The 120591-nt window shown below is 40.7% G+C and overlaps 2 protein-coding genes across 4 annotated transcripts; one reads left to right on the plus strand and one right to left on the minus strand.

Annotated features, from left to right (window-relative positions):
• Positions 1-7608: 7608 nt before the first annotated feature.
• On the plus strand, positions 7609-112599 carry RANBP9 (RAN binding protein 9). 3 transcript variants are annotated; one of them, XM_036349933.1, is made up of 14 exons: positions 7613-8298; positions 30401-30512; positions 67459-67511; positions 68670-68837; positions 73853-73875; positions 87260-87444; positions 90308-90420; positions 91794-91902; positions 93136-93326; positions 94459-94603; positions 98040-98161; positions 99916-100067; positions 107928-108039; positions 111610-112599. In XM_036349933.1, exons 1-14 carry the CDS (start codon positions 7749-7751, stop codon positions 111738-111740), a joined length of 2166 nt encoding a protein of 721 aa, XP_036205826.1. In that variant the 5' UTR covers positions 7613-7748; the 3' UTR covers positions 111741-112599. The 3 variants fall into 3 exon arrangements, with proteins under 3 accessions (XP_036205828.1, XP_036205827.1, XP_036205826.1); XM_036349935.1 differs by lacking the exons at positions 98040-98161; positions 107928-108039; positions 111610-112599 and adding an exon at positions 94839-94938 and having other exon boundaries at positions 7609-8298; positions 99916-100060; XM_036349934.1 differs by lacking the exons at positions 107928-108039; positions 111610-112599 and having other exon boundaries at positions 7610-8298; positions 98040-98211; positions 99916-100047.
• A 971-nt stretch (positions 112600-113570) lies between these two features.
• Positions 113571-117656, minus strand: NOL7 (nucleolar protein 7). The gene is made up of 8 exons (XM_036349936.1): positions 117315-117656; positions 117170-117230; positions 116487-116545; positions 115216-115247; positions 114918-114996; positions 114447-114568; positions 114293-114370; positions 113571-113753 (listed from the first exon to the last, which is right to left on the minus strand). The coding sequence occupies exons 1-8, from the start codon at positions 117575-117577 to the stop codon at positions 113677-113679; spliced, it is 771 nt and encodes a 256-aa protein (XP_036205829.1). The 5' UTR covers positions 117578-117656; the 3' UTR covers positions 113571-113676.
• Positions 117657-120591: the final 2935 nt, after the last annotated feature.

Here is a 120591-nt window from a genome sequence, read left to right on the forward strand (position 1 = left end):
TGTCCTAAAAATGGAATAACTTTTGTTTTTAACATATATTAATGAACACTGAACTGTAACCATTTCATTCACGCATCAATATGGAATAATGCACTTGTATAATTCATTGTGATTCTACAGATTCTTTTCACTTTGAACCCTAAGTGCCAGAGCTTATCTTGTTTTTGGTGGTATAGCCAGCACCATCTTCCTAGTCTGGCCAAGATAACATAAGAAGTCTGCCCCTCATTAGACTGTCTACCTGGCCTCCAAGCATGTCAAACTCACGGCCGGCCATGCTTGCCTTGCTAGTCAAAGGATGGTCCAGCAGCAGCAGCATCACTAGGAATCCTGCTAGGAACGCAGAATCTCAGGTTGCCGGGGTCCAACCCCAGCAGGTCCAGGGGTTCCCAAAGGCGTAGACGGAGTCAGCGAAGAAGGAAGGACACAGAGACAGTGTTCAGTTGATCAGCAGCCTAGTCAGGATCTCCAGCCAGGATCTCCAGCCAAGTTCTGGTCTGGATCTCCGGAGAGGTTCTGCTTCAGATCTCCAGCCAGGTTCTGTGTCCATGTTCTCTCGCTAGGTTCTCCAGCCAGGTTCAGTCCAGGTTCTCCAGCCAGGTTCAGTCACCAGGTTCTAGTCAGGTTCTCTTGCCCATTTCTGTAGTCAGGTTCAGTCCAGGATCTTTTGCCATGTTCTCTCCAGCCAAGTTCTTCTGTCTCTAGTTCTGTGTAGGTTCTGTGCCTAGGTTCTGTCTCTCTTGGTTCCATATTCTAAGTTCTGTCTCCTGCTATCTTACTACATCTGTATTTATACCAGTTGATTCAATCCTACCAATCTCTATTACAAAGGTTAGGGCGTTTCTTATCTCCATTCCAGGGAGTAAAGATTATGTAGCTTAAGCATGATTGTTCGTAAAGTGATTAATTACCCACCTGGCACTAGTTAAGAGGTTTTATTCCCTCCCTAACTTCAGGGGAAAATCCCTACCTGGGGAAACAACCTTTCTCAGAGACCTTGGTTAAAACACATAGTGCCAAGAAGGTGAGCAAACATATTAAGAACAGTATGCCATATATGCCAGGTCCCTTGAAACAGCAAGCATGGACCGGCTCCCGGCAAATTCCCCCTTTTTTATTTTTTAAAAGCAGGCATTAAAAAGAAAAACCCCAAATGCTCTCTTGTATCCATTTTAAGAGTAGGATTGGCGCTTTCCATTTTAAGAGTAGGATTGGCGCTTTCCGCTATTACCTGAGTCCTGATCTATCACCCCAGGGAGAGCTTGCCAATCCTGCACTTTCCCGGGGTGGAAAGGCTGCAGTGGGGTTAAGGATAAGGCTCCTTGGGCCTACCTTCTCCCAAGCCTTTACATTTACCTTTCCGGCACCTTTCCTTCCTCAGAAAAGTATGGACGTATTTCTTGTATAAAACATTCCATCTGACTGGGCGTAACCTTAACTCCTCTGCTAGCAAGCATATGTGTTAAAAGATCAATACGGAGACTTTTTTCTTTAGACACAGTATGGCACATCTTCTTAATCTAAAGATCAATACAGAGTCTTCTTTCTTTGGACTCAGTATGGCACATCTTCTCAATCTAAGTTCTGTACTATCCACCTTCTTACCCTACTTATCCTCTATAGGGGGGTCTGTAGCACCCTGGTGGAGTCCTACCCGTCCCGAGTGTGGGGGTTCTCAATGGGGGGGGGGGGTTATCTAGGGGAATCCTGTTCCAGGGCTTCCCAAAGGTGTGGACAGAGTCAGCGAAGACTATCCACCCTCTTCCTACGGTGGAGTCCTATCCATCCTGAGAGTGGGGCTTACCTAGGGGTCCCTGTTCGGGCGCCAGATGCTGGGGTCCAGCCCCAGCAGGTCCAGGGGTCCCCAAAGGTGTGGATGGAGTCAGCGAAGAAGGAATGACATGGAGGCAGCGTTCAGTTGATCAGCAGCCTAGCCAGGATCTCTAGCCAGGATCTCCAACGAAGTTCTGGTTAGGATCTCCAGCCAAGTTCTGGTTCGGATCTCCAGAGAGGTTCTGCTTAGGATCTCCTGCCAGGGTCTGTGTCCATGTTCTCTTGCTAGGTTCTCCAGGTTCTCCAGCCAGGTTCTGTAGCCATGTTCCCTCGCTAGGTTCTCCAGCCAGGTTCTGTCCAGGTTCTCCAGCCAGGTTCAGTCACCAGGTTCTAGTCAGGTTCTCTTGCCAATTTCTGTAGTCAGGTTCAGTCCAGGATCTTTTGCCATGTTCTCTCCAGCGAAGTTCTTCTGTCTGTAGGTTCTGTGTAGGTTCTGTCTTCTTAGTTCTGTGTTCTAAGCTCTGTATTCTAAGTTCTGTGTTCTAAGTTCTGTGTCTTGCTGTCTTGTGATATCTGTATTTATACCAGTTGATTCAATCCTACCAATCTCTATTACAAAGGTTAGGGCATTTCTTATCTCCATTCCAGGGAGTAAAGATTATGTAGCTTAAGCATGATTGTTCGTAGTTAAAGTGATTAATTACCCACCTGGCACTAGTTAAGAGGTTTTATTCCCTCCCTAACTTCAGGGGAAAATCCCTACCTGGGGAAACAACCTTTCTCAGAGACCTTGGTTAAAACACATAGTGCCAAGAAGGTGAGCAAACATATTAAGAACAGTATGCCATATATGCCAGGTCCCTTGAAACAGCAAGCATGGACCGGCTCCCGGCATCAGGTCCCACTCAGCAAATCCCCATGTTCAGGTTTGAGAAGTCCTGCTCTAATTCATGTGTACCAAGTTAGCCTCTCCAACTCTACTGTGTTCACTGCAGGAATAGGTTCCATACTGCCTTCTTCATCTTTGTAATCCCTCTTCCCCCTTTTGCTTACTCCATCCCCAGAACTCAAAACAGGATTCCATACATAATAGGTGCTTAATAAATGCTGACAGAGCACTACTTCCAATTTGGACTTCATCCTGCTGTAGTTGATTAGCATTGTTCGGCTGTTTGCCATGCATTTCAATTTACCACACATCAGCTGCAAAAATATCCTGATTCCATTCACATATGGCATAGTCTTGTCTGGGACTCCAGGGCACAGCATGCACTATTGGTAATAAACTTATCAACTCCTGGAATTTCATTGCCAGTGACTTGGTCTTGTCATTTAGTGTTGAGAATAGTTTATAAGGACTATCGATAAAATGATCTAGACTAGGGATTACAAAGTATAACCTGTGGGCCAAATCTAGCTTGCTGCCTGTGTGTGTGTGTGTGTGTGTGTGTGTAATAAAGTTTTATTGGAATACAGCCACATTCATTGGTTAACAGATCCTCTATGGCTTCTTTTCATCTACAATGGCAAAGTTGAGTAGTTGTGACCATATGGCCTATAGAGCCTAAAATATTTCCTACTGACCCATTACAGAAAAAGTTTGCCACTCCCTGGTCTAGAGCTATATTTGATCTGTGTGGCAATGCATTCTTTCTGGGTTCACCAGAAGTTGCACTGACTCCGTGATAGACAGCTTTCAAAGATGGTCACAAGATCCCTGCCTACTAGTATTTATACCCTTGTATTATCCTCTTCCCTGAATGTGGGCTAGTTTTCCAGCCTTCTGCTCAATTCTGAGAACCATACATATCTTTCCAATAAGTTTTTGCTGCTTATTGTTGGCTACTGAGAACCTCAGTGGATAGATACATATTGGTATTATAGCAATACATTGTAAAGATGGAAAAAACAGGTACAAAAAGTGCAAAGTTCAAGGCTAATGCATTTTTATCATTTATATCTTTATGTACAAGTTTAATATCCTATTTAATAAGAGTATATGCAAATTGACCATCACTCCAACACACAAGATGGCCACCCCATGTGGTCAAAGATGGCCGGCAGAGGAGGGCAGTTGAGGGCGACCAGGCCTGCAAGGGAGGACAGTTGGGGGGAACCAGGCCTGCAGGGGAGGGCAATTGGGAGTAACCAGGCCAGCAGGTGAGGGCAGTTGGGAGCAACCAGGCCAGCAGGGGAGGGAAGTTGAGGGGCACCAGGCCTGCAGAGGAGGAAGTTGGGGGTGATCAGCCCTGCAGGGGAGGACAGTTGGGGGGAACCAGGCCTGCAGGGGAGGGCAGTTGGGAGTAACCAGGCCTGCAGGGGAGGGCAGTTGGGAGTAACCAGGCCAGCAGGGGAGGGCAGTTGGGAGCAACCAGGCCTATAGGAGAGGGAAGTTGAGGGGCACCAGGCCTGCAGAGGAGGGAAGTTGGGAGTGATCAGCCCTGCAGGGGAGGGCAGTTAGGGCAACCAGTCTGGCAGGGGAGCAGTTAGGCATTGATCAGGCTGGCAGGGGAGTGGTTAGAGCAGCCGTGGGCAAACTACAGCCCACGGGCCGGATCCGGCCCGTTTGAAATGAATAAAACTAAAAAAAAAAAAAAAAGACCGTACCCTTTTATGTAATGATGTTTACTTTGAATTTATATTAGTTCACACAAACACTCCATCCATGCTTTTGTTCCGGCCCTCCAGTCCAGTTTAAGAACCCATTGTGGCCCTCAAGTCAAAAAGTTTTCCTACCCCTGGGTTAGAGGGTGATCAGGCTGGCAGACAGAAGCAGTTAGGGGCATCAGGCAGGCAGGCCAGCGGTTGGGAGCCAGCAGTCCTGGATTGTGAGAGGGATGTCCGACTACCCATTTAGGCCCCGATTGGAGAGGGTGCAGGCTGGGCTGAGGGACACCCCCCTACACCCCCATGTATGAATTTCGTGCACAGGCCTCTAGTTTTATAATAAAAAAGTTACTTTTAATTATGTATTGCCATTGTCCATTATAAAACAGTTTGGGATTTTCCTTCATGTCTTTTTAGTAACAGTTTTGGCAAATTATAATTATGGTGTAGCCTTGTTCCACGTAGCACATCCACATCACTTTTCCATGTCTTCAAAACCATTTTTAAAGAGGCCATCTAATACTTATTTCAACCTGTGGCTGTGAAAGAGGCCTGGCAGAAGTGGATCTGCAATTGAGCTCAGTCTCCACTGACTAAATCAACAGGAAGAAGTGTCTTTTTCTAATTTTTGGCCTCATTCTTTTGGCAATTTCCCTGCCCAGAGAGGAGGCATTAAAAAAAATAAAAGTACTATATGTGCTCCTGCAGTCCTAATTCCATTGAGAGGGGTATACAATGCTTTCTTAACTAGTCCCTTCATGCTGAGCATTTTGTTTGCTTTCGTATTTCATCCATCAATACTTCCTGTTGAACATGTTTAGACCGAAATTTCTTCCACATTTTAGATTTTGTTACTTTTTTGTGTTTTTGGTAGAAATAAGTCAATAGGCATGAACACCTTCATGTCTCTTTATAAATATTACAAAATAGGTAGCTTTCTAAAATGAATGACATGCTGTAACCGGTTTGGCTCAGTGGATAGAGCGTTGGCCTGCGGACTGAAGGGCCCCAGGTTCGATTCCGCTCAAGGGCATGTACCTTGGTTGGGGGCACATCCCTGGCGGGAGGTGTGCAGGAGGCAACTGATCGATGTTTCTCTCTCATCAATGTTTCTAACTATCTCTCTCTCTTCCTCTCTGTAAAAAATCAATAAAATATATTTTAAAAAAATAAAATAAAATGAATGACATTATCAGTGTTCTCTGCCACCTTCAGTATAAGTGCCTGTTTCACAACATCCTCCCCCGAACTGAAATCATTAATTTCTTGAGCTTGCTTGTTTGGAGAAAACCAGTTATTCCTATAAAAAGTTCCCAACAAAATGTCAGATACTTTTATTTCCTCAACCATTCCCAGGATACGTAAAGTTCTACAGTTTCCAAGTGTGCTGACAGGAAAAAAATTACACCTTCACACATAAAACCTTGATGAGAACTTTGAGAAAGTTTGAGTAAGGCTTGGAGTCCATTTATTCTACCTTGGCTAGTCAACATTAAACAGAGATTGGCTTACATTTGATTCATTGTCACTGTAATATTAATGAAAGTTTTAGAACAAGTTAAATACAATGGCAACATTTAAAGTGCAATGACTTGAAAAAGTCATCAAACAATAGATCAAATATTTTTATTAAAGAACAACAGGGGATCTAGTTGGGTAATTGAGAGAGAAATTAGACTAAGTGTCTATTAGTTCTGGCCAGACATTGAGGGCCTTCAGTTCAATCACCATCAAGACAAAATAAAGAATTCTCTATCCAGCAAACTGTTCCTTGCTTATTTGGTCAACTGCCATGATAATATCTTTGGAAGCAAACAAAATATCAGAATTTATGTCATGTAGTTTATACATGTAAGGTCCAATTTTGTCCACTAAGGAAAGGATAACATAAATGGAAGTGGTAAAAACAAAATAGTAATTCTAGGATGGGTCAGAGAGCATCGCTTGGCAGCTTGTGCCAAATTTGGGGACCATGCAAAGCACTCGATTGGGAACTGCAAAGTAGGAAGTCCTATTTTTGACTCTGCTGACCTCAGTGAACATTTCCTGGTTTTAAAACTGAGCACAGCCGGGCTGGCATGGCTCAGTGGTTGAGCAGCTACGTATGAACCAGGAGGTCGCAGTTCAGTTCCTGGTCCGGACACATGCTGGGGTTGTGGGCTCCATCCCCAGTGGAGGGCGTGCAGGAGGCAGCGGATCAATGATTCTCTCTCATCATTGATGTTTCTCTCTCTCTCTCTCTTCCCCTCTGAAATCAATAACAATATATTTTTAAATGAGCACAATTCTTTGCTACCCGAAGAGGCCTGTTATGAAAATTAACGAGCCTATAAAAATGTTTTGATGTCTCTAGGAGCCCTTCCTATAACGTACAAACTGAGCCTTGTCTTCTGACTGCTCTCTGAAGCCGCCGGCGTTGGTGGTGTACCTGTTACACACCCACCACCGTCCGTGCAATAAGGGCCTCGTAAAATTAAGCCACACAATGCTCGCTGTTTTAAGGGGGAGCCTGCCTTCAGGAAAGGTTTCCACCCCCTAATGACAACGTCAAGGTATTGAATACTGAGACGTATCAAGTGGGTTCGTCCGCAGGGAGGCCCACCGGAACCTGTCCCGGGGGGCCCGGGGGCACTCTCCACACTGCTCACCTCGGGACCGGATTCGGGGTCCCCGAGCCCGAGCGCTCCGGAGGCCCCAGCGGGGCTCGATTACTTTCGCCTGGGCGAGCAGCAGCCCCGCCGCTCCAGCGGGAACCCCACGGTGGGGAGGTGGGGCGACGACAACAAAAAGAAGTAAAGTAGGAGGAGGAGATACTGGGGGGCGGGGGGCGAGCTCGGCGGAGGGGGCGGGGACCTCCTCGGGGACCCCCGCGCCGCGTCCGCGAGCCGCCTGCGGGCCGGGGAACGAGCTCCGCCGTTCGGGCCGCGCCCCCACCCCGCCGCCCGGGCCCCGCCGCCGGCGCTTCCCCGCCCCCCGCGCCGCTCGCGCTCGGTGCCGCCCCCTCGCCCAGCGCCGCCCGCGCGCAGCGTCTCGCGCCGGCCTGGCCCGCCCGCCGGGAAACAGCCGCGAGACCAGCGGCCGCAGCGGCTGCCTCCGCGCCCTCCCGCCCGCGCTCCGTCTCGCCTCGCCTCGCCCCGGCCCGGCCCGCGCTCCGCCAACGTTCTTTCGGGCTCCCGGGCCCGCTGCCCACCCGGCCCCGACCCCGACCCCCAACCGTCGCGCTCTCCCTGGGCGCGCGGCCCGCCGCCTGCTTCCGGGGCGGGCGGACTGGGCGCCTGGTGCCGGCGGCCGCAGCGACAGCGCCCCCGGGAAGCGGAGGAGGAAGGAGAGAAGAGGTGGAGGCGGCCGCGGACTGAGTCGCGGCCGGGATGTCCGGGCAGCCGCCGCCGCCGCCGCCGCAGCCACAGCAGCAGCTGCCGCCGCCACCGCCGGCGGCCGTGGCCCCGGTCTCCGGAGTCGTCCTGCCCGCGCCCCCGGCCGTCAGCGCCGGCTCCTCGCCCGCCGGCTCGCCCGGTGGCGGCGCGGGTGGCGGCGGCGGCTTGGGGGCCGCGGCGGCCGCCCTGCTCCTGCACCCGCCGCCGCCGCCGCCGCCGCCCCCGGCCACCGCGGCCCCGCCGCCCCCGCCGCCCCCGCCGCCCGCCTCGGCCGCCAGCGCGCCGCCGGGTCTCGCCGCGGGCCCCGGCCCGGCCGGAGGCGCCCCAGCCCCGGGCCCGGCCCTGGCGGGCAGCAGCGCCGCGGCGCCCTTCCCGCACGGGGACTCGGCCCTGAACGAGCAGGAGAAGGAGCTGCAGCGGCGGCTGAAGCGCCTCTACCCGGCCGTGGACGAGCAGGAGACGCCGCTGCCGCGGTCCTGGAGCCCCAAGGACAAGTTCAGCTACATCGGCCTGTCGCAGAACAACCTGCGGGTGCACTACAAAGGTAGGGGTCCCCGCCGCCTCGTCCGCCCCCGCCCCCCTCCCTCCCTCCGGGCCCGGGCGCCCTCGGAGGGGACTCGCCGCCGCGCTGCTGCCCCGGGGCGGGCCGGGGCCGGGAAGGTGAGTAACCTGCTCCTCGGCGTCACGGGGCGGTCAGCCTGGGCTGGGACTAGGACACCTCGGGGGAAGCCAGCATGACAGGACACGACTCGCTTTCTGATTTCCCCCGGAGATAAATCTTAGGGCCTGGATGGAGGAATCCATGGGCTCGGAGTTGGGTTACATTGTTCTCCAGGTGGCGTGGGTCAGGCGTTCTCTTCTTACCCGGGGGGAGAGAGGCCCGATGCCGAGGTGTAATTGCTAAGGGCGTGCAGGGGTAGACAGGGGGAGGAGTCATCAGTGGGGGACTTTGTCCAAAATTAGGCCAGAGATTTGGGGGGGGGGGGGTAGGGGGCCACAAAGGGACGAGGGGCCCAAGTTTGCAGTCAATGTGTCTTACGGAAGGCAGCTGGGAGGGTAAGAGAGGTGAAACCTCAGGAGTCCGCGTTTTCTTCCGGGAGCAGAAATCTACCACTGCTGATTGGAAATGCCGTATATTTACGATTGGAAATGCCGTATATTTACGTGTTGGCATTATGTGAAGTTTGGTTGAAAACAAGAATTTTTTTTTTTTAAAAAAAAACACGTTATTTAGTATTTTAAAGAAAATTGGCTTGGGTTTTACACCTGCAGTTAAAAAAAAAAAGCCTTAGGCTTGTGCTTGTCTCCCTCTTCCCTCATCAGTGTCTGCTATATTAAAACAAAGCTTCATGCAGATCAGTTTTATATAAAATTATAAGTTGCAATGGGAATTGTAAAAATGTAGCCCAAATTAAGAGCATGCATCAAGTTTACTTGTGTGTGTGGTGGGATGGGGTGGGGTGGCGGGGAGGAACAATCCAATGTATTTGCCTGGAAACAAATCCAATTTTTTAGGCCCCAAACCTGAATCTGGAGCTTTTACATTCAAAGCAGCCTTATTTTGATTGGCTACAAAGGGATGGTTTTAATCAGGTTCTAGTGACATGGATAGAGAGGGTATAAACAATTGTGGTTAAATACTTAAAGTATACAGAAGTGAAATTTAAGAAGAACCTTGACAAATGAGTAACTATTTAATCAGAAAGGAGAATGGGGACAAATCTACCAAATGATTTGACTGCATAGAACCACGTATAAAAATAGGCCTTGTTGAATATTTCTTCTTTTTATTCATAGACCCAGAGAAAAGCTTCCCATATGCTTCTTAACTTAAATGGCTCAAAATTTTAGAATACTGGGCTTTTGTTTTTTTTCTTAAGTTCGGATATTTTGATAATACCCTGTCAAGGCTGTTGTTTAATTTTCTGTTTTAATTTGTGTGAACAGTGAGTGCTGTGTTATGAGGTGTTTACTTCTGATCTGGCGAGCAGAAAGCTTTTTGTTAGACTTGACAAACTTTTTAAATGTATGGTTGATGGTTAATAATTAACTTACAAAAGTCAGAAGCAGAAGATATGGAAGAGTATTGAACAAAGAGTTCTAGCTTTCCTGAATTCTGCAGTCATTTGTGATTTTAGGCATGTTACAAAACAGGGCATCAGTTTCTTTCCCTGCCTGATGAGGGAGTGGAGCTGGATGGCTGGGAAGGAAATTTCCAGCTCTGAATTTCCATGATATCTAAGATGCGTGATTACAGTTTATTTAGCACTGTAACATGGTTTGATTAGTTTTACTAACTCCTTTTACATGAAGTTGATGATTTAGGTCAGAGAAAAGTTCATGCTTGTGTGAAATTGGTTGGCGTTTGGAATATTTATGACACTGCTGTCTCAATTATTTTTCTTGTTGGCCTCTGTATTACTTTCTGTTGTGTAAGACTAAGTAAGATTCACTTTCTGGAAACTTCACTCTTTTATAATCATAAACCATTATTTCCGGAAGAACAGATTTTGTTATTTGTCATCCTTTTGCTCTCATCCCTTTCTTTCTCCCCTTTGTCTCTCCCTTCCCCCTTGATGCAACCACAGTCTCTTTTTCCCCCCTTCTACTGCCTCTTCCTCTTGTCTTGTTATTTTAATGTGTTGGGTGTTTTTCTTCCTGTTGTTTTTCTGAGTGGATCACACCAAAAGTACTGGGCAACTCTGTCCCAGTAATAAAGGAAGGGAGAAAAGGGGAAGTGTAATAGGTCGTGGGTAAGTAAAACTTTGAAGTCCCAAAATAAGCAGAGTTAATTTTATTTAACCTATCATTGTGCTGCATTGTTTTTACCTAAGCATTTTGAGACACATTTGACATTAATAACTACTGTTCACAAAGTTTTTTTGCATATTACAGAATTTTAAAGGATTGATAATTATTTTCCAGAATGAGAATTATCCTTACCTTTGAAATAGAAATATCTTGGTTTCTTTTGCTCTGACCACTTTCTGTTTTTAAGAGTTTATTCTTTTAAGTTGGAATTACTGTTTTTGGTCGCAGTGTGTGGTTCCTTAAGTGACCTGAAGGGATTAATAATAAATAATGCCAGGCAAATAGACAAAGTTGTTTGGATTGCAGAGAAATAGGGTGTGTATTCTGTACGTTAAAAAAACAACAAACCCACAACAAAACCTTTTGCTTAGCAGTTTCACACCAACTATTGAAATACTCAGGTACGTTTCTTTCCTTTTTACAGTTGTCAGCTTTGAATAAATACAAATATGACAAGTTTAGACTTAAGTTATAATGATAACTTTATTCCAACTTAAAGCATTTTCATGAATTTGCTTTGATTACCAGAAATGTTTTCAGTTACAGATTTCATTTTTATATTTGTGAAGTTATCACTCTTTGGATATTTTATAAAGCATTTTGATAGAAGTAGATTTGGGCAAGGTGGTGGAATTCTCATTTTAGATCTGAGAAAGAGGTTAGATTTTGCCAGTCACAGTTAAGCCAGGATTGAAACTTGTTTTCACAGATTCTAAATGTAGCTCTTTCCACTATACCAAATTGCCTATTTCAATTTGTGTGAGATTTTTAAGTATCTCAAGTAGGTAAAATTCATTGATCATATTTAGAACTTTTTGAAGAATAGTTGACATTAAAACTACTTCTGGAGAAAAGTGTTACCTGGATCACACTAATGCCATGGAAGAGTCCAGACACCTTGATTATGCTAATTTAGGGCAGCTTAGAAGATGAGTGTAAGTTGGGAATGGTAGGAAGCAATGAAATAGTGGATTGCATTTTTAATTTAAAGCATTATTAACAGTATCTAACCAAATAGGTTTATCTTTTGGTATGCCCAATTTCCCTCCCCCTCAATATCAACTACCATTAGACCTAAGTTTAATTGCTTATCTGCTTTCTTTCACTTCTTAAGGTTGAACAAATACCTCAATAAATATTTGCTTGCCTGCCAATACAAATGTCCTATAAGAATTATGGGGGTGATATAAAATTGCTCCTCAAAAATCAAGGAATTTAAAAACCAAACTGAGCATTTCCCAGATTTTTGGGAAATTTAGCTTTAAAAATACCAGTTGATAATTTGAAAGACTCAAGTGAGTCTAATAATCATATTTGCAGTAAAATAGACAATAGTAATGATAATTCATTGAGCAGTTGCTGTTTAGCAGATACCCTGCTAGACATCTTCTATAATAATAAAAGGGTAATATGCTAATTAGACCGGACATCATTCCGGACATCCTTCCTGACAAAGCTGGGGGAAGCCAGCCCGGGTCCCAGGTGTCTGCGGGCGGTGGGAGGAGGGAAACCTGGGTCTGGGTGCCAGGGGGAAGCTGGTGCTGGCAGCCGGGGGAAGAAAGGCCTACTCTTGCATGAATTTTCATGCATCGGGTCTTCAGTCTATATATATAAAACCCTGGTCAACTGCTTGACAGGTTGCTGTGACGTTCACTGACCACCAGGGGGCAGACGCTCAATACAGGAGCTGCCCCCTGGTGGTCAGTGCGCTCCCACAGTGGGAGCACTGCTCAGCTGACTGATGGGCGCCAGATGTTGGGCTCATGGCTGGCAAGTGCAGCTGCGCTGGCTCGAGCCTCGCCTACCTCCATGGCAGCGCTACCAAGTGGTAGCAGAGGCGTGTGCCATGGGGCTGGGATAAGGGGAGTGGCGTGGCGCCGGACTCTGGCTTGGGCTCCTCCCCAGCCACCTGCCACTTTGTGCACTACTACATTCCTCAGGGGATGTCGGACTGCTGGTTTCAGCCTGATCTGTGGGGATCGGGCCGAAACCCGCAGTCCAACATTCCCCAAGGGCTTCCGGATTGTGAGAGGGCGCAGGCCAGGCTGAGGGACCCCACCGTGCGTGAATCTCTCTGTGCGCCGGTCCTCTAGTTTGTGTATATGCCTTGATCTCTATTTACTTATTTTTTCATTTATTCAGCAACCTTTTAGTGAGTGTTTGTTTACATTGTGCAAGGTTCTGGGCACTCAGAGGTGCATGCAATACTGTCTTTTTATTCAAAGAGCACCAAGGACATGATGTGGTAAAGGAAGTGTTACAAAGAGCACACGTTGGAGGGCAGGAGAAGTTCTACTCAGGCTGACATTGGAAGGGATGAAGTTGGTGTCAGGGATAGCTTTTAGAGGGGATGAGGCTAGTGGTCAGTCTTAAAAGATAAGTAGTCTGTAGGGGAAGAGGAGGGGTTAGGTATTACAAGTAAGAAAGCACGGAGAATTCTTGTATATCTTTGGAACTACAAGCAGTTTTGGGTGATTGGAATTTAAGTGTGCAACAAGGAGCAGCTGGAAAAAGATTGTGAGAGGCCTTATAGAATATTTTATTGAGCTTAGATCTTATTCTGTAGGAGATGAATCATTAAAGGATTTTAAATAGGAAGTGACTGGTTCATATTTTCATTTTTGTCAGATTACACAATAATTAAAAGATAGATTCAACAGGTACAATATTGGGTATATCAAACCCATTTAGAAGACTGTTCCAGCAGACCACATCAGAAATACAGTGTGGCCTTGACTTACGAGTGTCCCAACTAACGAGTTTTTCGAGATACAAGCCGTCTTTCGGCCGATTTTTTGCTTTGAGTTGCGAGCTAAAATTCGGGTTACGAGCCAGCTTCAGATACCCCACCGCTAGTTGGCACAGCGAAGGTCACAGTGAACCCCACTACATCAGCCCAGCATCACGTGTCTCACTCGTTCACTTTAAGATTTGACATACGAGTAATTTGAGTTACGAGCTCCGTCACGGAATGAATTAAACTCGTAAGTCAAGGCCCCACTGTAAGGATCTGAACTTGATCAGTGGTAGGGGTGGAGAAGAACAAACATAGTTGTAACGTTTTAAAGTAGCACTGACAGGATAGAATGGGATGATGGAGAGAGAAATCAAAGTTGATGGTTGGGTTTCTGGCTCTGTTAGGTTCTTGCAAGGAACCATGAATCAAATAATAATTGTAAGAAGTATATAATAATAAAAGGGCAATATGCTAATTAGACCGGATGTCATTCTGGATGTCCTTCCTGACGAAGCCAGGGCTGGAGGGAAGCCAGCTGGGTCCCAGGTGCCTGAGGGCAGCCCAGGGGAAGCCAGCCTGGGTCCCGGGTGCCTGCAGGTAGCCTGGGGGAAGCCAGCTCAGGTCTTGGGTGCCTGTGGGCAGCCCGGGGAAAGCCAGCCCGGGTGCCTGCCAGCGGCCGGAGTAGAGAAGCCCGGGTCCTGGATGCTGGAGGGAAGCCAGGGCTGGCAGCCGGGGGTAGGAAGGCCTAGTCTTGCATGAATTTTCATGCATCAGGCCTCTAGTTACAATATATTTGAAGATAAGTAAAAATGGAAATCTTAGCCATGGGATCTGACTTCATGGAAACCAGAAAAAGCCAAAGAAGCAAGCCTTACACAAAGAAGAGGTCTTCTGGGTTAAGGTGGCTCCAGTAATCACAACAGCTGGAGTTCATGGTTTGTTACTTTATTCCCCTTCTAAAGTGACTCAGCTGCAGTCACTAGTTTCTCGTTTTATTACTTCTCTTTTTTTCTCTTGACTTATTCTTTCCTTCCTATTTCAAATTCCTGAGAGACTTGCCAAGTTGGTCTTGCTAATTGTCATCATTCTTCATTGGCATAGCTTTTCGTTATTTGCTGTGGTGTGAATTGGTGACTTTCAATGTCAGGTGTTGACATGTATTGAATCAGCTGTAGGGGTGTGAGGGTAGTAATATATACTAATAAAAGGGCAATATGCAAATTGGTCAGGATGCCCTCATGCAATGACCAAACAGCCAGCTGCATGTGGTGAGCAGGTCGGCAAGGGGGGCAGTGAGGAGTGACCAGGCCAGCAGGGGGGGGACGGTTAGGGACGATCAGGCTGGCAGGCAGAGGTGGTTAGGGGTGATCAGGCTAGCGGGGGGGGGGGGGCAGTTAGGGGCGATCAGGCAGGCAGGAAGGTGAGCAGTTAGGAGCCATCGGTCCTGGATTGCGAGAGGAATGTCTGACTGCCTGGTGAAAGAAATAAACTTACAAGTCCAGGAAGCGCAATCCCAGGGATTGGGCCTAAACGGCAGTCGACATCCTCCGAGGGGTCCTGGATTGGAGAGGGTGCAGGCTGGACTGAGGGGACTCCCCCATCCCATGCACGAATTTCATGCAACGGGCCTCTAGGGATATATAAAACATCCTCCTAGCACAAAGGATGGTCTGGGCTCTACTTCTTTCAGTAGAGAAGTGTGTAAGGCAGATTGGCAGGGACCATTATTGCCTGAAGCTTGGGAGAGGTCCAGGTCATGACTGATTTGGGAATTACCTCTTGGTAGTTGGAACTCTGGGAGTGTATGAAAAGAGTAAGTGAAGTGAGAAGAGCAGTGGGTCAAAGATGGCATCCTGAGCAACACTAACATGAAAAGACTGGATGGATCCCAAGAAGGAATAGTTAAGAGGGACCTGGAAAGAGGAGTGTGGTGTCACAGAAGCTGAGCAGAGGAGTATCAGAAATGAAGTGCTCTTTGGTGTCAATTGCAACAGATAGGTTTAGTGAAATAGGCACAGAAAATTTTCCACTGAATTTGGAAATTAGATTATTGTGATCTCAGGGAGAACAGTTTGAATTGAGTGGTGGGGGAAAAATCAGAATAAACAGAAGGGACCAAGCAGAGAGAAAGTGAATATAGATTACTCTTGAGAAATATAGATGAGGAAAGAGGTTAGGGAGTGCCTAGAGGAGGATTGAGGTTAAATCAGGTTTGTGTGTTTTTTAAATTAATTAATTAATTAATTTTAATTTTATTATTTAAAAAAAATCTTTATTCAGATTATTACAGTTGTTCCTCTTTTCCCCCCCATAGCTCCCCTCCAACTGGTTCCCACCCCCCCTGCCTTTACCCCCCCCCACTGTCCTTGTCCATAGGTGTACGATTTTTGTCCAGTCTCTTTTTGCACCCCCCTTCCCTCCCCAAGAATTCTCAGTCCGCTCCCTTTCTATGCCCCTGATTCTATTGTATTGACCATTCTGTTTGTCAGATTTTTTATTCACTTGATTTTTAGATTCACTTGTTGATAGATACGTATTTGTTGTCACTTTGTTGTTCATAATTTTTATCTTTACCTTTTTCTTCTTCCTCTTCTTAGAGAATACCCTTCAGCATTTCATATAATACTGGTTTGGTGGTGATGAACTCCTTTAGCTTTTTCTTATCTGTGAAGCTCTTTATTTGACCTTCAATTCTGAATGATAGCTTTGCTGGGTAGAGTAATCTTGGTTGTAGGTTCTTGGTATTCATCACTTTGAATATTTCCTGCCACTCCCTTCTGGCCTGCATAGTTTCTGTTGAGAAATCAGCTGACAGTCGTATGGGTACTCCCTTGTAGGTAACTGACTTTCTTTTTCTTGCTGCTTTTAAGAGTCTCTCTCTGTCTTTTGCCCTTGGCATTTTAGTTATGATGTGTTTTGGTGTGGTCCTCTTTGGATTCCTTTTGTTTGGGGTTCTCTGCGCTTCCTGGACTTGTAAGTCTATTTCTTTCAGCAGGTAGGGGAAGTTTTCTGTCATTATTTCTTCAAATAGGTTTTCAATATCTTGCTCTCTTTCTTCTTCTGGCACCCCTATAATTCGGATGTTGGTAGGCTTGAAGTTGTCCCAGAGCCTCCTGGCACTATCTTCATATTTTTGTATTCTTTTTTCCTTTTGCTTTTCCGGTTGGGTGTTTTTTGCTACTTTGTATTTCAAATCTTTGACTTGATTCTTGGGATCCTCTGGTCTGCTGTTGGATCTCTGTATATTATTCTTTATTTCAATCACTGTATGCTTAATTTCTAATTGGTCCTTTTTCATATCCTTGAGGGTCTCACTAAATTTCTCAGAGGTTTCTAGAAGATTCTTGAGTAACCTTATAACCGTGGTTTTGAACTCTATATCCAGTAGTTTGCTTTCCTCCATTTCTTTCATTTGTGACCTGTTTCTTTGTCTCCACATTTTGGCTGCTTCCCTGTGTTGATAGAGTGGCTTTGTGTGCTAGGTGTCCTATAAAGCCCAGTGGCTCAGCCTCCCCAATTACCTGAGGTGGACACTCTTGGTGCACCCCTTTGTGGGCTGGGTGCACAGTCTTGTAGTTAAGCCTTGATTGCTGTTGGTATCACTGAGTGGAATTGACCTCCAGGTCAATTGGCTGTGAAGACCAGTTGTGTCTACAATGGGAGAACTTCTGTGCTGGAGACACCCTTATGGGGCAGGACTTGCTTCAGTGGGGCTTTGGCGCTCACTGAGTCTGCCCAGGTTTTTAGGCGGAGAAAGACCAGGCCATTCATATGCAAACGCCTCTGCGTACAGCTTGGGTGGGGTTGTAAATTGGGTGGGGCGGCGTCTCAGGGAATCACTGGGGTCGAGCAAAACGCAATGGCTGCCAGTCTGCTCTGCCTCGGAGAGGTCCTGGGGTCTGTGTCCCGCAGCCCTGTGCAGGAACAATGACCGCTGCAAGCACCTCTGCGAGAAAGCCGCCCTCACGTTCCGGCCCGATGCCAGACAGTCCAGTTTCTCTCCGTATGAGTCTGGGTCCCCAAATTCTCACCTGGAACTGTAGTTCAGAGCAGTTGGGAGCTTGTTTCTCCCTCCCGACTGAAAAAGACAAGAGCGTACCCAGCTGCCAGCCTCTTTCGCATGAGCCTCCATACCTCCACACTTCCACCCCACTGCACCTCCTACCGGACTTAGTGCGCTTTTCCCTTTCCTTCTAGTTGTAGAATTTCCACTCAGCCAACCTTCTTGTGGTTCTGGATGGTATTCGTTTTGTCTTTTAGTTGTAGTTTTGTTTTTGTTTTTTTTTTTAAAATATATTTTATTGATTTTTTACAGAGAGGAAGGGAGAGAGATAGAGAGTCAGAAACATCGATGAGAGAGAAACATCGATCAGCCGCCTCCTGCACATCCCCCACTGGGGATGTGCCCGCAACCCAGGTACATGCCCTTGACCGGAATCGAACCTGGGACCTTTCAGTCCATAGGCCGACGCTCTATCCACTGAGCCAAACCGGTTTTGGCTTTTAGTTGTAGTTTTAATGTGGTAGTGCATGACAGCAAATTCAGGTTTTGTCTTTTAGTTGTAGTTTTAATGTGGTAGTGCATGGCAGCAAATTCAGGTGTTTACCTATGCGGCCATCTTGGTTGTCTCTAGGTCTGTGGTTTTAAATAGGTCTGTGTTTTGTTTTTTAATGACTGGCTAATAGTGGAGTTACATTGTACCTGGCAATTAGCTTCTAATGTCAGCATGTAAGATGAAAATCCACATAATCCAAAATTATCCCTAAAATCCCCTTTAGAAAGTACTGTTAGAGACTACTACATCATTTCTAAGTAAGTTTCATTTTAGTTTGTCTGTGTAGATAAAACTGAAGAGACATAAGTTAGATGAGAGTAAGATGTCAGTCCAAGGTATGGCATCCCAATAAATGTATACAAAATTTAACGCATTTTAACAAATAATTACTAACTGTACTTGTTTTTATTACATTAAAAACTTTTTTTAAAAGTTCATTATGCTCACCACCAACCTCAGTGCATTATTGACAGTGATTTATACCACAGGAGCATATACAGTGTGGGGCAAAAGTAGGTTTACAGGAGTTTTTTAATACATTAATGAATAATAATCCTATATAATAAAAGGGTAATATGCAAATTGACCCTAACAGCAGAAAGACTGGGAATGACTGGTCACTATGACACACACTGACAACCAGGGGACAGACGCTTAATGCAGGAGCTGCCCCCTGGTGGTCAGTGCGCTCCTACAGGGGGAACTGTGCTTAGCCACAAGCCAGGCTGACGGCTGCCAGTACAGCGGTGGTGGTGGGAACCTCTCCTGCCTCCTCAGCAGTGCTAAGGATGTCTGACTGCAACTTAGGCCTGCTTCCCGCTGGCAAGTGGACATCCCCGAGGGCTCCCAGGCTGCCAGAGTGATGTCTGACTGCCAGCTTAGGCCCAATCCCCTGGGGAGCGGGCCTAAGCCAGCAGGTGTTCATCCCCTGAGGGGTCCCAGACTGTGAGAGGGCACAGGCTGGGCTGAGGGAACTCCCCTCCCCCGAGTGCACAAATTTTTGTGCACTGGGCCTCTAGTACAAGAATAAACTCTGTTTTGCATACTCACTACTATAAACCTACTTTTGCCCTACCCTACATTTTATGAAAAGTGTATACATTTTTTGAGACTGTGTTCTTATAGATTGAGAAGGAAAGTAAAGAGAGAAACGATGAAAATACAACTTGGAAGGCTGTAAGCAAGGGCCTAGAGCAGTGGTTCTCAACCTTCTGGCCCTTTAAATACAGTTCCTCATGTTGTAACCCGACCATAAAATTATTTTCGTTGCTACTTCATAACTGTAATGTTGCTACTGTTATGAATCGTAATGTAAATTCTGATATACAGGATGGTCTTAGGCGACCCCTGTGAAAGGGTCATTCGACTGCCAAAGGGGTCACAACCCATAGGTTGAGTACCGCTGGCCTAGAGCGAGGAAAGTAGTTCAGGAGCACAGGATGGTTTTTCTTGAAGAGGAGTGCATGCTATTCACTTTGATAATAGTGGAAGAGGTGAAGAATGTTATGAGACTGATGCGCTGCCCACTGCGCCAAGAGGGTCGCCATGAGAATGTTATGGATACAGACCAATTTGTAATAGGAAAGTAGAGGATAGAACTCATGACCATATATCATGGTGGAGTCCCATTTAAGTCCTGTTTTATGATAAAAACTAGAGGCCTGGTGCAAAAAAATTTGTGCACTTGGCGGGGTGGGGTCCCTCAGCCCGGCCTGTGCCCTCTTGCAGTCTGGGACCCCTCAGGGGATGAACACCTGCTGGCTTAGGCCCACTCCCCAGGGAATTGGGCGTAAGCTGACAGTCAGACATCACTCTGGCAGCCCGGGAGCCCTCGGGGGATATCCACTTGCCAGCAGGGAGCAGACCTAAGCTGCAGTCGGACATCCTTAGCACTGCTGAGGAGGCGGGAGAGGCTCCCACCACCACCTCTGTACTGGCAGCCATCAGCCTGGCTTGTGGCTGAGCACAGCTCCCCCTGTGGGAGTGCACTGACCACCAGGGGGCAGCTCTTGCATTAAGCGTCTGCCCCCTGGTTGTCAGTGTGTGTCATAGTGACCAGTCATTCCCAGTCGTTCTGCTGTTAGGGTCAGTTTGCAAATTACCCTTTTATTATATAGGATAGAGGCCTGGTGCATGGGTTGAGGCCAGCTGGTTTGCCCTGAAGGGTGTCCTGGATCAAGGTGGGGGTCCCGCTGGAGTGCCTGGCCAGCCTGGGTGAGGGGCTGATGACTGTTTGCAGGCTGGTCACACCCCCTTCAGGGTCGGGGTCCCCCCTGGGGTGTCTGGCCAGCTTGGATGAGGGACTGATGGCTGTTTGCAGGCTGGTCAAGCCCCTCCCAGTGGGGATCCTCACCCCATGGAGGTTTGGCCAGCCTGGGTGAGGGGTTGAGGGCCGTTTTCAGGCTGGCCAAGCCCCCCAGCGACGGAAGCTCCCAGCCTCTCCTTTTTTTTGTTTTTCTTTTTTATTCTGGGACTTATTTACCTTCTATAATTGAAACTTTGTTGCATTCAGTGGAGCTCAGAGCCAGCCGGGAAGTTTGGCTTCCTCCATCACTGGAGCAACCAAGCCTCCTGCTCGCTTCAGCTTCGTGGCTGCTGGCCACCATCTTGGTTGGGTTAATTTGCATATAGTCGCTCTGATTGGCTGGTGGGCATGGCTTATGGCGTAGCGAGGTTATGGTCAATTTGCATGTTTGTCTTTTATTAGATTAGATAGTCAAGGTAGTGTGCTCACCGAGTTCGAGTAGTGGGCTTAAAGTGAATGGTGAAAATGTGGGCTAGACACAGAGGGGAATGGGGAACAAACTCAAGATTTCTGAGTGTATTGTTGATAGCAGTGGGAGAGCCCAGCTGACTTTGTAAGAGTGGGTCTTTGCAAGATTGTTGGACTTTATTCAGCGGAGGCCAAATGCTCAGAGCAGGAGTTAGGGAAGGGAGATTATAGTATTGATCTAAGGCTGTGGTTTTGCTGGTGGGGTGTGATGAAAGGACAGGCATCTGAGGAAAATCAAGGCTATTTGGGAGCTTTTAAGTGATTACCATGTAAGCCCATCCTGGGGGAGGAAAAAGGAAGATAAAAACAAACCAAGAAAGGGTCCAGGGAATTGGAATTCCTTTGATGTTGGAAAGTATAGAAGTGAAGTCTTTAGAAACAGGAGAAGATAGGGTGGTGTGTCCTAGGGGAAAGTATAGGCATTTCTGCTGTAATGCCAAAAATGTGTTACTGGAGAAAACCCCATGTTTTCCACAAAATTACACTCTAAAAGTAGCAGGGCTTATGGGAAAAAGAAGGCTGTGCAGACCACTTAAAACCTGTGGAACTTTGTAACCAGAAACTACAAAAATAATAGTCCTAATAAAATATAAGCCCAGTTAAATTTCCACTGGCATTTGTGCCCAATATTACACTGGCTGCTGATCCTTCACATCCTTTAGCCTCAGGGTTTGGGCTTCCTTCTTAGAGATGTGAGCACTTGACAGCTCTAATCAAAAATAAAAATCTGATTCGGGATTTAGTATTTTTCACTTTTTTTTTTAAACAGAGGAAATACCTACCTTTAGCGATTAGAATGGCTAAAATCCAAAGAAAACCTGGCAATGCTAATTGTTGGGGAGGATGCAGAGCAACAGGAACTCTCAGACATTGCTGGTGGGAATGCAAAGTGATACCACCACTTTGGAAGATGGTTTGGCAGTTTTAACAAAGCTAAACATAGTTTTACCATATGATCCATCAATTCAGCTCCTTGTTATTTAGTCAACTGATTTGAAAACTTATGCCCACACAAATACCTGCACATGAATGTTCATAGCAGGTTTTCTCATAATTGCCCCAAACAAGCAACAAAGATGCTTTTCCGTAGGTGAATGGATAAACCCTGGTATATCCATACAATAAAATATTATTTAGTGATAAAAAGAAATGAGCTACCCATCCATGCAAAGACACAGTGGATCTTTTTTTTTTTTTTTTTAAATATATTTTATTGATTTTTTACAGAAAGGAAGGGAGAGAGATAGAGAGTTAGAAACATCGATGAGAGAGAAACATCGATCAGCTGCCTCCTGCACATCTCCTACTGGGGATATGCCCGCATCCCAGGTACATGCCCTTGACTGGAATCGAACCTGGGACCCTTCAGTCCGCAGGCCGACGCTCTATCCACTGAGCCAAACCGGTTTCGGCAACAGTGGAACTTAAGTGCATATTGCTGACTGAAAGAAGCCGATTGAAAAGATTACATACTGTGATTTCAATTATATGACCTGGAAAAGACAAAACCATAGATGTAGTAAGAAGATGACTGGTTGATAGGGGCTTTGAAGGAAGAAAGAGAGGGTGGGAATAGCAAAGTACAGTGGATTTTTTAGGTCAGTTAAAGTATTCTGTATGATACGTAATTGTGGATACCTGACACTGTATTTATTTATCAAACCCATAGAATTTTACAGCATGAAAAATGAACCTTAATGGATGCAAATTAAAAAATCATTTAGAAGAAGGGGGGAAATCCCAGGATAGAATGCAGAATGTGATCACATAATCTTTTACAAACGTATGAAACAGCCTGGAGAAGGGGAAGAGAAAGGTACTGAGCTAAATAACTTTGGAAATCAGTGGGGTCTGTAAAACTAAAGGTAGAAGAAAGTAGGTGAGCCCTAGCTGGTTTGGCTCAGTGGATAGAGCGTTGGCCTACAGACTAAAGGGTCCCAGGTTCGATTCCGGTCAAGGGCACATGCCCGGGTTGCAGGCACGATCCCCAGCAGGGGACATGCAGAAGGCAGCTGATCAATGATTCATTCTCATCATTGATGTTTCTCTCTCTCCTCCTCGTCCCCTCTCTCTTCCTCTCTGAAATCAATAAAAGTATATTTAAAAAAAATAAACTAGGTGAGTACTGAACTCTTGATAAAGTCATATTCCTTGGGGATATGAGTTAACAATTCTGTTACTGCTACATACTAGAATTGAATAAGTAAATCAATGGATGGCAGATGATAGGAGCTAGGTTTCTTACCGTTGGAGTGGGAATTTATGGATAAAAAGCAGAGGTTAGAGCAGACGTGGGCAAACTACGGCCCGCGGGCCGGATCCGGCCGTTCGGCTGTTCTATCCGGCCCGCGGAGCCGAAAGAGCGGAGGGTTCTCTTGCTCTCCCCTCCGCTCCTTCACCAGCAGCAGTGTTAACATGGCAATGTCGGGAAACACGGCCGCAGCTCCTTCTTCTGAGTCCAGTTTAAGAACCCATTGTGGCCCTCAAGTCAAAAAGTTTGCCCATCCCTGGGTTAGAGTGATCCATGTGGTGATTAGAGTTGGAGAAATCACCATGAACTCGTGTTTAGTTTAATATTGACACAAATGATAACATGGAAATACAGATATGTGTATATGCAGGGGTTTAGTATAAACCACATATTTCCTTGCTCTTGTCAATGAGGACACCTGAAAGTAATAATCTACACTAATAAAAGACAAACATGCAAATTGACCATACCTTCGCTATGCCTTAAGCCACACCCACCAGCCAATCAGAGCGAATATATGCAAATTAACCCAACCAAGATGGCGGCCGACAGCCACGGAGCTGGAGCAAGCAGGAGGCTCGGTTGCCCCAGTGATGGAGGAAGCCAAGCTTCCTGCTTGCCACGCCGGCTCTGAGCTCCACTGAAGGCAACAAAGTTTCAATCATAGAAGATAAATAAACCCCAAATACCTGTTCTCAGCTGGCCGTGGCCATGGAGCTGGAGCGAGCAGGAGGCTTGGGTTGCCCCTGGCGATGGAGGAAGCCAAGCTTCCCACCCACCCTGGCCAGCTCTGAACTCCCCTCAAGGCTACAAAGTTTCAATTATAGAAGGTAAATAAATCCCAGAATAAAAAGAGAAGTCAAAAAAGGAGAGGCTGGGAGCTTCCATCGCTGGGGGGCTTGGCCAGCCTGAAAACGTCCTCAGCCCCTCACCCAGACTGGCCAGGCACCCCAGTGAGGACCCCCCCCCCCACTCTAAAGGGGGTGTGGCCAGCCTGCAAACAGCCAACAGCCCCTCACCCAGGCTGGCGAAACCTCCGTGGGGTGTGGGTCCTTACTTGGGGGGTGGGGCTTGACCAGCCTGCAAACAGCCATTAGCCCCTCACCCAGGCTGGCCAGGCACCCCAGTGGGACCCCCACCCTGATCCGTGATACCCTTCAGGGCAAACCAGCCGGCCCCCACCTGTGCACCAGGCCTCTATCTTATATAATAAAAGGGTAATTTGCAAACTGACCCTAACAGCAGAAAGACTGGGAATGCCTGGTCACTATGACACACACTGACCACCAGTGGGCAGATGCTCAATGCAGGAGCTGTCCCCTGGTGGTCAGTGCGCTCCCACATGGGGATGCTCTGCTCAGCCACAAGCCAGGCTGATGGCTGCCAGTACAGCGATGGTGGTGGGAGCCTTTCCCGCCTCCTCAGCAGCGCTAAGGATGTCCGACTGCAGCTTAGGTCTGCTCCCCGCTGGTAAGTGAACATCCCCTGAGGGCTGCCGTGCTGCCAGAGGGATGTCTGACTGCCAGCAGGTTGACATCCTCCGAGGCGTCCCAGACTGCAAGAGGGCATAGGCCGGGCTGAAGGAGCCCCCGAGTGCACAAATTTTTATGCACTGGGCCTCGCCTCTAGTCCTATATAATAAAAGCCTAATATGCTAAGTGTCCGACCGTTCAGACAGTCTCTATGATGCACACTGATCACGAGGGGGCAGATGCTCCAACCGGTAGGTTAGCTTGCTGCTGGGTTCCAGCCGATCGAGACTGGGCAAGACAGGCCTAACACGCCCTGGAGCCCTCCTGCAGTCCCTCCCCAGCCTCTAAAATGTTTCTTCTAATTGTTTTCCTTTCAGTGTGCACGAATCTGTGCACTGGGCCTCTAGTACTTCCATAACAACTAGCACACTAATACTTAGAGCTGGCTTCTAGTGCTATTTGCCAGGGCTCCTTGGAGAAATCCCTCATTCTAGGAGGGGGGCAGGAACTATACTAGCATCTTGTGGTGCTAGAAAGTAACAACAAATAAGGACACATCATGGAAGTGTGTCTGAGTGTCAGAGAGCCAACTGAAAAACACTCCCAATAGCCTAAGGGGGAACAGTTTGAGCAACAAAATAAAGTAGTATTGAATTATAACCCAAACCATAAAATAAACATGCATGAGATGTTTGAGTCCATGCAGACATAACCAAAGAGGAAATATCTTAGCACTTTTTGATCTGCACTGCACTTGCATTTTCCCCAGATGGCTTCATATAGTGGCAAGTGTAAGTAGTTCCTGAAGTCACTAAGTTTTGGGCATTATAGGAATGCACTTCTGTAGGAATCCCAGTCTTCGTTGACTTAGGGCCTTTTGTACGTGCTAAACTTTTCTCTTTCATTCATTAATGTACTGGAGAAAGCTGTGTTATGAACTAGATGACTTTTTCTTATGCTGACATCATTCCCACATTTATCAAGTGCATATCAGCTAATTTGTATTCAAGAAATGTGTTTTGTAGCAGAACAGACTATGAGAATTTAATATTTCGGAGTTGGAATCGTTTGAGGAGATCATTGTGGCTCCAGGAGGAAAGATTGAAGTTAGGGTGGATGTCAGTAGGAATTAAAATGCAAAAAGTGTTCAGGAATTAAAATTCAAAAATGTGAAATCTCAAATAGCTAGCTGTTAAGTGTTTTAATGTATGGGAAAGGTATGTGTTACTATGAGGGACATATAAAAAGGAAATTAGACTAAGTCAGAGAGGGTAGAGAAAGAGTAATTGAGGAAGTACAGCTTGAGCTAAGATCTGAATAGGACCTACCCAGGCTGAGAAGGAAGGGCAAGCTTACCAGTTAGAGGGAATTGCTTGGGGCAAAGACTGGCCTGGTGAATGTAGCTGGAGCAGAAAGGAGATAGAAAATGCTGGGGGAGGGGGAGCTCAAACAAGGCTTTCTGGAAGTTTATCTTTTTCCTAGGTTTAACAGGAGGCTTTTAAGAAAGAATTTTAATTGTATTGAGGGATAGTGGTACAAGGAAGGCAAATTTATATTTTCAGAAAGACACTTGGTAGCATGTTGGAGAATGGAGGGGGATGGGATGGACTATTTAGACCCTTTCCATTTCAACAAAACTAGTCAAAAGATTTAATAGAAAGAACTAACTTTTTCTAGCCTTAGAGTTTTGAAGCAGTAAATGTATTTTCTTCTTGAACTATATGGAAAATGCTCAGTAGTGAAGACTTGTGTTTTTAAAAGTTTACATTTTGGTAGTGTAAGGTTGTATTTTGGTCACCACAGAATTTTAGGTAATAAAATTCCTGCTTATGAACATTATTAGAAGTAGGCCCTTCAGTCTGATAATAGTAGTCTCACCTAAGAAATAGCATGAATCCTTTTTTAAAAAATTGAATTTAGCCCTAGCCAGTTTGGCTCAGTGGTTACAGCGTCGGCCTGAGGACCAGAGGGTCACAGGTTCGATTCTGGTCAAGGGCACATGCCCAGGTTGTGGGCTTGATCCCCAGTGTGGGGCATGCAGGAGACAGCCAGTCGATGATTTTCTCTGATCATTGATGTTTCTGTCTCTCTCTCCTCCCTTCCTCTCTGAAATCAATAAAATATATTTAAAAAAATTGAATTTATTGGGGTGACATCCTATCTAATAAAGAGGGAATATGCTAATTGAGCCTCATGCTATCGCAAAGGATGGTGATGCCCACAGCTAATAAGGAGGGAATATGCTAATTGACTGCCCCACCCTCAAAGATGGTGGCGCCCACAGCCAATACGAAGGGAATATGCTAATTGGCTGCCCTGCCCTCAAAGATGGCAGCACCCACAGTCATAAGATGGCCGGCAGGGGAGGGCAGTTGTGGGCGATCAGGCCAGCAGGGGAGGGCAGTTAGGGGCTACCAGGCCAGCAGGGGAGGGCAGTTGGGGGGACCAGACCTGCAGGGGAGGGCAGTTAGAGGCAACCAGTCCGGCAGGGGAGGGTAGTTAGGGGTGACGGGGCCGGCAGGGGAGGGCAGTTGGGGGCAATTGGGTCGGCAGGGGAGCAGTTAGGTATCAGTCAGGCTGGCAGGGAGGTTGTTAGGGGGTGATCAGGCTGGCAGGGGAGTGGTTAGGGGCAATCAGGCAGGCAGGCAGGCGAGTGGTTGGGATCCAGCAGTCCTGGATTGTGAGAGGGATGTCTGACTGCTGGTTTAGGGCCTGATCCCACAGGGGATCCAGATTGGAAAGGGTGCAGGCTGGGCTGAGGACCCCCTCCCCCCCAGTTTATTTTATTAACCGGGCCTCTAGTTAGTTAATAAAATTACATAGATTCAGGTGTACAATTCTACAATACATCAGTTATTATATTGTGTGTTCACCATCCCAAGTCAAGTCTCCTTTCCTCACCATTTATCCTCCTTTTACTTTCTTCTGCCTGCCCCCACCCTTTTTCCCTCTGCTGATCACCATGCTATTGTCTAAGAGGTGGTGGTTTTTGTTGTTGTTGGTTTTGCCTAATCCTTCACCTTTTCACCCAGCCTCACAACATGAATCTTTTAATCTTACATCTAAACTTTTCCCTAAATATTTAAATATTTATAGAATTTTTCTACAATGTCTTAGTAGAGCATAATGAAGATTTATGATTGTGTAGTTTTTTACAGTTATCTTTGCGTAATGGAAAAATGTAGGGGATTTTAATTCATAATCAATTTAACATGATTCTACTAATTTGGGACAAGGTGATATAATTTCTAAGAATTTTTCCATTTAAAAAAATGAGGTTAAATAATACCTATTTCACAGATGTTGGATGAGAGAAAGCTATAGAAAAGCACATAATGCTTTGAGAGATTGTTTACCCTAAATATTTTCTATCTCTTTTCCCAAAGAAGTAGCAAGGATAGGAGATGGGAATACATGTGAGGTGATCCCAGAATGCTCATTGTAACTAAATCCTTCCTATGGGTTCAGAGCTGCACTGGATCAGACTTCTTGAATTTAAATCCCAGCACAAATCCTGGTTTAGAATTCTCACACAGCAGTATAACCTTGAGCAATTCTTTATTTTCCCTTAGTTTCCTCATTCTATATAATAAAAGGCTAATATGCAAATAGACTGAACGGCAGAATGACCGGTTGCTATGATGCTCACTGACCACGTCTGCCCCCTGGTGGTCAGTGTGCTCCCACAGGGGGACCACTGATCAGCCAGAAGCCGGGCTCATGGCTGGCGAGCGCAGTGGCAGTGGTGGGAGCCTCTCCTGCCTCCGCAGCAGTTGGACATCCCCTGAGAGCTCCTGGACTGCGAGAGGGTTTAGGCCGGGCTGAGGGATCCCCTGAGTGCATGAATTTTCGTGCACTGGGCCTCTAGTTTTTGATATAAAAATAAATAGTATCTACTTCATAAGTTGTTTTGAATGCTAAATAAGTTAATAATGCTCTTAGAACCAGTGCCTTTCACATAGTATTAAATGTATGTGAACATGGGCTAATTTGCATGACAGGTATAAATAATAAATTACTACTTATTATTATTATTACTAAGTATGCCTTGAGATTATCTTATCTCTGAAAGTTTCGATCATTTCTCTTCCAAAAAAAACTAAAACAAATATAAAAGCTAGTTGATTTAGGACTCCAAAGTTAATTAGGGTTTACTTTGGATTTATTTTAACTGTCTAAATTTTTTTAATGTATTTAATTTACATGACCTTTTCTCCTGGCAAGTCAATTATTTTTAACATATTTTTACTGAAAAGATGTTTTGCTAAAACCATAACTTACTAAATATCTATTTTTAAAAAGTCACTGGTATCATTCTGCAGATTTGTGCTGTTTGTGTTTTCCTGCTTAGCTCAGTATAAATCTATTACCTGCATATGTTAAAGCAGTTTTAGTCTGTATGTTGCTGCTTCCACTTTTATGTTCTTAGCCAAGCTTATCACCTGCCAGCGGTCATCTATTTCTCTTCATAACACAACACCATATATACTTAAGACATCTATGGACACAAGTTTTTACGGTAATAGAAAGGAGCTGTGGAGTTCAACACTTTCTTTCAGGCCATGTAAACATCAGCTAATTTGCATTACAACTGTAAACTTAACTGTTTAATGATAAGATGTACATTGGTTATTTGATGAAGTGCATGGTAAGGGAAGATATGACCTCATTGGTTTGTGATGGTTATTGTATGGCTAAGCTATAATTTGTGATTTAAGTTTTTTAGTGTTAAAACAATCATGGTAAATATGAGGTGGGGAATTCTGCTCCCTATGAAGGTATTGTTATAGTGTGACTGAAAGGTTAGCCAAGCTGGCGTTGCTCAGTGTTTGAGCCTGAACCTATGAACCAGGAGGTCACGGTTCAATTCCCGGTCATGGCACATGGGTTGCAGGCTCATTCCCAGTAGGGGGCGTGCAGGAGGCAGCCAATCAGTGATTCTCTCTCATCATTGATGTTTCTCTCTCTCTCCCTCTCCCTTCCTCTCTGAAATCAATGAAAATGTATTTTAAAAAGAGATTAATGACATAGTTTGTATTGTGTGGAACATATCTAACTAGAACACCTGAATAATGATTTTAGAGTATTGTTTCTCATACAGCCTTTTTGGGGATTGTGGAGACTGGTCTCACTTACTCTCTTTGAGTACTTTTTGGCCAGCTATTTCAGCTTCTGTCTTTATTCATATTCTGTGGTTTTATGGGCTTATTTTGCACATGCTAGTTTTCAAGGTTAATTGTGTCTTGGGCAAGGGACAAGGGAGGTGATTATGAGTGAAGGACAGACACCCTCTGGGATCAAAATTGAGGGATAGCTAATTTAAGATGTTTAAAGCTATTATCTAACAGATTTTCTAAGGATGTCAGCAATGGTATGGGATTATCTTTCTTTCTTTCTTTCTTTCTTTCTTTCTTTCTTTCTTTCTTTCTTTCAAGAAAGAAAATACAACTAGAGATTAGATATTTCTCATGCTGTAATTGACCAAAGAAATTTATAGGTCAGCGTTTATATAGAATAAATGATATGTCACGGAACAAAATTATAAATTCTGTAAGAATGCTCTTTTGCCAGTTCAATCTAATTGTATAAAATTTCACTTAAAAATATACTCTGTGATACAGATGCTTCTTTTTTAAAAAGCAGGCCATTTTGCAAAATAGTATTATTTAGAAATTTTATAAATGATACGCAAATTTAGATGAATAAAATTAAGATCATATTCTCATGTTCTTCAAATGCAGCCTTTTTTTCCTTCTCTTAAAAATACAATCTACTCAAATACTTTAATTTTCCTAAAGGACTGCTAGGTTCAGTGTGTTTAGATTCTGAAATTTTATTAAAACTACTACTGTGTGAAGAGTTCATGGCTAGCTTGGGCATTTTGCATATTGGATTAATTGTGATGACCATTAAGTCTTTATTTATACTCATGGATGCAAAAATATATATATATATTACTCTGTAAACGATATTTGTTCTTGAATTATTTGTTAAGATTCTCATTTGGATATCATTTGATTTTTTTTCATTTCTGTTTTGTATGCAGGTCATGGCAAAACCCCAAAAGATGCAGCATCAGTTCGTGCCACACATCCAATACCAGCAGCCTGTGGGATTTATTATTTTGAAGTAAAAATTGTCAGTAAGGGAAGAGATGGGTAAGTAAATTGTGGTGGGAAAAATGGTTTGCTATTCTTGGGTAACTATTTTTGTTTTAATTCAGAATGTTTATATTAACCAAGTTTCTCTGGTAGGTTTGTCTTTAAAATGAAGAATTGGAATTAAATAATAGAGATAGTGAGTCATTTTCCCATGCCTTTTCTTATCCTGTATCTTTCTGAGTTGAGAGACCCAAGTTGAAGTAGGCATGATTGTAATAATTTCTAACTCTATTGCTGCATATTTAGTAAGCCAGTTCCTTTTGAACTCAAATTATATCCTTAACCCCATCATGCTGGTGTTGTGCAGGATGATTCCCAGGGTTCTCTTTTCCTTTTACACTACATAGTCTACCTTTGCCATGATCTTGACTTTATATTTTTATGACTGCAAATACCTTGATGAATTTCAAATCTAAACTACAGCTCAGGCTGTTCCCCTGAGCTCTGGACCAATATCTAACCAGATGTTAGCATTTGAATACCTCACAGGCACTTAAATATAGCTTGTCTGAAATCTTTTTTTCAATGCTAGCTTGGTTAGTTGGTTAGTTGCTAGAAAGTCAAGGAACTTCCTGGTTTTACTTTCTTTGTCCATCTCTAAAGCCTCTACCTTAGTAAGGTCTTGGTAATTTATCCCTTAAATTCCTGAGGTGGTTGGTTCATTAGTTTCCTAGTTGATCCCTGTTTTATTCTTTTTCTTTTTTTTAAAATCCTCACCCGAGGATATTTTTCCATCCATTTTTAGACAGAGAGAAATATCAGTGTGAGAGAAACATATCGATTGGTTGCCTCCTGCAGGTGCCCCGATCAGAGTCTGGGCTGAGGAGGAGCGTGCAATTGAGGTACATGCCCTTGTCCGTAATCGAACCTGGGACCTTTCGATCCGCAGGCTCATGCTCTATCCACTGAACCAAACTGGCTAGGGCTCCCTGTTTTCTTATTTCATTCTATAATTGTTAGTGTTCTTTTTAATACAGAACTGAATTGTGACTTCCCCTTCTTGAGATCATTTAGTATGCCTGTTGCTTTGAGGATAAAATCTAAAACTTTGTTACCAAGCAAGGGCTCACTCCCTGACACAGGTAGAAGCCAATACTATGGCACCAGATTTTGAGAAAAGAAAAAAGCTTTATTGAGAGGTGAATTGGTAAGGAGACAGGAGGCAGAGTTCAAATCTGTCTCCCTCATCCAGGCTTCCGGGCGAGATTTAAGCGGTTAAAGGGAACTGGCTGGTATGCACAAGTGCTGAAGGCAGGTTTCTGTAGAAGGGCTTTGGAACTTGGGTCATTCATGATGAGATATGGTAGGGGCTTCAGGCAACGGATTTTCTGGACAGTGGAGACTTTACTTCTGAAAGCCTTTAGGCTTTGCTTTTGGTGAAGGTTGGGTGGACGACCTCTGGGTGTGATTGGAGGTCAAAATTCCTATACTTGTGCTTCTCAAGAATGACTTGTGGTTTTGTTTTGTCGTCTCTGAAAAACAACTCAGTATCTTGTTAGAAACAGGATAGGGCCAGTTTGAGCTAGTTCTATCATTAAAACTTCTTAGGGTCCTTCATGAAGATGAACTCCTTTCTAATTTTTCAGGCTTATCTCTTTGTTGCCAGGTTTTCTTTCTTTCTTTTTTTTTTTTTCCAATTGTAAAATTAGCTATATTTTACATATAGTAAAGTTTATCATTTATTATTTTTAGTGTGTAGTTCTGTGAGTTTTGACAGATGTGTATGGTCATTTCACTACCGCCATAATCAATATATAGAATAGTTTTATTACTGCCCACCCCTCTAATGCTCCTCCATTCTTCCCCTTTATAGACAGTTCTGCCCTATCTCCAGTCCCTGGCACCTGCTGATTGGTTTTCTGTTTCTATAGTTTGCTGTTTCTGGAATGGTTTAAAAATGGTATCATACGGTTCTTGGTTTATCTTTCTATCATTTCCTTTTGAAAATATAAGTAAATATTGCCACAGAAAACTCTGAACATGTATCACAGATAACTGGTGACACTAGTTGCTTTTCTAGATAGGGGAAGTGGTTAGCTTCTGAACATAGTGAAAGGAAACTTTAAACCAGGGGTCCTCAGACTACGGCCCGCGGGCCACATGCAAATACGAATATTGTATTTGTTCCCGTTTTGTTTTTTTACTTCAAAATAAGATATGTGCAGTGTGCATAGGAATTTGTTCATAGTTTTTTTTTTAAACTATAGTCTGGCCCTCCAGTTGTCTGAGGGACAGTGAACTGGCCCCCTGTTTAAAAAGTTTGAGGACCCCTGCTTTAAACATTTTTGTCAGTTTTGAATTTTGTGTGTGTGTTTTTTTATAATGTAGTTTATTTTCTTTGCTATTTTAGAGATTAGTATATTTTTACATTTAGAAAGTTACTTTTATACTAATACCTGCAGGCCCCTCCTTTTAAGATATTCTCTTTTTGTGAGCAGTAATGGAATTAGTAATAACCTCTTCACATTCCCTTCCCTCTTCCCTGGTATCTATATTTTTGGCATTTAAAAATTTATTGTTGATTTGCATGCAGTAAAATTCACTTTTTTGGGATGGCGCGTAGAGTTCTGTGAGTTTAGAGAAATAAAATACAATTATGTAATAACTACCACAGTCAAGATGTGGAACAGTTCCCTCACCTCCCCAAATCCCCTTTTGTTGCCCTTTTATAATCAAATCCTCCAGCCACCCCTAACTCCTGGAAACCACTTATTTGTTTTCTATTTCTATAGTTTTTCCTTTTGAAACCAGAATGTCATATAAATGGAAATGTCACATAAATGTAACCTTTTGAGTATGATGTTTTTTCACTTAATTTGATGCATGTGAGATTCATTTTAGGTAGTCCAGTCTATCAATATTTCATTCTTTTTTTGGTAAAGTCTCCCCATCTCCATTTTGTTAATTGTATTAGTATATCTATCTGTTGTAAAAGAACATCTGAAATCTCATCATTTAATGTTAGTTCTAAATTCAGTATGTTGAACATCACCACCAGATCTTGTCCCAAAACTTCTCTTGTGTATTTTGGTTGTCTGAAGCTCACTCTTTACCAGAGAGCTCAGGAAGAGCTCATGGGAGACAATATTATTTCAGTCCTTTTTGGTTCATAACTTGTTTGTGACCATTGCATCCATTATATTTGAAAGATTGATTGGGTATAAAATCCATGCCTTACATTTTCTTGTGAGCTCCATGGACTTGGATATGAAGTATTATTGTCAAAGTCTTATGCTTTTCCCCTTACATGAAACTGGGTATTTTGCTTACATGCCGAAAAGATTTTTCCTTTTTAAAAAAGTACCAATACTTGAGTTATGTCTTGTCATTAACCTTCATGTATGGCCTTAAATCATAGGGCTAAGTCTTTTATTTCAGAAAATTTTTCTTTTATGAGTTTTCAGTATTTGTCCTGTTTCAATACATAGGTTTCTTTTGGGGCGGGAACAGGGGTGGGAGGGTGGTCTCCAATTATGAGTGTGTTAGATCTTCTTTGCCTAACTTCTATATCATTTGTTCACAAATTCTTTTTCTTCTTTATTTGTTTATTTTAAAATTTTCCTCCATTCTGTTCTTTCTTGTGGGTTGTTCCACTCTTGTGTTGCATTTAGTTTGTCTTTATTTCTGATATAACTTTCCTTTTTTTTCTTTTAATTCTTTCATGATGCAAATAAAAACACTATTTTCCCACATATTTAAATTAAAAATTGGAGACTTGCTATAAAAAAGGCTTAAAGACTTAGTGTATATTTTAAGTTATAACACTTGTGAAGAAAAATATTGCTGAAAATCAAACAGTAAAATACATCTCAATCTTAATAGTTTTATAGGTATTTGTCACTAAGTATGATGGAAAGCACCTGTAAAATTTATAGTTGAAATTGGAAGCAGTTTCTTGCTGACTTATTTGTATGATTTGGAATTGCTGCTTTTCATTGTTCATTAATTTTGTAGGGACATGATGAAAAATAAAAGGATTTTAAATATGGAATTTATTGTAATGTATAGAATTTTATTAAATAAAAATTTTATTTTATTAGAGTCATAAATAATTTAGTGCTTATGAGGTGATAAGTAGGATTTGTTTTATATGTGTAATGTGATAAGTTCTTTTTCTTACACTATATTTAACACTATAACAAGCTACTTTGAAAAGTCAGGAAACCAAGTTATGTTTATTTGTTTTTACAAACTACAGATGACATTATTTGACAAAGAGTTTTTAGAGGAACTCTCAAACTAGTAGTATGCTTTTGTTAATGTTAGAGTCTTATTATCTTAATTATTACTTAAAAGACAAGATAAATGAATAGGTACTTGAAGTCCATTTTGGTATTGTGTATTTATATGCTCCTTGAGAGGTAATAGGAGAATTATGGAACTGATGGTTTGATACCTATTGTTATGGACTTTCTAGATGCAAGAAATAGAGCCTGTCAATTTTTGTTTTCTGTGATCTTTCTGCTTTGGGAGGAATGCGGGCAGGTGCAGTATAGAGAGAGAGAAATAGCTGCTTTGCTGTCACCATAGAATTAGAATTGTAACAGAATTTTGTCACAGACAAGAAATCAAAATGTTCTAGATTCGAATAGTAGTATTGAAAAAAAGAATTCTCATTTTCTGTTACTTCCATTGTAAATGATTTACTTCAATTCTGTTGGCTCAGATAATTAGGACTTTGTAATATTTTGGATATGCATATTGAATTTTGTATTCTAACAGTGGCTGTTTTATGAGTGCACATGTTGAATGTGATGTGGTAAAGTTGTGACCAGGAGAAAATAAGAATGAGACTAGGAAGGAAGTTTATTATTCTCACAGGTCCCAGAGAGGGGTCACAAATGCCACTCAGTGTCAGAGGGAAAGCATAAGGGTTTGGACAGGTGGCAGAAGACAGGAGTGAGAGGAAGGCCTAGGTCAGAGTGTTTTTGAGGTTCCCAAGGGAAAAGCAGGGCAGGGCAGGGTAACAGTTTAGGGTTGGCATCCTGTATAATAAAAGCCTAATAGGCTAAGTGTCTGAGTGTTCGACCAGTTGCTATGATGAGCACTGACAGAGGTTCTAACCGGTAAGTTAGCTTGCTGTTGGGGTCCAGCTGATCAGGAATGGACGAGATGGGCCGGACGTGCCCTGAGGCCCTCCCCTGGTCCGTCCCGGCCAGCCAACCTCCTGCAGTCCCTCCCCTGCTGGCCAGCCCCGATCAGCCCTGATCTGGACTGGGAGAGACGGGTTGGACATTCCGTGGAGTCCTCCTGCGGTCCTTCCCCAGCTGGCCAACCTCCCGTGGTTCCTCCCAGCCAGCTGGCCCAAATCGGCCCCCATCACAGGAGGACCTCTAGTGTACCGGTCCTCTAGTGTTTTAATAATTCCAGTGGGGTTTGGGCTATAGGAGTGGTTTGGTACCTGACCCTGGGCAAGGGAAATTCTGGCTTGTGTGCATCTGTGTGTGAGATAGATAAGAAGATGGCTGGGGCTGTTGACTTGGAATTGGTTGGCTTGTATATGAGAGAGATGTTTTTGGCCAAGTCCTTTGCAATTTTTTTTTTTTAAGAAAAGGCTAGCCTTGGGATGAGCAGTCTCTCACCAGAAAGCTTTTTAAGATGTCTAAACATCATATAAAATACAGCAAATAAAAATCATTACTAGTACAGTGGTCAGGTAAAGTTTTATCTCCTTACTTTGTCATACTTCTGATGTGTTCGTGATCTTTCAGAACCTGAGTTCTCTAGACAATTGCTTTTTTTTGTTTGTTTGCTTTATAAGTTCTTAAAGTTTTTTTGTTAGTGATTGCTTTTTTCTTTTAACCCTGAATTATGCATGTTTTAAAAACTTGATTGAAATATTTTTTACAGGTGCATCTGCAACTTTTGATGAAATATTTTTAGTTTAATTAAATATGAATCACTGTTTGGTATATATCAGCAGTCCACTTTCAATGTTTGATTGAATGGTTATATGTTCCCTCTTCCACATAAAGAAGAAATGGGTGTATGTTCATATATTCTTGAAATGTTTAAGATTGGTAGCTTCTGAGTAATAGGTAACTGTCCTGGTTCTCATTATTTTTCCTGTAAGCATTTTTATCGCAAACGTTTTTGCTGCACAATTAATTGGCCAAAAGGCAATTTCTTCATAAGTTAAAAGAACAAAAAATAAAAGAGGTATGTTAAAGAAGACATAATGAAATTTGAAAAATTTTTTTTTTTTTAAATATATTTTATTGATTTTTTACAGAGAGGAAGGGAGAGAGATAGAGAGTTAGAAACATCGATGAGAGAGAAACATCGATCAGCTGCCTCCTGCGCATCTCCTACTGGGGATGTGCCTGCAACCCAGGTACATGCCCTTGACCGGAATCGAACCTGGGACCTTTCAGTCCGTAGGCCGATGCTCTATCCACTGAGCCAAACCGGTTTTGGCTGAAATTTGAAAATTAATGTCAGAGTTAAAAAGACTTTATCGCAAAAAATGTAAATACATTGTCTTGGAAATCTTTTGATTATAGTATACATTTTTTTTGTTTGTTGATTTGTCTCATTCAACATCACACTTTTTCTTTTTTGCTAAAATTTCTTCTTTCATTGGGAGAGGTGTCAGTTTCCAACCAAAGAACTGATAATGCTCTCCAACACATGAATTAGTAGCCACTTCTTTTATTGTGTTTTCTTCTATATTGATTAAGGTATTACATATGTGTCCTTACCCCTCCATTGCCCCCTCCCCACTCCCCCACTCATGTGATATTTATCATGAGATCATGTGATATTTATCTTTCTCTGACTGTTTTATTTCGCTTAGCATAATGCTCTCCAGTTCCATCCATGCTGTTGCAAATGGTAAGAACTCCTTTTTCACCGCAGCATAGTATTCCATTGTGTAGATGTACCATAGTTTTTTAATCCACTCATGTGCTAATGGGCACTTAGGCTGTTTCCAAATCTTAGCTATGGTGAATTGTGCTGCTATGAACATAGGGGTGCATATATCCTTTCTGATTGGTGTTTCTGATTTCTTGGGATATGGTCCTAGACGTGGGATCACAGGGTCAAATGGCAGTTCCATTTTTAATTTTTTGAGGAAACTCCATACTGTTTTCCACAGTGGCTGCACCAGTCTGCATTCCCACCAGCAGTGCACAAGGGTTCCTTTTTGTTCACATCCTCGCCAGCACTTGTCATTTGTTGATGATAGCCATTCTGACTCTGCACACCTGCCTCCGGAGTCCCCCAGTCCCCTCAGCCCCCAAGCCGCCCAGGGCCGGCCCAAGGCTCAGGTAACCAGGGCCGGCTGAGGCTTGCACTTCTGGCAGTGGCAGCAGCAGAGATGGGACATCTCCTCCTGATCGCCTGGTCGCCTCATGCCCCTGAGGGCTCCTGAACTGTGAGAGGGGGCAGGCCGGGCTGAGGGACCCCCTCTCCAGTGCATGAATTTTGATGCACTGGGCCTCTAATGTATGTATGTGTATATATATATATATGTGTGTATGTATATATACACATACACACACACACACACACACACACACACACACACACACACACATATATATATTTCTACATTAATAAAAGAGAAACATGCAAATTGGTGTCACTCTGCTATTCCCACCAGCCAATCAGAGCAATTATGCAAATTAACCCAACAAAGATGGTGGTTAATTTGTATATGCAGCCGTGGAGCGAAGACTGAAGACTGAAGCCAAGCCTCGCTGCAGCCGGACCAAAGGCCTGGGTCCCGGGTGCCAGAGGAAAACTGGTGCCAGCAGCCAGGGGAAGGAAGGCCTATTGTGCGAATCTTCATGCAACGGGCTTCTAGTGTGTGTGTGTGTACGTGTACACACATACATACACACATGCACACGCACACGCCCGATTATTATGACTACCTGACGTTTGTAGGCAAATTAGCCATACACTGCATCGTATGGGATATGGAAGCTGAAGGCCTTTTTGAACACCTTTGCTGTCTGCAGTTACCAAGATAAAACGTCTCCAGTTCACACAGGAACACAAGAATTGGACAGTTGAGCATTGGAAGAAAGTCATGTGGTCCAATGAATCATGTTTCCAGTTGCATCATGCAGATGGCAGAGTGAGAATTTGGCGGAAACAGCATGAAAGCATGCACCCCACATGCATGAGTACAACCCTTCAAGCTGGTGGGGGCAGTGTTATGGTTTGGGGCATGTTTTCCTGGCATGATTTGGGCCCTTTAATTCGTGTGGAACAACACCTGAATAGCACAACATACCTAAGTGTCGTTGCTGATCAAGTTTATCCTATCATGTTGATGGCGTATCCCAAATGCAGATGGCTTCTTCCAACAAGACAATGTGCCATGCCACAGTGCTCATATTGTGCAGGAGTGGTTTCAAGAACATGAGGGAGACTTTACCTTGCTTAGGTGGCCCCCACCATCACCAGATCTCAATCCAAATGAGCATTTGTGGGACGAAGTGAAAAGAGCCATCAGGCAACTGGTTCCACAACCATCAAATCTCACAGAACTGGACAGTGCTGTTCATCAGGCATGGTGTCAGATTCCTCGCATCACCTTTCAACATCTCGTGGAGTCAATGCCAAAAAGAATTGCCGCAGTATTGAAGGCAAAAGATGGCCCAATGAAGTACTGATGGGGTGGTCATAATAATCTGGCCACTCATCATAATACATATCCCACGTTCAAAGGCTGTTAAATCGCGTTGTTTACCCATATCTTCAGAAAAAAATCACTTCTACTGTCATGGTAAACAACCTGCTTCCCTGTTTATAATGGTTTGGCTCACTAGCAACTTCAGCACGAAATTATAGCTAATTTGCCTACAAATGTCAGGTGGTCAAAATAATCTGGCCACTCAGTGTGTGTGTGTGTGTGTGTGTGTGTGTGTTTGTGTGTATGTGTGTGTATAGAGAGATATCAGTGTTTCTTAAAGCAATAATTATCTCTTGGTACTTTTAAAAAAAATTATTTTTATTGCTTTCAGAGAGAGGAAAGGAGAGAGAGATAGAAACATGAATGATGAGAATCATTGATCAGCTGCCTCCTGCACGCCCCTTACTGGGGATTGAGCCTGCAACCCCACCATATGCCCTGACTGGGAATTGAGCAGGTGACCTCCTGGTTTTTGGGTAGATGCTCAAACGCTGACCTACACAAGCTGGGCTCATTTGGTACTCTTAATTTATGTGTCATGTCATTGTATTCATGATGTCATTCCGCAGAAATAATGGATTATTTCAAAAGATATTAAGTAATTTAAGTCCTGTAAGTCAAAAAGATCCCTCTTGTATCTTGAGTTACATGAAGAAGTTATTCAGAATTTGAATTTTTAAAATAAAGCATCAAGCAAGGAGTTAGATAGATGACCATTATGCCCATTAGATGAATGCTTACTGAGAAGCTAACGTTTAGTATAATTTGAAATTTTCTTTTCTATAATTTATAATCGTCTGTTAAGAAATCATAGTGATAAAACTATTTGAGTTTCAAATAAGGTACTGGTTAAATGAATTCTCTTGTAAATTAAAAGCTAACCAGTCCTATAGGATAAAAATGTCTAGCTTACCAGTCTTTTTGAAATTGCTAAAAATTGAATTATTTTATATCTACCATCTATATTATCCTTTTGGAAAACATTGTCAGTTTATATTTCTAACAAATGCACAAGATATTTTACAACATGCTTTCCCTCTCATTATAATCTTGTATTTTTACAATTTATTAAATACTATTTTTATAGCAGTATTTATAATTACCTTGGAGATTTATTTTGTTTTTAAAGCTTTGGGGCTTCTAGCAGGGCCTGGTGAAAGTTTGATGGCTTCTCAGTTTCAGGGCTCTCTCTCTCTTCTTGTAGCCCTCCAGTTTGCATAGTGGACAGGGCCTGGGTGGAGCCTTCTTTAGATGGGGGCCGAAGTGCCACATAATTTAAATATATGCATGTACAATGATTTACTGTTCCACATATAGGTTAGTCCTGGTTTTTATATAACATAAGCAACACTGCATTAAATGTTCTTGTAGATAAATTTGCATATATCCATGGTTATTTTCTTTAGGATATATTAAGTGAAAAATGGTTTGCTAGTTTTTTAAAAAATGATTTTATTGATTTAGAGGGAGAGATAGAAACATTGATGAGAGAAACATCATCGATTGACTGCCTCTTGCATGCCCCCCTACCTGGGGATCAAGCCCACCGGGCATGTGTCCTGACAGGGAATTGAACGGGTGACTTCTTGGTGCATGGGTTTATGCTCAACCATTGAGCCACACCAGCCAGGTTGGTTTGCCATTTTGAGGAGAATTTCTTTGATTACTAGTGAGGCCACATATTTTTTATGTTTACTTTGATGTGTGACATTTTTATTGGAATATTCCTCTTTTTAAAATTTATTTTAAATTAACATAAAGTTCACCTTTTTTGTTTGTCTGGTTCTGAGTTTTGACTAATGCATAGAGTCCTGCAACCACCACCATGATCAAGTTGCAAAATAATTTCATCACTCTCCAAAGTTTCCTAAAAGGGAATGCCCCTTCATTAATTTTTCCTACACTTGTAACTTCTGACAACCACATTCTTCTTCCCTAAAGGTTTTCTTTTTCAAAACTGACATATAAAAGGATCTATGTAGCATGTAACCTTTTGAGACTGACTTTTTAAATTTAGCATAATACATTTGAGATTAATACATGTTGATGCTTGTACCAGTAGTTTATTGCTTTTCATTACTGAGTAGTATTGCATTGTAAGGATGTACCACAATTTCTTTATCCTCTCACCAGTTGAAGGACTAGGTTATTTCCAGTTTATGTTGATTATGAGTTTAGATTTATAGAAAAATTAAATAGTACATAGAGTTCCCTCTCCCCCACAGTTTCCTCTGTTTATCTCCTGCATTAGTATGGTACATTTTTATAATTGTTGAACCAATATTGATACTAAATTTATTTAAAAAGTCCATACATTACATTATGGTTCACTGTGTGTTGAGTAGTATTGTGGGTTTTGGCATATGCCAAATGTCATGTATCTGCTATTATAGTTTCATACAGAATGGTTTCATTGCCCTAAAAATCCTCTAGGTCCACCTATTCCTCCCTCCCCCCATTTCCTTTCTACCCTTCATCTTCAAACTAGTAACCACTGATGTTTTGTACTGCCTCCATAATTTGATAATTGGAATTATATAGTATGTAACCTTTTTAGACTGGTTTCTTTCACTTAGCAATATGCATTTAAGATTTCTGTGTCTCGTCATGCCTTGATAGATCCTTTTTATCAGTTAGTAATACTCCATTGTATGGATGTACCACTGTTTTATCCTATTGAGGAACATCTTGGTTATTTCTAGTTTTTGACAGTTATGAGTGAAATTCCCATAAACATTCATGTGCAGGTTTTTGTATGAACCAGGTCTTCAGCTCACTTGAGTAAATATGCTCACTAGAAGCATGATTGCTGGGCCATATGGCAAGACTGTTTAAGTTTATAAGAAACTGCTAAATGTCTTCCAAACTGGCTTTACCATTTTCATTTTGCATTCTCACCAGCAATTAATGAGAGTTTCTGTTGCTCCTCACTAACAATTGGTATGTCAGGTTTTTTATTCTTTTAAAAAACCACTATAATAGGTGTGTAGTGATATTTTTTTCTTTGTTTTAATTTGCCAGTTCCCTAATGATGTATGATATTAAGCATCTTTTCATATGCTTGTTTACCATTTTGTAGATCTTCTTTGCTGAAGTATCTGTTCAGATTTTTTGTCCACTTTTAAGTTATTTTGCAAATATTTTCTCCCAATATATGGCTAGCTTTCATTCTCTTAACTCTGTCTTGAAGAGCAGAACTTTTTAATTTTAATGAAGTCCAACGTACCTTTTTGTTTTCTTCACAGGTCTTGCTTTCCGTTTTGTATCAAAAAGTCATAGCTGAATCTAAGGTTACCTAATTTTTTTTTTAGACAGTTTATAATTTTGAGTTTTATATTTTGGTCTCTAGTTCATTTTGAGTAATTTTTGTGAGAGATGTAAGAAGGTCTCTGTGAAAAAGAACAAAGTAGGTGGGATCTCAATACCAGATATCAAGATGTATTACAAAGCCACTGTTCTCAAAACTGCCTGGTACTGGCACAAGAACAGGCATATAGATCAATGGAATAGAATAGATAGCCCAGAAATCGGCCCGAACCAATATGCTCAATTAATATTTGACAAAGGAGGCAAGAACATACAATGGAGCCAAGATAGTCTCTTCAATAAATGATGTTGGGAAAATTGGACAGATATATGCAAGAAAATGAAACTAGACCACCAAGTTACACCATACACAAAAATAAACTCAAAATGGATAAAGGACTTAAATGTACGACAGGAAACCATAAAAATTCTAGAAGAATCCAAAGGCAACAAAATCTCAGACATATGCCGAAGCAATTTCTTCACTGATACAGCTCCTAGGGCACTTGAAACGAAAGAGAAAATGAACAAATGGGACTACATCAAAATAAAAAGCTTCTGCACAGCAAAAGAAACCATCAACAAAACAACGAGAAAACCCACTGTGTGGGAAAACATATTTGCCAATGTCATATCTGATAAGGGCCTAATCTCCAAAATTTATAGGGAACTCATACAACTTAACAAAAGGAAGATAAACAATCCAATCAAAAAATGGGCAAAGGACCTAAATAGACACCTTTCAAAAGAGGACATTCAGAAAGCCAAGAGACATATGAAAACATGCTCAAAGTCACTAATCATCCGAGAGATGCAAATCAAAACAACAACGAGGTACCATCTTACACCTGTCAGACTGGCTGTCATCAACAAATCAACAAACGACAAGTGCTGGAGAGGATGTGGAGAAAAAGGAACACTTGTGCACTGCTGGTGGGAATGCAGACTGGTGCAGCCACTATGGAAGACAGTATGGAGTTTCCTCAAAAAACTGAAAATGGAACTCCCATTTGACCCTGTGATCCCACTTCTAGGAATATATCCCAAGAAACCAGAAACACCAATCAGAAAGGATATATGCACCCTTATGTTCATAGCAGCACAATTCACCATAGCTAAGATGTGGAAACAGCCTAAGTGCCCATCAGTAGATGAATGGATTAGAAAACTGTGGTACATCTACACGATGGAATACTATGCTGCTGTAAAAAGGAAGGAACTCTTACCATTTGCAACGGCATGGATGGAACTGGAGAGCATTATGCTAAGTGAAATAAGCCAGTCAATGAAGGAAAAATACCACATGATCTCACTCATTCATGGATAATAGAGACCAGTATAAACTTTTGAACAGTAATAGATACAGAGGCAGAGCTGCCTCAAACAGATTGTCAAACTGCAGCGGGAAGGCCGGGGAGGGTTGGGGGGCAGGAGGGAGGGGCGTAAAAGATCAACCAAAGGACTTGTATGCATGCATATAAGCATAACCAATGGACATAAGACACTGGGGGATAGGGGAGGCTAGGGGACTGTCTAGGGCGGGGGGAAAAAAGGACACATATGTAATACCCTTTGTAATACTTTAAGCAAAAAAAAAAAAAAAAGGTCTCTGTCTGTATTCACTTTTTCAAGTAGATATATATTTGTTCAGTACCATCTGTTGAAAACTCTTTTCTCCATTGAATAGCCTTTGCTGCTTTGTCAAAAATCGGTTAACTATATTTTTGTGGGTCTATTTCTGGGCTTTCTATTCTATTTCATTGATCTATTTGTCTTTTTCCCCCCTAAATGTGGTCTTTAAATACTGTAGATTTATAGTGTGTATGCTTGAAGTTGGTTAGTGTCAGTTCTTCAGCTTCATTTTTCTTTAGCATTGTGTTTGCTATTTTGGATCTTTTATTTTTTCATATAAACTTTAGAATCAGCTTGTTGATATCCATAAAATAGCTTGCTTGGGATTTGATTGGGTTTTTGTTGTATCAGCGGATCAAACCAACATCTTAACAGCATTGAGTTATCTTGTTCACAAATGTAGAATCTCTCTCCATTTATTTAGTTCTTCAATTTTTAAATCAGTTTTATAGTTTCATCATATAAATCTTGTACATATTTTGTTAACAGTATACCTGTTTCCTTTTTCATGTGCTAATTAAATGACACAATTTTTTAAATTTCAAATTCAGATTGTTCATTACTAATATGTAGTGATTGACTTCCCCACCTTCCTGTTGAATTTATTGGGATGACACTGGTTAACAGAATTATTCAGGTGTAGGGCACACAATTCCACTAGGGATTGACTTTTGTAGATTAACCTTGTATCCTACAACCTTGCTATATAATCCCTTATTAGTTCTAAGAGTGCTTTGTCAGTTCTTTGGGATTTTCTACATAGACATTCTTATCAGCTGCAAAAATCAGACAGTTTTATTTCTTCCTTTGCAATCTGTAATTCTTTTATTTCTTTTTCTTGTTCTCCTTGAGTTACTAGAACTTCCATTGTGGTGTTGAATAGGAGGGGTGAGAGGAGACATCTTTTCCTTGTTCCCAATCTTGGTGGAAAAGTATCTAGTTTCTCACCATTAAGTATGATGTTAACTGTAGGTATTATGTAGATGTTCTTTTTTAAGGTGAGAAAGTTTCCCTCTATTCCTACTTTACTCAGAGTTTTAATCATGAATAAGCGTGTTAGATTTTGTCATGTGCTTTTCCTGCATCTACTATTATAATCAGGATTTTTCTTCTTTAGCCTGTTGATGAAATAAATTATATTAATTGATTTTTAAATTTGAGCCAGCTTTGCATGTGTGAGATAAATCCACCTTGGTTGTAGTGTGTATTTTTTTTTTTTTGTACTTTGTTGGATTTGATATGCTAATATTTTGTTGTGGATTTTTTACATTTATGTTCAAGAGAGATGCTGGTCTATAGTTGTTTATGTTTTATTTTGTAATATTCCTTTGGGATTTTCTAAATATCTTTTTTTGATTTTTGGTTTAATTCAATTGTGGTCTGAGCATATTTTGTATTATTTCAATTTTTAAAATGTCTTATGATTTGTCTTATGACCCAGAATGCGGTGGTCCATCTTGGTGAATATTTTTGTGAGCTTGAGAATAATGTGTATTCTGCTGCTATTGGATGAAGTATTCTATAAATGTTATGAAATCCAGTTAATTGATAATGCTATTGAGTTTGACTGTACCTTTGCTAGTTTTCTGCCTGCTTTGTCTGGAAGATAATGATGCAGGGTTTTTTGGTGTCTCCAGTTATAATAGTGGATGTAACTGTTCTTCCTTAAAATTCTATCAGTTTTTGCCTCAGATCTTTTGACACTTTGTTAAAAGGAACATAAATATTAAGGATTGTTATGTTGTCTTCGAGAATTGACCTTTTATTATTAATTTTTTTTATCCCTGATAGTTTTCCTTGTTCTGAAGTCTGATTTGTTTGAAATCTGTATAGCTAATCCAGCTTTCTTTTGATTAGTGTTAGCATGATGTACCTTTCTCCATCCCTTTACTTTTAATTTATCTGTATCTTTATATTTAAAGTTGACTTCTTGTAGACAACATATATTTGAGGCTTGTTTTTTATCCACTCTTTCAGTTTCTTTTAATTGGTGTTTTTAGACCTTTCTGATTGAAAGTGGCTGTTGTTTATAGTTAGGTTGATATCAACCCTATTTGAAAGTATTTTCTATTCATAGCATTTGTTCCTTAATGCCTTTCCTTTTTTAATCTTGTTTTCTTCCTTTTCTGGTTTTAATTGAGCATTTTATAATTGCATTTTCTCTTCTATCTTAATATATCAGTTATATTTACTTTTAAAATTTTATTGGTCATTGCCCTGGGGTTTGTGATAGGCCAATTTCAACTAATACAAGTCTATTTTCAAATAATACTTTACCATTTTAGAGGCAATGTAGGTGCTTTATAACAGTACAACCAGTGCACACATGCACTGGTAGGGTCCCTACTAGCTGCTGACTGCTGGCTGGGTACTCCTTCCCTTCTCCCTGCCACTGCCCATGGGAGCCTCCCTTCCTTCCCCGGGCTGCCTGCCAGTGCCAGGGCCTCCCTCCCTTCCCCCAGCCAGTCTGCCCCCTGGTTGAACTCCCGGAAGAACTCAGGTCGAAGGGACAATTTGCATACTACGCTTTTATTCTATAGGATTATAACCAATTCCTTCCTCCTGTCCTTTATAATATTGCTCTTATTCATTTCACATATTAGTAAACTAACATTGATTGTTACTGTTATTTTTTAAACAGTTATCTGAGCTCAATTCAGAATAAGAAAATTAAAAGATTTTATTTTTATTTTATCAGTCAGTATGCAGTTATGCCAATGTTCGGAACCTTTTCCTTTATGTAGATCTGAGTTTCTCATATATGTCTTTTTCTTTTTTCTGAAGAACTTTTAATACTTCTTGCAAGGCAGGTCTATTGGCAACAAATTCCCTCAGTTTTTGTTTGATAAATTTCCCTGGATATCTAATTATAGGTTGGTAGTTTTTTTATTTCAATACTCAGATAATTCACTCCAATCATTTTTTTTTTTTTTTTTTTTTTTGCTTGCATGGTTTCTAAAGAGAAGTCTGACATAATTCTTACTCTTCTTTCATATAAGTAAGGTGTTTTCTTGTTTTCTTTTGGTTGTTATTGTATGTGTGTCCTTCGGCTTATTTCAGGATTTTCTGTTTGACTTTTGCAATTGGAATATTATAAGCCTAGGTGTGATGTTTTTCTGTTTAACCTCTTTTGTGTTCTCTGATTTTTCTGGAATTTTGATTTGGTGTCCGTAATTAACTTCAATTTCTCTCCTTCTTCTAGTATTCCCATTATATGTATGTTACACCCCTTATAGTTGTTCCACAGGTTTTATATATTCTTTTCCCCCTTTTCTGGCATTTCAGTTTGGGACATTTCCATTGATATAGCTGCATGCTGACTGATTGTTTCCTCAATTGTGTTTAGCCCATCGAAAGCATGCTTGATTTGAGTTACTGGTTTTGATTTCTAGCATTTTGCTTTTATTCTTATAGTCAATAGCATATAAAGTAACAGTTATCTTAAATTCTTAGTTTTATAATTCCAAAATCTCTGCTGTATCTGATTTTGGTTTTGATGCTTGCTTTGTCTCTTTAGAATATAATTTGTATTGCTTTTTGTCATGCACTGTAATTTTTTGTTGACTATTATATGATTTATTATATAACTAGTGGCCCGGTGCATGAAATTCATGCAGGGGGGGAGGGTATCCCTCAGCCTGGCCTGCACCCTCTCCAATCTGTGTGATCGGGCCTAAACCGGCAGTTGGACATCCCTCTCGCAATCTGGGACCACTGGCTCCTAACCGCTCCTAACCACTCTGCCTGCCGGCCTGCTGGCCCCCAACTGTCCTCCCTGCCCCCCGCTGGCCTGATCACTTCCAACTGCCCCCTCCCCTGCTGGCCTGCTCACTCCCAGCTCCCACCCCACCCCCCGCCGGCCTAATCGCCCCAAAATGCCCCTTGCCAGCCTGATTGCCCCCAAATGCCCCCCCTTGCAGGCCTGCTCGCCCCTAACTGCCTCTGCCTCAGCCCCGGCACCATGGCTTTGTCTGGAAGGTCTCCTGGTCTAATTAGCATATTACCCTTTTATTAGTATAGATAGGAACTCAGGTACATAATTATCTGGCTTGTATTTATGCCATATTTAATGTTTGCTAAGTGTGTTTGTATTGTTTATAGGTGTCAGAGGCTTTATTTTCCTCTTGTTTCCTTATCTTTCCTGGTAGTTTTAGGGTTTCTCTAGAAACTCCTTATAGTCTGTGTCTTGCAGCTCTCTCACTTGTCATCTGTTTTTATCCTGGAATCTTGTTGATGTGGTGATAAGGTTCTGGGGAATGGACATGTGTTGTATAATGTTATGATTAAATCTTAGTTGTTGTAGTGGATCAGGTTATGATCTTCAGAGGAGTTGTAGTATTTTTTCCCCTTTTAGTCAGGAAGGCTAGCTGGGACTGGAGTTGTCTAATTGTCCTTACTCTAGGTCAGATAAGGCTCTAATACAGTAGTTTCCCTTGGAAACAAGTCTTTGTTAAGGAGAACTGATTGCCCTGGGCATATCCACTCTTCCTCTACCCCAGCCCAAAACTGGAAGGAATTTTTTTTCTGAAAATAATCTGGTGGAGTTCCCAAGGTAAAACTCATGAATATGTGGAGACTTCTTTAAGATGGGAAGGATTTTGCCCATCCGGCGTGGCTCAGTAGTTGAGCATCAACCTATGAACTAGGAGGTCATGGTTCGATTCCCGGTCAAGGCACATGCCCAAGTTGTAGGTTTGATCCCCAATGTAGGGCATGCCAGAGGCAGCTGATCAGTGATTCTCTCTCATCATTGATGTTTCTACCTCTCCCTTTCCCTCTGTGAAATCAATAAAAATATATTTTTTAAAAAAAGATGGGAAGGATTTTAAAGCTCTAGCTAGCTTGCTTACACAAATTACCTTTAAAATATTCCTACCAGTTACCATCTTCAGAGGCTCCTGCTCCTGGCAAGCTCAATCTGATTCTTTTCAATTTTCCTGGAGGCTTGTTGCCTTGTGAACTCAGTTTTCTGGTGACTCTAAGAAGAGTTGTTGATTTTTCAATTTGTTCACTTTTTCCTTGTTTTGAAAATAAGTGACAAAATTCAAGCTCTTTACATATTGGAGCTAAAATCAGAAGTCCTCTTGTTTATGTTTTGACAGTGAGTTTCATTGAGACATAATTCACATACCAAAAAAATTTACGCTTTTTTAAAAACATATTTTGGTTAGTTTTTAGTGTATCACAGAATTGCACAACCATTACCACTGTTTAATTTTAGAACATTTTCATCACCTGAAAAAGAAATCCTATCCCCATTAGCAGTCACTTCTCCCGTCTTAGGTGACCACTTACCTATTTTGTTTTTATAGAGTGTCCTACACTGGAAATTTCATATAAAGGGAATCATGCAATTTGTGACCATTCGTTTTTTACTTATTTATCTTTGCATGTTTTCAAGGTTCATTCATGCTATAGCATTTATCAGTAATCTTTTCCCCATTGTTGCAAACTAATATCCCATTATAAGGATATATATCACATTTTGTTTATCCATTCATCAGTAGCTATAAACACTTTTTTTTGCCTGTTATGAATAATGTTTTTACAAACATTCGTGTAATAGTTTTTTGTGGATGTATTTTCATTTCTCCTGGGTAGATGTCTAAGAATTGGATTGCTGGTTTTAGGGAAACTCATTTCAAGTTGTGAGTTTTTCTTAGTGGTTGCTCTGGAGGCTTACTCAGATCATAACTTAATATAATTTAGATTAATAATATCAACCTGACTTTAATAGCATAGTAAACTTTGGTCCATTTTATCTCCATTTTCTTCCGTCTCCTTTTTGGTATTGTCATAAAAGTGTATGCCACTGCCTTCTGGCTTCCATGATTTCTGATGAGAAATCTGTTGGTAATCTAATTAGGTTACTAGTACATAGCATTAACAATATAAAGCAGTTATAGTAACCTAATTCCTATCTATAATAGGAATTAAACTAACCTAGTCCTCTTAGTTCTGTTGTTTGATATCTGGTACAACTGTTATCTACTTTAACAATGCTAATAAATGTATAATTTGAGATTAATATTGTTCTGAAAAGTATCCACGACCATTTCCCTTTTTAAACACATAGTACCACAATAATAAATTTCTTATGCCTGTGTGCTTAAATCTTGTCATTCCTTCACTGTTGTTGAATTTGAGCATGTTTTCATATGTCGCAACACCTCAAACATCTACCAGCTATCTTGGTTCACTGTGTTATAAGCCACACCCATGAATATCCGGTGTTACAATTTTTCCCTTCTCAGATAACTTTCTTTCCACCACTTTGAAATAATTTACAAGCTGTAATCTTAATGTCACCCACTTCCCCAAGTAAACTTAAGGTCTTTTTCAGTGTAATATGCCACATTTATTGTAGTATTCTTTTTAACAACTTAACTTGTGTAAAACTTTTTATTGAATTTTGAGTTTAAATTAAATTGTATTCTATCTGTGTGTGTGTGTGTGTGTGTGTGTGTGTTACTGTTGAAATTTTGGAACACTGCTCTTAACCTTATTTTCCCCATAAACACTGTAGATTTATTTATTGCATGATTTTGTTTAGTATGGTGATTTTAAAGAACTTAAATGTTGTGATATAGCAAAACTAATTGCTTTACCTCATATCTATCCATTCATTGGTCTATCTTATTTTTTGATGCATTTCAAAGTAGACTTCACACCAAATCACTGCAGTATGCATATTTTATTTTATTTTTTAATATATTGTTACTGATTTCAGAGAGGAAGGTAGGGGGAGAGAGAGATAGAAACATCAGCGATGAGAAAGAATCATTGATTGGCTGTCTCCTACATGCCCCCAACTGGGGATTGAGCCTACAACCTGGGCATGGGCCCTGACCGGGAATCAAACCATGACCTTCTGATTCATAGGTTGACACTCAATCACTGAGCCACACCAGCCGGGCTGCAGTATACATATTAATTAGAATTTGATATTGTTCACTCTTTTGAAATTATAATATTTATGTATAGCAAAATACACAAATTTTAAGTGTACTACTTGGTAACTTTTGCAGATACATAGACCTGTGAAATGGAACCTTCTATCAAAATATAGAACAATACTGTCATCCTCAGAAAAGTTCCCTTGTGCTATTTCCCAATGAGGCCCTGTCTTTACCTTCTCATTTTGTCTGATTTTACAACTTTATATGAAAGGAATCATACGATTCAGTATAACATTTTTTAGATCATCCATATTGCATGTATCAGTAATTCACTTTCTTTTTTATTTCTTATTTTAATTGAATTTATTGGGGTGACATCTATACTAATCAATACTAATAAAAGGGTAATATGCTAATTAGACCAGATATCCTTCCAGACAAAGCCACAGTGGCAGGGGCCAAGGCAGAGGCAGTTAGGGGTGATCAGGCCAACAGGGGAGAGCAGTTAGGGAGTGATCAGGCGGCAGGGTAGAGTGGTTAGGGGGCGATCAGGCAGGCAGGGAGGCAAGTTGTTAGGAGCCAGAGGTCCTGGATTGCAAAAGGTATGTCCAACTGCCAGTTTAGGCCCAATCTGAATCGGCAGTCAGACATCCCCTGAGGGGTCCCAGATTGGAGAGGGTGCAGGCTGGGCTGAGGAAACTCCCCCTCCCCCATGTTTGAATTTTGTTCACGGCCTCTAGTTGGTTAATAAAATTATGTAAGTTTCAGGTGTACAGTTCTTTAATACATCATCAGTATATTGTATTGTGTGTTTACTACCCCAAGATAAGTCTCCTTCCATCACCATTCTCCTTTTACCCTCTTCTACCTCCACCCGTCCCCCTTTTCCTCTGGTAATCACCATTACTGTTGTCTGTGTCTGAAGTTTTTTACTTTTTTTGTTTGTTTTGTGTTTTTTGTTTAATCCCTTCATCTTTTTCACCCTGCCCCCTTTGACAGCTGACAGTCTGTTCTTTGTATCTATGAGTCTATTTCTATTTTGTTTATTTTGTTCATTAGATTCATCATATGAGAGGAATCATATGGTACTTGCCTTTCTCTGACTGGCTTATTTCAATAATATAGTGTTCATCCATGCTATTGCAAAGTGTAAGATTTCCTTCTTTTTTGGAAAATGGTCAAGTAGTAGTCCATTGTGTAAATGTACCACAGCTTTTTTATCCACTCACCTACTGATGGGCACTTGGGCTGCTTCTAAATCTTGGCTATTGTAAATAATGCTGCAATGAATATAAGGGTGCATATATTCTTTTGAATTAATGTTTTGGGTTTTTTTGATCCCAGAAGTGAAATCACTGGGTCATAAGGCCGTTCCATTTTTAACTTTTTGAGGTAACTCCTTACTACTTCCCCCAGTGGCTGGAGCAATCTGCATTCCCACCAACAGTGCACAGGGTTGTCTTTTCTTTGAATCCTTGCCAACACTTGTTTGTTGGCTTATTGATGATAGCAATTCTGACAGGTGTGAGCTGATCTCTCATTGTGGATTTCATTGGCATTTCTCTGATGATAAGTGATGTTGAGCATCTTTTCATATGTCTATTAGCCATCTGTATGTACTCTTTGGGGAAGTGTCTATTCAGGTCGTTTGTCTTGTATTGTTTTTTTGTTGTTGTTTGTTTTAACTTGTATAATTTCTTTATAAATTTTTGGATATAAACACCTTACCAGATGCATCATTGGCATATATGTTCTTCCATTCATTGGGTTGTCTTTTCATTTTGTTGATGGTTTCCTTCGCTGTGCAAACATTTTTAGTTTGATATAGTCCTATTAGTTAACTTTTATTTTTGCTTCCCTTGCCTGAGGAGATGTATCAGAAAAAATATTGCTAAGAGAAATGTCAGACATTTTACTGTCTATGTTTTCTTGAAGGATTTTTATGGTTTGAGTATAATATTTAAGTCTTTTATCCAGGTTGAGTTTATTCCTGTGTATTGCATAAGTTAATGGTCTAGTTTCATTTTTTTGCATATACCTGTCCAATTTTCCCAATATCATTTATTGAATAGACTGTCTTTACCCATTGTATGTTCTTGCCTCTTTTGTTAAATATCAATTGACTGTAAAGGTGTAGGTTTATTTCTGGGCTCTTTATTCTGTTCCATTTATCTATATGTCTGTTTTTTTATGCCAGTACCATGCTGTTTTGATTAATAATGGCCTTGTAGTACAGTTTGATGTCAGATAGCATGTGCCTCCAACTTTATTCTTAAATCTCAAGATAGTTAAGGCTTTTTGGGGTCTTTTGTGTGTTCATATAGATTTCTGAAATATTCTAGTTCTGTGAAATATGCCATTGGTATCTTGGTAGGAATTGTGTTGCATCTATAGATTGTTTTGGGAAGTATGAACATTTTAATGATGTTCTTCCTATCCGTGAACATGTTATTATATGCTTCCACTTATTTGCATCTTCTTCTACAGTTTTGTGCTTTAGTGTCTTAAACTTTTCTGAGTACAGGTCTTTTATCTCCTTGCTTAAATTTATTCCTAGGTATTTTATTTGTGATGCAATCATAAATGGGATTGTTTTCTTAGTTTCCCTGATAGTTCATTATCTATACTAATAATAGAGAAATATGCAAATTGCCTGGGACGCCATCACAGTAACTACCAAACAGCAGGCTGCGTGGGACAATAAGGCTAGCAGGGGGGTTAATGAGGGTCAACCAAACAACTGAACAGCAGGCAGCATGGGGCAACTAGGCCTGCAGGGGTATTAGTGAGGGACGACCAAAGAACTGAACAGCAGGCTGCGTGCGGTGACCATTCTGGCGGGGGGGCGGGGGTGGCAGTTGGGGAGACCAGGCCCGCAGGGGGGCGCAGTAAGGGGCAACCAGGGCAGTTGGGGGCAACCAGGCTGGCAGGGGGGACAGTTAGGGGCGATCAGGCTGGCAGGTAGAGGTGGTTAGGGGTGATCAGGCTGCCATGGGGGGCAGTTAGGGGCAATCAGGCAGGCAGGCAGGTGAGCAGTTAGGAGCCAGCGGCCCTGGATTGTGAGAGGGATCCCGGATTGGAGAGGGTGCAGGCTGGGCTGAGAGGCCCGGTGCACGAATTTTGTGCACCGGGCCTCTACTTGGTGTATAAAAATGCAACTGATTTCTGGATATTTATTTGTGCCCTGCTACATTGCTGAATTCATTTATCAATTCTAAAGGTTTTTTTAGTGTGGAATCTATAGAGTTCTCTACATACAGTGTCATGTCGTCTGCAAATAATGATAATCCTACTTTATTTCTTTCCAATTTGGATGTTTTTTACTTCTTGTCTTATTGCTGTGGCTAGGATTTCCAGTACTATGTTGAATAAGAGGGTGAAAGTGACATCCCTGTCTTATTACTGATCTTAAGGGAAACAATTTTAGTTTTAGCCCATTGAGAATGACATTGGCTGTGTGTTTGTCATGCATATATGGCCTTTATTATGTTGAGGTGTTCCCTCTATTCACACTTTGCTGAGAGTTTTTATCATAAATGGGTGCTGGATTTTATTAAATGCTTTTTCTTGATCTCATTGTTAACCCATTCATTGTTTAGTAATATGTTGTTTAGCCTACATGTGCTTGTGTGTTTTCAGTTATTTTCTTGTGGTTGACTTCTAGTCTCATTATGGTCAGAGAAGATGCTTGATATGATTTCATTCTTCTTAAATTTATTGAGACTTGTTGTATGTCCTAACGTAGTTTATCCTGGAAAGGATTCCATGTGCATGTGAAAGGACTGAATGTATAGTCTGATGCTTTGGGGTGAAATGCTCTGAAGATATCAATTAAATCCATCTGATCTAGTGTTATTTAAGGCTGGTGTTTCCATGTTGATTTTCTGTCTGGAAGATTATTCATTGGGGTCAATGAGGTTTAAAAACTCCTACTGTGACTGTATTACTATGGATATCTCCTTTTATGTCCATCAGGATTTGCTTTATATATTTAGGTACTCCTATGTTGGGTGCCTAAATGTTTATAGGGGTTTATATCCTCTTGTTGGATAGCTCTCTTTATCATTATGTAATGTCCTTCTTTGTCTCTTTTATAATCTTTGTTTTAAAGTCTATTTTGTCAAATATAAGTATTGCTATCCTAGCTTTTATCCTTTTCTATTTGCATGAAATAACTTTTTCCTTTCTTAACTTTCAGTCTGTGTGTATCTTTCGTTCTGGGGTGGATCTCTTGTAGGTAGCATATATATGGGTCTTCTTTTCTTATCGATTCAGCTATCCTATGTCTTTTGATTGTAAGATTTAAGCCATTTTCATTTAAAGTGATTATTGATAGATATGTATTGCCCTTGTATTTTTTTAAATTTAATTTTGTTGTTTAAGGTATTACAAATAGTAGTACATATGTCTCCTTTTTTTTTTTTTCCCCACTGACCTCCCCCCGGCCTCCCCTCCCCCTGGTACTTGCTCTCATCCCCCCACCCCCAGTGTCTTGCACCTGTTGGTTGTGCTTATATGCATGCATACAAGTCCTTCGGTTGATCTCGTACTCCCCCAACCCTCCCCTACCTTCCCACTGTAGTTTGACAGTCTGTTCGATGCTTCTTTGCCTGTCTATTTTTGTTCAACAGTTTGTAATGTTCTTTATTATCCATAAATGAGTGAGCTCATGTGGTGTTTATCTTTCAGTGACTGGCTTATTTCACTTAGCATAATGCTCTCCAGATCCATCCATGCTGTTGCAAATGGTAAGGATTATTTCTTTTTTACAGCGTAGTATTCCATTGTGTAGATGTACCACAGTTTTCTAATCCATTCATCTGCTGATGGGCATTTAGGCTGTTTCTAAATCTTAGCTATTGTAAATTGTGCTGCTTTGAACATAGGGATGCATATATCCTTTCTGATTGGTGTTTCTGGTTTCTTGGGATATATTCCTAGAAGTGGTATTACTGGGTCAAATGGCAGTTCCATTTTTAATTTTTTGAGGAAATGCCATACTGTTTTCCACAGTGGCTGCACCACAGTCTACATTCCCACCAGGTGTGACGGAGGGTTCCTTTTTGTTCACATCCTCTCCAGCACTTGTCATTTGTTGATGATAGCCATTCTGACAGGTATGAGATGGTACCTCATTGTTGTTTTGATTTCCATCTCTCCGATTATTAGTGACTTTGAGCATGTTTGCATATGTCTCTTGGCTTTCTGAATGTCCTGTTTTGAAAAGTGTCTATTTAGGTCCTTTGCCCATTTTTTGATTGGATTGTTTAGCTTCCTTTTGTTAAGTTGTATCAGTTCCCTGTAAATGTTAGAGATTAAACCCTTATCGGAGATAACATTGGCAAATACGTTCTCCCATGCAGTGGGCTTTTTGTTGTTTTGTTGATGGTTTCTTTTGCTGTGCAGAAGCTTTTTATTTTGACGTAGTCCCATTTGTTTATTTTCTCTTTAGTTTCCATTGCCCTAGTAGCTGTATCAGTATAGATATTGCCAAGACAAATGTCTGCTCTTTTGTTGCCTATGGCTTCTTCTAAGATTTTTATGGTTTCCCATCTTATGTTTAAGTCCTTTTATCCATTTTGAGTTTATTTTTGTATATGGTGTAAGTTGGTGGTCTAGTTTCATTTTTTTGCAAGTATCTGTCCAGTTTTCCCAACACCGTTTATTGAAGAGACTGTCTTGTCTCCAATGTATCATCTTGCCTCCTTTGTCAAATATTAATTGAGCATACTGGCTTGTGTCGATTTCTGGGTTCTCTGTCCTGTTCCACTGGTCTATATGTCTGTTCTTGTGCCAGTACCAGGCAGTTTTGAGAACAGCGGCTTTGTAATATAGCTTGATAGCTGGTATTATGTTCCCTCCAACATTGTTATTCTTTCTCAAGATTGCTGCAGCTATTTGGGGTCTTTTTTTATTCCAGATGAATTTTTGGAGAATTTGTTCTAGGTCTTTGAAGTATGCCATTTATATTTTAATGGGGATTGTGTTGAATTTATAGATTGCTCTGGGTAGTATGGACATTTTAATGATGTTGATTCTACCAATCCCTGAACATGGTATATTCTTCCATTTGTTCATGACTTCCTCTATCTCTCCTTTTAGTGTCCTGAAATTTTCTGAGTACAGGTCCTTTGTCTCCTTGGTTAAGTTTATCCCTTGGTATCTTAAATTTTTTGTAGCAATGGTAAATGGGATTGCTTTTTAAATTTCTCTTTCTGTGAGTTCATTATTGGTGTATGGAAAAGCCATAGACTTCTTGGTGTTAATTTTGTATCCTGCTACATTGCTGAATTCATTTATTAAGTCTAGTAGTTTTTGATGGAGTCTTTAGGGTTTTCTATGTACAATATCATGTCATCTGCAAATAAGAACAGTTTTACTTCTTCTTTTCCAATTTGGATGCCTTTTATTTCTTCTTCTTGTCTAATTGCTATAGCTAGCACTTCCAGTACTATGTTGAACAGGAGTGGTGAGAGTGGGCATCCCTGTCTTGTTCCTGTTCTTAGGGGAAATGGGTTTAGTTTTTGCCCATAGAGTATGATGTTGGCTGTGGGTTTATCATATATGGCTGTTACTATGTTGAGGTATGATCTTTCTATTCCCACCTTGCTGAGAGTTTATAGCAAGAAAGGGTGTTGGATTTCTAATGTAATGCTGGATTCAATTTGCTAGAATTTTGCTGAGGATTTTGGCGTCTATATTCATGAGGAATATTGGCCTATAATTCTCTTTCTTTGTATTGTCTTTATCTGGTTTTGTGATTAGGGTAATGCTGGCTTTGTAGAAAGAGCTTGGAAGTGCTCCTTCCTCTTGAATTTTTTGGAATAGTCTGAGGAGGATTGGTTTTATTTCTTCTTTGAATGTTTGATAAAACTCCCCTGTGAAACTGTCTGGTCCAGGGCTTTTGTTTGTTGGAAGTTTTATGATTACTGCTTCAATTTCCTCCATAGTTATTGGCCTATTCAGACTTTTTGATTCCTCCTGGTTGAGTTTTAGAAAGTCGTGTTTTTTGGGAATATGTCCATTTCTTCTAAGTTGATCAGTTTGTTGGAGTAGAGTTGCTCATAGTATTTTTTTACAATTCTTCATATTTCTGTGGGGTCTGTTTTTATTTCACCTCTTTCATTTCTGATTTTGTTTATTTGGGTCCTCTCTTTGCTTCATGGTGAGCCTGGTGAGAGGTTCATCAATCTTGTTTATCCTTTCAAATAACCAGCTCTTGGTTTCATTGATCTTTTGCATTTTTTTTTTGGTCTCTATGTCATATATTTCCACTCTGATCTTTATTATTTCCTTCCTTCTGCTTGCACTGGACTTTTCTTGTTGCTCTCATTCTAATTCTTCAAGTTGCAGAGTTAGATGGTTTATTACCAGTTTTTCTTATTTTTTGAGGTAGGCCTGTAATGCTATGAACTTCCCTCTCAGGACTGCTTTCACTATGTCCCAAAGATTTTGGATTGTTGTGTTTTCATTGTCATTTGTTTCCAGGATGTGTTTTATTTCTTCCTTGCTCTCTTTGGTAACCCACTCATTGTTTAATAGTGTGCTATTCAGCCTCCAAGTGTTTGAATTTTTGTGATTGTTTTTACTTTAGTTGATTTCTAATTTTATGCTATTGTGATCAGAGAAGATGCTTGATATGATTTCAGTCCTCTTGAATTTGGAGAGACTTTGCCTGTGTCCCAGTATGTGGTCTATCTTTGAAAATGTCCCATGTGCGCTACAGAATATATATTCTGTAGTTTTGGGGTGGAATGTTCTAAAGATGTCGATTAAGTCCATCTGATCTAGTGAGTCATTTAGGATTGATGTTTCTTTGCTAATTTTTTGGCTAGAGGATTTATCCAGTGATGTTAATGGGATATTAAAGTCTCCTACTATGATTGTGTTGCTGTCAGTCTCTCTCCTGATATCTTTCAGAAGTTTTATTATGTATTTGGGTGCTCCTGCATTGGGTGCATAAATGTTTACCGGAGTTATATCCTCTTGTTGTATCGATCCCTTTAGAATTATGAAGTGGCCTTTCTTGTCTCTTGTTATGGTCTTCACTTTGAGGTCTGTTTTGTCATATACAAGTATTGCTACCCCAGCTTTTTTTTTTAATTTCCGTTCGCCTGATCGATATTTTTCCATCCTTTCACTTTCAGTCTGTGTGAGTCCCTTGTTCTGAGCTGGGTCTCCTGTAGACAGCATATATATGGGTCATATTTTCTTATCCATTCACTCAGTGTCTTTTGATTGGAGCATTTAATCCATTTATGTTTAATGTTATTATTGATAGATACTTGTTTGTAACGATTCTGTACTTTATGCTTGTGTTCCTTCCTCCCTTTCTATTTCTTCCTGTTACAGCATTTCCTTTAGCATTTCTTGCATTGCCGGCTTGGTAGTGATAAACTCCCTTAGCCTTTTTTTGGCTGCGAAGCTCCTGATTTCCCCTTCAATTCTGATAGATAGTCTTGCTGGATAGAGTATTCTTGGATTAAGTCCTTTGCTTTGCATCACTTTGTTTACCTCCTTCCATTCCCTGCTAGCTTGATTTGTTTCTGTTGAGAAATCATTTGATACTCTGATGGGGGATCCTTTGTAGGTAATTCTCTGTCTCTCTCTCGCAGCCTTTAAGATTCTCTCTTTGTTGTTAACATTTGACATTGTAATTATGATGTGTCTTGGTGTGGGTCTTTTGGATTCATCTTGCTTGGCGCACTCTGTACTTGTGTAACTTTTTTCTTCCCCATATCAGGGAAGTTTTCTGTCATTATTTCTTCAAATAGATTTTCTAATCCTTGCTGCTCTATTTGTCCTTCTGGCAGCCCTATTATATGTATGTTACTTCGTTTTGTGTTGTCCCAAAGCTTCCTTAGGCTGTCCTCCTGCTTTTTAATTTTTTTCTACAGTTGCTGTTCAGATTGGGCTTGTTTCTCTACTTTATCTTCTAACTCACTAATTTGGTCCTCTGCTTCTTCTTGTCTACTGTTGAAATCTTCCACAGTGTTTTTAATTATAGCTATATCACTTTTGATTTCTTCCTGATTTTTGCATAGATTGTTGATTTTCTCATCCACCGGGTGTATGACCTGTAGGACCATTACTCTGAATTCTTTTTCTGTCATGTTGCATGCTTCTATTTCATTTATTTCCTTTCTTGGCGACTCCTCATTTTCTTTCCTCTGGGGATTGTTTCGATGTCTCCCCATTATAACTATCCCCAGAAGGTTCAAATGCCAAGTTGCGGGGTACTGGGCTGTGTGCAGTGGGAGCTTCGTGCCACCCGAGTGTCACTGAAGTGCTCCAACACCAAGCCATGTGGCTGCTGTGGGTTGGTGGGAGCCACACTCACCCAGGATCAGAGTCACCGGCACTCAGTGTGGCCTCGTGTGCTCACCTAGAATCAAGAACTTTGCCTGTGCCGCGCTGAAAGAGAGACCCTGCTGGAGTGTGTTGAAAATCAGAGTTCCCTAGGGCATGCCAAGAGTCAGAGTCCCCCTGTGCCCGCATCAAGAATCGAGTATCAGAGTCTCTGTTGCTTGGTGTGGCCTTATGCTGAGAATCAGGGTTCCTGTGTGTGCATTCGCCAAGAATTGGAATCACTGGCTCTTAGTGTTAATGCACTGGAAATCAGGGACCCCAGGCAGACATGATGAGAAACAGAGTCAAGTCACTGGTGCTCAGTGCTGCCTCTCACATGGAGAATCAGGGTCCCCGGTCTGCTTGGGAGTCCAGGTTGCAGAGTTGCACTGTGTCAGCAGGAGGTCCACTCCTGCGTTGCAGAAAACAGACTTCTGTGTGTGCTTGCCCAGAATCGAAGTCCAGTGGCACTTCTGCTCTACATGGACGTGGGGTTTGGTTGCCCGATTGCATTACGGGGAACAGATTCCCAATGTTCGTATGCGCGCCAAGGCTCAAATTCCCATAGCGGAGCTGCAGTCCTGTGCGTTGGGCGGGACCAGCAGTTCCTGTGGTGCTGCAGCGAGCCTGCGGGTAGGGGAATGGGCTCTGTGACTCACAGAAATCTGTGGCTGTGATGTCTGGATTCCTGGTGTCTGTGGGTCTGCAGCTGTGGTCGCAGGTCTTTGTCCCTAGTGGCTGCAGGGTCCCGGTTTGCGTCTGAGACCAGATTGGGTAGTGCTGATGCTAGGATCCTAGTCTCAAGCAGTTCTGTTTTTAAAGATGGCATGGTCTCTGTGCCCACGCTGGCCACCCCTGTAGTGTCCGTGGTGGCAGCGGAGTTTCGCCGTCTAAGACTGCCCAGTTTGGCAGCCCCTTGGAAGATCTACAGGATCTAACTGTCCCTAGCTCATACACACACACACCACACACTTCTCTATCGCTCCCTTACTCTCTCACACTCTCTCCCTCCCTACATTCTTGCCAGTCACCATCTTAATCCTCCACCATTATATTCTTTTGACTATGTTCCTCTGTTTTTTTTTTCTTCTTCTTAAAGAAGACCCTTTAACATTTTTTGTAATATTGGTTTGGTGGTAATGCATTCCTTTAACTTTTTGTGTTCTGGGAAGCTCTCTATTTCTCCTTCAGTTTTAAATGCTAGCCTTGCTGATAAAGTGGTCTTGGTTGTAGATTCTTGCTTCTTTTATCACTTTGAATATTTCATGCCAATCTGTTCTGGCCTGAAATAATTCTGTTGAGAAATCAACTGACCATCCTTTAGGAGCTCCCTTGTAGGTAGCTAACTATCTTTCTCTTGTTGCTTTTAAGACTCTCTTTTTGTCTTTAACCTTTGTCATTTTAATTGTGATGATTCTTGGTGTGGGCCTTTTTGGGTTCATTTTGTTTGGGACTCTGTGCTTCTTGGACTTGTGTGTCTTTTTCCTTCACCAAGTTAGGTGAGTTTTCAGTCATTTCATGAAATAGTTTCTTGGTCCCTTTCTCTCTCTCTTTTCTCCTTCTGGTACCCCTGTGATGCAGATGTTGTTATGTTACTCCAAACTTTTCTTAAACTATCTTCATTTTTTCCTGCTCTGATTGTGTTTTTCTCTACTGTGTCTTCCAAATTGCTGATTCAATCCTCTGCATCTAACCTATGGTTTATTCCTTGTAGTGTATTATTCATTTGAGATGTTGTATTCTTTTCTGACTGGTTCGATTTTATGGGTTTGTTGTCTTTTTTTCATGCTGTTATAGTTCTCACTAAGTTTCTTGAGTATCTTTATAACCATATTTTCTAGTTCTATATCTGTTACACTGCTTGCCTCCATTTCATTTTGCTCTCTTTTTATCGATATCTCCTGTTCTTATATTTGAGGTATGTTTTCTTGTCTCCCCATTTTGGCTACCTCTTTTGTGCTTGTGTCTATGTATTAGGTAGATCTGCCATGACTCCAAGTATTGGTAGGATGGCCTTATGTAGTAGGTGTCCTGTTGGACCGAGTGGCACAGTCTTCTTGCTCACCTGAGTTTGGTGCTCGAGGAATGTCCCTTGTATGGGTTATGTAGCCTCTCCTTTTGTGATTGAGTCTTGATTGGTATTGTCCCACTTGTGCATGTGGTCAACCCTCAGGCTATTTGAGGATCAACCCCAACCACAGTGTTACAAGCTGCTGTGCTGATGCTGTCCACATGAAGCAGAATTTGCCTTAGTAGGGTCTGGTGCCTGCCTAGATATCCCTTTGGATATATTGTTTATGAAATTAATTAGATTCCTGCTCTGGTGTTGTCTGAAGCTGGCCACTGGGTGGGTTGGTTCTGGACCTTCTTGGGAGGGACTCTGGTGCAGGCCAATGTCACATGGTGCCTATTACTGACCCTGGGCAACTTGTTTGGGGCTACAAAGCAATCCAAAGTTTTTTGCTTCCTCTGCTCTGGGAAGAACCAAATTGTGCACCAAGGCCAGCTTTTACCAGCACTGGCCTGAGAGCAGGTCAGCAAAAGTCCCAAGACACTTGTAAATCCACCTCCGCCTTTCTCTGCCTGTTGGCTGCCTGTTAGGCTCAGTAACTGAGTCCCTGGCTTTCCTCAAGTTGCATGAGGTAGGCTCTCAGTAAGTCACCAGGTAGAGGTGAGTGATGTTTACCAGATTGATACAGGTTCAAACTCAGTAAGTGACAGTGCTGGTTCTGAGACCACTCAGCAAAAGCCTATGACTGGCCCTGGTCAAAACTTTCTAGTATGATTATGATTTGGATTGCATTGATTCTAAAGATCAATTTGAAGAGAATTGCAGCCTGAATAATATGGAGTCTTTCAGTCTCTACACATTATATATCTCTCCATTTATTTAAATCTTTTAAAATTCCCTTTAGTAATGTTTGGTAATTTTTAGTAAAGGTATTGCAGGTCTTATGTTCAGTTCTGAAGTGTTTTATATTTTCTGGTGTTACTGTACATGTATGTGTTTTTTAAATTTCCTTTTCCAAGTGTTTGCTTCAGTATATACAAGTACAATAGTAATCTTGTATCCTACAACCTTGTTAAATTCACTTAATTCTGATTATTTGTAGGTTCCTTGGGGCTTTTTAAATAAATTTATAAATGGTCATTTCTCCTACAGATAAAGTTTGTTTTATATCTTCCTTTTTATTATTTATGCCTTTTATTTCTCTTTATTGTGTTATTGAAATGTCTAAGATTGAATATAAGTAGTGACAGATGGCATTCTTGCCTTATTCTTCAATATTAAATATGCTAGCTGCAGGTATTTTTATAAATGTAGGTCGAGGAAGTTCCCTTGTATTTTTAGTTTGCTAAGAATTTTTATTGTGAATGGATGTTGAATTCTGTTAAATAAATTTTTCCTGCAACAATTTAAATGATCATATGTGTTTTTGACTAATTTAGTAAAATACATTGATTTGTGTTTGTTAAATCAACCTAGCATTCCTGGGTTAAACACTACCTGATGTTTATATATTATTATTATTTGATATATTTCTAGAATTCCATCTTAATTTACCTAGTGGCTTTTTAACTATATCTTTTTGAAGTTTTTAGTGTTTGCTCTAGAGATTGTATTATATACTAGAGGCTTGGTGCACAAATTCGTGCACGGGTGGGGTCCCTAGGCTGATCAGTGTGGGGTGGGGGAGCAGCCAGGGGGAGGGGCTGCGGACAGTTGGTGGCCGGCCCTGCCCCCGATTGGGGTGTTGGGGGCCGATTGGGGCCAGATCAGGCTGGTTGGCTGCCACAGTGCACATCATAGCCACCAGTCATTCTGGTAGTTCTGGTCATTCTTCCATTCCGGTCGCTGGGCTTTTATATATATAGATGCCTGTTTTCATAATCTCCTGAGAACGTTGTATCATTTCACATAAAATGTAGAAACTTACAATTATATAGGTTCATTGGCTCCCTCTTGTTTTTGCTGTAGTTTTCATATGTATCACATCTACATATCTTATAAATTGCATAATAAATGTTGTCTTTGCTTTGAAGAGTGATATGTTTTAAGAAGATTAAGAGTGAAATCAGTCTTTTATTACGTACCCATGTGTGAATTATTTCCAGTGCTCTTCATTCCTTTCTGAAAGTCCAACTATCTGATGTCATTTCATTTCAATTTGGCAGACTTACTTTAGCATTTTTCTTAGTGCAGGTGTGCTGGTAACACATTCTATTATTTTTGTTTTATCTAAAAACTAGAGGTCTGCTGCATGAAATTCATGCACTTAGGGTGGGGGGGGGGGTGGTTTCCTCAGCCTGGCCTGTGCCCTCTCGCAGTCCGGGATCCCTGGGGGGATGTCCGACTGACGGCTTACTGGGCCTAAGCCGTCAGTCAGACATACTTAGCATTGCCACGGAGGCAGGAGAGGCTCCCATCACTGCTGCTGTGCTCACCAGCCGTGAGCCCGGCTTCTGGCTGAGCGGCACTCCTCCTGTGGGAGCACACTGACCACCAGGGAGCAGCTCCTGTGTTGAGTGTCTGCCCCCTGGTAGTCAGTGTGCATCATAGTGACCTGTCATTCCACCATTCGGTCATTTGCATATTAGCCTTTTATTAGGTAGGAAATGCTGTAGATGAGGCCCCCTAGAACCATAAGAAATGCAAAAAATTCACTGTTAACTCATTCTCGAATTGCCCCCACTTAAAATCAAATCCCCCCCCCCCCCCCCCCCCAGTGGGGCATGTGCTGCACCTTGGGAACCACTGGGCTTGACACTTTTCCTCTCTGAGCTTCATTTCTGAATACATACGCATATACCATGGGAATTGTAATCTCTTCTCTGCCTACCTCACTGGGTTGTCATGAGGAGGTTCTGAGCTAATAAACCTAGAAATGTTTCATCAAGTAAGTGATGTCTAAACGAGAAGGGATTATTTTTAAGCTCATGGGTACCCTTGCAGGTAGCAGGTGCTGATTAGGGGAGGAGGGCATGATTGTTTCCTGGAACTGTAGCTATAGAAGCTTTGCAGAGGGTTCTGCAGGCCTTGGAGGGGCGGGCTCTGGCCAGCAGCCCCGTAGCAATGGTCATCCCTGGAGGCACTGGTGGGGGACAGGGTGTTAGGGGGGCACTAGGGGGGTGGCAAGACCGAAGGGGGAGTAACTGTCAAACCTTCCCACTTGGCGCCATTCTTTAAATTGTATGTGGCTGTTTCACAGCTGTATCTGCTCAGGGCAGGGCTCCAATCTCCTAGGGGGGCGGGGGGAGGGGGGGGGCGGGCCAGGGCGGAGCCAGGCGAGCTAGGAGGGAGGGTTTAGCCATGCCACCAGGAGGTTCAGCGCACTTTCGCACTTTCGCTGAGGAGATGGTGCTGCTGCTGGGAGAGGGGGTGGGGGGGGGGGTCTGACCCTGGGGGGCCGCTCAGGTCTGCTTCCACCCGGGTCTGGAGTTGTAGGGAGGAGAGGCGTGCTCAGCCCCAGTGGAGGGGGCCCGGCAGCAGCGGGCCAAGGGCCAGGTGTCTCAGGGGTGCTGATGGGTGGTTGCTGGTGTGCTATTGTTGTGGGCGCTCCTGGCGGGTGTGGCGGGACAAGAGATAGGGAGTCGGAGGTGTGGGCTGCAGTTACCCCTGAGGCTGGGTCTTCTCCCTGGCCAGTCAGCCTCCCTGTCCCCCTGGGGGTGCAGGGGCCAGGGTAGGGTGTTCGTCCTTCCCCCCAGTGGTGCAGGGACTGGGGTAGGGTGTCTGTGCAGGGGGATTGGAAGAGCTCCCATGGCTGCTTCCTCTTCCTTCTTTGCAGTCCAGGCTAGTGTCAGGCACTCTCCTCAGACCCCCGGGAACTTGGCTCCCGCCTGCCGCCCTCCCCCTGCTGTGAGCGCCCACCCTCCTGCTCGTCTGTCAGTATGCAAATTGGTCATTACTGGGACATGTAATGGACAATTAGCATATCACCTCTTTATATGTATAGATGTTTTCATTTTATTTTCATTCTTGAAGGTTATTTCCATGAATATAACACCCTGTATTGGCATGGGTCCCCCACTTCCCTTTCTGTACTTTTATATATTTCGTTCCACTATCTTCTGGATTTGATGTTTTCTTGTGAGATGTCAGTGAATATTCATTCAGAGTTGAGTAGATTTTGTGTACAGAATAACAGCAGCTAAAAATGAACATGATTTTATATTTTAATATTTTTAGAGGTCACTTAGTGTTCTAATTTTGAATTATCTGAAACATTCAAAAACAATGTTTAACCATTATAGGCATCTTCATATTTCTGATTTTAATGGAAATGGCTTCAGTATTTCACTATTGAATATTTTGCTTGCTCTGAATATATTTGGGAAAAAGTGTGTCATACTTAAGTAGTTTACTTTTATTCTTATTTTATTTGAGTTTTTATTAGGAATGGTACCTGAAATTTGTTAAATGCCATTTTAAGTCTTGATACAATCACAGTCAATTAGCTTTTTAACAAATTGGATTCAGATTTTTTTTTTTTTAGGTTTTCTTTTTGCTTCAGTACTGACAAGTGTATTGTTTTAGACTTTTCTCTTTTTGAACTATTTTTATCAGGTTTTATTAGTATTTTATAACACTTTAAAAATTAATTGCATACCTTAATAATTATCTTCTCTTGTATTTCTTTTGTGGAGATAATTTTCTTCTAGTTTCAAAAACTAATAATTGAGAGTCTTATGTTTAGGTGAGTTTTGTCAATTTGCCAAAACACTTTTCAAAAACCAATATATAGATACTCTATAGTATATACTTTTTAGTGTAATTTTATTAAGGATTTCAGATGTTTTTATATGAAATTGACATTTTTTCTAAGTATGTATCTGTTATTTTGTATGGTTGTGCGTTCTGGATTTTTACTGTGACCTTTCGAAACATTGGTTTAAAATCAATTTTTTAAAAATTGGTTTTAGAGAGAGGAAAGGAGAGGGGTAGATAGAAACATTTATTAGAGAGAAACATTGATCAGCTGCCTTTTTGCTATTTAAAGAATTGCAATAACTTTTTTAGCTATCCTATGAATTTCAACTTAGTATTGGTTATTTATATATAATATGACTATAATAATCTGCTTTTCTTCCTTTTTATTTTTTTTTTTAACAGTTACATGGGAATTGGTCTGTCTGCTCAAGGTGTGAACATGAATAGATTACCAGGTACAGTTGTAATTGAACTATATAGTATAGTCTCATAGATCTTTGTGGCTAAAACTTTGTTAATAACTTGAAATAGTAAAGTACAGTGATTTTTCTGTATTTTTAATTACCTGTACTATGAGTCCAAAGTAGAAACTGAGTTGTTAAAATAAATTGAAATTTTTTTGCTATTTGGCATAATTTAATACATATATACCATGCATTTTGTTTTATTTATTTATTTATTGTATTTTTGACTTTCAGTACATTGTCATACCAACTTGAAACATTTTAATGTGGTTAGCTCTGTTTGCTACCCAACACATTCTTGGCTTCTAACCCATTTTCAATTGTTTTTATTTCAGTTGTTAATATTCTCAGAATGTAGGCCTGATGTTAAAAGTAAATTAAGGAAGGTGTGAATTCAGATGTCAGACTGTTTCTCAAAACCATTATTAATCAGATGATTATATTTCTGGTGTTCTATTTACTAATGCTTAAAATTAATTTGGGGGTAAGCTTTTTGAAACTAGAAAGCAAAATAGAAAACTTCTATTTTATATTAAACTGTGCGTGTGTATATTTGTGCGTGTGTGTGTGTAAATCAAATCAAAGCAAAATTCCTTTGGTGTTTTACCGAAGGAAATACGCATGGAAAACGTGTCTTGCTTTTTTGTTGTTGTTGTTTAGGAGTCCTCTCTGTTTAATACATGTTTTTGAATTCTGTGTGTTGAGTTCATTTTCTTTAATGTTATTAATAGTGTGTGTGTATATATATATTATATTTTTATTTTTTTATTTTTACTGATATCAGAGAGGAAGGGAAAGGGATAGAGAAACATCAATGATGAGAGAGAATTGTTGATCAGCTGCCTCCTGCATGGCCCTCACTGGGGATCAAGCCTGCAACTGGGGCATGTTCCCTGACCAGGAACCGAACCCTGACCTCCTATTTCATAGGTCATGCTCAACCCACTGAGCCATGCCCAGTGGGCTATAAATAGTATTTTAATATAGAAATTATGTTGTGTAATTGTTGAGAATTTAAATGTACATTTGGGAATTTTATGTCTGTGTTATCTGTTGTACTCTTCTTATTTTTCCATAATATTTGTGGATAAATTGTAGCATAGTGGAACTTTTCATTTCATTGTAAATATACTGGAACTTTCTCTTTAGGCTGGGATAAACATTCATATGGTTATCATGGGGATGATGGACATTCATTTTGTTCTTCTGGAACGGGACAACCTTATGGACCAACTTTTACGACTGGTGATGTCATTGGCTGTTGTGTTAACCTTATCAACAATACCTGCTTCTACACCAAGAATGGACATAGTTTAGGTACTAACATAATGTATTGCATGTAAAATAACCAAATATTGTTATTGTACTTGCATTATGATAGTCTTCTTTATAAGTAGATGCCTCTGGAAGCTATTTCTTTGTTCCTTCCAGGTGAAAGTTGACAAAATGGTGAAAATTGTATTCTGTGCAGGCACATTGTATCACATGTATAGGGATAACTAAAAATAATTCCTATGCTCAGATATTTATTGTAATAATAGAAGTGTTTTCTGCTTTGCTTTGAATAAAGCCCTTCACCGTATGATTCAATTCTCTAGGTTAACAGGTGCTAAGAAATAGGGCTGTCAGTTTTTAGTCCAGCATGGGGGTAAAATAAAGGAAAAGCTTGATGCTACCAACCAAGTGAAGGGCACTGACACACTAAAGGTCATGCCTGCTAACAAAGATTGGTAAAGGATGGTGACTGTAAGTTCTGCAAAAGGGATCAGAATTAAAACAAGCAGATAACAGCAACACTTCTAAGAATGAAAGACAGGTAGGTGACTAATTAAGAGATAAATAGATTAATAAAAACATGAAGATACCTATTCATTGTAAGACTAAGAGAAAAATAGGGTTTTTAGTTAAATAGGAACTCGAAATACTTCAAATTTAAAATTATATATGGTTGTTACACTCCCATTTCATAGCAGTTCTTTTAGGTTTTTTTGTGTTTTGTTTTTTTTTCTCCTCATTATGGAAAGCATAAAGGGTAGCAAGATTAGTGTTTTAAAAATATAAAGGTTTCACAGTACTTTTACTGTTTGAAATAGCCTTGATTCATAGCAAATTATTTCTGATGAGATAAAGTGAAAGGAGTCAAAAACTGAGTAACCCCAGAAGGCAGAAATTTCAATCCTATATAATAGAGGCAATATGCAAATTGACCATCATTCCAACACACAAGATGACTGTCCTCATGTGGTCAAAGATGTCCTGCAGGGGAGAGCAGCTGGGGGGCACCAGGCCTGAAAGGGAAGGCAGTTGGGGGGGGTGATCAGGCCTGCAGGGGAGGGCAGTTAGGGGTGACCGGGCTGACAGAAGAGGGCAGTTGGGGGTGATTGGGCCTGCAGGGGAATGGTTAGGGCAGGGGTCCTCAAACTACGGCCCGCGGGCCACATGCAAATACAAATATTTGTTCCCGTTTTGTTTTTTTACTTCAAAATAAGATATGTGCAGTGTGCATAGGAATTTGTTCATAGTTTTTTTCTTAAACTATAGTCCAGCCCTCCAACGGTCTGAGGGACAGTGAACTGGCCTCCTGTTTAAAAAGTTTGAGGACCCCTGGGTTAGGGGGTGATCAAGCTGGCAGGCAGAAGCAGTTAGGGGCAATCGGGAAGCCAGGCAGGTGAGCGGTTGGGAGCCAGCAGTCCTGGATCAGGCCTAAACGGGCAGTCGGACATCCCTCGAGGGGTCCCAGATTGGAGAGGGTACAGCTTAGTTGAGCGACACACACACCTTCCCCCCTGCCCCCATGCATGAATTTCGTGCACCGGGCCTCTAGTTTACTTATAAACAGTATTTAAAAATTAGATTGCAAATGGTATGTTTAGACACGTAATATATATTCTTTAATACAAAAACTATTCTTTCCGTCATTTCAGAGAAAAATTCTAAATTTCTAAGTGTATTGGTAATAGTTATTTTTTATTAGTGTCTCAACATATTCTTAATATAAAGTGAGTGTCTTTATATTTATATTTGGCTTAAAATGCTTCCTTCTGATTATTAATATTGATTCTGAAGTCCTGTGTTATCTGACTTAAAGATTGTCTCAAGTCCACAAAAGATCCTTATACACAGTTCATCATAGAACAGGTTTTAATCCACTTGTATGTGGATTTTTTTCAGTAAATACATACAATACTGTAACTGTATTTTATCTTCTTTATGATTTTCGTAACATTTTCTTTTCTCTAGTTTTATTGTAAGAATACAGGATATAATACATATGATGTACAAATTATGTGTTAACTATTTATTGGTAAGAGTAGTGGTCAACAGTAGGCTATTAGTAGTTAAGCATTTGTGGAGATTCAGAAATTATATGTGGATTTTTAACTGCACAAGGGTCAGTGTCCTAAGCCCCTGCTTTGTTCAAGGGTTAAGTATTCTTACCAGTGTAAGAATGTTAAGGATGCCATGCAAATTTGTTGTGTATTTGTAATTTGATTGTTATAGCTAACTGGTTTCTATAAAGATACAGCCCCTTCAATTTATTCGTTGTTACTATTCTGGCTTTGACTTATCAAAGCAGTTAACTGGGGTAGTCTTAGGTGTCTTGGCTGCTAAAGATATTGAATATCTTAAACCAGGAGAAATCCTCTCTTAGGTATGACTTTGGGTTCAGATATGCAAAAGGCATATTTTAAAATTAAAATCAGTCTTTTACAGTTTTTTAAAACTTTATTCCAGAGAAATTTTATTTTGAAATATGAGAAGAGGTGATTTTGTTTTTTTTTCTGTTAGATTTTTACAGATATTTAAATCTTCTGAATAAGAAAACTTTTTAAAATGTGAGATTTTTTTTAAAGGGTACATAATGATGGAATTACATTCAATTTTTTAAAGTAAATTTGAGACATTTGACATTATTTATAAATTAATAAATATTTATTAAGCACATAGAGAGGCAGTATATAGTGGTTAATATGGTTTCTTTAGTTGCCCGATTTTGTCTCCTGGTTTAGGCCATGTGACCTTATGCAAGTTATTTAACACATTTCTGTACCTCAGTTTGTAAAATAGTTTCACTATGATGCCTACCTTTTTAAGGTTGTTAGACTAAACTAAAATGATGCATGTACAATTCTTAACTGATTGCCTGATACAAAGTGAGTGCTCAGTAAATGTTTGGCATCATTGTTTGCCACACTCTAGGCTAGGTGCCAGGGATGCAGTGGTGAAACATTGGTGAGCATAGTTATTTCTTTAGAACCAAATTTCTTTAGATGTGCCAAATCTGTCTCCTGTCTGTTTTTTCTAAAGTTTACTGGAATGCAGCCACATCCATTTTTATGCACTGTGTATGGCTGCCTTCCTGCTACGGTGGCAGAATTGAGTAGTTGTAACAGAGGCCATATGGCTTAAGGAGAAGGAAATATTTACTCTCTGGCTCTTTATAGGAGAATTGTGCTTACCTCTGGTCCAGAGTCTAACATTTAGAAGATAAAATATTATTTAGTTACTGTTCCTTGTAGTACTTCCCAAAGTGGATAAGTTTTACCCAAAAGCTGATACATCTTTAATTTCTGTCTCATGAAGGTTTTTAAAATATGTATTTACTATAAAAGGAGAAATGGAAAGGCTTTTATTTGAGAAACAAAGGAGAAACATTTCAATTTTTAGGTTAACGTAATTTGAAATTTTTTTACTTAGTTTTAATGAGTATCATTCATCAATTGAAGATCACTTTTCAAAAAGCATCTTGACAAATCAGGAAGTTAGAGATATAAAAAACTTGCTTTTTGTGTATTTAAATAATTATACCAACTTATTAAACTGGCATCTTTTTGTGGTCTCACTATTTATAGGCTTAGATAGCTATATTTGGCAGTGGTCAAAAGTGTTAACCTATGAAATTAAGTTGGAGTTTTCATGAGAGTGTTTAGTAAAGAGCGATTTGAGTAATTAATAGCAAAAAGGAATTTTTTACTAAGGGAATATAAATTTGGCAGTTTTGTAAATAGACATGTTTGAGGAAAATAATTGATTAGGCTTTTATGAAAATGGCAATTATGTTTGGTAACATTTTATTGAAATATTTATTCTTTATTGTTTTCTGTAAAAGTTTTCTGAAATTTTTAGAATAAATTTTCATAGTTGTTTGGCCCACAGTCACTTTGCTTTTCTATGAATGAAGCTAAAAGTAATCAGATTATTTCACCAGAGTGGCAGGGCATTAATTTACTAGTTTCAAAAAAGACTTTCACTACAAAGCACTATTTATACACATTTATTTTAAAGCATATATAGTAAAGATTTATGGTCAGTTTATCTTTTAACTTTAGTACTTTCATGGATAGAGTCAGTTTTCTGATGGTACAGTACAATTATATAGTTAAAGAATCTCAAGTGGGAAGGTAATTTAACAGAAATGCCCTCACTTTTTCTGTGGTGATCAGCACTGTAGGGGTAGTGCTGGTGTGGTCTTCCAATTTGTTTTAATGTGTGTTTAGACTGGAAGGTTTGATATTAACCCATTCACCAACATCACCCCTTGCCATTATTCTAGAACTCAAGTCTTTTTAAACATATGAATAAAGTGCTATAGGAACGTTTGGTTTATTATTTTCAGCTAAATAATATATTTTAATATTTTAAGGGAGATTATTAAATAACCACTTTGGGATGCTAGGAGACTTACTCCAATATTATCATTATTCAAGTGTATTTGAAGCATGACTTGAAACTGCTGTCAGAGGACATTCAAGAGAAATTCTCAACTGTTTACATCTTTATCCTTTGAAGGAGGAATTTTTTTTCAGAGTAGTCAAAGGTTATTCAAGAATATTCTTTTATAAGAAAATTTATTTTTTTAAAGAACAAACAGACTGAATTTTACATTGTTTACCTTTTTAGTGCAACATAAAATCTTTCCCTTCCAAAATTATTTAAAAGCTAAATCTAAGTGAGGAAGATTAAATGATAAGGTTGGATAAAGCACCGTGGATATTGGTCGAAATTCAAATGATTATTTTACAACTGATTTTCTTACATGATGTCTAACATAGCTTTGAAGACATATCTAAAATCATTTCAGAAATCCTGGAGTCAACAGCAGTACCCCCAAAATAAAATTGGTGTGTGATCTTGAAAAAGGGTCAGCATTCAGTCAGACCTGTTAGTGTTATTAAGAAAAAATCACTCATTATTTTATATTTGGGTTTTTAATTTTTTTTTCTTCTCTGCCTTTGCCATTCTTTTTTCTTCATTTTAATTAGAAATTTAGCTTGTCACCATAGTCTGCCTTTGCAAAACAGCTTCTAATGCCACCTTTTTTTTCCCTTCAGGTATTGCTTTCACTGACCTACCGGTAAGACTTGTGTTGTTGTTGTTTTTAAAAAAATCAGTTTTGCATTTTTAATTAAAGTATAAAACTAGTACTAAACTTGTTTAGAATGCATTCTTATTGACATTCAATTTATATGCTGTGCATAGACTAGAGATATTTCTCTAGTCACCATTGGTGTGGATCTTCAGAAATTAAGCTCCAAATTTCACTGCACACCATTGCACAAGGGAACTTCATTGTAGCTAAAAAATAAATCAGAATTTATTATTAAAATATACTTTTTAATGTCATTGTGTTTATTTTAAATATGTTTATTTGGTATTGGACTTTTTAGCAAGTGCTTGTACAGCAATTCTAGTCATTTTTTAATTTAGTGTGTATTGCACGCATACTGTGTGGCAGGTTCTGTGATATATCCGTCAAGAAAATAGTAAGGTCTCTGTCCTTTTAGAAAACTCAAGCTGGAGTAGTTAGAGAATAAACAATACATTAAAAATAAGTAAATTATAATATTTTAAAAGGTTTTAAGCACTTTTCAAATAAAGAGAATAAAGAGAGTGTGGGAATACCAAACAGAACACAGGATTTACAATTTGCTCACCTTTGGTCAAGGTAATATTTGAGCAGAGGCTTTTGAAGAAGTAAGGGAGATAACTAAATGGATATATAGATCAAGAATGTTCCAGGCAAAGGGAACAGTTAGGGGTATGGTACTAAAGCAGGAGCATGTCTGGTATGTTTGAAGAATAGCATGAAGTGAGGTAGAGAGACATGAGAAAGGCAGAGAGTAGTAGGAGATGAGTCAGAGATAATGATGGGTGTGGGGGTTGGCTAGATCATCTGGACCTTGAGGGCCATTGTAAGGACTTCAGCATTTACTTTGAGTGAAATACAGAGACATTGCAGAGTTTTTTAGTTATCATGGTACAACTTTAGTTTTCAAAGGACCACTGGCAGCTGGATGGAAAAATTAGGCTGGGGAAGGGAGGGGGGAGAGTAAGGGTAGAGACAAACAGACTTGAGCAGGGCTATTACAGAAATTCAGGTGAGGTGTAAAAAGTGTGATTCTAGATACCTTATTTACCAAATCTAAGGCTCTGTCTATACCAGGGGTGGGCAAACTTTTTGACTCGAGGGCCACAAGGGGTTCTTAAACTGGACTCAGAAGAAGGAGCTGCGGCTATGTTTCCCGACGTTGCCATGTTAACACTGCTGCTGGTGAAGGAGCGGAGAGGAGAGCAAGAGAACCCTCCGCTCTTTCGGCTCCGCTGGCCGGATAGAACAGCCGAACAGGCCGGATCCGGCCCGCGGGCCGTAGTTTGCCCACGGCTGGTCTATACTAATAAAAACATAACATGCTAATTAGACCAGATGTCTTCCGGATGTCCTTCCGTACAAAACCACGGTGGCTGGGGCCGAGGCAGAGTTCGGGACAATCAGGCCAGCAGGGGAGAGCAGTTAGGGGCGATCAGTCAGGCAGGAGCAATTAGGGGTGATCAGGCAGGCAGAGGGGTTAGGGGCGATCAGGCAGGCAGGTGATCAGTCAGGAGTCAGCAGTCCCGGATTTCGAGAGGGATGTCTGACTGCCAGTATAGCGGGATCCGGCCTAAATCGGCAGACATCCCCCAAGGGGTCCCGAATTGGAAAGGCTGCAAACCAGGCTGAGGAACACCCTCCCCCCCCCAGTGCACAAATTTTGTGCACTGGGCCTCTAGTATATATTATCCTATCTAATAAAAGAGAAACATGGTAATTGGCGTACGACCACTACCCTTCCCATTGGCTAATCAGGGCGATATGCAAATTAACTGCCAGCCAAGATGGCGGCCGGCAGCCAGGGAGCTTGAAACTAACATGAGGCTTGCTTGCTTCAGTGACGGAGGAAGCCAATGTTCCCCGCCTGCCTTGCCGGCCTATGAGCCTGCAGTTTAAGAAACATTGTCACAAATATAGAAGCTAAACAAAATCCCAGAAACCAGCTTTCAGCGAGCTGGGATCTCAGAGCTGGAGTTGATACAGAGTTTCGATTATAGAACCGAAACAAACCAGATACCTTCTTTCAGCAGTGGAAGCCTCAGAGCTGGAGCCAGGCTAAAGCCGGCCCACAATAAAAAAAGAAAAAGAAAAAAAGGAGCAGTTGGGAGCTTCAGTCCCAGCCTGAAAACAGCCCTCAGCCCCTCACCCAGACTGGCCAGGCACCCCAGTGGGGACCCCCACCCTGAAGGGTGTGTGACCAGCTGCAAACAGCCATCATCCCCTCATCGAGGCTGGCCAGGCACCCCAGTAGGGACCCCCACCCTGAAGGGTGTGTGACCAGCTGCAAACAGCCATCATCCCCTCATCCAGGCTGCCAGGCACCCCAGTGGGGACCCCCACCCTGATCCAGGACACCCTTCAGGGCAAACCACCCAGCCCCACCCATGCACCAGGCCTCTATCCTATATAGTAAAAGGGTAATATGCCTCCCAGCACCGGGATCAGCAGAGCCGAGAGGCCTCCTGGCACCGGGATCAGTGTGACAGGGGGCAGCGCCCAAAACCTCTGATCGCCCTGCGACTCTGTGTGTGACAGGGTGCGGCGCCTCAACCCCCTGATCGGCCCTGCTCTGTGTGTGACAGGGTGAGGCGCCCCAATACCCCTGCCCCACACGGGCCCTGCTCTGTGTGTGACGGGGTAGAGCCATAACCTCCCCATTGGCCCTGCCCTGAGTATGAGAGTGGCAGCGCCCCAACCACCTGATTGGCCCTGCTCTGTGGGTGATAGAGGGCGGCGTCCCAACTCCCCCACCCCCCACGGGCCCTGCTCTGTGTGTGATGGGGTAGAGTCATAACCACCCCATCTGCCCTGCCCTGAATGTGACAGTGGCGGTGCCCCAACCCCCTGATCGGCCCTGCTCTGTGGGTGATAGAGGGCGGTGCCCCAACCCCCTGATCCGCCCTGCCCTCAATGTGACAGGGGGAGGTGCCCCAACTCCCCTATCGGCCCTACTCTGTGAGTGACAGGGGGGAGCTCCTCAACCCCCTGATCGGCCCTGCTCTGTGCATGACAGGGTGGAGCTCCCCAAACCCCTGAGTGACCCTGCTCAGTGCATGACAGGGTACGGAGCCCCAACCCCCCTGATGGGCCCTGCTCTGTGCATGACAGGGTACGGAGCCCCAACCCCCCTGATGGGCCCTACCCTGAGTGTGACTGAGGGTGGCATCGCAACCTCCCAATCTGCCCTGCTCTGTGCATGACAGGGGAAGGCGCCCCAACTCCCCAGTCGTCCCTCCTCTGAGCCCGACCAGGGGCTGCACCTAGGGATTGGGTATGCCCTCTGCCACCCAGGAGCAGGCCTAAGCCAGCAGGTCGTTATCTCCCGAGGGATCCCAGACTGCGAGAGGACACAGGCCAGGCTGAGGGGACCCCCCCTTCCCCCGAGTGCACAAATTTTTGTGCACTGGGCCTCTAGTATATATATATATAAAAGCCTAAGTGGCCGTTTGACCAGTAGCTATGAGGCACACTGACCACCAGGGGGCAGACGCTCAACGCACAGGCATGGAAGCATGGAACAGACTGATGAATCTCAGAGGGAAGTGGGGAGGGTGGGAAGAGCTTAACCAAAGATATTATATGCATACTAGAGTCCTGGTGCACAGATCCATGCACCAGTGGAGTCCCTCAGCCTGGCCTGCACCCTCTCATAATCTGGGACCCCTCAGGGGATGTTGGACTGCTGGTTTCAGCCCAGTCCTCACAGGCCAGGCCGAGGGACCCCACCAGTGCATGAATCTGTGCACCGGGCCTCTAGTTGTAATATATGTATAACATATAACACTAGGAGGGGAAAACTAGCAAACTATAATTCAACTAGAGGCCTGGTGCACAAATTCTTACATGGGTGTGGTCCGGCTCACCCTGCCCCCAATCAGGATGCAATTGGGGATGGAGTGGGCCAGGGAACGGGGCCAAAGGCAGTTGGCTGGCCGTGGCTGGGGGAAGGGGCTGCAGGAGGGGGGGGGGGGGCGATCGGGGTTCAGATCGGGCCAGTTGGCCACTGTAGTGCATGTCATAGTGCCTGGTCGTTCCACCATTCCAGTTGCTGGGCTTTTATTTATACACACACACACACACACACACACACACACACACACACACACCATTCCAGTTGCTGGGCTTTTATTTATATACACACACACACACACACACACACATACATACATACATATACATATATATATGCTCTCTTATCACTTAGAATTTTTATTTTACATTTACCCATTGATCTTTGAGGGTACTTAATATATTTTTAATCAATATTACTTGTATGCCTAAAGATGATGAAATCATCATATCTAATAAAAGAGAAACATGGTAATTAGTGTAGGACCGCTACCCTTCCTATTGGCTAATCAGGGTGATATGCAAATTAACTGCCAGCCATGATGGCGGCTGGCAGCCAGGCAGCTTGAAACTAACATGAGGCTTGCTTGCTTCAGTGACGGAGGACTCCAGCGTTCCCCACCTGCCTTGCCGGCCTATGAGCCTGCAGTTTAAGAAACATTGTAACAAATATAGAAGCTAAACAAAACCCCAGAAACCTGCTTTCAGCGAGCCGGGATCTCAGAGCTGGAGTTATACATTGTTTCGATTATAGAACCGAAACAAACCAGATACCTGCTTTCAGCAGTGGAGGACTAAGAGCTGGAGCCTCAGACCTAAAGCTGGCCCAGAATAAAAAAAATAAAAGGAAAAAAGAAGCAGTTGGGAGCTTCCGTCACCCGCCAGCCTGAAAACAGCCCTCAGCCCCTCACCCAGACTGGCCAGGCACCCCAGTGGGGAACCCCACCCTGAAGGGTGTGTGACCAGTTGCAAACAGCCATCATCCCCTCACCCAGGCTGGCCAGGCACCCCAGTGGGGACCCCCACCCTGATCCAGGACACCCTTCAGGGCAAACCAGCCGGCCCCCACCCGTGCACCAGGCCTCTATCCTATATAGTAAAAGGGTAATATGCCTCCCAGCACCGGGATCAGCGGAGCCGCGAGGCCTCCCGGCACCAGGATCAGCGTGACAGGGGACAGCGCCCAAATCCCCTGATCGCCCTGCGGCTCTGTGTGTGACAGGGGGTGGGGCCACAACCTCTCTATCAGCCCTGCTCTGTTCTTGACAGGGGAAGGTGCCCCAACCCCCTGATCAGCCCTGCTCTGTGCCTGGTACGGGGGAGCTCCCCAACCCCCTGATCGCCCTGCGGCTCTGTGTGTGATAGGGTGCAGCCCAACCCCCTGATCAGGCCTGCTCTGTGTGTGACAGTGTGCGGTGCCCCAACACCCCCCCGCCCCCCCCCATGGGCCCTGCTCTGTGTGTGACAGGGTAGAGCCATAACCTCCCCATCGGCCCTGCCCTGAGTGTGACAGGGTGCAGCACCCCAACCTCCTGATCCGCCCTGCTCTTTGTGTGACGGGGCGGTGCCCCAACTCCCCTATGGGCCTTACTCTGTGAGTGAGAGGAGGGAGTTCCCCCACCCCCTGATCGGCCCTGCTCTGTGCGTGACGGGGGAGCTCCCCAAACCCCTGATCGACCCTGCTCTGTGCGTCACAGGGTATGGAGCCCCAGCCCCCCTGATGGGCCCTGCTCTGTGCGTGACAGGGGGCAGCGCCCCAACCCCCTGATTGGCCCTGCTCTGTATGTGACGGGGTGGCGCTGCAATCTCCCCATCGACCCTGCCTTGAGTGTGACGGGGCGGTGCCCCAACCCCCAATCAACCCTACCCTGAGCGTGACTGAGGGTGGCATCGCAACCTCCCGATCCGCCCTGCTCTGTGCATGACGGGCGGCACCCCAACTCCGCAATCGGCCCTGCTCTGAGCCCGACCAGGGGCTGCACCTAGGGATTGGGCCTGCCCTCTGCCACCCGGGAGCAGGCCTAAGCCAGCAAGTCGTTATCTCCCGAGGGGTCCCAGACTGCGAGAGGGCACAGGCCGGGCTGAGGGGCTCCCCCCTTCCCCTCGAGTGCACAAATTTTTGTGCACTGGGCCTCTAGTAGCAATATAAATTGACTAAAGTGTTTCCCAAACTTCTTATGTTCAGAGTCCAAGTTCTTAACACTTTTTTAATGTTGATGTCTGTGGTTTTATACATGACGTTGTCCTCTATGCCATCAAGAACATTTCTTAAGAGTTCTCCATTATGTCTGGTATTTTCTTCTAAGCTCCTGATTGCATTGTACAGGTTTTGTTGCTGTCACTTTCTTAATATTGCCAGAAAGTATTAACCACAGGTTTTCTGACAGTAGCCAGGACTCTTGTATTCTTTTCTTAGTTGGCTTATTGACTAAAATGTCCTAGGGTAGCAGTTTTCCTGTTTCATCAGGAAAAATAATCAAGTCCCAGATTTTTTTTGAGAGCTCATTTTTTAACAATTCACACCTGTGCCGGCAGTGACAGTTGCATCATAACAGCTGCCTGGCCAGATGTAGGGTGCCATTGATTATAAGACACATTCCAGTTTCAGGGGTGTTTTGAGATGACAGGATACTCAGAGGCAGAGAAAAGACATCTAAGGTATAGATTATTAATATCCCTCAAGAAAATCCTAGAAAAACAGAAGAAATCAAAGCTATAGAAAAAACTTCGCTAACCCAAGAAAATTCAGAGTCTACAGACCAAAATTACCCACCAAGAAGCATTATTTAATAAGTAGTGGTGGAACAAGTGTTTATGTTAAAAATATATATAATCTTAGGATTTTGTTTTATATTTATACCACAGTAAGTTCCAGATGGACTCAAGAGTATGAATAAAAAATAAGTATTTTTTTAAAAATCCACTGTAAACCAAGAGAATTTTTTGATGAATTAGATGTGAAAATATGAGAATCAGTATCTAACTTCAAGATTTTGGACCTGAGGCCCCGTCTGGGTAGCTTAGTTGGTTGGAGTGTCGTCCCATATACCAAATGTTTGCTGGTTTGATCCCTCTCTCTCCCCCCTCTCCCCCCCCCCCACCCCCCCGTCCCCCTGTCCACCCTTCCCCCCTTCCCCTCTTCCCCTCTCCTCTTCTCCTCCCCCTCCCCACCCCCCTAAGCTTGTCCTCCCTACAAGGATTAAAAAAGAAGAGCATCTTTGGTGAAGGGGGTAGGAGGGAAGGGTGGTTGAGCATAGGTGTGGATCGTGGTAGGTAGGTTGATGTTCAGAACCATTGCAAGCGTTTTGTAAGTTTCATTTGGAATTGGTTAAAGGACTTACCGGATGGATTTTTTTTCTCTCTTTTCGTGGCACTAAAATAAAATCAACTTGTCAGAGTGAGCAGATTCTTTGTTTCTTGGTAGATGGTGATCATTTATTTGGAAAAGGCTTAGCTGGTTGTGGACATGTTTTTCTTACCTTCTAACTATTTTTTTGTCCCACTTTAGAATCCCCAGTTATGTTTTGCCTTGTCTATAATTAACCAGTGGTGATACTCAGTTTGTAACAGTGAGTAAAGTGGTGATTATGGTGATTGTGGTTTGGAGAGTTCTTTATTTTTATGACTGAGATCTTCTGGGACTTACACATGCAACATACCATTCTTCTACTTTAAAAAGGGAGGAAAAAGTCTTCCCTTAAAGAGACCACCAAACAAGTATTTGTATGTGTTTTGTACCTGTGATGTGTCACTCTTTAGTTGTAGCATTAAATCCTGGTAGAGAGTATGTATATTTACAGAACAAAAAGTTTACCTAGACCAGTGATGGAGAACCTTTTGAGCTCGGTGTGCCAGCATTTTGAAAAACCCTAACTTAACTCTGGTGTTGTGTCACATATAGAAATTTTTTGATATTTGCAGCCATAGTAAAACAAAGACTTATATTTTTGATATTTATTTTATATATTTAAATGCCATTTAACAAAAATCAACCAAAAAAATGAGTTTGCGTGTGACCTTTGACACGCGTGTCATAGGTTCGCCATCACTGACCTAGACTGTATTAGAGTTATCATGGAGCACAGGGTGTTTATACAACTTGAAAACCTTAGATCTACTTCAGAATAATGTTTCTTCCCCAGTTTGCCTCACCAGTTTGAGAAATGTCCATTTATAAACTGACTAATTCAGTATGGGATTTAGTAAAGTTCTTTTGTTATAGAAGCATTTCTCATTTAAAATAATCCAGCTTTCCAGTTCCTTAGGCTGATTTGAAATCTTTTTATAGATACATTATTTGCTTTTATTTTCATAGAAAAAATATTTTAAATGAAATAAAGCTTATGCTATAGAGAATATGATTTTATTGTATATATTTAGCTTTTGAATAGTATCTATTTTTTCCTAAGGCAATAGAAATGAGGAGATCTATTTTTCTATTATCTTATTAGAGACTTAAATTATTCTCACTTTTGTCTAATTCTACATGGGCAGGAGTGATTTTTGTGTTGTTGTGTTGTTGTTTTTTGTTGTTGTTGTTTGAGAAACAGTTTCCTGGGAAACATTGTTTTACATAAATCCATAATTGAGATACATACTACAACATGGATGGACCTCGAAACGTTATGCTAAATGAAAGAAGCCAGTCACAAAAGACATACATTGTATAATTCTGTTTATACAAAATGTCCAGAATAGGCAAATCTTTAGGATCAGAAAGTAGATTAATGGTCATCAGAGTTACAGTGATGAGGAATGGGGAGTGACTGATGGGTATGGGTTACTTTTTTGGAGTGATGAAAATGTAAATTTGATAATAATGATGTACAACTGTACATCAATGCTGTACAACTCTGAGTAAACCAAAAACCATTGCATTGTTATATTCTACTTTTAGAAATCTATAATCTTGCAATTTAAGATTTCTATTACATTTTTTTAAAAATATATTTTTATTGATTTCAGAGAGGAAGAAAGAAGGAGAGAGAGATAGAAACATCAATGATGAGAGAGAATCATTGACTGGCTGCTTCCTGCAAAGCCCCCTACTGGGGATTGAGCCTGCAACCCAGGCATGTGCCCTTAACTGGAATTGAACCCGGGACCCCTAAGTCTGCAGGCCGATGCTCTATCCACTGAGCCAAACCAGCTAGGGCTATTACATTTTTTAAATTTATAGTTTACCAGTTAAATGCTATGTCCTTAATTCCTTTTCCTCAAATTCTTTAGTTTTAAGGTCGAGTAAATGATATTAAAGCTTAGTTACTTTTCATTGAGCCCACCTGACTTTAACAAATTTTCAGTATTATATCACTTTCTGATTACAACAGTGATATATAGTTTTAGTATGCAGATAATAGAAATGTTTAGAAATACACAAATGTGCCAGCCTCTTTAAATATGATGACTGTGTTACCTTGGGTATATATCCTTTCAAATCTATTTCTAAACTTATGTTAACCAGTATGTCCATTGTATAAATGTTTACAGAAAAGATGGGGTTATAGTTTATGTACTATTCTATAGCTTGCTTTCTTCATTTAGTAATATATATTGGGCATCTTTGTCAGTGTACACATTTTTTTACTTATTTTGTTTAATTTTATAATTTAACATTTATTGTGGCATCTTAGGATCTGTGGTCTGTCAGAATTTAATGGGCAGTGTTATTTCTTAGACATAAAATAATGGCATATCATAATTATTGGAGTCCGGGTTTCGGTCAATGTCCTATAAATGGACATTCTTTTTAGTTTTTTATTTGCAATTACAAACAGTGCTATAGGACACATATCCTTGCATATGTTTGTTTTTCTATAGGATTAAATTGTTACAAGTGAAATTGCTTTGTCAATTTTAATAGATTTTGCCAAAATTTCTTTTTAAAAGATCAGTTTACATTTCTGTGTACAGTGGAAGAGAGGGCTTATTTTCTCAAACTTCATCAATACTTGAGTATTCTCAGTCTTAAATCTTAACCTGATGTGCAAAAAAAAAAATCAACTTGTTTTTATTTGCATTTTTTAAAATTGAACAAAGTGTTTTTATTGTAATTGAACTAGTAATCTTTGTCTACCTGTATTATGAGAATTTTTTATATTTGAAGTGATCCTTTCTCACATGTGTGGCAGATATTTGTTCTATAAAGTTTATTTTTCTTGACCTTTATGGCAGGTTTTGTCATAGGGAAGTTTGAAACTTTTTTTTAATCTAAAATGTTTTTGTCCCCCCCCCACCCCCCCCAATTTTGTTGTTCACACTATTACTGAAACCTTTGTATGGCACATTTTTTATCAGAGTATTCATGAATGCTGATTTTTGTAGTATTGATCTGAGTTCTTTTCCTGAATTTGTTAAGAAAAATTAAGATTAGCAAACCATTTTAAAAGCATCTCTGTTTGGACGTTGCTGAACATCAGAATTATAAACTCTGCTTAATGAATAGGATTGCTTTTTATTCTATTTATATCCTTATTAAGAGCCTTGGCTTTATATCTTTTTGTTCTAAAATACATCATAATTTTGTAATGGGTTTTAGTGGGAAGAATACTGTGCTATAAGTAGAGAGACCTGAGTTTTTTCCCTGTGTGTCATTAATAAGTGGTGTTCTATTGGATAAATTCCTTGAACTCTAGGTCTGTTTTCTCATTGATGAAGTGGGAAGGTCGTAGTAAATATTTGACTTGTTTTTGGCTTAAAATTCTAGTAACTTTCTAGTTTTGTTGATTATTAAGAGTCAGTGCTTTTTTGTGCATTGCATTATCATTTCTCCCCTTAACCCGATACAACTGTATTTCTCAGTGTTTTAACACAGTACTCTTGTTTGTGATTTGGTTGCTCGGTTGTTCAGTTGTTTTTAAGCACATTCTTCTAGCTTTTTACTGTGAAATCTGTTTAAGCATCTTATACACAAATTATGCCCAATCATCTTTACATAATTTTGTTCAGAAAATATTTGTGATAATCAGTAAAGCAAAGAAATAAGACACAGAATGAAGATGAAGTAGGATTTGGAGTTTTAAGAAGAAAAATTGGACTTAGATTTGGTGTCAGATAAACCTATTCCAATCTTATCTCTGCCATAGTGTAGAAAGACCATGAGCAAGTTAATTTGCCCCTGAGTCTCAATCTCTGTAGTTTTATAATTGTAAACAGTAGTAATTACTTCACAGGATTATTATAATGACTAATCACAGCCATTTAGTAGACATTTAGTAACTCATTCTCTCTTTAGATGTAACAACTAGTGATAGAGCCAAAAGAAGGACTTTGATTTTTTTGTTTGTTTGTTTTTGTATACTTGAAGCTATTAAATTGATTAGCCTCAAAATCTTGGAGTATATCTAAATGCATTTCTTTATGAACTTTAAATTCATCCTTTTCCTTTCTTGAAATATGTGCATTTGAGTTTTTTATTTTTATATAGAGAATCCCCTCTTAATAGTACTGTGTTTTGCTTATAACCATCTATCCTATCTAATAAAAGACAAAAAGGGTAATTGACTGTACCTTCGCTACGCTTCCCATTGGCTAATCAGGGCGATATGCAAATTAACCGCCAACAAAGATGGCGGTTAATTTGCATACTAGGCTCCAAGCAGTGGAGCGAAGCCAAACGTACCCAAAGCCTGCCGAGCGGCGAGGCCTCATGGCACCGGGATCAGCGGAGCCGGGAGGCCTCACGCCCCTGGGATCAGCGGAGCCACCAGGCCTCACGGCCCCAGGATCAGTGGAGCAGCGAAGCCTGACGGCTGCGGGGAAGGGGTGGGGGGAGTCTCTGGCCAGAGCCCAGCCAGAGCGAAGGCCTGGGTCCCGGGTGCCAGAGGAAAACTGGTGCCAGCAGCCAAGGGAGGGGAAGGCCTATTGCACGAATCTCTTCATGCAACAGGCCTCTAGTATATATATAAAAGCCTAAGCAATTGAACAACCAAATGATGGGTCGACTGGTTGCTATGACGTGCACTGACTACCAGGGGTCAGACGCTCAATGCAGGAGCTACCTCCTCGTGGTCAGTGTGCTCCCACAGTGGGAGTGCCGCCCAACTGACCAATGGGTACCAGACACAGGGCTCACAGCTGGTGAGTGCCGCTGTGGTGGCGTGAGCCTCTCCCGATAGGGACTGACTGGGCGCGAGCCCGTGGCAGGTGCAGTGGGGCCGGGATGAGCAGGAGCGGTAGGCAGGAGTGGCAGGAAGCGACAGACTGGCAGTTTCAGACCATTCCCTGCAGGCCATACTGAGGGACCCCACCAGTGCACGATTTCGTGCACCAGGCCTCTAGTCCTTTTATAAAGGCATCCCAAATAGACAAATAAATGAAATTAGTAAACTTAAAATAGCACTTGCCTAGTTAGGATTGTACTTTTGTGGTAACTAGCTTTCACATTCATTTCTAGAAATGCATCACATATCCTATCTAATAGTAGACAAACATGGTAATTGACTACACCTCCCATGGGCTAATCAGCACGATATGCAAATTAGCCACCAACAAAGATGGCGGCTAATTTGCATACTGCAGGCAGGGCGGGACAGCGCCATCCCGCCTGCCCTGCCGCCATCCGGGCCTGCTATCTGCGACCAGGGGCGGCGGGCATCCGTGTGCGACCCGATCCGGGGTGGCTGGGCGGGCCAGTGTCGATCAGCCAGCCCGCCCGGGGAATCCTGTGTGCGACCCGCCCAGGGCATCCTGAGTGCGCCCCAACCCCCATCTGCCACCTGGGGAGCAGGCCTAAGCCAGCAGGTGGTTATCTCCCGAGGGGTCCCAGACTATGAGAGGGCACAAGTGGGGCTGAGGGACAGCCCTCACCCCTCTCCCCAACCAGTGCACAAATTTTTGTGCACCAGGCCTCTAGTATCATATATAAAAGGATAAACCTGAGTTATGTATTTATACTTGAATCTCTGTAACTAGTATATGGCTTTCTTTTCTTAAATCCTCACCCAAGGACATATTCATTGATTTCTTTTTTCTTTTTAGAGACCGGGGCGGGGGGGGGGGGGGAGCATCAATGTGAGAGAGAAACAATCAGTTGCCTTCACATGGGCCTGGACCTGGGTCCGGAATTGAAACCAAGACCTTTCAGTGTATGGGACCCATTCTAACCAACTGAGCCACACTGGCCAGGACCTATATGACATATTCTTAAGAGCAATTTATTATTTATTAAAAATTTGTTTTCATGTGGTCTCTGAACAAATAAAAAAGTATTAAGGTTGTCTCTCCTTCCCTCCCTCCCTCCCTCCCTCCCTCCCTCCCTCCCTCCCTTCCTTCCTTCCTTCCTTCCTTCCTTTCTTCCTTCCTCCCTGATTAGATTACAAGAAATGAGATTTTTCCATCCGGTATAGATTGTATTTTAGAGTATTTGCTTTTAGTCTTCTTCTACTAGTTTTGGATTGAGATTTTAAAATATTTACAAACAAAATTAGTAGTTCTGTTATTTTAAAGAAATAGCATTTGAAAGAATGAATGTCTTTAACATAAAAGGGAGAGATGCTTAGCGAAATGTGTTGTCTTACAGCCAAATTTATATCCCACCGTTGGGCTCCAGACACCAGGAGAGGTCGTTGATGCCAATTTTGGGCAACATCCTTTTGTGTTTGATATAGAAGACTACATGCGGGAGTGGAGAACCAAAATACAGGCACAGATAGACCGGTTTCCTATTGGAGATAGAGAAGGAGAATGGCAGACCATGATACAAAAGTAAGTGAAGAAATTTGAATGGATATTATTCAAAAGTACTTTTTTATAAAATACTAGAGGGCCCAGTACATGGATTCATGCACTGGTGGGATCCCTCGGTCTGGCCTGTGGGGATCAGGCTGAAACTGGTTCTCCGACATCCCCCAAGGGGTCCCAGATTGTGAGAGGGTGCAGGCCAGGCCAAGGAATCCCACCTGTGCACTATTGGGACTGGGGAGGGACCGCAGGAGGGCTCCAGGGCATGTCTGGCCCATCTCGCCCAGTCCCGATCAGCCGGACCTCAGCAGCAAGCTAACTTACTGGTCGGAGTGTCTGCCTCCTGGTGGTCAGTGCGCGTCATAGTGACTGGTCGAACAGTCGGACACTTAGCATATTAGGCTTTTATTATATAGGATGTTATTCTTTTGGTACAAAAGAATATTTTAATCTCTAAAAATAACTCACTTTATTTGAACAATTAAAAATAATGTTTGATTTGAACATACAGAATAGTATGTTAGTCTGACTTATTAATTTGATGGAAGAAATAAAGTGACACTATATCACTTAGGTTAGGGTAATTCATTTTCTAGCATTAGTAATAGCATTTAATGATTTCCATAGGTTACATGATTCAGCTAATAATACTGCCAGTGCAAAAGATAAATTCAGAAAGATAATTTAGATTGAATAATTCAGGATCATGTTTTTTGACATGAATTTGACTATGTTGTTCAGTAGTTTAAATATTTATGGGGAAAAAATAATTACTACCCAATAAGAATAAGTATCAAAATAATGATAAAGTTTATATACTGGACTACAGACTTAATATGTATATTTGAGTTTTCAGGATTTGGCTACATTTTTCTAGTGAATGAGTTATTCTGTAAAAATAATGTCTGCTATTTTTTACTAATATCCCTTTTTTGCTAAATATTTTTTATCATGTAGATTTAGGAAGGTTCTAATTGCTCCTATTCTAAATAGAAAAATCTGACCAATAACCTCTGGCTTAAGAAATTTTTAAAAATCTTATGATTATTTTAATGCCATTTGCTTGTATGTGCTATTATTAGACATTTAAAAGGAGGTAAAGGAAATAAAGCCAAGGAACAGTGAAGGTGAAGTTAGGATCCTAAGTTCAGGATAAATACTTAGGATCCAGTTAATAGCAGCAGGGGAGGGTGGGCAGCAGCAGAGTACACACTGGGAGTCAATAAAAGTACTGTAAAATGAATAACCTCTCATTTTTTACCAAAAATTTTCAATTTGTTTTATTAAGTTACTTTTTATGAAAAAGTAGAATTTCATTATGGAAATCAGGAAAAATAATTCCTATGACAGTCACCTTTTTAGACTTACCTTTACTGAAAGGCTTAAGATGACACCAGATATCAGTAGTACTAAATGGTAGCTTATAAAGCTTGAAATAGTATAAACTTAAAAATGAAATAAACACCAGTAAGTTTAAATAGTCATTTTCACTACTATAACCAAAGAAAATGACGAATTCTTTCAGATACCATCAATCTGACACAGTTCATCTTAAACGTCTTTATAATTGCTTTGAACAGGCTGAAATTGAAAAATCTAATAAAGGTTTTTGTGTGTACCTTTTGGAGGAGATAATGATTGGAAGATATGTTGATGATTCTGAAAACATGCTTCTTCACTAGAGCAATTATCATCAGGTATTGCAGAATCTGCACTAGTACTTTTGTCCTGCAGTTGAAAGAATAGTGAACCCTGACCCAGAATCTCATAGTTGCCATGAATTAGAGCTAGGTAGGATAAGTTCCTGGGGTCACTGCCCTTTAATGCTTGGTCACCACTAAGCCTCATGGCAGGATAGTAGCAGAGGAAACAACATCTTATCCTACAGCCAGAGTTCTATGAGAGCCCCCACCCCAACCCCATTCTTCACGAAATAGACACTCATATGACCTCCTGGAAAGTTTATTTTCAAAGGTTCTGCCTCTTAAAATAATTTGAATTAAATGAAATAAAATGAAAAATCTGTTTTTTAAAATACCCTCTGGTCAATCCTGCTTCCCTGAACCACTGCTTCTTCCTACCATTTTCTAGCAGGTCTTTAGTAGTCCAAATGAAGGCGGGTTTAAAGTTGAATATTTGGCTTTATTGACTTATCTGGGTTAATATTGCTTAGTCAAGCAGTTTTTCTAAGTTTGTGGTTAAATGTAAGTACATGTTTTGGCCACTTGGTGGCTTATTCAAAATAAACCTGTTCTTTGGAAGAGTGTCACTTACATATAAATCACATTTGAATAATTAATCTCCTGGTGCACAGCCATACTAATTGATTTAGATTAGAAGGCTGATTGGTATTTTCACCTTTATAGACTTTTTTTCTGGAAGATTATCCAAGTTCACTTTAGTACTTCTTGTGTTCACAACTTGTGATCCATCTACTATAACTAATAGATAAAGAAAGGGGTTGAAGTCCAGAATACAAGGAGTTAACCTGTTATTTTACATTTGTTTTATTTTACAAAATGACAACACTTTACTGAGATAAGTTGTGATAAATGTGAAACAGGAATTATGGTGAGTAGGACTGAATATAAGGATAGGAAACAATCATAAAGGACCTGGAGAAAATGGGGTGTCCTTGATTCTCTAATAATACTTATTTTTAGGGACAGTAGTCTCAACATAGCATTTGCAGTTATCTTTTTGGAAATACTACATGAAAGAACAAAATTATTTTTTGAACTTTAAACTTGAGGTTATTAAAGCTTTAATTATTTCAAGGGAATAGATTAGTTTTGTAACACCAGAGTAGACCTTGTTTATGTAAATTGTAGTATGAAGCATGTATTCTCTTGACTAAAAGTTGTGTTTCTTCTTTTTCTTTTTAAAGAATGGTTTCATCTTACTTAGTTCACCATGGGTACTGTGCCACAGCAGAGGCCTTTGCCAGATCTACAGACCAGACCGTTCTAGAAGAATTAGCTTCCATTAAGAATAGACAAAGTAAGGACTTATGGTGTATGGCTCACACTTGTTTTCAGATTATAGGTTTGGTTATATCGCTTTTTATAAATTTTAAAATTGATGCCTCTGAAATTTATTTTTATTGATATTTTTTAAGATTACCTTTTAAAAATTCACATAGGACTTTGCTAGCATTCTGGATGTAGAAAGATATAATTTTGGAGACTTTGTAAGAATGTGTACCACTTTTAAAAAAATGTTTTATTGACCTTCCAGGAAATAAACATTTAGTAAAATGATTTTATTTATTAGTAAAGTAGCCCCATAATTAGATGTTAGTGGAGGTAATACAAGAAAGATAAATACCTTTGCATTTAAATTGCTATCTAAATTTAAGATAGTTTTGACCTTAAGCATTTATTACTTAGGTTCTAGTGCTTTTGGCCAGAGCAGTGAGGCCTGTTTTTACAAAGGTAAATCAGCATGATAACTGTACCATAGTCAGTCATCATAAAAATGGTATATCCATCAGGAAGGGTGTAACGTGATTAGAGTATAGGCATAAAAACAAAACATGGGCAAAATCATGATGAATGAAAAGAAAAAATTTTTATAGGTCAAACTGCTATAATATCACTGAATACATTATATTGTAGCTACTGTATGCTTTGTCTCACTATATATATAATAAGCTCTTGTGAACAGGAAATGATCACATATTCTTTGTGTCCTCATCATCTAATATAACAAATACCTGACACAAGGAATCCTCAATGAGTGTCTGTTGAATTCAGAGCTTACTACGTCTAGCATTCTTTTAGTACTGCTTCAAAAAGTTATAATTACTTTCAACAATAAAGATATAAAATTAAAAGGTTATCATATTTGATAAGACATTTTGAGTATTATTTCTTTGACTTTCCTATGGTCTTTTTAAAAACCACTTTATTGAGGTATGGTTGACATATTAGAAGCTGTACATACTTATTGAATGTAATTTGATAAGTTTGGAGATTAGTATATGTGCATGAACCCGTCAACACACCATGTATGCCATAAAAATAGCCATCTTTTTTTTTTTTTTTAAGATTTTTTAATTGTTTTTTTGAGAGTGAGGGATAGGGGGTCGGGGAGAGAGAGACATGGATGTGAAAGCAAAACATTAATGGACTGTCTCCTCCATGCCCCCTACCAGAGATTGAGCCAAAACCCTGGTGTGTGCCCTGACTGGGAATCACACTGGCAACCTTTCAGTGCACAGGACGACAACCAACCAACTGAGCCACACTGGCCAGGGCCATCTTTTTTACTTTAGTTTTTATTATTTCAGTATTGATTAACAGGTGTTTTTCTTATATGATAGTGTTTCTACTCTTTAAAAAATTAATCTTTTGCTCTTTTTCTCTAAATAGGAATTCAGAAATTGGTGTTAGCAGGAAGAATGGGAGAAGCCATTGAAACCACACAACAGTTATACCCAAGTTTACTTGAAAGAAATCCTAATCTTCTTTTCACATTGAAGTGAGTTTGTTTAATAAAATATGTTATATTTATTATATATGTGTGTTATATGTAACCAAAATAATTTCCATGTTTTAATTTTTGTTTAACCTTCTTTCAAATATTGACATAAAATTTTGTAATACAGCACGTTTAAATAACAGGTTACAAAAATACTTGTGTTGAGTATAAACAGATGGCATCTTTTGTTTGGTTTTCTGTCATTCTATCTCTGTGTTTCCAAATGTGAAAATCTTACTTAGAAGATGGGAATCTATTTTTCCTTCTGCAGAGTACCTCATAGTAAGTCTGTGGCATTTTAAAAAATTGTGATAAATATGCATAACAAAAAATTGCCATTTTTACATGTACAGTTCAGTAGTATTAAGTACATCACATTGTTTTGTAATCAGTCCAACTGTCCATCTCCAGAACCTTTCTAACTAAAACTTGGTACCCATTAAACATTAACTCCCCATTTCTCCTCTCCCTACCTCCTGACAACTAACATTCTGTTTTCTGAATTTGAATTTGACTACCCTGTGTACCTCATATAAATGGAATTATGAAATATTTGTCCTTTGTTAACTGGCTTATTTCCCTTAGCATAATGTCCTCAAAGTTCATCTGTGTTGTAGCTCTGTCAGAATTTCCTTCCTTTTGCAGGCTGAATGTTATTCCATTGTATTCATATACCACATTTTGTTTATTCACTCATCCATCTTTGAGTTGTTCCCACAGTTGGGTATTGTGAATAATGCTGCTATGAATAGGGGTGATGAAATATCTGTTGGAATTCCATCGTGTTCTTATATCTGATTTGATTTGCTACCAAGTGCAAATATTATTTTGATTAAATTATTTGGGGGCTAAAATGGTAGTCCATTTTGATTTTATTATAGCTACAGATAAACTTTCATTTTCTTAGTAAATCTTGATTAAAGGACATACAGCTTTTGCATATAGTCTATTTTTCTGGAAAATTAAAAAATATTCTAACCAGTATATATATATATATAAAGAGGTAATATGCTAATTGGTCCTAACAGTGTCGCAGTCCCAACGGTTCAACAGGCTGCATGCACACATACTATGGGTGGCAACAGGGGTGGGGACTTCCGCCCCCAGCGACTATCTTAAGGCCAAAGTTATTGATAAATACAAGTTATTAAAATGTCTCCTTTCAGAAATCTGTTGCTATTAAATAAATGGCTCTTTGAAGATTATCCAAGTAAATTTTTTTTCTTTTTTTAGAGTGCGTCAGTTTATAGAAATGGTGAATGGTACGGATAGTGAAGTACGGTGTTTGGGAGGCCGGAGTCCAAAATCTCAAGACAGTTATCCTGTTAGCCCTCGACCTTTTAGTAGTCCAAGTATGAGCCCCAGCCATGGAATGAATATCCACAGTTTAGCATCAGGCAAAGGAAGTGCTGCACATTTTTCTGGTGAGATTCAATCTTATTATATTATCTTTATATTTTTGCCCTTTATATTTTTGAACCACAATAAAATTTTAAAAAATCTAGACACTTCTGTAGCAGTTTTGCACATGTGTATACTTGATCTCAAGATACTCTGGAAGAAAAACTATGGTGGATCAGATGCCTGTGTTTTTAGTACCAGGAAGTAACTTGAGCTATTTCTGAGAATAAGTTATTTTAGCAGATCTTCATAAACAAACGCTAATGTTCAAGTTGTCTCTAGAAATTAAATCATAAATATTTGGTAATGAAAACATATGTTTTAATGAAGTTTAAATTTAAAGGGGGTGATGTGTCTGTGATGTCTTATGCCACTAATCACCAAATCTAGCTGGGCTGCCTGCTGTCTATCTTATTTTTTCTCAACCAAGACCCGTTCATTTTCTCTTGTTCCCCACCACCAACCTCCCGCCTCCCGTTTTTGTTGTGTTTTTGTTTGTTTGTTTGTTTGCTCACCAGCCTCATTCTCCAAGGCTTTTGGTGTTCTCTTGATTAGAATTCTCTCCTTTCTTAGCTTTTATGGTGATTTCTACAAGTTTATTTCTAATCCTCCTTAGTCTTCCTTCTTTGCTTGTCTCTTTCATTCTGTTTTTCCCATGGTGTTACCTTCCTCAGTACATTTAACTTTATAACAAGTCAAGTGCTCTTTCCTTTCCTTTCATAGAGTAACAGCTTTGCTTTTTCCCAATCAGCATATAGCTCTGTTTTTATATCACCATCCTGTACAGTGCAGATAATTCTCATGTTTATATCCTTAGCTGCTTCCCCTCTTGAGTATCATATACAGTCACTTCAGACTTGGACTAATTCTTAGCCTTAATAAAATGGGGGTGGTGATAACACGGCCCTCATGGGGGATTGATCCATAATGAAGCCTTCAATAAATGTTAGAGGAGATGATAATTATAGCTCACAATTAAGTGTACATATATCTTTTCAAAGAAGTTAACTGTTTACTATTTAAATAGTCCATTGATTTAAATAGTCCTATATTTTAAATACAAAAGTCAGAATATGGGTATATTATTTACAACCTAATAATAAATTAATGTTTGTTTTTATTTTCATGATCTGTCTTTTTCTTCTTTTTTTCCAGGTTTTGAAAATTGTAGTAATGGTGTAATATCAAATAAAGCACATCAATCATATTGCCATAGTAAACACCAGTCAACTAATTTGAATGTACCAGAACTGAACAGTATAAACATGTCAAGATCACAGCAAGTTAATAACTTCACCAGGTAATGATTTCTCTAGCTTTTACATTACTATAAGCAGCCTAAATCAGGTGTTATCATGTTTAATAATTTGGAAAATTTGAGTTGTATGCCCAATAATGGAGGTCTAGGAATTCCCAAGCCCTTCGAGAATAAAAGGTTAGGGAATAAGTTTCCCAAAGCTTTTCAATCTCTCAGTATGCATATAAGCTCTTTCCTTTGTTCCTTCTTATTACTCTCCATTTCCTTGCCCTTATAGTGAGGTTATAAGGACAAATGCAGGGCTCTGCAGTCTACTCTTCCTGCCATCACAGACCTATATAGATGATCACACATATGCCATTTGTTATGTTTCCAAGTTAAGTCAAAGTATTGTATTTAACCTCTAGTATTAACATATGATACATTTCCCTCTGTGTATATTTTTTTGCTGTAAATGTATGTGGAATGTTTACTGACTTTCAATTAACTAATTTTATAAAAACTCTTATTTAAGAGCCTATCTTTATGTAGCTTGACTATAGCAGATGTGGTTAAATCATTTAGAACAGTGGTTGCCAACTGATGGTCCACAGACCACTGGTGGTCCGTGAGGTCCAAAAGGTTGGCAACCACTGATATAGAACATAGAGCATGAGGGTAGTATTGAGGACCTGTTGGATGTCAGCCATTTTGCTAGGCAGGAAGAGCTTTGAGAGAAAAGATGACTATCCTATATAATAAAAGGGTAATATGCAAATTAACTGAATGGCAGAACGACTGGTCGCTATGGCTCACACTAACCACCGGGGGGCAGATGCTCAATGCAGGAGCTGCCCCCTGGTGGTCAGTGCGCTCCTGACAGGAGCAGGCCTAAGCTGCAGCCAGACATCCCCAAGTGCTCCTGGACTGTGAAAGGGCGCAGGTCAGGCTGAGGGCTGAGGTGTGTGTCATTCCCCCCACCCACTCCCCCACCCCCCAATGCACGAATGCCGTGCACTGGGCCTCTAGTATGTCATACTATACTCAGGTTTAATGTTCATGAAATCTTTTAAAAGTTCCTGAAATGTAATCACCTGAATTCAATACTAGTGTGTGAAAGCAAAATCCTATGAATTCAGCCTGCCCAAATCATCTAGCATTTGAATCTTAATTTGGTTTAGAACTCATGTTATAATATTTTAAAAATAATTATAATGACCTTGGCTGGTGTGTCTCAGTTGGTTGAGCATTATCCTGTGCACTGAAAGGTTGCTGGTTTGATTCCTGGTCTGGGCACATGTACAGGTTGTGGGACTCTCTCTCTCTCTTTCTCTCTCTCCCTCCCTCCCTCTCTCTCTCCCCCTCTCTCCCTCTTCTTCTCCACCCCCTTTCCCTTCCTCGCACTCTAAAATCAATTTAAAAAATAACAAAAAAATAATGGATAGACTTTACAATTTGATGTTGGTTTGGTCTTATAACATGAATTGATTGGTCACACTACATTTTGGGGAAATTGTTCATCAGTGCAGATTTTATCAAAGGAGAGAGAACCTAACTTTTAGCAAGGAATCTTAATGGAAATATGACTCCAGAAAAAGAAATATATGTAAAAATCTGTTTTTGCAAATTTGGCAATTTATCAGAGTCTCCATGTTATCCTTCACAAGTGACCAAAATTTACTGAAGTAATGGTGTGTGGTACAGGCTATAATGGTGGTCCACAGAAGTCATATGAGAACAGTAGAAAAAGTAACTGTCTTTTGCTGAGGAGGTCAGGGTAGTCTTTGACAGTAGAGATGACACAGTAAAAACAAAATTAGAATATTTAGTAGTAAAAATTATGTATGGGAATTTTAAAGGGTAAGATTTTAGTACTTTATCATTAATAGAGCATTCTGCCATTTTTTGCAATCAGTTGGTGAGTTTTTCTCTTAAATACTATCCTCATGGCAGGAAGTTGCTAAAGGGACCTATTATTACCTGAGTTCAGGGAAGGAAATGTAACATAAGGGGTTGATGACACAGCATTCTCCCTTGTGTTCAGTATAAGAAAATAAGCTTTTAAATCCCCTTAAACTGTTCAACAGTAACAGTTATTTTATAGTTGCTAATGGCTTTCCTTGCAACAGTATTGTGTAGTAGGCAAAAATGGTATTAACTATGAAAACCATTTTACAGATGTAGAGCTGAATAACAAAAAGTAAATGTGTGGGCTTTTTTTAAGGTCAATAATTAGTAGCTAGTAAGTTGCAGAACTGAGACTACTTCCCAGGATTTGTGACTTCCAGACTTGTGCTTTTTCCATTATACTTCCCTCTATTTGAAAGTTTCCTCTCCATGCTAATGTCTGTTCTAGTTAACGTTACTTCTTCCAGGATTTTTGCCTTGATTTATATCCCCTCCACATGTGTCACTCCTTGTGATTAACTTTTATCATAGTAATAGTCCTTTGCAATACAATAACTTTTTTAGCTTTTAACAGGTAGTTTGCTCCTACAGGACAGAGGCAGTTTCATTATATCCTTAGCACCTAACATGGAACATGAAGAACTTGGCTCAGGGGCTCTTGAATGTGTATTGAATGAAAGAATCCCTCAAATAGTATATTGAATTGTTTTCTTAAAAAATGGTTTAGTGTATCATTAAGATCACCAAAAGCTATGCTCTTAAGGATTTCTACTAAACATTGTTTTTAATGTTAATTTTTTTTAACAACTCTCAAAGGTCACCAATATAATACAAAGCTTTTCTGACTCATGGAGTTCTAAGGCAATTGCCACCTTCTTTATAGATCTCTGTCTTTTCACCAAATAGATTTTACTGATAGAAGTTGCACATACCCACCCACACACACACGGTACTTAAACCACACACACAAGTCATGCAAGGTGTTAACCATCTCTGGTGGCATTATGCGTAGAGTGCTTTTTGTTCATCTGCATTCAGTGTTCTTGGTTTTTCTAAGAAATGAATATCCCTTGCTTTTTTAATAGAAAAGGTCATTTTTATTTAAATATTTCCTAAATTTTCATCAAATGTTTCCTTTTGGGCTGTGTAATTGTTAGCTAGATCATCATAGGCAATTCTTAAAGATTAGGTATTTTTTGTTGCTTCCTGTGTGGATGAATCTGAAGGTCCTACATTGACTACTATAGTATGTCCAAATGTAGTTATTGGCACATAGTTATTCTGTAATGTAAAATGAGTGAAAATTGAAAACACACTAAATATCCAAATCAACATTTTTAAATTAAGATTTGGCAATACTTTTAGTATGTGTACTTTATTTCTCTTATCTCCAGGAGTACAACTTTGTTAAAAGTCAGCTACATATTTGGCTTTGAATATATTCAAGACTTAACTAAATACCTACTTTGAAGATTGCTTTTGTCTTATGAAATCATTTTTATAAGTAGGCTATGTAGTTGAGTAGTAATTTATTTTAAACTAAGCTGCAAGTATGCGATTTCTAAAATTAGGTTTGTTTTTTCATTTTCAGTAATGATGTAGACATGGAAACAGATCACTACTCCAATGGAGTTGGAGAAACTTCATCCAATGGTTTCCTAAATGGTAGCTCTAAACATGACCACGAAATGGAAGATTGTGACACCGAAATGGGTCTGCAGTGATATTTCTTACATTTTTAATAAAAAAATGATGACTACAAGGTTATGTTTTTATTCGTACTGATTTACAGCTGATGAGCATAAATCAAATTTAAAGATAGATGTATGTGCCATTGGATTTGATAATACACATTACTTCTTTTAAACTTGCTTGTGAGAGTGGGTTGCTAGACAGAGCAGAGTTACTTTATATTACTTTCTGAAGTTAAATGCTACAGAGTTTTCTTCGCTGTTAGCGCTGTCATTAGTGCAGTGGTACCAACTTAGTGTTAAATATCCTTTAGAGCAGCGGTCGCCAACCAGTGGTCCATGGACCACTGGCAGTCCACGAGGTCCGAAAGATTGGTGACCGCTGCTTTGTGGATATTTAAGGTTGGAGATATAGAAAGGTTTTATACTTATTTTGCTGTAGCCAATAAAGGCCAAATGGGTAGAGATGCTTTTATAAATTCTAATCAAACAGAATTTCTTAAATTCATTTAATGAGAATATATGTGACTATTCATAGTTCAGTGCCTGGCACTTAGTAGGTACTTAAGTGTGACTCCACCTCCTCTTTCCCCTAAATTAAACGTCATGCTTAATTTTACTTTCTTGACAACTTGTGTAGTAAACTGCATTGTAAAGTTAAACCATCAGCAAACTTTCCCATCAGTTGGAAAGTGAACATTATTAAAGCTTATAAATTCTTCTTCGTCAGAATTCCATGGCCAGCATTAGACTTCTTAGTATTTTGAGGTTAAAGGGTATTTTTTCAAATTGTTATGGGTATATATAAGAAACTACTTTATAAATGTAGTTATTATTTTATTATTTATACAACTACCTTGTTGTTGGGGATTATGTATTCTACTGTAGAAATCCTTTTTTCAAACAAGGAGTATGATTAAAAAGGCCGCCTAGTTTTATTTTATCAAATAATCAGAAACTTAAAATTCAAAGAGTAATTTGAGCATAGTGATTAAGAACAAGAGTTATACAGCCAAATTACCTGGATTCAAATTCTGCAACTGCCATTTACTAGCTGTGTAACCTTGGACAAGTTACTTAAGAGCTCTGTGTCTCAGTTTCTTCATCTGTAAAATGGATATTATAATAACTGCTTCATAGATCATTGTGACAATTAAATGAGCTAATCTGTGAAAAGCTAATAGAACAAAGTGCTTATTATATATCATTATAATCAATTGTGATTACATGTATTATTAGTAATTTAATTGGTTACATTATTAATCATTACTGTCAACCAAAATATATACCTTAAAATTATTTTCTAAAAGTAGTATTCTTCTGAGCGTAATGTTTTTATTGGAATTATTTAGCCTCCCTTAGCATCCAGGAATCATTTAATTCTGTCTCTATTCTATGGCAGTTAAAGTAGCCTGACAGGCAGTTACTAACTTTTTCTTTTTTTCTTAATGTTGCTTATTGTAGTTTTAGAGAATTGTGCTTAACTTTTTATAAAATTTCCCTTGACATATAGGTACATCCTAACACTGAGAAAGGTTGTCACCTGACTTTCAACTGCATGCTAGATATTGGATCCTAGACTCTTGAGACCTAGATAAAACATACCTTTTAACTGCAAAGTTTCATACTAAATTAAATAAATCTGCATATTTAGAGAAAAACATTAGGTAATAGTTACTAAATTAAACATATAAAATGTTATAAACAATTTATGTTCATTTCTCCATTGCACTTCATTCAGTAAGGTAGTAAAATACTTGTTTGTTTTGGTTACAGAAGTTGATTCAAGTCAGTTAAGACGCCAGTTGTGTGGAGGAAGTCAAGCCGCCATAGAAAGAATGATTCACTTTGGAAGAGAGCTACAAGCAATGAGTGAACAGCTGAGGAGAGAATGTGGCAAGAACACAGCAAATAAAAAAATGTTGAAGGTACATTTGTTTTCCCCTGTAAAATATAAGTGCATCAAAGGAACTAAATTGTAGTTTTGTAACACAGAATAGAGCTAGAAATTCTTGTTGCACATGAACTCCTCCCTGGCTTCCTGTTTGAGAGTGAAAGTGTTCTCTGTGTTTGGGCAGTTCTGCTCTACTGGAAGTAGCACTGGAGTTCAAGTAAAAAGTATGGATTCAATCCCCAATTGTGCAACCTGTCAGCATTGTGTGCACTTCATCAACTTACTTTTCTTAGTCTTTTCTCAGCTATAAAATTGGCAAAGTTAGGAAAAATGTGAGTATGCTGATAAAACTGTAAATTTGAGATATTTTTATTTTAGTAAACATTGCTCAGAGTTGTAGCAAATTGAAAGTCTAATATGTACATGGTTTTCATTTTGATGATGATTGGTGAAGGATTTTGGGTCATCTAGTTAATAAATTTTCAGGTCTTTTCTAGTTAACATTTATGATAGCTAGTAAGATGGATACAATTTAAACAATTTAGCAAGTTAGGCACAATTTTGTGTATCATTTGAAGTTGGAATTTTCTCCTACTTTAAGTCAGGATTGTAATTAGCTGTGGAGATATTATTCCTTTAAAAGCTTCTTTCATACGCAAAAAAGTCCTACCAGCCCTGTAAGTCTATGAAACATTAACCTAGCCATTGTATATATATTTTTAATCCTGCGTTAGGTTTGTTATCAGAGAATTGCACGGGTGGAATTTCTCCGTTGCTAGTGGGAGTGGGGTTCTTAGGATGTCTTGAGAAAAATAATTTCCTAAGATTCACAGGAGAATGAGATATATTAAAAGGTTTGTGTGTTATTATATCCCTTGGTTTGCAAAGTCCCATTTCCCTTAAACCAGTCTTGGAAAATATGCAGCTGGGGGTTCAGCAGAGCTAGAAGCAAAACCAGTGTCCAAAGTTTCTGTTCCATGGTGGAGTTGAGTCCAACAGTGCATCAGACTGATTGTAATCCATTAGTCCATTGTGTGGGCCTTGTGGGAGAATGCAGGGGAGCATGCCCCCTGCAACAAGAGTGCTAAGAGAGCAGGAGGGCCAACAGAGCCAAACAAAGGGAGGAATTCCTTTGTTTAGGAGTTTAATGAATATCAAATCTTCCCACACTTGCAGTGACCATGCCTGTTCTGATCTATGGCTTGTTCCCCGGTGTGATTGACAGACAAGTACCTTCCCACGTCACTCAGACCTAGAGAGCGTTAAGCTGCAGCTTCCTGGCAAAGCTGTACAAATGGCATGCCTGCATTATCTAGCCTTCTCTTTGCTTCTTTCTAGTTATTAATAACCAGGTTATTACAGTGGTATCAGGTTGGGCTCAAAGATGCTAAGTTATAAACATTTTCTCCTGAATTTTTGAAAGTTCAAAAAACCAAGGAGAGATTCATGTTGTGCTGCTTTGGTGTCATGTACGTAGTAGCAAAGGGCAAGGCTCCTGACTTCCCTTCCGGATTCAAACTGAGAGTCGGTGCACCAGTAGCAACACCTAGTAGCACTGATTATGGCATAAAGTTAGCAAAAATCATGCACGTACATATCTGCTTGATCTAGGATGGGTTAAGGAAACACCTATATACATCTCCAGTTAAAGGTATGCAGTCTTGTATTTTCATTATCTGAGGTGGGAAGAGAGGTGTAGTCACTATACTTAGTACTTCACCTACTGGATAGCAAACTGCTTTTCTAATAGTGATCATCAGCTCTTAAAGAAAAAGTTTAAAAGAAAATTGGTGGATTATGTGATTTAAGCTGTTTTTATTTTTAAACATTCATCCTTTTTAAAATAAATAATTTTTATTGATTTCAGAGAGGAAGGGAGAGAGAGAGAAACATCAGTGATGAGAGAGAATCACTGATTGGCTGCCTCCTTCATGCCCTCCACTGGGGATTGAGCCTGCAACCCGAGCAGGTGCCTTGACTAGGAACCAAACCATGACCTCCTAACTCTCAACCACTGAGCCACATGGGCAGCTGTTTTTTGTTTAAAAAGTCCTATCAGACATTCATATACTATTAGGAAAGTAGCTGTCCACATTTGCCCTATAAGATTATGCCCTATAAGTTCTGAGGTCAGGCTAGGTCTTTCCTTAACCCCTCCCTTTTAAATATATCTTATGCATACAGAACCTAGGCATTCAATAAATGTTTATTCAATTGAGATTGAATTCATTTGAAAAGTATAACTGATTTTTCAAGATTGGGTATTTTCATCACTCTCAACTTCGTAGAATCTTTTCTCATATCAAGAGTGGCAAGAAGAAACTTATTTCTTGGCCTTTCTTAAGTTTATTTTAAGATAGCTAAAGTCATCCATTTAGGAAATTATTTTGCTAGATACCGAGGTTCTCAACCTTTTTGGTGTCTAGAAAGATTCTCAAAGAGTTTATTGATTTTACTATATTACAAATTAGAACTAAAAGTAAAAACAAGTCATTAGAAATAACAGTAAATCCATTAATTAAATATTTTTGTGGAAAAAAACTATCTTCCCCAAAATGGGGAATAAATGAGAAGCATAGCATTGCTTTACATTTTCACAAGTCTTTAATGTTAGTTTTAATCAAGATGAGCTGGATTCTCATACTTACCTCCACTATATCGTTTTGAGAGAAGGAGAAAGATAAAAGTAGTCTTTCAGTGTTACTATGAAAATAGTTTTGACTTCACAAAACCTTCTGAGAGGGCCTTGGACCCGTGTCCCTGGACTACATGTTAAGAACTGTTGTTTGAGTGGATATTTGGGAATATGAGATGATCCTAAGAATTCATAGACATTTTTTAGAGCAGGTCATCTGTTTTCTTGCTAAAACTTTATACTAATTGAACATGATGAAGGAATGTGTGATTTCTGCAGTGCCTTTGAAAATTTAAGATTTCACTCAATCAGCTTACTGTCCTTGATTCCGATTTGCATGAAGCTCAGAAAATGGCATTACATGGCCTATTCTCAAAGATATTCCTTAATTATATATTGAACTATGTGAAAGTGTAATTCATCTTCATCTAAAGAATGTAGATGGCTTTGATTTTGCATCTCTTGACTTTTAAGCAAATGCCAACTGCTTTAAAAGACTTTCTTTATGTTCTGAGCTGCTTTCCCATGCCCCAAACTTTTCTTGACCCAGATAGGAACGAGTAACGAATCTTAAAAGTACCTTAAAGAACAAGGCTGAAGGATTTGAAGCAACATGAAGAGTAAAGGTTTTTGCCATAGTTGAAAATATTTAGACTTTATTCCTTTTTATTCTTCACTTCAGATTACATGTGATGTAGTGGGGTATTTTTTATTTTTCTGGTTTTGTATAAACTTCTGAATCATATACATATATATGGAAAGAATGGTTTGGGTAAAGTCAAAGGTAAGATTACCTAAAATGCTTTATGATAAGGTGCACATGTACAGTATTTGCTTCCCTCAGTTGTGGAGTAACCGGCACATTGCAGCCCACCTGTGGTAAAATGGTAGGGAGTCCCTGCAGCAGTCCATTTTCCCTTGACCTTTTTTCTAGTTTTGTCTGTCTTCCTTTCCTCTTTCCCTGTTGTCTTTTTGTTCCATATCTGCCTAAGCCTGCCAGAGGCTCCCTGGGAACTATCTGACTTTGGTCAGCAGCTATTTATTGAGCTTACGCAGTGTGGCCAGGCACTGCTATAGGCAGTGCGGAGAGTCGAATGTGCATGAGCAGCCCCAGCTAGCAGGACTTTTACTTCAGTAATTGAAGCAGTAGAGCCATTTAGACTCATTCTATTTATAAACGGCTACAGATTTTAAGGCAAATATTAGTAGTTTCAGAAACCTACCTAAATGAAATCACATTTCCCTCAGAAATTATTCTGAGGTAATATCCTATCTAATAGACAAACATGGTAATTGACCGTACCTTCGCTACGCCTCCCATTGGCTAATCAGCATGATATGCAAATTAGCCACCAACAAAGAAGGCGGCTAATTTGCATACTGCAGGCAGGGCAGGGCAGGACAGTGCCATCCCGACTGCCCTGCCGCCATCTGGGCCTGCTATCTGCGACCCAGGGTGGCGGGCATCCGTGTGTGACCCGACCCGGGGAGCTAGGTGGGCCAGCAGCGATCAGTCAGCCCGCCCGGCCTCCATCCGGGCATGTCGTGTGCGACCCGACCTGGGCGGCCAGGCGGGGCAGCAGCGATCCACCGGCTCGCCCAGGCGTCCCGTGTGCAACCCAACCCGGGGCGGCACCCCAACCCCTGGATCGGCCCTGCCGTGTGCGCGACCCGGGGAGGCGGGGCAGGCACTGAGGGATCGGGCCTGCCATCTGCCACCCGGGGAGCGGGCCTAAGCCAGCAGGTGGTTATCTCCCGAGGGGTCCCAGACTGTGAGAGGGCACAAGTGGGGCTGAGGGACAACCCCCGCCACCCCCCTCCCTGCCAATGCACAAATTTTTGTGCACCGGGCTTCTAGTTTTTAAAATAAAAAGTAACCCATAATGTCTTTGGTTACCATCACCAATTAAGTTTTATAGCAGGATTTTAAACATTAAAGTTGCTTTGTTGATTTCTTTCCCTTTGTAAAGGAAGATATGGTGCTAGGTACGTACTACTGGGAACTTGATGCTGTTAACCTTTTTATTTTTTAAGGTTTAGTTTTCTTGATTACAGCTTCACTCTACTTCTAAACTGTTTCATAGTGTTGCTGTGTGATTCTTCTATAATCAAGTCTAATCTATACCACTCCTGTATTTAAAACTCCATTGCCGTATTAGCCAAAAAATTCACGCTTTTTAGTGTTTTTAGAGGCATTTTAGGATTTAACCCCTTACCCATGGTTCCAACCATGCCTTTTTCTCCTTTTGCTCAGCCTGTGTCCATGTAGCTTGAGCCTATTTCTGTGATTGCATCATGTGACACAATACACTGTACGTTAATAAGCAATATGCTATGTTATTTATGTGTCTGTTTTTCCCACAAAACTATGCGAGTCCTTGAAACAGTGACAAGGTCCCGGTGATCCGTGTGTCCTCAGTTGTCTGGGTGCTGTGTCCAATAAATATTTGTTTGAATTGTACTGAAAACAATAGGGCAGAATTTTGGACTTGTTTCCTCTTAAAATTGATATTGAAAATTAAAAGGGACTTCTCTCACTAAAAGAAGTACATGCAGTAAATACTAGCTGTGTGATCTTAACTTCTTACTGCCTCAGTTTGCATCCCTGTATGATGAACATTATAGTATCCACCTCATAAGGTTTTTGTGAGGATTAAATAAGATGATCCACATTAGCGCTTAAAACATTGCCTCATACAATGTTAGTGCATAATAAGTTACTACCATCATTATCATTGTGTTTTCGTTTTAAATACTAGAGGGTGTAAACAGAAAAATGGTCTTGATTTGAGATTTGAGACATTTCACCTTTTTGGTAGCATGTCTGCATATATAGACCCAAGAGGATAGTTTTGTGCTTAAAATTTTTATGTACCAATTATTCCCGGGACAATTCTTTAGAATATCTTTTAAAAATTTATTTGGGGATGGTATCTCATTAGATAGTTGTGGGGTAAATTAAGGCTTGAGCAAAGCTCAGTCTTTAGAAGTAATGTGATTGATTAGAGTTAGCTTTATAGGATATAGACTATTAATATTCTTTCCATCAATAAATTAGGATTTGGGGCATTCAGGAAATACAACCCTAAGTAGCTTTGTGGGATGCATAAAATACCTTAAAACTGTAAAAAGCAGGTCTTGTGATCAGCAGGTGTGTGAAGCTTCTTCCCTATATCAAGCACCTATCAGTAACTGCAGGGGATTCAAAACAGTATAATAATTTTTTTAATCTTCAAAGAACTTTCATTATAATAATTGGGGTGAGAAGTCTGATGTGAAATACTTAGCAATACTGACAGTGGGGGACCCACATGTTTGTTTAGAGACACACGTATTCCCTGTCTGGTAGCCGTGGACTAATGGCACAGCTTTGCTTTATGGACAGTTCTTCCCTTATTTCCACAATATATAGGCCAGTTTGGATGAGAAAGGGTAAGAATACAGTTGACCAGGAAGCCTTTCCTCCACCTCTGCTCTCTCAGAACACTAATAAGATACTGAGAGGAATGCTGGAGCTGTACCTAGGAGATAATCATCTTTGGGAATCTCAGTCTTCCACACTTCCAGAGCCAGCATTTTGAAAGTTGTTACTGAATTCACTGATTTACGATTTCCTCAGCACCTCTCCATGTATGTGTTCTGAATTGGGAAGGTGCCCTGTATGTAACTATATCTGTACCTATATTATAATATTACTCTGCCGGGGTCCTGCCCCAGCGGGTCCAGGGGTCCCCAAAGGTGTGGATGGAGTCGGCGAAGAAGGAATGACATGGAGGCAGCGTTCAGTTGATCAGCAGCCTAGCCAGGATCTCCAGCCAGGATCTCCAGCCAAGTTCTGGTCTGGATCTCCAGAGAGGTTCTGCTTCGGATCTCTAGCCAGGTTCTGTATCCATGTTGTCTTGCTAGGTTCTCCAGGTTCTCCAGCCAGGTTCTGTAGCCATGTTCCCTCGCTAGGTTCTCCAGCCAGGTTCTGTCCAGGTTCTCCAGCCAGGTTCAGTCACCAGGTTCTAGTCAGGTTCTCTTGCCAATTTCTGTAGTCAGGTTCAGTCCAGGATCTTTTGCCATGTTCTCTCGCTAGGTTCTGTCTCTAGGTTCTGAGGCCAGTTTCTGTCCAGGATCTTTTGCCATGTTCTCTCCAGCGAAGTTCTTCTGTCTCTAGAGAACGTTCTGTGGAGGTTCTGTGCCTCCTGGTTCTGTCTTCTGAGTTGTATTCTAAGCTCTGTATTCTAAGTTCTGTCTCTTGCTGTCTTTTTACATCTGTATTTATACCAGTTGATTCAATCCTATCAATCTCTATTACAAAGGTTAGGGTGTTTCTTATCTCCATTCCAGGGAGTAAAGATTATGTAGCTTAAGCATGATTGTTCGTAGTTAAAGTGATTAATTACCCACCTGGCACTAGTTAAGAGGTTTTATTCCCTCCCTAACTTCAGGGGAAAATCCCTACCTGTGGAAACAACCTTTCTCAGAGACCTTGGTTAAAACACATAGTGCCAAGAAGGTGAGCAAACATATTAAGAACAGTATGCCATATATGCCAGGTCCCTTGAAACAGCAAGCATGGACCGGCTCCCGGCATTACTCCAGATTAGGATATTCCCTTTGGCAAAGTAATAATACATCATTTATTGAAAGATTAGAATGAACCAACATTGCTAATTTCATTTAGCTAATTTCATATTTCATTGTGAAATATGACCTCTTATAATCCCCATTACACAAATGATGAAACTGATACTTAGGTCGTTAATTGCTAAAGGCTACACTAATGATGCAGGCTGGTGATTGATGTCAATGTCTGAAACCACTGTGTGTGCGCCTCCCATTAAAAAAAGTCATTTGAAAAGACTATGATGTGTCAGCTACTTTAGGAGGAGGGATGGCTTGAAGATGGTTGGATAAAGGTGGGCCCTATCCTTTTTATGTCAAATTCATATCAGTGGTAATAAATTATAAAGTATCTGAATGTTTTGTCTTCCTCTTTAACTTAACCAGTATTAGCCTATTTCACAGGAATTCGTTCTTTCAATTTTTAGTATTTGTTCCTGCTCTGTATGTATTGTAGAGATGGGGGGAGATAATGAGAATGTATTTACAAAAAGAATGGAAAATTAGGCTTTGGTTCATAATCTAGTAAATGGGTTTAAATGTCACAGTAGTCTAGTACCTTAAAGCTGTATTTAGTGTCTCAATTTGTAACCGTGTTGAGCATAGTAGGTGAACTATTTGAACTAAAAACCAAATTGCTCTTTTCAACAGGATGCATTCAGTTTACTAGCTTATTCAGATCCTTGGAACAGCCCTGTTGGAAATCAGCTTGACCCAATTCAGAGAGAACCTGTATGCTCGGCTCTTAACAGTGCAATATTAGGTAAGTAAAGCTAAAAAGCACAACTCCAACTAGATACTTTGAATGTTTGAGGTGATATTTGTGTTGGCATTTTATATTTTAATAAAATCATAAGGGAAAGGTTTTCTACCTTTTAAAATTAAGATTACCTTAGAATATAGTAACCTTCCTCCATTATTTTAGTTCCAGATTAAATGGATTCAAATGGACTAAAAACAGTACATTGGGATGCATCCTTTTTATGTCAAACTCATGTCAGTGGTACTTGGGAAGTTTGGAAATTAGAAATTTTTGTTATGTAAACATTTCTGGCCTGAGCCACCCATTTTACAGCTCCCACCATGCTTCAAATACAGGCACAAAGGGGCTTCCAGGTGACTTGCAAATGCCCTGTCACTACTAACCCTTTGAGTCAAATTATAGTTGCATTAAAGTTAAGCATATTCAACTACATGCCCTTCCCAAATAAAAAGTGAGTGAGGAAGAGAACAGCAATTTAAATAAGCTTAGCCAGGGGTGAGCATGAAGTGAAAAATTGGAATTTAATGTTTCCCTGGTTGATTGCCATTCCTATGAGCAGCTCACTACAGAATATAATTATATTGTTTACATGTTGAACACATACTCTTTTTATATGAATTATGTAACTGTATATTTTGTGCAGGGGTCCTCAAACTACGGCCCACGGGCCATATGCAAATACAGATATTGTATTTGTTCCCATTTTGTGTTTTTACTTCAAAATAAGATGTGCAGTGTGCATAGGAATTTGTTCATAGTTTTTTTTTTAAACTATAGTCCGACCCTCCAACGGTCTGAGGGACAGTGAACTGGCCCCCTGTTTAAAAACTTTGAGGACCCCTGATTTTGTGCATTTATATTTAAACTCTATAGGGTCAATTATGTAAAGCTATGTTTTAATTTCTGGGCAATTCTTTTCAGTAATTCAGGTAAGAGTGATTTTTTTCACCTGACTTTTTCTAATTCCCCAGATAAAATGGGACTCCAGTTTACAAAACTTTTATGTGAAATTTGGCCCTGTTAGTATTCGGGGCTTTTAGCAACATGTTTCAAACTATTTTAGGTAGATAGAACAGTTCCACAGAGTAAAGGGTATTTAGACATGGAGACTTATAATGAGGGCCTGGGCCCTCATATGGCCAGAATATAAAGCAAGCAACATATTTGAGCCTTACTCTGTATTTTTTTCCTTATAAAACTCATTTTTAACTCGTGTTAAGGTCTCATACAAGTTTTGGAATAAGAGTAATATCTTTGTGTTATAGTTTTTCTTAAATTTAGAACTTGTATATAATGAATGATGTGAGTTTTCTTTTCATTGTTTAATTGTGTTGTAATTTCTTTGGTTATGAAATTAATGTAGCTCTGCTAGTAAAGAAAAAAAAAGCTTAGTAGCAGTGCTGGGATTGTAGGACAAATTATGGTTTGCTATACTTACATATTTTTAAGTTACATTATCAGTAATCATAAAGCCCTATCATTGCTTTGCATTTAGGTACCACTCAGACCTGGAAAAATTTGAAAGTAACCAGTTTTCCTAAAACAGTTTTCTACATCTTGTGTTCTTCAAGGGGATTAAATTTTAAAATAGTACATTACTTGGGACCATTATCCATATATTATGTATTATATATTGTACTATATATTATGTAGGTTCATCCACATATAGTCCTTAAATTAATAAGATTATTAAACTGCAGTGGGGGTGTCTGCATATCTATAAATTCTAAATTATGTAATCTATAAATAGTGCTTGAAGTTTTATTAATTGTATGTAATTCTTGCAAATTTTATATCCAAAAAATTTTTTTTAATGTTTTTGTTGATTTAAGAGAAAGGGGAGAGGGAGAGAGAGATAGAAACATCAGTGACGAGAGAATCATCTGTTGGCTGCCTCTTGCACACCCCCCATTGGGGACCGCAACCTGGGCATGTGCCCTGACCAGGAATCAAACCGTGACTTCCTGGTTCATAGGTAAATTATCAGCTATGAGCCACACCGGTGGACAGGCAAAAAAAATTTTTAAATGCTTATAACCAGGTGCCTCACCTGGCCAAATAAAATTGTAATAAAGTACCTCCAGATATTTACCTTTCAACAAGGTTATTTCCCTGAAAACATTCAGGAGACATTTTTGAAAGGAATTAATTCAAATTAAGGCAGAATTATTTAAAATTATAAAGTCAACCCTGTGTAGAGTTGGCAAAAAAAAAAAAAAGTTTATCACTATCAAAATTTAGCTAACTAGCATCTTGCCACAGGATAGCTAGTATTTTAGTAATCTTAACCCAAAGACCTTTTCAAACTACTCCTTCTCACCAATCTGTGTATCTTTCTTTGCATAGTCTTATTCTTAATCATATCTTCTTTCCTCTTGTACTTTAAATCCTGAACTTGCTTCATTATTTTTGCTTCACTCCTTCTAGAACAGTGGTTCTCAACCTGTAGGTCGCGACCCCTTTGGGGGTTGAACGACCCTTTCACAGGGGTCGCCTAAGACCATCGGAAAACACATATATAATTACATATTGTTTTTGTGATTAATCACTATGCTTTATGTTCAATTTGTAACAATGAAAACACATCCTGCATATCAGATATTTACATTATGATTCATAACAGTAGCAAAATTAGTTATGAAGTAGCAACAAAAATAATTTTATGGTTGGGGGTCACCACCACATGAGGAACTGTATTAAAGGGTCACGGCATTAGGAAGGTTGAGAACCACTGTTCTAGAACTTTTCTTTCTCTGAGATTACAACCTTTGAATTAAGTCATATGGAGCCTTACTAGTCATTTATCACTGTTTTGGCCCTTTGTTAACGGACCATTAATTTTATTAATTGGGAATCTATATAAATTTAAAATTCATCTATTCACAAGGAGAAAGTACTAGCTCCTATAAGTTTGGCCATTTTCATCATTCATTCACTTTTTTTTTCATTTCTAGCAAAGAACAAAGATTATTATTTGTACTATAACTGTCTGACAAATTTCTGGTATGTAGGACCCTGAATATTTTGGTAGTTAAAATGTTTGAACTATCAATTGTAAATTACCCCTCCAAAATTATAAGTAATTTTGCTCTATCATCTCTCATGGTGACCATCACCCCTTGCTCCTTACCAACCCAAATAACATTTACCAATATGCTTTGGGAACAATTAGGCAGCCTCAGTTGTGTCCTATCCCCAGAAGAATCCGTCAATGAAACTTACTGAAACCCTGGTGCCTTTTTCTAACTTAGATAGAAGAGAAATACTAAATATTCCTTATGCCCCCCCATTAAAATAGCAGCCAAAATATATATTTCCCATCATAATTAATATGGAATTAAAAGATTTAGAGTATCTAATGCTTTAAGTCTAATTCTGCAAGAATTTTCCTTATAGTTGAATACCTAATACCTTGTCAGAGTAGTATTTCCAAGGTAATTAATCATTTGCTTAGAAACAATCTTTGCTAGTTAAAAGTGATAATTTTGTAGATAATGCAATACTTTCCTGAAAAAGTTTTTTAAAATATCTTGCTAATTGCTGTTTTCATTTTTAATCATTTTTCCTCAGAAACCCACAATCTGCCAAAGCAACCTCCACTTGCCCTAGCAATGGGACAGGCCACACAATGTTTAGGACTGATGGCTCGGTCAGGAATTGGATCCTGCGCATTTGCCACAGTGGAAGACTACCTACATTAGCTATGCATTCAAGGAGCTCACACTTATATTGTGGCATATAGTCAACATGGAAGTAGACCAGGTCTGCTGATTTGAAATTTAGATTTTTTTAATTATGTACTGGGGACAGGTTTTTGTCGCTTTACATTGCTTCCTAGTTTACAGCATGATGCAAATGATTTTCTAACTTAGTGTTAGGAGAAATTATTTTCCATCTTTAATCTCTTAGTTGTCTAAGAGTTAAATATTACTGAATCTCAGACGTTCAAATTTATCATCACAAATCCTTTAAAACAATTACCTAAAAGAAACCAAAAAATCCTGCCTTCTTTGTTGGGGGGCGAGGGGGGGAAAGGAAATGGAACAAGTTGTGTTGTGTTAGCATGTGGGTGATGTAAATTTCAAATTGGGAGATGTTCCGACCCCCACTCCCATATAAGCATTCAATCAGTGTAACTTGCAAAATGCATAAACATCTGACAGTTTGAATTTATAGTGTTGATGGAAGAAATCATTTTTAATGTGTACTGTAAAACTTGAAATACTCAGGAGCTGAGTGAATATGTTTGTTGCTACTTACAATCCCGACCTGTTAGTCCCAGTAGTTTTGTTTTAACATGGTCTTTTCAACTTTGTTTCCTGTTTAACTACCAACGAATTCTGTTGTAGACTCACAAGTTTAACTTGTATTATAACAGTATTATATGTCAACGGTGTGGTTATGACCTTTATTTATATAAAAACCAAATATTTAGTCAATTTACTGTGTCTTAATTTAATCTTTGTACACCTTCCATTTTTAAGTGCTTAAATGAGTACTATATTGCAATAAAAATGTAGTGATATAATTAACCAGCCATTAAAAATTTACTTCTACAGATATTAGTGTCAACTGAATTTATATATTAGGTACTTACCTATTTCTTATGATTAATATAAAATTAGAGCTTAATGAATAATTTTTACTGTAAGTCTGAATTCTGCAACCTAAAACTGTTCAGTTTACTAGCCTCCCTGTATTAGAGTCAGACCTGATAATGTGGGTGACACTAGAAAGAAAGGGGAAAATTAATGTCCTTATTTTCATAATCACAATAAAGACAGGTTACCTGACAGTAAAGCAAACCCCCAAACCAGTTAAAAGTAAAAATTAAACAAGCTGTTCAAGAGGGTGGCCATACATTTTGGCTATTATTTTGTACACTGAGCTTTGAATCTTCTTTAAGAAAAGTAGGTATTTATCTACACTTAGATATTGCATTTTCATAGCTACTTCTTTCTCATTCTATATTTTGTGAAGCAAATTCTCATCAGTAGCACCAAAACATCTGAGACTCTAAGGCAGCCGTGGGCAAACTACAGCCAGTGGGCCGAATCCGCCCGTTTGAAATGAATAAAACTAAAAAAAAAAAAAGACCGTACCCTTTTATGTAATGATGTTTACTTTGAATTTATATTAGTTCACACAAACACTCCATCCATGCTTTTGTTCCGGCCCTCCGGTCCAGTTTAAGAACCCATTGTGGCCCTCGAGTCAAAAAGTTTGCCCACCCCTGCTCTAAGGCATCTGTGAGCTGCAGTTGGAAAGACTTCCTGGATGTCCATTTCTCTTCCTCCCTGCCATTCCTGCCACAACACACCCACACTGTGGACTGGGAAGAGGGGCAGAAGAGGTGCCATTAGCAGTATCGTTTGTATTCAATTAAATGGATAAATATTTATAAAAAGAAAGGAAGACAGTTCCTTTTAAATTGCTATTTCCTCCAGGACCCTCAAAGACTAAAGGCACAATTGTATTCCAGAAGGATGAAATGTGTTGGGGTACTTCCCCAAATAGATTTATGACTTGTAATCCTTTAAAATGATTTATTAGATTTTTAAAGACAAATTAATCTTCTAAACTAAATAACTGTAAGTTCCGTACATACAAAGTTGTCATTCTTCATTTAGCTTTGATTTACTTCTTAGAAGTTTTCATCTTTCTGACCATCCACCGTCTTTTAAACCTCTTGGCATTTTGTTTTTTCTGGGTTCCTAGAATAGAACGTTTGTGCAGTAAGAATATTAGAGAGAAAATATTCCCCAAAAAGAATTAAAAACTTTTCAAGATCCTCTATATCAGCAGTTCTCAACCTGTGGGTCGTGACCCCTTTGGGGGTCGAACGACCCTTTGACAGGGGTCGCCTAAGACCACGGGAAAACACATATATAATTACATATTGTTTTTGTGATTAATCACTATGCTTTAATTATGTTCAATTTGTAACAATGAAATTGGGGGTCACCACAACATGAGGAACTGTATTAAAGGGTCACGGCATTAGGAAGGTTGAGAACCACTGCTCTATATGAATATAAATACTAAAATTAGGTCTATTAAATTAGGTTTTATGTCAGATATACATACATACTTATAGTGACCTATTTTCCAGAAGCAACTTAAAAAATATTAATATAGAAGCCATTATAAGAAAAAAAGGTAATTCATACTTGAGTATTTGCTATTTCCTTAAAAGGAATATTATTCAATATATAAAACTATCATAACCAAGAAAAATAAAGCTGGACCTTACCCCAACCATTATTCAAAAACTGGACTGCAGCCTTTTTCACTGGTAACCTCTTATTGTTAAGCGACAGGAACTTATTTACTACAAAAGAGAATTATTTATCATTTCTTTGTTTACTGCAATAAAAAGTGAGACAAACAGCCCATAAGGAAATTACCAGTAGTCCTGTTGGTTCCTGGACCATACAAAGAATTCTGTATGAAGGCTATGGCTGCTTGTTGCCTTGAATCTCTCAGATCTTGATCCTTTAGCCTTCGAGCCACGTAGCTTTTATTCTGGCTGGTAGTCAAAACAAAAAGTCAGAATGAATGAGGTTGATAACATGCTTCAAGTATTTTTCTTAGTTGTCTCAAAAGGTGAAAACAAAATGCAGATATGATAATAAATCAAAAATAAATTCCAGGGCTGTTTTATAAGAATTGGGCTAATACATTTTAGTAAGCAAAATATTTTATTTTTATTCACATTTTAGTAAGAGCAAATATTTTGTTTTTATATAAGTATCACAACTGGTTTTCCAGAGGATCCAATCTGAAACTGCTACTAATTAAAATGTTTTCCCACATAAGCCAACACTTTTCTCAAAAAGTTACCTTTATATCCTACATGAAAAAAAGACTCTTCTTACCCAATAGACTGTACTTTTTCTTTAACTTTCTTGGACTCACTTCCTTTTTCACATTCTTCATTTTTCTTCTGCAAATTATCTAAAAAATAAAGTTTTATTTCTAGTTAGCACTTACGTAAAAATAAATCAAGAACATTTCCTGGAGTTCATTGTTAAATATCTACTCACACCAACTTGTAAGAAATAAGGCAATAGGCCCAAACTAAACTTGGCCAGCCATTCCTATTCCCAATAACATTGGACTACAAATGCTTTTGACACTTACATGAGAAGTTACTTAATTTAGAATAGTTCATACCTTCTTTTAACTTTCCTGGTGATTTCTTTATGCTAAGGGAGAACACAAAAACACTGATTGGAATGGCAGACAGCCAAGATTACTCAACTCATTACAGTTAAATCTGATTTTACAAGTAAGATACCCCCTTTCATTACCACCACCCTCAGTTTTGACTCAGGATCTTTAATCAGTTTTAGAAAGCAAGTCACCCCCCAAATTCATGGCCACCAATTCCCAATCAACAAACTAGTATATACTGGATGGGAGTATCTTCTCAGAATTTAAAATTTGAAAGCATATCAACAGGCTTCAAAGAAGCAGATTGCTGTGGTTAATGGAGTTAAAGTGAAAGGTGAAATACCAAAGTGGAAAGTGGTAGGCCTCATTTTTATTTGGAGAAGTCACAAAGGAATAATTCAACAGTTCAAGCACAAGAGACAAGCAGGGAGATGGACTAGGCTCAAGGAATCTGGTCTGAAAAATGACAAAACAGTATGAGATGCCTATACCATGCACAGTAGAAAAGCTACAAGGAGGAAGTAATGGGGTGGGTGGAGTGAGAGAATGAGAGGTGACACGAGTTTGGTTTTAAAGGATAAAAGGGGAATCTGCCACCAAATACATTTGTTTTTATGTTCAATGTATTCAGGATCTGAATAACTGGAAAAGTTCTACAGGACATTTGAAAACCAAGTGAAAGATATAGGTCTAAGCATTAAGGGGAGAGGAGAGAAAAACAAATATTTACAAGTTTAAACTGAGTAAGGTTTGATTGACTTCATGGGATAGATGAGGAAGAGGATGACTATGACATTTGCTTCAAACACTGAGTGGGTGGCAACGCTGCTGAATGAAATGGGGAACGGGGAGGAAGGACAGGTTGGTGGCAGGTAAGGCAAGTATGGGACAAGTTGAGTTTTAGGAGGAGCCTGCAGGTAGATGTCTGCTACTCCACTGACTGATAAATTTCAAGGCGCCTGTTTTATTCACCATTTACCCTGCCTGGTACAATGACAGATACACAACAATTGTTGAATAAATACTCTGGGATCAGGAACTCAGAAGCTAGCATTGGCAGTGGGAATGAACAAAAAGAAATGGGGAAAGACTGCAAAGAGGTAAAATACTTCCATCTTTCCCACCAAATTAAAAAACGTGTGTAACTGAAGCCTTATTGTCTAATTTAGGCTTGATTATTTCTTTAATTATGTGGATTCAAATAAATGCTCCATATGTATCTCAAAGATGGGTGTATGTAAGCAAGTAATATAACAAGATCCATTACTTACTCTGTCTGTGAAGCTGCAGTTAACTTCTCTAGAACAGTGTCTGGAAGGAGTTTCCTTTTCTTAGATAAAGACAGTTTAAAAGGATTGCGTGAGGTACATGACAACATACCTGGGTTGCTTGTGACGTTACAGGCTTGGGGACTGCCTTCTATCCTAGGCAAATAAAGAGTGTCGGCTGCCCGCTGCCCCCACTACCTCTAAGCTGGGGGGAAGCTGCGGTCACGGAGCCCAGCGCCCGCTGGACACTGTTGGGAAGACCCGGTGAAGACTGGACAGGGCGCCCGACCCTCCAGCCACTGTGCACCCGAGAGCAGTTAGGTCCCGTCCCCCTGGAGTCAGCTCTCCGCGGCCCATCTGCCAAACACCCGACAGCTGCGCAGTCACCGTCTGCACCGCCCTGAGGTCCAAAGCACCTCAGCCAAGGCCAACAGCAACCCAGCGACACAGATAAACTACCGCCGGCGAGCTGAATGCAGGGCCGTATGATTGCAAATTCACAGCTCCCCCCGCTCCCATTTTTAAGCGGTGGGCAGCAAAGAGTACGAGCATCTTCGTTTTCACCGATGTCTGAAGAAACAGGGCTTCCCCCCCACCTCCGTATCCTACCAGCTTTGCAACAAGCACGGGAGTTCCACCCCAAGCCGGTTCTTTTAAAAAAGGAGATGCCTCCCTGCAACTCGAACCTTTTGTTCAATGAACAGCTCCTCGCGTCGCTTCCTCTTCTCCTTCAGGAGTGTTTTATCCCTGAGAGAAAGGGAGACAAGTCAGTGCGCGGACAGACAGTGGGACGGGAGGGACGGTTCTCCGGCCCCGCCGTGCGCTCCCGACCTGCGCGCCGTCTCCCGGACTCGCCGCTCCTCTTCCCTCGCTTCCGCCTGGGCGCTGGCGAAAGTCAGCTCCTCTGGGGCCTCGTCGTCCCACTCGTCCCCGTCCCCGTCCCCGTCCTCCTCTAAGGGTTCGGCGGCCGCGCCGCTGCTGGGCTGCCCGAGCAACAGGCCGTGCTCCGCCTCCTGCGAGGCGGGCTGGCCCTCGTCCACCATCGCCGACGCCGACGCCGGAGCGCGGGACGCGCGTGGCCTGAGCTGCACCATGGCCCACGTCGCGCCGGACCGTCCGACCTCTGACCCGGAAGTAGCAGCCCGAAAGCCGAGCGTGACGCGAAGAGCAAGCGACACCAGTTTAGTCGCTCCCGGCACGTTCTGAAGCCCCACAGCGAGAGGAGGCGCATGCGCAGGCGGGGAAGGGCGTGGCCTAAGGAAAGCTGGGGGCGTTTCCTTCCGCTCGAGGCTGCCGGAGTCCCTCTTCGCTGCTGCCGGAGTCCCTCTTCGCTGCTGCCGGCGCACCCGTGGGAGCCTGTGGGCGCGGGGCTGTTTGCAGGCCGGCAGACGTCGTGCTGCCTTCCTGGCTGGGGTGCAGACAGCAGGTCTGGCTGAGTCCCCGCCTCCTGAAGGCGGGCTGGCGCGGGTCACGCCATCAGGTGCTCAGGAGCTGGATTCACTTAATCCAGTGGTTCTCAACCTTCCTAATGCCGCGACCCTTTAATACAGTTCCTCATGTTGTGGTGACCCCCAACCATAAAATTATTTTCGTTGCTACTTCATAACTATAATTTTGCTACTGTTATGAATCGTAGTGTAAATATCTGATATGCAGGATGTATTTTCATTGTTACAAATTGAACATAATTAAAGCATAGTGATTAATCACAAAAACAATATGTAATTATATGTTTTCCGATGGTCTTAGGCGACCCCTGTGAAAGGGTCGTTGGACCCCCCAAAGGGGTCGCAACCCACAGGTTGAGAACCGCTGACAGTGTTTATAGATCTGACTCCCATCACTCCGAGCTCCCGGAGAAGTGGCGTCTCAAAGGGAAGGAATGCGCTATAGCTGCAGGACCTGCTGTCACCGAGAAGTTGACAGACACGGATTAAATCAATTCCCGGCACCAAATGTGTGCTGGGCGACTTTGGCCCCGTTTATCAGGCTACCCCGACCACCAGCTCCTCCACCAGTCTGTCCATGCTCTGTTCTGTGTCCATCACTGACAACTTCCCAAACAGTGTGTTACCTGACTCTGCCCCCCAGCCCCCACTTAAATGTAAGCTCTGTGAGAGAGTAGGGAGCCCACCTGATTCCCTGGTGCAACCCCAGGACCTTGAACAATGGCGGGCCCATCCCAAATCCTGAATCCAGTGAAAGAATGCCACCCTGCACTCAGTGAATGCAACCCTAGTACTATTTCTGTGTCCTAAGTATATGCCATTTTTTGGAATATACATGGCTTTTCCTGAACTGTGTTTATCTTCTCCCACCCATTATACAATACTAAGTGAGTCATCTATCATTCTCCCATCAAACCAAGGTTTCACACTTGCCGTGCATTTGTACATGCTGTTCCCTTTATGATACACACTCCCCCACGTGGAACTATTTATACCTGAACACAGGCCAGGGCTGACATCCTTTAAAGGTCTTTCAAAGACCTTAACATCTACCCATCCCCACTCTGCCCATCTTTAACTACATTTTCCTCTGAATCTTGAACAAATTTCTATTGCTGCAGTTTCTACATTGTATAATAGTTTCACGACAGTTGTCCCAACATTCTGTCAAGTCCTTGAGGGCAAGGCCCACGTCTTACTAATTATATTTCTAATGCCTATTATGTGGAAGACATTCAATAATACTAAATTGAATTGAATAATTTCTACCTCACTTTTTTTTTCAATTCTCCTTTCATTTTCTCTAATAAAACCAAAACGTGAACACAAATGATAAAACACACACACAAAGCTGCTGGTACCAAAGGCCCAATTTGAGAGGAGTTGCAAAGAACTGTACTGAAATATTTGGGCCTTGGGCAGATAGAGATTAAAAATATAATCAGATTGAGACAGCATACTGATTTCCATCATTGCTAACACTAGGAAAATGTTTAAAGTAACGGAGAAGCCCAACAACAAACCTATTAAAAGAGAACAATGGTATTTTATGTGCAAAAACTACATTGTAAGTATCACAAGTCCCTTCAATATATATGCCTTGAGCCACTCGTGTGAAGTGAACCCTAAAGGCTGGCCCTGAGGGGTGATCGCACCCGCTGACAGGATGAGCGATCGGGGCAGCGCCGGGTGCAGGCAGCGGGTGCGAGCGGTGGCTCTGGCAGCAGGTGTGAGTGCTGGGGTGGGACTGCAGTGCACAGGAGCAAAGAATTTTCAGTAACCATCAGAGGCTCACCCCAATGACAGCAACTGGCACCCTGCCTTGGTCTGGCGACCCCGCTCACCTGCTCCACCATCCCACCGTGGCCGACGCCCACCATGTTCCATGCTCTGCCACCTGCTGCAGAGGGCTGCCAGGTTCTGTGTGCGCCCCCTCGTGGTCAGTGCACCTCATAGTGACCGGTTGTTCTGTTGTTCCGTTGTTCTGCCGTTCCGTCTATTTGCATATTAGGGTATTATATATATAGATGACTTGCAAATGCAGTAGAAAGTTTTGTATGATGGTGTCTTGTCATCTATTTCCACAAAAGCCAAGGATGTAACATTAAATCAATTCTTGTAAGGGGCTAAGGTGATGAAACTGTGTAATCACCCAGGGGGCCAGCTGATCCAAGGGCCATTGTTATGTATGACCTTCCTACACTGTTTACTAAAGGCCACTGCTCCCAGTCAGGCTTCTGATGCTTGCCTGAGAGCAAGCAGGCATTCCACAGGCCCTAGGTACTATATTAGGTGTGGGGCTTGAGGTGAGAACTGTGTTCTTGCTACTTTACTCTGAGGTCAAGTCCTATGGAAAACACTCCCTTCAGAATTCAGTGTCTGGGAAAGCTTGGCAGACCCTGAAGTGCCTATATGCTTCTGTGTTTATAATATCAAGAAATAGTCAACCATCACCTCTCCCTTTCCTCCTTGGCTGCTAAGAAGGCTAGTACTGCCCAGCCTGTGGCTTAGTTGGTTGCGCATCATCTCATACACCAGAAGGGTACATGTCCCCCAGTAGGAGACATGCAGGAGGCAGCCAATTGATATTTCTCTCTCTCTCCCTCGCCCTTCCTCTATCTGAAATCAATAAAAACATATGTTTTTTAAAAAGGCTAGTA

The sequence above is a fragment of the Myotis myotis genome, unplaced genomic scaffold (genome assembly GCF_014108235.1).
Source record: "Myotis myotis isolate mMyoMyo1 unplaced genomic scaffold, mMyoMyo1.p scaffold_m19_p_2, whole genome shotgun sequence".
Lineage (NCBI taxonomy): Eukaryota > Metazoa > Chordata > Mammalia > Chiroptera > Vespertilionidae > Myotis > Myotis myotis.

What these genes read in the sequence shown, in the direction of transcription:
- RANBP9 (XM_036349933.1), top strand. Translation starts at nt 7,749, where the DNA reads ATGTCCGGGCAGCCGCCGCCGCCGCCGCCGCAGCCACAGCAGCAGCTG. An exon ending in TTGCTTTCACTGACCTACCG is followed by an intron (nt 73,876 to 87,259) that starts GTAAGACTTGTG and finishes GTTGTCTTACAG; the next exon opens with CCAAATTTATATCCCACCGT. An exon ending in TTCCATTAAGAATAGACAAA is followed by an intron (nt 90,421 to 91,793) that starts GTAAGGACTTAT and finishes TTCTCTAAATAG; the next exon opens with GAATTCAGAAATTGGTGTTA.
- NOL7 (XM_036349936.1), bottom strand. Translation starts at nt 117,577, where the DNA reads ATGGTGCAGCTCAGGCCACGCGCGTCCCGCGCTCCGGCGTCGGCGTCG. An exon ending in AGCTGTTCATTGAACAAAAG is followed by an intron (nt 116,546 to 117,169) that starts GTTCGAGTTGCA and finishes TCTTTATCTAAG; the next exon opens with AAAAGGAAACTCCTTCCAGA. An exon ending in AGGAACCAACAGGACTACTG is followed by an intron (nt 114,371 to 114,446) that starts GTAATTTCCTTA and finishes TCTCTTTTGTAG; the next exon opens with TAAATAAGTTCCTGTCGCTT.